General features: G+C 42.5%; 7 protein-coding genes across 17 annotated transcripts; 2 read left to right on the forward strand and 5 right to left on the reverse strand.

Annotated features, from left to right (window-relative positions):
• Positions 1 to 6,734: 6,734 nt before the first annotated feature.
• On the reverse strand, positions 6,735 to 8,987 carry LOC131703133 (uncharacterized). The gene is made up of 4 exons (XM_059006005.1): positions 8,848 to 8,987; positions 7,981 to 8,301; positions 7,245 to 7,544; positions 6,735 to 6,766 (listed from the first exon to the last, which is right to left on the reverse strand). Exons 1-4 carry the CDS (start codon positions 8,885 to 8,887, stop codon positions 6,735 to 6,737), a joined length of 693 nt encoding a protein of 230 aa, XP_058861988.1. The 5' UTR covers positions 8,888 to 8,987.
• A 5,096-nt stretch (positions 8,988 to 14,083) lies between these two features.
• LOC117395422 (uncharacterized) lies at positions 14,084 to 27,071 on the reverse strand. The gene is made up of 9 exons (XM_059006023.1): positions 26,939 to 27,071; positions 19,445 to 19,572; positions 18,620 to 18,940; positions 16,975 to 17,301; positions 15,353 to 15,463; positions 15,224 to 15,245; positions 14,680 to 14,735; positions 14,529 to 14,587; positions 14,084 to 14,213 (listed from the first exon to the last, which is right to left on the reverse strand). Exons 2-9 carry the CDS (start codon positions 19,482 to 19,484, stop codon positions 14,154 to 14,156), a joined length of 996 nt encoding a protein of 331 aa, XP_058862006.1. The 5' UTR covers positions 19,485 to 19,572; positions 26,939 to 27,071; the 3' UTR covers positions 14,084 to 14,153.
• LOC117965145 (semaphorin-4A-like) lies at positions 26,979 to 59,302 on the forward strand. Of its 6 annotated transcripts, none has more exons than XM_059006016.1 (16): positions 26,980 to 27,118; positions 33,405 to 33,572; positions 38,887 to 39,127; positions 48,403 to 48,563; positions 48,820 to 48,882; positions 50,188 to 50,286; positions 50,522 to 50,633; positions 51,231 to 51,341; positions 51,511 to 51,647; positions 52,246 to 52,427; positions 52,926 to 53,073; positions 54,162 to 54,351; positions 54,703 to 54,821; positions 55,118 to 55,275; positions 56,596 to 56,693; positions 57,179 to 59,302. In XM_059006016.1, exons 3-16 carry the CDS (start codon positions 39,031 to 39,033, stop codon positions 57,925 to 57,927), a joined length of 2,424 nt encoding a protein of 807 aa, XP_058861999.1. In that variant the 5' UTR covers positions 26,980 to 27,118; positions 33,405 to 33,572; positions 38,887 to 39,030; the 3' UTR covers positions 57,928 to 59,302. The 6 variants fall into 6 exon arrangements, with proteins under 6 accessions (XP_058862002.1, XP_058861999.1, XP_058862004.1 ...); XM_059006021.1 differs by lacking the exon at positions 26,980 to 27,118 and adding an exon at positions 27,982 to 28,180; XM_059006019.1 differs by lacking the exon at positions 33,405 to 33,572 and having other exon boundaries at positions 26,979 to 27,118.
• Positions 59,303 to 62,031: 2,729 nt separating this feature from the next.
• Positions 62,032 to 68,265, reverse strand: LOC117395431 (membrane-spanning 4-domains subfamily A member 4D-like). Of its 4 annotated transcripts, XR_009309687.1 has the most exons (8): positions 68,172 to 68,265; positions 66,095 to 66,294; positions 65,767 to 65,877; positions 65,294 to 65,350; positions 64,743 to 64,916; positions 63,799 to 63,912; positions 63,108 to 63,413; positions 62,032 to 63,077 (listed from the first exon to the last, which is right to left on the reverse strand). XR_009309687.1 is itself a non-coding variant. In XM_034910293.2 (7 exons), exons 2-7 carry the CDS (start codon positions 66,278 to 66,280, stop codon positions 63,312 to 63,314), a joined length of 744 nt encoding a protein of 247 aa, XP_034766184.2. In that variant the 5' UTR covers positions 66,281 to 66,294; positions 68,172 to 68,265; the 3' UTR covers positions 62,032 to 63,311. The 4 variants fall into 4 exon arrangements, 3 of the variants coding, with proteins under 3 accessions (XP_034766184.2, XP_033850223.3, XP_034766185.2); XM_034910293.2 differs by having other exon boundaries at positions 62,032 to 63,413; XM_033994332.3 differs by lacking the exon at positions 68,172 to 68,265 and adding an exon at positions 66,804 to 66,929 and having other exon boundaries at positions 62,032 to 63,413.
• A 567-nt stretch (positions 68,266 to 68,832) lies between these two features.
• On the reverse strand, positions 68,833 to 78,472 carry LOC117965039 (membrane-spanning 4-domains subfamily A member 4D-like). Its single transcript, XM_034909952.2, has 7 exons — positions 78,357 to 78,472; positions 77,142 to 77,318; positions 76,030 to 76,140; positions 75,844 to 75,891; positions 74,047 to 74,187; positions 71,911 to 72,024; positions 68,833 to 70,661 (listed from the first exon to the last, which is right to left on the reverse strand). The coding sequence occupies exons 2-7, from the start codon at positions 77,304 to 77,306 to the stop codon at positions 70,563 to 70,565; spliced, it is 678 nt and encodes a 225-aa protein (XP_034765843.2). The 5' UTR covers positions 77,307 to 77,318; positions 78,357 to 78,472; the 3' UTR covers positions 68,833 to 70,562.
• Positions 78,473 to 79,703: 1,231 nt separating this feature from the next.
• On the forward strand, positions 79,704 to 85,882 carry LOC117965267 (protein C1orf43 homolog). Of its 3 annotated transcripts, none has more exons than XM_059006079.1 (7): positions 79,710 to 79,952; positions 81,700 to 81,801; positions 82,362 to 82,479; positions 83,321 to 83,374; positions 84,607 to 84,773; positions 85,098 to 85,156; positions 85,610 to 85,882. In XM_059006079.1, the coding sequence occupies exons 1-7, from the start codon at positions 79,890 to 79,892 to the stop codon at positions 85,815 to 85,817; spliced, it is 771 nt and encodes a 256-aa protein (XP_058862062.1). In that variant the 5' UTR covers positions 79,710 to 79,889; the 3' UTR covers positions 85,818 to 85,882. The 3 variants fall into 3 exon arrangements, 2 of the variants coding, with proteins under 2 accessions (XP_058862063.1, XP_058862062.1); XR_009309688.1 differs by having other exon boundaries at positions 79,712 to 79,952; positions 85,098 to 85,363; positions 85,610 to 85,713; XM_059006080.1 differs by lacking the exon at positions 81,700 to 81,801 and having other exon boundaries at positions 79,704 to 79,952.
• An 892-nt stretch (positions 85,883 to 86,774) lies between these two features.
• Positions 86,775 to 104,910, reverse strand: LOC117971959 (tuftelin-like). The gene is made up of 13 exons (XM_059006006.1): positions 104,851 to 104,910; positions 100,821 to 100,910; positions 97,146 to 97,223; positions 96,727 to 96,810; positions 95,700 to 95,786; positions 95,462 to 95,533; positions 94,581 to 94,685; positions 93,876 to 94,001; positions 92,761 to 92,984; positions 91,454 to 91,559; positions 90,808 to 90,891; positions 90,473 to 90,552; positions 86,775 to 89,578 (listed from the first exon to the last, which is right to left on the reverse strand). Exons 1-13 carry the CDS (start codon positions 104,908 to 104,910, stop codon positions 89,515 to 89,517), a joined length of 1,260 nt encoding a protein of 419 aa, XP_058861989.1. The 3' UTR covers positions 86,775 to 89,514.
• Between the last annotated feature and the right edge of the window lie 12,400 nt (positions 104,911 to 117,310).

The raw sequence follows: 117,310 nt of genomic DNA on the forward strand, positions 1-117,310 counted from the left end.
GTGGCATTTAGAAGCGCGAGGACTAGGTCTTTACTGGCTGTACACTTCCGGACATAACAAACAACATTTTCCATATCACTTTACAAAACGCAGAAGCATACATGCGAGTACAGGCCAGAGGAAGAAGTAAGCCGCAAAACGTCAGAGGAACTAGCGGCCTGCGTGTACTGGGTGTGTGAAACATTTTTGTTGTTGTTTTTCGTCGGCTTTTACTAAATATGCGGAAAGAAAAACTGTCCATGACGTTTCAGTTTGGATCGAGTAAACAGAATTGCAAGAAAGAGATGCATTTTTGCCTGGTGCCACTAAGCGTAGGCCTACTTAAATCGTTTTTTCTCTTCTTTACAAACAGCGGAAAACAATTCAGAAGACGTTACTAACGTCATATGCAGGTCAATTTGACAACAAACTTAAACGCGCTCTCGGCGTCAGACGGCACGCTAGAAGCGTGTAAACGCGCGGAGCACTCTGGTGCCGTTTGTACCGTGTAGAATTCTCCCGCAGTAAAAGCATAGCAAAGCGTATTACATCACAATGAAAGCGTGGTAAAGCATAGGGAAGCATTGTAAAGAATAGCGAGGTATGGTAAAGCATAGGGAAGCATTGTAAAGCACAGAGAGGTCTGGTAAAGCATAGGGAAGCATTGTGAAGAACAGCGAGGTATGGTAAAGCATAGGGAAGCATTGTAAAGCACAGAGAGGTGTGGTAAAGCATAGGGAAGCATTGTAAAGCACAGAGAGGTATGGTAAAGCATAGGGAAGCATTGTGAAGAACAGCGAGGTATGGTAAAGCATAGGGAAGCATTGTGAAGAACAGCGAGGTATGGTAAAGCATAGGGAAGCATTGTAAAGAACAGCGAGGTATGGTAAAGCATAGGGAAGCATTGTAAAGAATAGCGAGGTATGGTAAAGCATAGGGAAGCATTGTAAAGAATAGCGAGGTATGGTAAAGCATAGGGAAGCATTGTAAAGAATAGCGAGGTATGGTGAAGCATTGTGAAGAACAGCGAGGTAGTAAAGCATAGGGAAGCATTGTGAAGAACAGCGAGGTATGGTAAAGCATAGGGAAGCATTGTAAAGATTAGCGATGTATGGTAAAGTATAGGGAAGCATTGTGAAGAACAGCGAGGTCTGGTAAAGCATAGGGAAGCATTGTAAAGCACAGAGAGGTCTGGTAAAGCATAGGGAAGCATTGTGAAGAACAGCGAGGTATGGTAAAGCATAGGGAAGCATTGTAAAGAATAGCGAGGTATGGTAAAGCATAGGGAAGCATTGTAAAGAATAGCGAGGTATGGTGAAGCATTGTGAAGAACAGCGAGGTATGGTAAAGCATAGGGAAGCATTGTGAAGAACAGCGAGGTATGGTAAAGCATAGGGAAGCATTGTAAAGATTAGCGATGTATGGTAAAGTATAGGGAAGCATTGTAAAGCACAGAGAGGTCTGGTAAAGCATAGGGAAGCATTGTAAAGCACAGAGAGGTCTGGTAAAGCATAGGGAAGCATTGTAAAGCACAGAGAGGTGTGGTAAAGAATAGTGAAGCATTGTAAAGACTAGCGAGGTGCGGTAAAGCAGGGGTACAGGTAGATTGTGGTTTCAATCTTATCATTCGCTGCAGACGCTTTAGATCGATCTTCACGTGCGTTTCCCCAAAACCCGTCGTGAAACTATTGCTTAACTACTGATCTTGAATTGCATCACATGGTGGTGTCTGATTAGATGGAGTACTGATTAGAGGAGAAACCTCAAAATGGAGCGAGGTAACCAGTGGAGTACCTCAGGGATCAGTATTAGGTCCTCTGCTATTCCTAATCTACATTAATGGCTTCGATTCTTGTATAGTAAGCAAACTTGTTAAATTTGCAGACGACACAAAATAGGAGGAGTGGCAAACACTGTTGCAGCAGCAAATATCATTTAAAATGATTTATTCTAGACAGCATTCAGAACTGGGTAGACACATGGCAAATTACATTTAATATAGAAAAGTGTAAGGAACTGCCCACAGGCAATAAAAAATGTTCATTATAAATACCATATGGGAGATACTGAAATTGAAGAAGGAATCTATGAACAAGATCTAGGAGTTTATGTTGACTCAGAAATGTTTTCGTCTAGACAATGTGGGGAAGCTATAAAAAAGGCCAGCAAAATGCTTGGATATATAGTGAAAAGTGTTGCATTTAAATCAGGGGAAGTAATGTTAAAACCTTACAATGTGTTAGTAAGACCTCATCTGGAATATTGTGTTCAGTTCTGGTAACCTCGCTACAAAAAGGATATTTCTGCTCTGGAAATAGTGCAAAGAAGAGCGACCAGAATTATTCTGGGATTAAAAGGCATGTTTTATGCAGACAGGATAAAATAATTGAATTTATTCAGTCTTGAACAAAGAAGACTACAATATGATTCAAGCATTCAAAATTCTAAAAGGTATTGGCGACCCAGGGGACTTTTTTGACCTGAAGAAAGAAACAAGGACGACCAGGGGTCACAAATGGAGATAAAGGGGCACTCAGAACAGAAAATAGGAGGCATATTTTTTACACAGAGAATTGTGGGGAATCTGAAACCAACTCCCCAGTAATGTTGTTGAAGCTGACACCCTGGAATCCTTCAAGAAGCTGCTTGATGAGATTCTGGGATCAATAAGCTACTAACAACCAAACGAACAAGATGGGCCGAATGGCCTCCTCTCGGTTGTAAACTTTCTTATGTTCTTATGAAACACAACATTTCTGGATTATTAGGATTTTTCTGCCATCTAGTGGTCTAGACAGAGCAGTTACTGCAATTTATACACTCTACAGTGAGTCAAATTGGTCTTGATGGAAATTCTGCTATAGGATGTGATCACTATAGACAAGTCGTTCTTTACAGAGGTTTGACAGTATTAAACTATACTAAAACAAATTGGCAACAAAAATGGCTTTCACGTCAATACATTTGTAGAAGGCATTGAGGCCACTAAACTTAAGTCATGGACAAAGTGTAGGATTCATATATAGAGCTAATTATTGACTACAGAAGGAAACAACACAGTTTTACTTAATAATAAAATGTATTGATTCAGAGAATTCAGTTTTATTTATTTATTTATTTTTTTGTCAACCAGCAGCCTACAGCTATGGCCGAAAGTTTAGCATCACTAGAAATTTAGGATCGAACAGACAAAACAAAACAAAAAAAAACTATATAAACATAATTTAGATATTTTATTTAACACCATGTAATCAAAGAAACTACAAAATGATGAAAAGTCTACCGGAAGCCATTAATAGTACAGTAATCAAAGAAACTACAAAATTATGAAAAGCCATTAATAGTACAGTAATCTGCCAAGTGTTTAACCTGTAGTACTTTGTATTTAATCATATCCTGATGTAACTATCACTATTATCTGCTGTATTATTGAATTGTGGTTTGTCACACTTGTACTTTGCTTGAACAAAAGTTATTGTATTTCTTGCTCTTATTGTATTACTTGTATTGTAACACTTGAAATGTATTTGCTGACGATTGTAAGTCGCCCTGGATAAGGGCGTCTGCTAAGAAATAAATAATAATAATAATAATAATAATAATAATAATAATAATAATAATAATAATAATAATAATAATAATAATAATAATAATAATATTTCATGTTCGACAATTCAATATGTTGCGTAACATTATTCAGCTGGTTTCATTGCATGGTTAATTTTATTTTTTATTCAATCCCAAATGAAAAGCCTGACACCTGGAATGTATCGTTTATTGGTATTTGATAAGACCTCACTAGAGACCCCCATGCACTATTAAAGCTGTTGCTTTTCACAAAGACCTGCTTTAATGATGCACTGTGGTGATGATGAGTGCACACTGGCCAGCGCTGGCAGGGTGTGAAAGACTGGCTTTCCTGTTCTTATGCACTCTGCGCAGTCATGCTGCTCTCTCTGTGCAAACATGTGTTGTGTGTTTCAGCAGCGCATACATGAAAACCAAGGGCTCGTCTCGGCTTACCTAAAAGGCACAGTTGTGGTCAATGTTATGTTTTGTTTTTTGATAACTAGATGGGCTGTGGTTATAGTCTCGAATTGTATTTGATGAAGATCAATGTGAATTTAAACAATGAAAGCACCCTTTGCACACAAACCACAGAGACTTTTCTTTGAAAGGTGCTGCTGTTCTATGTTGTGACTTATTTCAGCTTATTACTGAACTCCTCTGTTTGTATCCTGGGACACTATCACCCTTCATGTAAATGTGCTTTATTTTGCTCTTATCTGCCCCCTATTTTACTGCATTTAATCCTGTACTTCAGAATACTGTAATCTGCCAAGTGTTTAACCTGTAGTACTTTGTATTTAATCATATCCTGATGTAACTATCACTATTTAATCATATCCTGATGTAACTATCACTATTATCTGCTGTATTATTGAATTGTGGTTTGTCACACTTGTACTTTGCTTGAACAAAAGTTATTGTATTTCTTGCTCTTATTGTATTACTTGTATTGTAACACTTGAAATGTATTTGCTTACGATTGTAAGTCGCCCTGGATAAGGGCGTCTGCTAAGAAATAAATAATAATAATATTAACACATTGAAAAAAAGTGTTTCAGAATCCAACTTAAATCGTTTGCAACAGATTTTAAACACATGCTAGCAGTTGCATCTTTTAAACTTGTATTTTTGTGTGCAGGTATGTTCTCAATTAAACCATGAATTGTGTTTACAATCAGTTGGTTAAGACTTGTTAAATTCTTAAAGACTTGGTTTTACAATAAGAAGAAGAAGAATTCACAGTGTGTTCATTTAATACTCAATTATCTTTAAAATCACACACATTTGGATCACACTGCTTATGGTTCTATATTGGAAAAAGGAAAAAAAAAAGTTGTTGTTTTAACAGCTTTGATTATTAATTGCTTATCTTGGACAAAAACCAGCATTGGATTTATTTGTATTCCTCCTGTTGCTCCGTTCTGTTCAAACAGCGTCTTGCCAGTGCTGTCTCAACTTCGCCTCCTGGTGGATCTTTTCAATGGCAATGTACAATTCAACACACAAATAAAGATTTACTTACTTTTGCATGTTTCAATTAAATTAATTTACTCATCTTAGTGCGTAGTTCAAAGTTATAAATGGGACAACTTTGTCGGTCCCTTTATTGGCATAAGGATATTTAATAAAAAAAAACAAATAGTTTTTTTCCCAAAACATGATTTCTGCTTTTTTTTATTTTTTACAAATCCACTGTTTGACCTGGATTATAGATGCAATAAGGCCCTTCATGGTGTCTGTATGTGTTGCATATATATAGGCGCACACACACACACACACACACACATATATATATATATATATATATATATATATATATATATATATATATATATATATATATATATATATATATATATATATAAGGTATATATATATATATGTCCATTGACAATTTATCAGTCTGCTATTTAAAAGCAAGCTTATAGAACAACTATACTTTATACTTTACTGTGAAGATAATGAAGTCTATGGCTCATATCCAAAACATTAAGCACTTGTGTCTAGATCTCAATTGAATGTATGATCTGGTGCACCTTCAATGCCTTTAATGCACTCTTGTAATACTTTGAGAATGGAAGTGAAGTTCAATATGACAGAAGCAAGGCTGTATTCAAATATAGAAAAGGACTTATTCAGTTAAATGCATTTCCATTGCTTCATCTTTCCTCTTGAAAACGACCTCTGTGAGGAGAGGATAAATAATTCTGGTCAGATCACAAATGAAAATCAAAACGCTATTAAACATTTCACTGTCAAATATGTTTGTATAAAGTATTTACAAGAACAAAAAGACCATGATATTTAAGAAACTAGAACCATTAGTACTCTAGCACGTTTAGGTTCTATAGAATGGGTTCCATTTGGAATCAAAAGGTTCTAAACCGATTTGGAGACCCAACACCAATGGTTCTATTTTAAATTATTTTCTGTTTTGATAGTTTATATTAACAAGTTTTCTTTGGGGACACCTTTAATAATGCCCCTTTAATAATACGGAAATATACACTAGAATGAATCTACAAATAGTTTTATTAAGTCAGTATTAAGGTAAATTGACCCTAGAAATACGGTATTTGTTTTGTAGTGTGTAGCGCTGGCACAAAGGGCTCTATTCTCACTTGGTTTACGCGCTGGAAGAAAAACGTAACCCAAGTGAGAATAGGACCCAAAGAGAATAAACTAAACTAAACTAAATATTTCATTGCAATTACCTTTGCTCGTTATTGTTCCAGCGAACTACAGCAAAGTGAATCCACATCGCAACGAGAACTCCGAGAATGAAGACATACCGCCAGACCGAATAAGGAAAGCAATTTGCATCTGAAACACAAGCTAAACAGAGATACAAAAAAAGTCGAACGAAATACAGTTCGTAGAAAAGTTGGGCACAGTTTGTCGCTTTCGTTTTGATATAGGATGCTCCGACATTGTTAATCTCTTGTCCTCACTTGAAGACGGATGATTTTCAAGCACCGGTGTGATTCTACTGATGGGTTTAATTCATTAATGCTCTAGCTGTTTATTTTATATTTCTGGGAGGGCTTCAAATGTATAACAAAACAAGTATAAAAACTGGGGCCCGTTTCTATAGACCAATGCGATGTATCAGTACTACGACGTAAAGCACAATATACGCTAGAGGGAGCGTTTCTATATGAAGTTTCTCACACTGCTTGGTCGTATTACCTGTCGTATTCCATCAACACCAATTTACCTGGCGCATAAATACAACCGGAAGACCTCAGTCACTTCCCTCATTGAACTTTGAGAAACATGGCCGCTCTCATTTATGCTGTGTGTGACATAGACCGAGACATTTACAGCGACAGAAGGTATCGGAAGATGTGTGCGATGTGTGCATCTTCTGGAGTTGATATCAAAAGATAATTCTCGTGGCTATTTGACACGCTGACAATCCGGAAGTGTGGATGCGATGCTTGCTGAACATTAGATGACCTTTTAAAAGGTGAATTGATCATTAAACAAACACATTTATAAATCCAGCACAGCCTTATCGCTCTACCAAATGGAGCAATCAAAGTGACCGCAATGTAAACCGTGTTACATTATAGAAATCCGGATATACCTTGATGCCCTATATCTATGTTATAATGCTTAATTTATTTATTTATTTAAGTATGAATGAAAAAACAACTGATCCCCAAAAATGTTCAGGTTTATAACTGTCTTACCGGTCTTGCTCACGCTTTTGCTCATATTGCGCCCGCTCTCTGTTTCCACTACACACGTGCACACGGACCCGCTGCTCCAGACCTCGCCCGGAATGGTGATCTGATTCCTGATAAAGTCCGGAGTGGACTCTCTGGAATCTCCGGACCCGGAGTCGGTCAGTCCGTGTTCGATGACCCAGTAGACACGAGCCTGCTCGGATACCCCGAACACCAGACACACTAAAGTAGCGGCGCCGCTGGACTGGACTTCGCCTTCTGAAGGGGTGAGGATTTCAATATAAGCGCGGTCATCGGAGCGTTCTGTATTGGAAACAATAAGAGAGATGTGAATATATAAATCATTAAGAACAACATGCGGGATAATAACGTGTTGTACTATATAGTGTCAGATCAGCAAAATATTGCCCAGAAAAAAAATCTATAACGTGGATTGTTTAGGGAATGATTTAGGTAACCTATAACACACTGTAAGCCATAGCTAGATGTATTAGAGAATTTGACAGCGATGTATGTTGTTCTTGAAGAAAGCTGTACAGCTAAACGTCGGCTTCAAGCTTAAACCCAGTCCGGTGTCCAAAATTGCCACAGAAGAACACGATACTGCATTTACTCTCCATGTTCGCCTCTGACCCGCTTGCAACTTTATCCCACTGCCCTTAAAACAAAAACATTATTTCATCATAATAACACATTATTTCAGAAACCATCATACCTATTCAAAACCTTTCTTTCTTACCTCGTATTACTAACGTGGATCCATTGCCCATGTATATAGCTGAGCTCCTAATAAAACCGCAATAGTAAGTCCCGGAATCCTTCACCTGCGCGTTGTTTAGGTTCAGGGAACAGGTTTTCTCGATTTCGTCGCCTGCGAAGCTGCCACCGGCTCTGACACTTTGATAAGTTTCCAGGGTCGGGATGCTGTTGGACCGCAGTTTGAACCAGATGACAGTGAAACACTTTCCAATCATGTCCTCGATATCGCAGGTCAAGTTTACGCTGCTCCCGACCTCGGCTCTGACTAAGGGCGGGTATTGGAACAGTCCTGCATCTGCAACTGAAACGAGAACAAAAGAAAAATGAAGAGCCTACGGTTTATATCTCTAATAATAATAATAATAATAATAATAATAATAATAATAATAATAATAATAATAATTGCAAGAGTTTATTGTTGTATTGCAAACAGCAATACAAGGCCAACCAAAATATGTTAAGAATTTACTCGGTAAATGAAAATAATAATTTCACTTTGCAAATTCATTTTTGTTAATGAGTGAATAGAAAAAGTGTCCTAATGTAATATTAACTTGTATCTACATTAATAATAATAATAATAATAATAATAATAATAATAATAATAATAATAATAATAATAATAATAATAATACCTCAAACTCTAGAAAGTTGTATCGTTTTCATTAAATAATACATTGAAATCGTATTCTGTATAAATTGTACCGCGCCCAACAAAAATAAACCATATAGGTCAATCGAAACAAAAAAATAGTAATAATATTATACCAAAATGCAAGAGTAATATAAAAGTGAAACACAGATGTGTTGTGCGATGTTAGAATATAAACAGTAAAGCCACGCTTACCTTGCAGCGTGTAGAATAGCAGAATGAGCCGGAGCAGCATGGTGGGAAGTGCACAGCAAGGCTGGCGAGGATGTTGTGTGTGTGATCCGCACTGCAGACACTATCAGTGAACAGGGCAAGAAGAGGGGCTGCAACAGACAAGCCAGGAAGTGCAGATATTGTATACAGTTCCCGCTACCAGGTCGTTCAGTAGTACCACACCACACGATACATTGCACACATATAGTACGGCTCTTTAAGAACTCCCTGGTTATCCTGTAACCAAAAACTTCGTACATACAGCGGTGTGTAAATGTATTAGAACACCCCATTGCTTCTGTATCAGAACACCCCATTGCTTCTGTATTAGAACACCCCATTGCTTCTGTATTAGAACACCCCATTGCTTCTGTATCAGAACACCCCATTGCTTCTGTATTAGAACACCCCATTGCTTCTGTATTAGAACACCCCATTGCTTCTGTATCAGAACACCCCATTGCTTCTGTATTAGAACACCCCATTGCTTCTGTATTAGAACTCCCCATTGCTTCTGTATTAGAACACCCCATTGCTTCTGTATCAGAACACCGCATTGCTTCTGTATTAGAACACCCCATTGCTTCTGTATCAGAACACCCCATTGCTTCTGTATTAGAACACCCCATTGCTTCTGTATTAGAACACCCCATTGCTTCTGTATCAGAACACCCCATTGCTTCTGTATTAGAACACCCCATTGCTTCTGTATTAGAACTCCCCATTGCTTCTGTATTAGAACACTCCATTGCTTCTGTATCAGAACACCCCATTGCTTCTGTATCAGAACACCCCATTGCTTCTGTATCAGAACACCCCATTGCTTCTGTATCAGAACACCGCATTGCTTCTGTATCAGAACACCCCATTGCTTCTGTATTAGAACACCCCATTGCTTCTGTATTAGAACACCCCATTGCTTCTGTATTAGAACACCCCATTGCTTCTGTATTAGAGCACCCCATTGCTTCTGTATCAGAACACCCCATTGCTTCTGTATCAGAACACCCCATTGCTTCTGTATCAGAACACCCCATTGCTTCTGTATCAGAACACCCCATTGCTTCTGTATCAGAACACCCCATTGCTTCTGTATCAGAACACCCCATTGCTTCTGTATCAGAACACCCCATTGCTTCTGTATCAGAACACCCCATTGCTTCTGTATCAGAACACCCCATTGCTTCTGTATTAGAACACCCCATTGCTTCTGTATTAGAACACAACATTGCTTCTGTATTAGAACACCCCATTGCTTCTGTATCAGAACACCCCATTGCTTCTGTATCAGAACACCCCATTGCTTCTGTATTAGAACACCCCATTGCTTCTGTATTAGAACACCCCATTGCTTCTGTATTAGAACACAACATTGCTTCTGTATCAGAACACCCCATTGCTTCTGTATCAGAACACCCCATTGCTTCTGTATTAGAACACCCCATTGCTTCTGTATTAGAACACAACATTGCTTCTGTATTAGAACACCCCATTGGTTCTGTATTAGAACACCCCATTGCTAGGCAAATGAATGATTGTCTAATTTAATGGACGACTTTATTGGCTGAACATGCAATTTAAAAAAACAGTAAGAGAAAAGGAGCACGGAGCCACACATGGTAAATGCATGATACTTTTTAGAAGTTGTTTAAGATGCCTAATTGTTTTTTCAGGGTAAGGTTGCGCTACACTGCATAGGCTACTGTACACTGAACCGATGTGCTTGAGCACTCTGGGGCCGTTTGCACCCTGTAAGGTTTAGCATAGTATAAGCAGTGGAGGCGGGGTCAGTATACTAGTCATTTATTATAGATTCAATATTTGAAATATATCGTGAGAATCGTTGGGGGGGTGTTTATTAATTCCAGGTCTTAATACATTGTAGAGTAGTTTTTATTTTGAAGGGTGGATTTGCTGAATAAGTTGCTTTGTCAGTTTTAATGTTATTTCTCCGTTCCTGTACTGTAGTGAAGCTTGGACCCCGGAAAGGAGGGTGAGCGGTGTGTATTACTTGGACATGATTTGGGTGCAATTAAACCTTGGACAAAGGATGTTTGTTTGCGCATAATTAAAACATTCATGAATATGGGTTAAATGCATCTGATGCTTATCGGTCTTTCACCATTGTGTCTTTGCTTTTAAAAACGTTACGTTACGTATAATATAAGACATATTTAAACAGATCAGCAAAGAAAATGCAAACAAAACCAATGTCGACGTGATAACTGCTGCAGAAGCTTAAAATGTGTGTTATTATAATTGATTGATTTGGCAGTCGCCTTTATACAAGGCGACTTGCAGGTGTTACAGGGCAGTACAGGGTTGCAATGCAAACTTCATATTTAGATACAGTAGTTTACAGTAAGTGCAATAGTAGGACAAAAATACAATATGAACTAGGAAGCAAAAAATTAGGATTACAACAAGCTCCCTTTCAAGTATGAAATGTAACCATTACCGAATGGGATTTCTATCCCATTAGGTAACGGTTACATTTCTATTTCAGGCAGCCAGGGTTATTATAATAACCCAACGTTATATCTACAATCTCATAATAGTAGTGCAAGGATAGTGCATTAGGGGAGTGGCCGGAACACGGTGCCCAGGTCAGGCAAGCCCAGTGCATGTTAAGAGCGGCAGATCAAGAGACCTACAAGCGCGGTCTAAACACGTGGGTCTTGAGGAGGCGGCGGAAGGCAGTGAGAGAGGAAGCAGTCCTGGAGTTACGTATACATAATCCAGTTGTAATTTCATTTTAAAACAATAGCCTAGTAGGCTACAGCATTATAAACACACTGCAAGATGATGTGTAATTTGTAAAAAATACATATCATGATTTAACTTAGTGATTCCATCTATTGTATATCATTGGAGCTGCAGTTTCGTTTGATTATCAAGTGATTGCAATATACACACGTCATAATGGGGGGGGGTGACCCACATACCAATCCTTCCACGAGGCCCATGAAGTCTCTCGGCGGCCCTGGGTGAAATATCGTGGTACCTTTTAAAGGTTACATTAAAAACGATTTATTTTTCTATAAAGGTTGGATAACTTTATAGACAACATATAAAAACAATACTCTTTCCAAATACTAACTTGACTAATTGCAGGGTCTGTGACATAAGCTGCAGTGTACTGTACTGTACAAAACATCACATTAAATGTATAGATACGTTGCAGCTGTTTGTCTGCCCCTTGAAATTCTTATCGATTGGGTCATGTTGAGGTTTGGGTTGTGTTGCATAACTAGCTGCTCTGCACTTTAGATGTCGGTTTATAGCGGTTCCTAGAATCGTGAGTGCTAATACATTGACTGGTCTAGCAAAGGGAGACCTTTTGAAGTTGTGGCAACAAATACTGTTGTGGCATTTAGAAGCGGGAGGCCAGGTGGGTGTGCGCTCACTGGCTGTACACTTCCGGACACACCAGACCACATTTTCTATATCACTTTACAAAACGCAGAAGCATACATGCGAGTACAGGCCAAAGCAGGCAAGCCACAAAACACGAGAGAAGCTAGCATCCTGCATGTACTAGGTGTGTGAAATAGATTATATATGCAGAAAGAAAAGCGGTCTATGACGTTTGAGTTTGGATTACATAAACGTACCACTAGGGAAAAAAACTGTACTACAAAGTAAATGATTTTCAAAAGACATTTAAACCACGCTGCTGTTGTTTTTTCGTCTTTACTAACAGTTGAAATCCATTGGTAGAAGTAACTAACATTATGTGCAGGAGGTCATCTGTCTACGAGTGCGTCATCATACATATAAAATCTTAAATCACAAATGATTTCTCCACCAGAGGGTGCACTTCCAGCGCATGCTGATATGAGAAAGGTTTTTTTTTTGTTTAATAGCTGTGTATAAAACGCTGTGTGTGCGTGCGTGTGTGCGTGCGTGCGTGCGTGCGTGCGTGTCGCAGTTGCTGCTCTGCTGGGAGGTGAATGTTGTTCGTGGTTGAGAATAGAACTTTCCTGAAACCGGACAGTCTGATCATCACTGTAAAACCAAACAACGTGTGATTTTAGCTGGGGGTACATTAACTTTCAATAGATGACCAGGAAATACAAATGACCAGCATAAGTGTCTTTTCACCTGGAAAGATATCCTTGAGCCACCTACTCATCACATTTTAAACCACAAAACTTTTCCATAACAGTTGCACATTTTCTAAGCGCAATAAGACCCTCCTAGGGGCCTCATTACACACGTGGGCGGTCCGGTATCAACCAATACCGCTCACCCTGTCTGGTGTCTTATTGCTTACATAGATGTGTCATATTCCTTAAAGGCAGTGTCTGTGTCATTCTGTAAACGCTGGTGTTTCGGCTTTTGTAATCTCAACCTGGTTAAACGCTTGTGTTTAAGATCTAAACATGTGTACTTACATGCAAATAATTATAAGAATAAAATTAAATTTTTTTTAAAAAAGAAACCAAATGGTGTTTAGATGATCTCTTTGTGGGATATCCAAGAAGTATAAGAATGAACTCCTCTACGTTTCCTGTTGCCAGACATTTTAACACACAAGACCACGCTGCAGAAGACATCACAATTTGCTGGATAAAGCACTGCTATGGGACAAACACAGCCAGGAAACAAAAAGAATGCGAATTTGTTTTCGAATGAGGCACTTTGGAACCTCTTGGAATGAACATTCCATTCTGAAGTCATCATGACATCATCTCCCGGAACTTTTTTTTTTGAAAGGCAACTTGTTTTTAACAGCTTTACGGACTGCTTTTTCCATCCAGCTGAAGAAGGACTCGTAGCCCGAAACGTCCTGAAATTGATTTTTTAAAAATCAATTATTCACATTTTTGTGAACCTACATGACCTTTTTCTTTTTGATTTTGCACCTTTTGGTACACAGCACTTTTCCTACCATCATTTTTGCTGCATTCATAATAAAATAATACCTGATGGGGGCGTATCTCGGGTTGGGGTTCTAACACACGCACGCACGCACGCACGCACGCACGCACACACGCACGCAGATACAGCAAATCTACAGTTTTTATAAAATACACAATTATAAATATTTATTAAATGTTTTTAACAATGACATTCATGAGGATAGAATGATTTGTATTGGGTATTTCAGATAAATAAATTCAAGTATATATATATATATATATATATATATATATATATATATATATATATAGGTGCTGCTATTTGCATATCAAAGTATTCAGTGCTGCGAGGGACAGTGCAGTTACACAGAAGTGTGTGCTACATGACGCAGGTGTTTCTAATAATCTGTCCAGCCCCGGTCTTCATTTCCGTCTCCTACCCGCCTCGAGCTGCAGACTGGCGTACTGCACGTCATCCTGCTCCTGCAGAACATAAAGCGCATTTTGTTTCGTTGCAGTACTTTTCATACAGTGTCAATTCATATTGATTGACATATGACAGGAATGTACAGGTCTGTTCAAAAGAAGCCGTGTGAGATGATCATGAATTCATATTACTTCACTGCAACTCGATAGCAAAAAAATATTAGAGTTAAGATGTAATTACATTTTAATATCTAGAAGTGTATGTATGTGTCTGTGTATATGTATATATGTATTTAGATCTAATGATAAAAGGGCGTAATAATAATAATAATAATAATAATAATAATAATAATAATAATAATAATAATGTACCGCTGCTCTTATCTTTGGTCTGGCGTGCCTTCCTCCAGAACCCGTGTTTTCACGTTGCCCTGTGGAAAATTATCATTTTAAACATCATTTTGATTTTGAACAAACCTAATTAGAAGGTAACCAGGAATCGCCTGTGGCTTGTTTGTAATACCTGCTATGTGTTTGTCTGGCGCCCTCCCTGTAACGCGAATCTCGGAATACGTCGATCTGTAGATTCAAAACAAGAATCAACATGGTATCTTATTATAAATACTATCCGAAAGGTCTATCAGAAAAATGAATGTGAACGATATGAACTCTAGCTTCAATATTCATGGAACCTGTGATACATAGTTAAAACGCATACATGCGTAAAACATACATCTATCAATCGATTAGCATTCAATCCGTTTAGAGAAGAAAAAAAAATATTCATGCACTAAATACTTTGTTTTATTTCGTGGTAAATGAGTTATAATTCGTGATGATGTAAGATTACAATAAATAAACAGATAAATAATTAAGGGCTACATTCTCACTTGGTTTACGCGCTATTTGCGCCCTTCTTACAGCGCGTAAATAGCGCGTAAACCGAAGTGAAAATCGCCCTATATGAGCTACTTCACATTAGTTTGTGTAGGATATAACTAATATAAATAAATACTAATATAAAATATAATCTAACATAATAAAGCAATATTTAAATGCTTACTTACCGTTCATTTGCCAAATACGCACCTGTTTGGCACAAACAAACACAACAACACAAAAACGTTAATTTCTAAATCATTCGTGGTTTTGCTCTATTTCGAATAGCTTGTTAATAATACACATGAAAAGGTTACCTGGTTTATTCTGTCTTCGATAGCATATTGCCAGTGTAATTAACAGAGTAATCAGAAGAAATGAAGCTGCCGCCAGCGACCCATAGAGGAAGAGTGGACACGCACCGCTCCCTGTAACACAGTTAAACAGGTGAAAAGAGAACCGCGCACCGGTACTGTATACCGCTTCAGTACAATAGTGCTGCTGACACGAGGGATGCATTAAGAGGCGCAAGAAGATGCGGCGCCTTCACGATTCTGATCATTTTCAAGCTCCTCTTTCAGAGAAGGTTCTTCGGTCGCGCTTTATTTGAACGGGCGCTTGTTTTAATTAATTACCCAGTAGCAGCGCTGTCTAACACATCAGAAATGGTCCTGCCTGAGTGTTAATGAGATTGATATTTAGTATTAGTAACCTGCCACTGTAGACGCTGAAGTTAAAAATAAACACATTACAAGTATATGCATATTAAAACTCTATTTCTTACTTGATATTGATTTCATTTGCAAAACATTGCTCCATATATTAAACGTAACCTCATCTGAATGTATTTATTTATGTATGTATTTGTTTATTTAAATGAGGTACCCATTGAGACCGAGGTGTCATTTACAAGGGTACTGAAAAACAATCAAAGAACAATTGCAAAGTGCAAACAACACAATACAAACATCTGTCTTCAGACTTCAGCAGCAGCATACAGCGATCAAATAATAGAATAGAATACATTAGAACATAAGAACATAAGAACATAAGAACATAAGAACATAAGAACGTTTACAAACGAGAGGAGGCCATTCAACCCATCTTGCTCGTTTGGTTGTTAGTAGCTTATTGATCCCAGAATCTCATCAAGCAGCTTCTTGAAGGATCCCAGGGTGTCAGCTTCAACAACATTACTGGAGAGTTGGTTCCAGACCCTCACAATTCTCTGTGTTAAAAAGTGCCTCCTATTTTCTGTTCTGAATGCCCCTTTATCTAATTTCCATTTGTGACACCTGGTCCTTGTTTCTTTTTTCAGGTTGGATAAGTCCCCTGGGTCCACATTGTCAATACATTTTAGGATTTTGAATGCTTGAACCAGATCACCGCTTAGTCTTCTTTGTTCAAGACTGAATAGATTCAATTCTTTTAGCCTGTCTGCATATGACATGCCTTTTAAACCCGGGATAATCCTGGTCGCTCTTCTTTGCACTCTTTTTAGAGCAGCAATATCCAAACTAGCAGTTTGTTAATATGAACTGAAAGAGAAGCATTGGCAGGAGTTTCTAAACAATTCCCAAATCTGATCTTAAAACCAGAGAAAGAAAGTTGAACAAATTCCATCTTCATGATAGCGCGTCTCCGGGAGTTGATAAGCAAAAGATCGTTCTCTGGAACACGTTACACTGGCCATTTGACTCGTTGACCATCCCAAAGTATGGATGCGAAGTTTGCTCAACATTAGATTAATTTTTAAAAGGTAAATTGGTCATTAGGCAAACACATTTATAAAAACAGCACAGCCTTATAGCGCTACCAAAGGGCTATACACGATCAAAGTGACTGCAACTTAAACTTTGTTACATTATAGAAATCCGGTTAAAGGTTAAATTAAGACAATTAATCGCACAAAAAGAATGTTCAGGTTTATAACTCTTACCGGTTTTGCTCACGCTTTTGCTCGCGCTTTTGCTCATATTGCGCCCGCTCTCTGTTTCCACTACACAAGTCCACACGGCCCCGCTGCTCCAGACCTCGCCCGGAATGGTGATCTGATTCCTGATAAAGTCCGGAGTGGACTCGCTGGAATCTCTGGACCCGGAGTCGGGTTCGTATTCGACATCTTCTTCTATGACCCAGTAGACACGAGCCTGCTCGGATACCCCGAACACCAGGCACACTAAAGTAGCGGCGCCGCTGGACTGGACTTCGCCGTCTGACTCTGAAGGGGTGAGGATTTCAATATAAGCGCGGTCATCGGAGCGTTCTGTATTGGAAATAATAAGAGCGATGTGAATATATAAAACATTAAGAACAACATGCTGGATAATAACGTGTTGTTGTATATAGTATCAGGTCAGCAAAATATTGCCCAGAAAAAAACTATAACGTGGATTAGTTTAGGGAATGATTTAAGGAACCTACACGCTGTTGGCCATAATTTGACTTTATTAGATCATTTTACAGAGATGCATGCTGTTCTTGAAGAAGGCTGTACAGTTCACTTCAATCTCAAACCCAGCCCAATGTTCAATATTGACACAGTGGATATACACGATATATTTAGGGGATACCGGGGCTGGTTGTCACAGTGCTCATAACTATGACACTAGACGGTGCAGGCAGGTGACACTAACACTGAAATGTGTGTTCTATTGTCTGGAACTCAACCATCTTGTAATTTGAGGTCAATTCCATCAAACATAAAGGTCAGCACATATTTCATTTTTTTTCATACCCAAAGTAAAAAATGTATATCTTGTTATTTATGTTATAACTCTTAGTAGTATTGGAGTTTGTTTGAACTGATGGCCATGTTAATAAAACCAGATACTGGCTATCTTTTGGTGTAAAAACAAAACCAGTAGGTTCTCCCAGTAGTACTGAGAGAATTAAATTATCATGTAAAGTCGGGTTGGGGCAGGTTGTCACATAGTTTTTGGGGTTGGTTGTCACATGTAAATCCTATAGGAAGAAGTCTTATATTTTTTCTTTCTTTTTTTACACCAACATGTGGGATATGTCACCATATAATGCTTATTTAAGTTATTTACTGTTTGTCCTCCGGTTCTGTGGAGGCTGTGGTATTATTTTGTAGCGTGGGTCAACATTTCAAATATATATATATATATAGGTCTATAGTAAAAATACAACTTTTTCTGTCATTGTACACAGTAGAAACCTTATGTTATTCAAAAAAAAAAAAAAAGTTGAATTGTTGGCTATTGTAAAACCAAGAACATACTTTGTGACAACCAACCCCAGTATGGGGCAGGTTGTCACGGGTGACCGGCGCATTTTCAGCCGTCTAAATATCATATTTGGAATAAAGTTACACTGAAATAAAAAATATGCATTTGTAGGTGGAGAGTTATTCTTCAATATAACGAGGAACAGAACCTCGCAGAATGTCACCAGATTGAGGAAAATAATAAAACGTGTGACAACCAACCCCGGTCTCCCCTACTCTCCATGTTAGCCTCCGACCCGCTGCAACATCGCCCCACTGCCCTTAAAGCAAAAACATTTAATCAAAATAACACATTATTTCAGAAACCATCATACTTATTCAATACCTTTCTTACCTCGTACTACTAACGTGGATCCATTGCCCAAGTACATGACTGGGCTCCTGATCAAAGCGCAATAGTAAGTCCCGGAATCGTTCACCTGCGCGTTGTTTAGGTTCATGGAACAGGTTTTCTCGATTTCGTCGCCTACCAAGCTGCTACCGGCTCTGACACTTTGATAAGTTTCCAGGGTCGGGATGCTCTTGGACCGCAGTTTGAACCAGATGACAGTGAAACACTTTCCACTCATGTCCCCGATATGGCAGGTCAAGTTTACGCTGCTCCCGACCTCGGCTCTGACTAAGGGCGGGTATTGGAACAGTCCTGCATCTGCAACTGAAACGAGAAAAAAAGAAAAACGAAGAGCCTGCTGTTTATATCTCTAATAATAATAATAATAATAATAATAATAATAATAATAATAATAATTGCAAGGCCAACCAAAATATGTTAAGAATTTACTCGGTAAATGAAAATAATAATTTCACTTTGCAAATTAATTTTTGTTAATGAGTGAATAGAAAAAGTGTCCTAATGTAATATTAACTTGTATCTACATTAATAATAATAATAATAATAATAATAATAATAATAATAATAATAATAATAATAATAATAATACCTCAAACTCTAGAAAGTTGTATCGTTTTCATTAAATAATACATTGAAATCGTATTCTGTATAGTGTGAACGGTGCCGTATACAAAAATAAATCATATAGGTTAATTGAAACTAAAAAAAAATCTATAAGTAATAATATACAAAATGCAAGAGTAATATAAAAGTGAAACACAGATGTGTTGTGCGATGTTAGAATATAAACAGTAAAGCCACGCTTACCTTGCAGCGTGTAGAATAGCAGAATGAGCCGGAGCGGCATGGTGGGAAGTGCACAGCAAGGCTGGCGAGGATGTTGTGTGTGTTATCCGCACTGCAGACACTATCAGTGAACAGGGCAAGAAGAGGGGCTGCAACAGACAAGCCAGGAAGTGCAGATATTGTATACAGATCCCGCTGCAAGGTCCTTCACTACCACAAGATCACAGTTATATATGTCTAAACAAATACATACAACACAAACATGCATTCCTACACCAATATTAATATTCAAACAAAGTGATCATTAATTCCAATCTTCTAAAACTCCTCCTGATTCACCTCGGTGTCAAAGCCGTTTCTTTTTGTAAAAGGTCAAATAAGTTGGTGGCTCTTTTCATTGAAGAAAGTCTGTAAACAGACTCGTATTACTTTAGAGAAGGGCTGTGTGTCTCACTGAGCGCACCAGTGCAGCTCTTTGGATTTAGAAGCGGGTTCGAAAAGACTACAAGTGAATCGGTATCTTTAATGCAGTCAAAATACTAATAAATGGATGTGTTTTAAACACGAGCAGTCTAGAGACATACCCGTTTTTTTTTTTATCTCACTTTACTTACTCTTCAGTCAACTATTTGGTTTTGGTAAACAACACTTATTTGATGTTAACACACACACACACACACACACACACACACACACACACACACACACACACACTATTCATGAGACTTTTAGTTTTACGCTTAACTGATCGCTTCGTGGAACATCTGCCTCATCGCCACATCTCCTGTTGTAAGACCGAGTATTTAACTTCAAAACATTTATTTGTCACACTTTTCAAACACGTCACTGCGTTTCTAATTCTCAATGTGTTTAGGATTTCAACACCTTCTGGTGCTTATTTTGCGAACTCTTGGAGGTGTTTAGGATTTGTAACACCTTTTAAACATGTGTACGCGTTGATAACCGGGCTGGTGTTTAAAATCTAAACATTACATTTCGCAAAAACGGCGCAGATTAAACACATAACGTGTAACAATTATTTAGAGTTCCAAATAACTGAATACCACCAGTGTTACACCTGATGACGTATAAACACTGCTGTGTAGGAATAGAAGGTTTATATTTTACTCTGTGCCATTTAGATATTAAACGCGTCACACGTTCTTTGGAACTGAAAATCTGGGGAAATTGTCAAAATAGGCAAATTAGCGATTGTGTAATTTAATGGACGACTTTAATAGGCCACACATTCATTAACAAAGAGAAACGGAACACAGAGCCCAAAATTGTAAAATGAATGACTTTTTAGAAGTTGTTTAAGATGCCTGATTAAAGCACAAAGTGGTCTACATTTTCACACACGACGAGTGTGTTTCTATATCACTGATTATATATATATACACTGTTTTGTGCGGCTCTTTAAAAATTCCCTGGTCATCGGCTCCTTTAACTAAAGATTCCTTTATCTAATCTATGGAGATTAGATAAAGGGGCATTCAGAACAGAAAATAGGAGGCACTTTTTTACACAGAGAATTGTGAGGGTCTGGAACCAACTCCCCAGTAATGTTGTTGAAGCTGACACCCTGGCATCCTTCAAGAAGCTGCTTGATGAGATTCTGGGATCAATAAGCTACTAACAACCAAACGAGCAAGATGGGCCGAATGGCCTCCTCTCGTTTGTAAACGTTCTTATGTTCTTATGTTCTTGAAAAGGTCGGACAGCTCTTATTTAAAGAACATAGACCATGTGAGATATGTTTTATTTATTTATTTATTTGGAATAATGATTACATATCGCGAGAATATATCAGCAATTCAGTTAGAATAAATAAACGTGTAACATCAATAAATCAATCAATATTTATTTTATATAGCGCCTTTCATAGTGGACCACCATCACAAAGCTCTTTACAAGATAGTGAGGATCAATGCATAATACATTAAATACAGTGAAATACAGGGCATAGGACATGAAATACAAACAGTGAAAAGAAAAACACGACTTAACGCATCACACCTTTATTTTGCTAGTGTTTTGTGGAAAATAAATTCTTAAACACTGAAGAAATGTCTAAAATCTGTTGCATGAGATTAATTCTCATGCATTTTCTGATTTGCAGTTAGCTACATATTCTGTTTGAACGTGTTAACATGTTGTTGCTATTAATCTCAACACTTTAGATGTCGGTTTATGCTGTTTCCTAGAATCGTGAGTGCTATTACATTGACTGGTCTAGCGAAGGCAGACCTTTTGAAGTTGTTGCAACAAATACTGCTGTGGCATTTAGAAGCGCGAGGCCTAGGTCTTTACTGGCTGTACACTTCCGGACAAACCAGACAACATTTTCCATATCACTTTACAAAACGCAGAAACATACATGCGAGTACAGGCCAGAGCAGGTAAGCCACAAAACACCAGAGAAGCTACCAAACTGCATGTACTGAGTGGTTTTACTTTATATGAAAAAAAAACAAAAAGAAAACAGTCCAAGACGTTTCAGTTTAGATTAAGTAAACAGGAGCGCAAGAAAGACGTTTATTTATGCCCTGTACCACTAGCAAAACAACCGTGTTGTTGTTTTTTCATCCTTCCTAACAGTTGAAAACAACTTGAAAAGACGTTACTAACGTTACGTACAGGAGGTCCATTTGACTACAAAGGGAGTGCGTCTTTAAACGCGCTCTCAGGGGGGCCGTTTCCCGATAACGGTAGGACTTGGTGTTTGAAGGTGACTCACGATTCAGTGCAGCTGCTTTGAATCGATCTTCAACCTAGCTATCTTGAAGTGCATCTTATGGTGTCTGATTCGCGCTGAAGGGGTTTGAAACACATATAAGGTGTCTAAACGATTGGCGAACTGAAAAACAGTGTTACAAATCGAACAAAAACCAAAAACTGGCAGGAAAATGGCAGGATTATCTAGTATAGCGAAAAAAAGGTGCAACAAAAAACGGGTGCTCGATTAACTGAACCCCCGAAGAAGAAAAGGCTGTCAATATATCGGGGTTCACAGCTCTGCACGGCATAGATATGTTTGGACAGGAATTCTCTGCTACTGGGACTTATCCTCGTGTTCCACTCCGAGGGAGAAGTGCAAGACAACGTGCCTTTAGAAATGCAGTCTGATGTAAGTGAACTATATATCAAATATATCGTTTTCAAGGTCGATTAACTCCTGGCTTCATCCACGGCTGTTACTGGCGCTCCTACATTTTCAAGATTATTATTATTTATTTCTTAGCAGACGCCCTTATCCAGGGCGATTTACAGTCGTAAACAAAAAAGCATTTCAAGGATCACAGTGAAAGTAATAATACAATTAAGAGCAAGATAAAATACAATGACTTTGGTTCTAGCAAGTACAAGTATGTGACACAATACGATTCAATAACGGAGCAGATAACAGTGTCAGTGATAGTTACATTAGGATATAATTAAATACAAAATAGTACAGATTAAATAACACTTGTGACAGATTACAGTAATCTAAAGTACAGGATTTAATGCAGTAAAATAGGGAGCAGATAAAGTAAAGCGCATTAAGGAAGAGTGATAAAGTGTCCAGAGGGAAAAGAGGAGTTCTACAGGTGCTGTCTGAAGAGGTGAGTCTTGAGGAGGCTCCCGGAAGGTGCAAAACACATTTTCATCTTGAAAATGTGTTTTGCAACAGCAAGTCAACAATACGAACTCGTCGCTTTAAAAAAAAAAAGAAAAAAGAAACTAGAAATGGTGAGAAAACAGCTTGCAGTCGCTGAAGCTCAGTTTCCGCAGTTCCATTCATCTGCAGAGATCCAGCCAATTTACATCCCGTAAAACAGCAGCCCCAGCGATCATGCACATGCGCAGTCTAAAAACGAATTGTACTTCACCCACAAGCCTGTACAGTCAACCAAACTCCACTAAACATACTTGCAATATTATTTTCTTATAATCATATTAATATATAATGCATTTATTTCCATGTATTGTATTTAAATGCCTGTCGATTGCACAGTCAACCCACAATGATTGAAGCAGGCGCTCTGCACTTAATTGCACTGTATTAAAAACAACGACCTATTAAGAAAACATGTCCTGTAATGAATATTATAGGTTTAAAGCGAGCTTCGAGTTTCTTTTTTCATCCAACTTGTATTGTTATCTTCAATGTTCATCATTGCAGTAAGTATCAAATACATGGTGGATAAGATCTGACACTCTCTTCTGTTATCAACATCAAAATCTGTTAGAACCTCTCCATAAAACGCTGCTATGGCTCTCACTGCAATACTTTGTTGGTGGGTAGTCCTCCACTAGATTTTGTGTACGCGGCGAAACCGCATTTTCCACACACCGACGGCACGGTCAATTAAACTTACAGTTCGCTGATGTGAACTGCGATAACTCTCCTCAGATGGATTGCTGGGATGGAAAATGGGGGCCAGTATGATATGACCTTAATGGGTAACCACTGCCCCCCACAACAAGCGCCCATACCGTTTTCAGCGGCTTGTTATAAGGAAGAGTTGACCACATACAAGCATCGTGGTCATTTTGCCTCTGTGTCTGAGATGATCGCACACGACTTGAATGTTGTTGCAGCATAACCATTTCTGGAGATAAGGAGGGGATGTTTTGGGAATGAACATCCCATCAATGAAACGCACAGCTCGCGGGAAACGAGCGACGTCATGGAAACCAGAATGATTTTGACGCATGTCAGCTTGTGGTTTTGGAAACTGTATGACGTCGGATGCGTGCTTTGCTAGCATTGTGGTCACTGCATGGACACACCGTGACGCAGAAGCTTTTAAATCAAGCTCTGACCATTTCAGATCTGTGCGCACAGGGTTTCTCTCTGTCAGCGTGCCTGTGTGTGTTAGTTTCTCTCCGTCTGTGCGTGTGTGTGTGTGTGTTCTGACTTGCCCTCCGGAATCCTCATTGTTGGTGCCAGGTTCCGTTACCCGCTATGATTCCATGGAATGTTCCCCAGGGCAACGAGCTCACACAGGTTCTGAGAACAATAGGCAGGGAATGATCTCTCTGGGAAGTGCACATTTCTATGATATAGTCCTAATCTGATCACAAAGGGGTCTTTATCTTATTGCTCTAATTTAAAGTGGTTTTACGACTTCGTAACAGGTCAGAAACAAATCTGCATTTATTAATATTACACTGATAGGTGAAAGGTTCTGAAACCTTTTTAAAATAGATTTTGAATAGAGACCCCCAAATGAAAAGTGAGCAAATGGGCCAGCCGGTTTGAGTTTTTCGGACCTGCTGTTGTTGATATGGGGAAGAGGGGCGAGGAGGAGGAGAGAGAGGGTGGGAGGAGTGAGAGGGGATGAGGGGAGACGGGGAGGAGGGATGAGGGGATGAAGGGAGACGTGAAAGTTTTTGGACAGATCCCCTTTTTTTAAAAGGATTTTGAATAGGAACCCACAGCTGTGGAGAGGAGAGGAGGGGGAGAGTGGAGATGGGAAAGGAAGAGGGGACAGGGGACAGAAAGTAAAGGAGGGTGAGACGAGAGGACAGGAGAAGGGGAAGAGGATAAGGAGGAGGAAGGGGGAGGGAGGAGCTTGGTACCAGTCAGTGCCTGCATTTCAAAGCTCCTTGAAGCTGCACTAATTCCCACAAGGATCTCTCATTTGTAAGCTGCAAATCTGCTTTGCTCTTATTTTGCATTAGCCCTCACTGCCCGGCAGAGCTAGCTGTGACCTACCTACAAAGAGCGAGTGGGAAAGAGGAGAAACAGAGCAGGCAGGCAGACAGACAGATAACATGCTTCAGATCCCCTGATCAGCGAGCTACTGAAATGGGCTGACAAAGCTGTCATCCGGATGAAGGACTGTGACCTACAAGGGATGAGAGAACTGGACTGAGAGCGAAGGACAAGCAGCTACCCTGGGACCCGCTCATTAAAACAAGATGGATTATAGAAACCGATTTGAAGCTTTTGAAATTCTACTGATAGAATTGCTTTGACTAGGGAAAGAATGTACCTGCAATATACTGTAAAGTAAAGCTGACATGTGGGGCAAATAAATAACCCAGCAGCCTTAGAAACAACTGAGACCCGAAACAGGACTGGATCTAGTCTCGGGTGCAGGAACAAACTGAGCCACTGCTAGCCGAAGATTGTTTCAGAGTGATTTAGGAAAAGTATTCCAGAATCTGGGATTTTAGTGAACTGCTTTAGAAAGGTGAGGGTAGGAGGCCTCTGCAGGACAGTCATGGAATGAAATTGCCTCTGTTTCCAGGCAGACAGAAGCTGCCACGGAAGTACAGACACTGACCAGAGGCTTTTAAGAGCAGAGGCGTCATTTGAGGGGGGGGCAACAGGGGCGTCTGCCCCCTCCAAGCTCGCCAGGGGGGCCCCCCAAATGGCAGTTTCCGTGAGAAGTTAAACGGCTTAAAGGAAAGTGTTCATGCTTCAGGATATCGGAAGTGCAGCGACTAGCCTGACCATGCAACGTTGTTGAAAGAAACATTCTCCTGTTTCTTGTCAAAAGCAGTGCTGCTATGTTTTAAAATTGTCTAAAAAATCACCATAGCAACAGCCTCTCCCAAGTTATCGCGATCATTTGCCTTTGTTGAAATTCAAAATTAATGACAGCAGCTGTTGTGCACGTTGTGTTACAAAAAGCCACAGAGAAAGGTACGTTTCACTAATAGTTCTGTTCAAGTGTTTAAGACGTGTTCTGCGAACTTGTCACTGAAAGTTCTTAGTTTATAAGATTTATTATGACGTCACAGCAACTAAGCTGATTTCAAATAGGAAAATAATAGCCAGTGCCACTTCTTCAACTAATTAAGTTACTGAGTCGAAGAGGGGAACGAGAAGCTAAACTCACGCTACTGGTAGTTTTTATTCTCTTTTTGAGCTGGTACAAAGGATGCAAAGAGTAAGCATGCAGTTTTCTGTGTATTTTACTGTTGAATTGTTAACAAGGTTTGCAAAAAATGTAGACGAAGCTGTTATTCTGATTAGAGGCGACAAAATGGACTTCGAGGGAAAATAATTGTAGTCTGTGTTTCTGAGTGGTCTGCTTCTAATGGCAACTGAAAAATCATTGGTAAAAAAAACTTGATTTTGATGTCCTGGTTGATATCTTTGCAAAAATACAGCCTAGACAATATCCGGTGCTCACTAGATTTATTCATGCAATGCCAGAGGGGTTTTTTTTTAAGTTTGTTGTAGAGTTTTATTTTTATGGAGGGGGGGGGGCCTAAATGCATTCTTTGGACCCCCCAAGCCTTTTTTGAAGTGACGCTGCTGTTTGAGAACAGTGTAGACTAAGTTTTATCCTTGACAAAGCCCAATAGTAATAATAATAATAATAAGAACCATAATCACAGCAATAATAATAATAGTCATAATTAGAATAATGAAGACCTAGTCAATGCAAGAATAAAAATGAAGAAAACTTTGCTACCAGGGGGAAGAACATGAATGCAGTCTAACTAGATAGAGTAGGAAGTCATGCTGTAGGTATAAAACTACCTTTGAGTAAAACAAAGTAATGCACTTACCGGCAGGACCTTTGCATTCAAGCAAGGCTGGATCACTGTGTGCAAAGCCAGCTGCAGCAGAATTCAATTCCTTCGCAAGGCAAGCAGTGGGATGGCACTGAGTTGCACTGGCACACACTGGGCATGTGAGCAGGACACAGCTGCAGGGATGCTATGAAGACACGGGCAGCTTCGGTACAGGTAAGTTATGCAGCGTGACGACATGCACAGCATTGCAATCAGTACTGGGTTTCTATGTGCAATGCTCCACTTTAAAATACTTTGGATATTTCAATTCCCACACGAATCTGTAATATCGTGAACCATTTTGATTTGCCAAATACTTGGGGTTCTCTGATTCCCAAGTATTTGGGAATCAGAGAACCTCCATACCATAGACCAAAATACAGAATGGACACATTTCTACTTCCCTCAGCTTTATCCACTAAGCCACACAACTTCCCTCCCTCTCAGTCCCTAAACTCTACCCTAATCTAGGCCACACTGCTTCCCTCCCTCCCAGTCTCTCAGCTCTAACCACTAGGCAGCTTCCCTCCCTCTCAGTCCCTAAACTCTACCCTAGTCTAGGCCACACTGCTTCCCTCCCTCCCAGTCTCTCAGCTCTAACCACTAGGCAGCTTCCCTCCCTCTCAGTCCCTAAACTCTACCCTAATCTAGGCCACACTGCCTCCCTCTCTCCCAGTCCCTCAGCTCTAACCACTAGAGCTACATTGCCTCTCTTGCTCCCAGTAAACTATAACCACTAAGTCACACTGTATCCCCTCTCTTCCTCCCAGTCCCTGAACTCTAACCACTAGGCCACGCTGCTTCCCTCAACACATCACTCAGTTCTAACCATTAATCAGTTGTAACCAAGCAGCAAGTTCTGCTTATTTTGCAAAACCACAAAGCCGTGCCTCCTCCTGCTGTGGCGGTGGAGCGCCCCCTGGCACCGTCCTGCAGCAGCTGCAGACTCTTCGGGGTTTGCACCCAACCTGAGCTGCGCCCACAGAGACCTGGCGCGTCTTGACTACAAATACTGTATCATCCACAGAGCGTGTCTGCGCGTCAGGCGTGGGGAAACGCAAGCGCCAGCTGTCGTGTATTTAGATAAACCGTGTGCAGTGTGCAGGGGAGAAAAGAAACCTGCTTAGAAAAAAAGCAATACACCAGCCGTGAGATTGACTAAAAGTGCAAGAGGAGGCGGAATTGCTCAGTGACACTCTTTATCGTTTCAATCATTGTGGAGTGATTTTCGGCGTGGTAAGGATTCGGCGGCTCAGACAGACCTGGGGGTTACCGTGTGAAGCTGAGCCGAGAAAAGAAACAGGATTGGAATACAATTGAACACACCATTTTTTATAATAAATAATACAAAATAACGTTAGTGAAGACAGCAACGATTCTGAGGTATGAGAGAGAGGGCGTGCCTCTAAAAGCTTTATCAGGAAAGCGTGTTATGCTATGGACAGAAAACGCACGTCTGTTTTCATACAGTAAGCTACCCTATATTTCTTTTGCATTTCTTTCTTGTATATCTCTGTCACTGCGTTTTTATGTAAATGTGAATTTTGAAATGACGGTTCGGTTTCAAGACATAAACGGGAGTGGTAATGTTGGTGTTAGGCGTGGTTACGCAATATCCGTGATGAGGTCGGTAGTTCTAACACGGTAATAATTCTAAACACCAATTTCATTGACTCCTGATCTCTGGATGGGCTAATTTTTAGTTACTATATAAGACATAAATTAGTAGTATTAGTATTACTTAATAGTAGTGATATTATTATACACGGAATGTGGTTGCCATGGCACCGAGATTGAATAGCTGTGGCGGTTCACGCCTTTTTATGGAAAAGCGGCTATCGAGCGACGCGTGCTAAATATAATAATCATTTTATTAGTATTACACGTGGATTATTATTTTACGACTTTGTTTTCTGACGTTCACATGCATAATTCTGGAAGAGTATTGCTATTTATTGTAGTAACTACCTCGCTCTGAATTTATAGTGCCCGGGGGTGATGGGATCGTTTGAGTGACGTGATAGAGTCAGACAATGAACCTAATATGTATCACAATTAAAACAAAGGCTATTAATCATACTCTTCAATAATGCACAAAAAATTGACATAGTTACATTTTTGGCCAAAGTGATGTGACCTCATAAGAGAAAGTTTACAAACGAGAGGAGGCCCTATTCAGCCCATCTTGCTCGTTTGGTTGTTAGCAGCTTATTGATCCCAGAATCTCATCAAGCAGCTTCTTGAAGGATCCCAGGGTGTGTTCAGGATCCTGACTCAAACCATTGCTCTCTCAAGATCTAGTGTTTTTTTTTTACAGTTGCGTTTCTGTCAAAACAGATCTACAAGCTCCCCTCCTTTTGTTTGAAACACGGTACTGTATTTGACCATTTTCTTTACATGCCTGACAGAAAGCATACCATATCTACCGTTATTGGACTACAGTGTCATAAATCTCATGAGTATTAGAAGTTTTCAGCAGCTTGGCGTATTAATAACTCATTGATAATTGCTGAGAGACCTGGCAAAAAAAAAAATTGTCCTCCCTCAAGATTATACCCCATTTGCATTTGCAAAGCCCCAAACCAGTTCCATTTCCACCATTCAGTTTGCAAGTCCATACTGGAACCAGGCTGTGAAACTGATTCCCAGTTTCCATTGTCACCAGCGGGGTGTGTGGGCCACTGTCCATTAACTGAGCTGGGAAACTCAACAATCTGAATCTGGCTGAACAAAGCTGTCGCTAAGGATCGATGCAATCCAGGTTCGCAGTGCTGTTTGTGGTATTATAGACACAGAGACCACCAAGCTCATTTCATCATCTAAATTGCATCCCAGCCCCTAGCCTCCAGAGGTGAACGAGCCTGAGATTGATTGACCTTTTCCAATACGTCCAGCAGCATGCCTCTTACACCAGCAATACCCTGCTGTTTATGACACACTGCACCGTACACTACATTGTACCCTTTAAAGGTGTGCCATGCATTTTCTCTTATTAGCTTTCATATCATTATAGATTACTGGCACTCCTTTTGTAGTGTTGAGAATATTTTGATTATTCTGTCACCTTTATTCAGTACAGGGATGGAAATAAGACTCCTATTGCATAGCGGTTTCACCCATTCCTGGTTTTACTAGGAGCTTGATCAGCCACAGTGTGTAGGTAACAAGCTCATGTATGTCTTATGTAACCAGGAATGGATCAAACCGCTATGCAATGGGAGTTTTATTTCCATCACTGAACCCGTTCCAGGTCATCTTTTGTGCTCCCCTGCAGCAGACAGTACAATCTCCAGGGTAGTACTGGTATCCAGGACTGGGTACAGTTTCTAAACCCTGCATAAAGTCACCAGTACAACACTGATCCCCAGTTAATAAGCAGCACAGAATGAATTGAAACAAACTGTTCCAGTGATACGCCAAAGCAGAATGATTAACAAACGGAAACTTGGCACCCCTGGTTAGTACTGTTCGTATTGTGGATCTGAAAGCCGCACAGTGCTCTTGTGTAATGGGGTGATCGGGGTTCTTCATCTTTGGCTGTTGTAATGAAATGCTTCGCTGGCTTGCTGGCTGTGTAATTCGGGTCATGAGCCAGGCTGGCTGGGTAGCATTGCATTGAAAAGCAAACAGAAACAAGCTGCCCATTGTAATTCGAAATGCCCCAGGGGGTCAGGCAAGAGCTCTCCGTTTAAACACGTCAGTGATGGTGAACCGTCGCTGCAAATCTGTCTGTAGAGACCTGTAAATGCTGCAAGTGAAAACCAATCTGTGTGTGCTGGGTTTCACATACAACTTAGGGATTCCCATGGGAAAATAATAAATATATATATATATATATATATATATATATATATATATATATATATATATATATATATATATATATATATTTCGTAACAGCGCCCCCTAAGGATCAGCTGAGCTTAGTCATAGCCCCCTTGCCACAGAAAATAAGAAAAATTAAGAATTATTGCCCATTAACAGTGCAGATAATTAACATCAATTGTTCATTGATGTTACCGTTGAGAAACACTGGTATTGAACCTTTGTTCTGTGTTCACCAAGTTGGCTTTTTTTTTTTTTTTTTCAAATCCCTGAATAAAACTCTTTTTGAGAACCCCAGGTTCTGGATCGCCCTTTGTGGAACGCTGTTGAAATGATCGAATTTAAAGAAACAAACACAAGAGGCAACTTTTAAAAGCGCCTTTTTTTTAAGTGTCGCTGGCACCGGACTGTTTGTGAAGAGGGAAGGTGCAACTGCAGGTCAGATCCAGTGTTTTAAACAGAGAGGAGCAGCCTGTGATCCTTGGCAGGGCTGGTGTAACCAGAGCAAAGAAGCCGTAACCATGGCAACCTCGTGGGGCCCACACTGCGATCAAAGCCTTCTGTCAACTGATCCCTGGAGACTGCCTCTGAAGATTTTTACAGCTGCTTTTCTGTCAAAACAACTCGGCAGACATTTGTTTGAAATACTGTATCTGACAGCCTGCCATATTAAAAACTAATTGAATGAATTGCTGAGAGACTGGAGGGGGAAGCAGTGTGGCCTATTGATTAGAGCTGAGAGACTGGGAGGGAGTCTGGCGGTTACAGCTGAGACTGGGAGGGAGGCAGTGTGGCCTAGTGGTTAGAGCTGAGAGACTGGGAGGGAGTCTGGCGGTTACAGCTGAGACTGGGAGGGAGGCAGTGTGGCCTAGTGGTTAGAGACGAGTGACTGGGAGGGAGTCTGGCCGTTACACCTGAGACTGGGAGGGAGGCAGTGTGGCCTAGTGGTTAGAGCTGAGAGACTGGGAGGGAGTCTGGCGGTTACAGCTGAGACTGGGAGGGAGGCAGTGTGGCCTATTGATTAGAGCTGAGAGACTGGGAGGGAGTCTGGCCGTTACACCTGAGACTGGGAGGGAGGCAGTGTGGCCTATTGATTAGAGCTGAGAGACTGGGAGGGAGTCTGGCCGTTACACCTGAGACTGGGAGGGAGGCAGTGTGGCCTAGTGGTTAGAGACGTTTTAGTGCGTTATCTGTAACGTCAAAGACAGTTCTTCACCATTTTCCGCCCATTATAAATACAGATAATTCAGCTACGCAATGATAAGGGCAGCAAAGAAAATGACACTGAAGCAAATAAATGTTGTACTTTTAAAGCATTCCAGTATGCCAGGTAATGTTCTGTGCTTAAGTGAGGAGGAATACAAAACACATTTTAGAGAATGGCGAGTTCCCAAAGAACAAAACCCCAGAATAAAGCCTGTGTGTTTCCAGAGGGAGGAGTCCTCTTGCTGAACTGGCAGAAACCCTGTCCGGTTTATTTAGAGGCACGAGTGTGTCTCGGATGTTTCTGCCAGGTAAACGCTTTTCTCTGGAGGGTGGGAGGGAGTAAGCAGTGTGATCTACAGCAGGGCATCCCAACCCTGGTCCCGGGGTCCCCCCCCTCTGTGTCTGCCTGTTGCCATTCCAGCTGAGCTCTCAATTAACTAAACCCTTCATTGAATTAATAATTTACTTAATTAGACCTTTTTACTTGTTCTCCACTTCAGCAGTAGCAGATTTCAAGTTTGATGTTTTATAGTAACTTGAAATCTGCAACTTTTTCGGAACAATTAAAAAGCAAATTTGTTCGATTAAGAGTCTAGTTAAGCAGTGATGGAAATAAGACTCCCATTGCATAGCTTTTTGAGCCATTCCTGGTTTTACTAAGAGTTCAATAAGACACACACGAGCGTGTTACCTATACACTGTGGGCTGATCAAGCTCCTAGTAAAACCTGGAATGGGTGAAACTGCTATGCAGTAAGAGTCTTATTTCCATCCCTGTGTTTGTAATTGTGAGCTCAGTTTAATCCAAACCAGAAGACACAAGGGGTCCCCAGAACCAGGGCTGGGAACCACTGCGCTAGAGGTTCGACCGGTGGGACGGAGAGGGTGGCACTGCAGCCTTGTGGTTAGAGCTGAGAGACTGGGAAAAATAAAGATCAATTGAATAGCTTTGGCTCTCTGCAGTTAATTATTGATCCTTTCCTTTGTTCTCTATTAGTAATAAATATTCGTTGAGCAGCAATCTCTCTAGTGAACACTAGGTGGTAGTGTTGAGTGTGAATTAAAGTTACATCTTTAGCTAACATTTTGCGCTGTGAATGAAGGTAACGTTTTGGGTTTCTGTATTGAAATCTGTACGGTGGGAGACTAGCTAGCTTGGTAGGGTGACGTGATGATCCGCACCAGCCGTTGTTTTATTGAATTTTGAAATCGGAGCCTCACGTATATATTCTAGCACAAGAAATGGTGTGTTTTCAATTGGATTTGAAGACTTCAGGTGAATTGCTACAGGCTTCATGGTTTTACAGCTTGCTTTTTAATAGCAATATTAGGTGTAATAATACAGCATGTTTAAATTGTATGTGAAGGCTTTTATGAAGTTTAATAATATTAGTCGATGCATAACAAGTGTTTTTTTAATCCATTCTCAGATGCCCTGGCAGTAAACGTGTTCAGTGAAACTCTCTGGCATGGCTTCCTTGCTTATCTGATGTTTTAATTTAGTTGACGGCTGGACTCTTACCAGACCACAGTCACTGTGAAACAGGAAGGATCCTCATACCGCTGAGCTCTGCTTCCTCTTCAATTCACAGAAGCAGGTATATTTATATGACCATAAAAAAAAAAGAATTTGCTTCCAGTAATGAACCGGACCCCTGTATCAATAACTGCCATGACTGAGATGCTGAAACCCACTGCCTTGCACACTGCAGCCCAGTACTCTAACCACTGAGCTACTCAAAACCACTGCCTGCCACGCTGCAGCCCAGTACTCTAACCACTGAGCTACTCAAAACCACTTCCTGCCACACTGCAGCCCAGCCCTCGAACCACTGAGCTACTCAAAACCACTGCCTTCCACACTGCAGCCCAGTACTCTAACCACTGAGCTACTCAAACCCACTGCCTTCCACACTGCAGCCCAGCCCTCGAACCACTGAGCTACTCAAAACCACTGCCTGCCACACTGCAGCCCAGCACTCTAACCACTGAGCTACTCAAAACCACTGCCTGCCACACTGCAGCCCAGCACTCTAACCACTGAGCTACTCAAAACCACTGCCTGCCACACTGCAGCCCAGCCCTCGAACCACTGAGCTACTCAAAACCACTGCCTTCCACACTGCAGCCCAGTACTCTAACCACTGAGCTACTCAAAACCACTGCCTGCCACGCTGCACCCCAGTACTCTAACCACTGAGCTACTCAAAACCACTGCCTGCCACGCTGCACCCCAGTACTCTAACCACTGAGCTACTCAAAACCACTGCCTGCCACACTGCAGCCCAGCCCTCGAACCACTGAGCTACTCAAAACCACTGCCTTCCACACTGCACCCCAGCACTCTAACCACTGAGCTACTCAAAACCACTGCCTTCCATACTGCAGCCCAGCCCTCTAACCACTGAGCCCTTCTATCAAGCGACCTCTGCAATGCACGCAGATGAAGAGCAGATTAAAAACCGCGGCAATAACGGTACTTTATAATGTGACAGCTTGCTCTCACTTGCAAAGTGATTCCTGTTTAAGAGCCTTGCTGCAACTGAGCCACAAAAGGTTTTAAAACGCTGTTCTGAAATTCCAAAAAAAAAGAAGCGATACTGCAACAGAAAAAAGAAAGGGAATAATACAGAAAGGAAACTCATTAATACCAGTGTCACTTGCACGCCATTTAACAGTCATGGTGTCTTATACAGAAACACTGTGAGTCATAGAAAAACTCGAATATTTGGGGTTTATCTAAGACTTGCTGTGTTGAGTTATTTCTTCCTAGACTTGAGTGCTAATGCTCACTGAAGCGTGCTCTAGCTCAATGTGAAAAACCATTAACTTGGCACACTTAAGTCAAGTGAGCACTTAGTATTGTTGTACCCACAGCAAACCACAGGTCCTGTTCTGAGAAACAGATTCTCAATCTCGCTTCCAGTTACCACACAGCCCCTGGTCAACAGGTTTTTTTTTTTTCTTTTTGTTATGAGTGTTATCACTGGTATAGGGTGATATATGACATATGACAGTCATTTGAAACAGGTAACAGGAGCTGTTCTTGCAGAATATCGAGAAGTGGCTGGCCGTCTTTGAGCCATGACTGATTGCTCAAGCCACAGGTTCCTGATGAAATTAGTGTAAAAGCTAGCAGAATGGAAAGGACCAAGGGAGCTTGCTTGCATGCATGCATATATATATATATATATATATATATATATATATATATATATATATATATATATAATGACTCCTATGCACTAATACCATATTAATTCATGAGTTTGATATATTATGCAACAGGGAAGAAAAGGTTCATGCATATTATTTATTGTATCCTTTTAAAAGTGAAAATGTTCTTTAATAGCTCAGGAGTAAAGTCTTTGTGAACAGGATCCATTGTTTGTATTCAAGTAGCATCCATGCACTTTCCTTACCTGTTTCACGCAATATAAAGTTTTAAACAAAAAACACAGAAATATTACCTCCACCAAAAACATGTACCCTGCGGGTCTTTCCAGCACGACTAGCAATTATTTATTTCCTTAATCTTTAATCTTTCTCCTCTCTCTCTCTCTCTCTCTCTCTGTCCATCTATCTATCTATCTATCTATCTATCTATCTATCTATCTCTCTATCCCTCTATCTCTCTATCTATCTATCTCTCTCTCTGTCTCTATCTATCCCTCTATCTCTCTCTATCTATCTATCTATCTCTCTCTCCCGTCTATCTCTCTCTCTCTCTCTCTCTCTCTCTCTCTCTCTCTCTCCTTCAACACCCACCCAGGTCAGCAAACGCTGCGGGTTCATATACACGTGCTCATCTCCAGATTAGCAAACGCTTTTTCATTCTGGAGTTGACCACACTCTGCACGAGACTTTTATAGCTGCTGACATCGTCTCTGACAAACTACATTCAGCTGTAACAAAATAATACAATGCAATCGTCTTTTTAAACCCCCAAACAGTGCATTTAAATCATGCGCTACATTTCTTTTTGAGTCATAATACAATCCAACCCCACAAGAATACATTTCTCCGCAGGGCTGTTCTGCCCTGCTACAAGAAGACAACGCGTTTCTGTAACTCATAATGACAGCACAGTCTCAGGGGTTTCAAAGGAATTGCAGCAATATCAAGAGACTAACATGCTAGACATTTATTTTTAATTTAGAATGTCTAATTGTGTTCCTCTTACCACAGAAATTCCCCACCACAACTCAGGAGAACTGTAGGTCAGTGGTTGTCCTTTGCTCCCCTCTCCCCTGCCCTCTCCCTCTCTCTCTTTCACTGGACAGAGGCCAAGAAGCGTCTGCTCTTAGTTCTCCTTTGCTACTTTCAAAGCGTAACCAGTCATCCCACCAGCTTTCCCTTCTTGTTTTGAGGGCACTTTGCAGATCAGTTTCAACTAGAGCTGTTCAGGTATAGATGAGCCTCCTGTTAAGCTCTGTTTAGTGATTCACTTGCAAACGTTTACCGCAGTATACCACGCAGATACATGACAAGGTGCAGCAAAGCATGAAAAACACAACAAAGTAAGTTAAAGCATGAAACAGCCTGGCTAGTAAGCGTCTAATACAAAAAAAAAGACTACTGTGTCAATTTTATAAAGGTTACCCTAAAGATAGCACAGCAATCAGGAGGCTATTTTACTCTGGTAGAGTGTGGGGCTGGCAGAGTCGAAGGGTCACATTGGCACATGATTTGAGCGGAATGAGAGGGAGGCAGTTTAGTGCCCAGCTGGTAAAGGCAGATTTGGAGGAAAATGATATATTGGGGCAGCAGACCCCAGAATCACTTGATTGCAAACATTATTACATGGTAAGTGTAATGTATTTAAAAAGTACATTTGAAGCTATATTCTAACTCTCTACTCTCTGCCTGTGCTGCTTCCCTCTCCTCTGTCCTAATTCTCCTCGACTTCTTTTCGGCCATTGACTCAGTCACCCACTCTATTCTCCTGTCCTCCCTCGCTGACCTGGGACTCTCCACCACTGCTCTTGCCTGGTTCTCCCCCTACCTCTCCGATCGCACGTACCGGGTGTCCTAGCGTGGCTCACCCTCTGTCTCTTGCTCTCTTTCGACAGGTGTCCCCCCCAAAGCTCAGTTCAGGGACCCCTCCTGTTTTCTCTCTACACCCGCTCGCTGGGTCCCCTCATCTCCTCCCATGGCTCCTCGTATCATTTCTATGCTGACGATGCAAAGATCTTCCTCTCTTTTCCCCCCTCAGACATTTCTCGGCATGCATCTCGGCCATCTCCTCCTGGATGCGCTCGCATCATCTCAAACTCAACCTCTCCAAATCAGATCTCCTTTTCTTCTCCCTCTCTTCCTCCCCCACCGCTGGTTTCTCTATTCCTTTTGAATCCACCCCCTTCTCTTCTTCCTCTTCCACCAAGAACGTCGGTATCACCCTCGACGGCTCCCTCTCCTACTCTCAGCACATCTCTGAAGAGTGTGTCTGTGAGGTTTCTCTTGCGTGTGTCAGCATGGATCTTCTGTGCAACGTACAGTGGAATCCGCAGCTCGTGAATGTTTCACACTGTTGAACATCAGGAGCTGAGATATGGAGAGAGCTGCTGGATGCAGTGACAACCTGAGTTTGATGCTTGATGTTTTGACCTTCCTGTGTCGTGTTCACAAGAGACAACAGGGATGGTGGTACAGCATTTTGCTGAGGTCCTCGCTTGAATGACCCATCGCATCACCTCAAACTCAACCTCTCTAAATCTGACCTCCTTTTCTTTCCCTCCTCCTCCTCCTCCCCGTCCTCTGATCTCTCTATCTCCGTTCCTCTGGAATCTACCACACTCTCTCCCTCTTTCTCCACTAAGAACCTCGGAGTCACCCTGGACCCCTGCCTCTCTTATTCCCAGCACATCTCCACTCTGGCACGCACTTGCCGATTCTTCCTGAGCAACATCCGAAGAATCCGACCCTTCCTCACCAACTACGCCACCCAGCTCGTGGTCCAGTCCCTGGTACTCTCACGCCTAGACTACTGCAGCTCGTATTTTGTCATATACTTGTACTTGCTAGAACCAAAGTCATTGTATTTATCTTGCTCTTAATTGTATTATTACTTGTACTGTGATTCTTGAAATGTATTTTTGTTTACGACTGTAAGTCGCCCTGGGTAAGGGCGTCTGCTAAGAAATAAATAAATAATAATAATAATAATAATAATAATAATAATAAATGAGAATGTTCTGTTGAACATTTCTCTGCGCACGACTTGTGCTGTCAAATGCATTGCATCACTATCATGGTCACATGATAAGAGCACCAGCAATGTCATCATCAAATGAGAGAAGTAGACCTCTCCCCTGTGAATGTGCCCTTAGATCAGGAAACAGATAGTAATCTGTTTTTCATTCTCATAGTGTGAATTCGTACCTCAAAACCAGCACCCAGCTGTTCAAGATGGGCCTTGTACATGTGTGCTAGATCAGCTAGCTGGAAGACTGGGGAAACTGTCATGCATTTATTATTATTATTATTATTATTAATTTCTTAGCAGATGCCCTTATCCAGGGCGACTTACAATTGTTACAAGATATCACATTATTTTTACATACAATTACCCATTTATATGGTTGGGTTTTTACTGGAGCAATCTAGGTAAAGTACCTTGCTCAAGGGTACAGCAGCAGTGTCCTCCACCTGGGATTGAACCCACGACCCTCCGGTCCAGAGCCCTAACCACTACTCCACACTGCTGCCCCATAAAATGCACAATACTTTTGCTTATGAGCTGTACTATTATCTGTAATGTGATATTCTGTAATGAGATATTTTGTAATGTGATACTTTGTACCATGATATTTTGTATAGTCATCCTGGATAAGGGCGTCTGCTAAGAAATAAATAATAATGATAGATGGCTTCTGTTACAGACATGTTCAGTTGGCTTTCTCCCCTCCCCAGGTGCTGAAGCAATCACTTCTGAGATGACGGCTATCGGAAGTGATAGGAAGTTGCACAGTCTCGGTTGTGCTGCGTTGCACACAGACACTCTCTCTTCCTCTCTGTGATTAGAGACGCAACTGGATCCATTCTGTGGACTGCAACATGGCTCTCAGGCTTGTAGCGTGTGGTGTGTTTCTGCACATGGTCTTCCTGCAAGGAACCTGGACCAACATCATCCCAAGGATAACGTTCTCCAACAGTGAGTATTTCCTTTTTAAATTAAAAAAAAGTCTTAAATTGATTTAACGCTGTGTGTTAGGGGTCCATAGAAACCTATAGAGGACAAATGGGTCACACTGGGTAGGAAATGTGAATGCTATTAAAGTTGCCCACTAAATTGCAGAACCACTGTGGTTATCATTCTTGTGTCCAAAAGTTTGGTTGCTTGACTAAAGTTTTTTTCATTTCATTCGGACATTGAGGTGCAGAAGGTTTGGTTAAGTCCGATGGAATATGGCACGGTGAATCAGGGTAAAGATCTGTGTAGCGCGGTGAGCGCATGGTCTTCCATTCTGAAGTATTAGGGCAGCAGTGTGGAGTAGTGGTTAGGGCTCTGGACTCTTGATCGGAGGGTCGTGGGTTCAATCCCTGGTAGGGGACACTGCTGCTGTACCCTTGAGCAAGGTACTTTACCTAGATTGCTCCAGTAAAAACCCAACTGTATAAATGGGGAATTGTATGTAAAAATAATGGGATATCTTGTAACAATTGTAAGTCGCCCTGGATAAGGGCGTCTGCTAAGAAATAAATAATAATGTACTTGACAAACATTGGGAATTACAGGCAGATTCTGTAAAATCTTCGTGAAATACGCTTAAAAATAAGATATTGTAGTAAATTGAATGTTCATGGAGTGCTGTAGTTTTTGTTTACAGCTATCCTCGTGAGTGAAATAACCACAGCATGCTGCAGACTTCTGTCTGTAAAATAAACATGTAAAATAAACAAACATGTAAAATAAACAAGTACAGAGTATGGAATGTTTCAACCTAAATTAAGCAGCTGACTTTGAGCAATCACTTTCCTTAGCTTTGCTTAGCGTTGCAGTGTAATTTGCAACAATGCGATTGCAAGTTATTTCCCTAAATGATCCAGTAAAAAAAAAAAAATTCACTAATACCAAATTATTCAAAGCTCGGTATTTTGTATGATATGTGACACTAACCCATTGAAGCATGATGCAGTCTTGATGAAATGTGACGAATCATATTAATAAAAGGATGGTGAAAGCAGGTGCATAAACATTAAAGCATGTTTAACACTTACTTAAGGAAAGAACTGAAAGGCTTTTCCACTTGAGTTAGCTGCTTGGAGTTTTACCTCCTGTGTAAAGAACTGCAACTACCATGAAGCTCGATTCAAAGTGAAAAGACAAAGCAGATGCATGTTAAAACGATTCCAAAGATATTGACGAGCCGGGGATTTAAGCATGTTCACAATACAGAGCACAGATCTGCCTGCCAAATAAACCCTAAAACAGAATAATCACAGACACTGGGGAAGATGTTCTGCCTCCACTTTCCCTCCCCCAAGGGAGGTCATAAAAATTAGGGTCAAATAAGTTCATGAAAAATGCCAGATTTTTCTAGTTTTGTTACGTGTGGAAACAAACTTTGCATTAGTTAAAAAGGTTACGAAAAATCCTACCCGTTGCCAGGCAGGAAGTATTGCAGTCTGTGTGCGTCATGGAATTTGAAAGTTTGATAGAGCAGGATGCTGGCACCCAGCGCTCCAGTTAAGGTTTGAGGTCTGGGAGGTAACGTACTCTAATTTTAACACTGAGAGAGTAAAATGTATTTTCAGGGGTTAAAATGCAACATTACCTCGTAGTCATGAGTAATCTGGATAAATACTGTACAATCTTTAATGTTAACGGGGTAGGCATGTTAAAACTTCAATATCAAGCCATACAGATAAATAAAATAAGGAAATGCATTAGTCAGTTATAAAACACTTTGTTTAATATTATAGGCACCTTTATTTGGTGGTTGCCTCTGACGATGGTTCCAGTTGGATTTGTAGCTGGACTGGGGTGTCACGCTTCAGCCTGTGTAGCTTTGAATTTGTTTTATTCTTACTGTGATTGGCTGGAAAGACAGCAGGGCTAGCCAGAGATTGGATAATGTTTGTTGGGTTGGTTTTTCTTGTCTACAGATTCCTGGTAACTGAAGACATTGCATTCTGGGAGATGTAGTTGTTAGTGGAAGTTTTAGGGGAGGCAGACAAGCTTTGCAGCAAAATTGCAATGTGTATTTTTCCACATTAAATTTAGTGTGTATTTCGGATTTTTTAATGCGTAAAAACGGCCGGTACTCAGCTTATCTGGACCGCTGCTGGCACCCAACCATTTTCCATCTTTTAAAACTTTTAAGAATATTCATTTTTAAACGCTGAAATTGAACCGCATTTTTTAGAACTTCAGGGACAGATGTTTTGAGTAGAAGCCTTCATTGAAGACACTGAAAAAGGCTCCAAATTAGAAATGCAGAAGTCAGATATAAAGATGACTAGAAATGCTAAATCAACTCAAGCTTTTCCATTGACAACGCTCTTAAACTGGCCCTGGAACACATTCTTTCAAAATGCAAACTTTTATTCTTTGGAATTCGCTGAAAAAAATATAATTCTTTACAACATAAAAAGAAAGCCTTGGGAACAAAACAAACCTGGTGACAAATTCTCTGTTAAGGAAAGGAGAGCACTCTTCTGTAAAAATCTGAAATACGCACTAAATTTGATGTGGAAAAATACACATTTCAATTTTGGTTTGCTTTGGCTGAAATCTTTGATACAGCCATTTATAAATCATATGAACGAATACGAACATGGTCATTTTCACCACCAAATACGTTTCAAGTCGTGTTAGGTCTGATATTGGAGTATCTGTCACAGCACCAGTTTAAAAGTGTAATCTGTTAACAGAGATTGACATCCGAAGTGAATATCGCCCATTATTATTATTATTATTATTTATTTCTTAGACGCCCTTATCCAGGGCGACTTACAATTGTTACAAGATATCACATTATTTTTACATACCCATTTATACAGTTGGGTTTTTACTGGAGCAATCTAGGTAAAGTACCTTGCTGAAGGGTACAGCAGCAGTGTCCCCCCACCTGGGATTGAACCCACGTCCCTCCGGTCAAGAGTCCAGAGCCCTAACCACTACTCCACACTGATATTATGATCGGTACTTTATAACTGTTAATATGAGTTTTATAATAAATAGAGGAAGAACTCATCTCTTAGCCAGCTGCGTGTAAATCTCTAGACTGTGACTCTTCTTTAATTCTCACACTTTCATGCCTCTCTTGCTGTGTTCTTGTGGCATCCTCTTCAAGACTCTCTTGATCTCAGCCTTTGATGATTTCCTGTTTGTAAAACTTCCCGCAACCCACTTTGTCTCAGTAAAGCGCAACGTGTCTCGCACTATTATATGCAGCTTATTACCTTCGAATGCAGGCCTGTCTGCGTGACACATGCATGAGCAATCAGACGCCTCCGCCATGCAAACCCGTGCTGGCTCCTGATTACAGACTCCTTCAGTTATTTATTTTTTGAACTCCCTCGTTTGTTCGCTTGTAGTCTGATCTTGTCTGAAGCTTAATAAGATGGATCCTGGTCAGTACTTGAATGTGGCTCCTCCAAGGAAAAAATCAGGTGTCACTTTGCATGAAGTGGTCTTGGTGGCTCAGTTGGTGTTATTATTATTATTATTATTATTATTTATTTCTTAGCAGACACCCTTATCCAGGGCGACTTACAATCGTAAGCAAATACATTTCAAGTGTTACAATACAAGTAATACAATAAGAGCAAGAAATACAATAACTTTTGTTCAAGCAAAGTACAAGTGTGACAAACCACAATTCAATAATACAGCAGATAAGTGATAGTTACATCAGGATATGATTAAATAGTGATAGTTACATCAGGGTATGATTAAATACAAAGTACTACAGGTTAAACACTTGGCAGATTACAGTATTCTGAAGTACAGGATTAAATGCAGTAAAATAGGGGGCAGATAAGAGCAAAATAAAGCACATTTACATGAAGGGTGATAGTGTCCCAGGATACAACAGAGGAGTTCTACAGGTGCTGTTTGAAGAGGTGAGTCTTAAGGAGGCGCCGGAATGTGGTCAGTTGATGGCTCAGTTGACAAACTTTGACAGTAATATTTCTCAACGTCTTCAGTGCTGAAGACATTGTGAAAGACTTCTAGTCGAAATGTTTGCCATTGAATGTATCGAGCATATTTTGGTAATGTTGACCCAGGGGACTTTTTCGACCTGAAAAAAGAAACAAGGACCAGGGGTCACAAATGGAGATTAGATTCAGAACAGAAAATAGGAGGCACTTTTTTACACAGAGAATTGTGAGGGTCTGGAACCAACTCCCCAGTAATGTTGTTGAAGCTGACACCCTGGGATCCTTCAAGAAGCTGCTTGATGAGATTCTGGGATCAATAAGCTACTAACAACCAAACGAGCAAGATGGGCTGAATGGGGCCTCCTCTCGTTTGTAAACTTTTTTATGTTCTTATTATTAGGGTTAGGGTCAGTAGCTCTGGTAGGAGTGCGGGCGAGAGCCCTCAGTCTTACTGGAACCCCTCTCAGACATCATTGTTCTAGATTATACAGTGTGATCAGCTATTCCAGAGTATATGCCATGGCTGCAGCAGAGCCACTGTGCAGCAGAGGGAAGGTCTTGTGAAACAGGTGCATCATTAATCAGATGGGTCTGAGCTTGCAGAGGAAGGAAACAGGGAGAGTGAATTACAGGCACTGTCAGAAAACTCATTATTTTAACTCCTTCGTCGCCAACTGTATTACATTACCAGGGTTCGAAACTCGCACTAGCCCTGCACACACACACACACACCCATCCTGGGTTTCAGAGCCTCCCTTGTTCAGGTATATTATTGAAGTGATCAGGAGCCACGAGTTTGGACAATCAGCCCCCTACTAAATTTGTTCTGAATCAACTGATCTCCCTTCTCATCCCAGCATGAATAATTGTGTAGGGTAACTAGTAGGAGACAGCAATAACAATTTATTTAACATCAAACTCCTGGCTCCTGATCATTTTTAATCTGTGTTTGAAAATTGAAATATTTGTCCCAGCACTGCTAATGAGCAGAGGGTGAGAAACAATGGCGAGTGTTCCTTTAAGAGAAAGAGGAAGTACCTTCGATTGTGATTATTTCTGTGGTAGTTTGAACAGGATATTAGTTCATGCTAGCTGGCAGGAACCACAGACACTCAGCCAGACACACACACACACACAGCAAGACTCATCACACACACACACACACACAGAATTGAATTCAGAATTGAATCATTTTATATATATATATATATATAGGTTGAGAAAAGCTTAAAGTCTGTAGAGATAGCAAAAATAATACAATTCAATCTGGGAGCTTAACAAGACTCCCATGGAGGAGCAGTTTGAGCCAGTCCAGGTCAAAGGGCAGCTCAATAAGGATGAGGGTGCCATTGGTAAAGAATTATACCACAGTGGTAACATTTTCATATTTTGACATAACAATGGTATAGACACTGGTGACCCATTGTAGTGCAATTGGTCCCCTAGCTGTGTGCTACCATAGCAGGAGCACATCCTTGTCCCTTCGCGGTGCCTTTGCTGGTAATGCTGAGGTCTGCACATTCTAGGGTCTCTGCAGGTTTCCGCTGTGCTGAAGGAACTTGGACAGTGGTTTGCAGCGAGCAGCAGGGGCATTGCAACATTGAGGTGGTCTTGTTGTGATTATGAAAGCGATTTGGGAAGCAGTCAGCTGATTGTGGGAAAGTACCAGCGGTAACAGCGTTAAACAGCAAAAAGAGGGGGATTGTATGGAGAACTCGTTAGCCTCGCATGCCTTACATACCTGGGTTCGAATCAGGCTCGTTGCTCCAATTAGCCATTAGTCTGCAAGAGAAAAGCAACTCTCAACTTTGGCATGCATTTGGCACAAAGCTGCATGGAGTAATGGATCTCCTCCTAGCGGCTGTGTTAATAACACTGACATCAGCACAAGACTTCCCTCTCGGCTAGAGAGATCTTCAATGGGGAGACGTTGCTCTTTGAAGCGAATGGTTTGAGGCTCACATCCAGCCCTCGCCTCTCCATTCGGTTCAATGGGCTGAGATGCCAGCTCGCTTTTCATAGTTTGGTTCCAGTTACTGGGGAAATTAGGAAAAATCACTAACTGAAACCATTTGTATGCCCTAATAAAAGTTTCCCGCAGTAAAAGCATAGGTAAGCTTTGTAAAGAATGGCAAGGTATTTTGTAAAGCACATTAATAAACGTGGCAGACTAGAGAAAAGCATTGCAAAACTTCCCGTGGTGAACTTTTATAAGGGAGTTCCACAAACTCGCTTCATGTCAAACTCACCTTGAGCTCCACGGCTACAGGGAGCCTGAATGCTGCCATCTAGTGAAAATCAGAGGGAAGCACATTCAACGCCTTTTTACACAGCGTAGAAAAATAGACAGGAAGTTGGTTTAACTTCATCCTTACCATGAAGGATTTGAGAAACTTCAGTTAAAGCACTAGCGGACGAGAGGGCACAAATTGAAGCTGAGTAAAAGTTTACAACAGAAGGTAGGAAACAACCAGGTAAAGTATCTAAAACACCAAGCATTCAGCAAACAATGGAGCTCTGTCCTAATTATTATTATTATTTATTTCCTCGCAGACACCCTTATCCAGGGTGACTTACAGTTGTTACAAGATATCACATTATTTCACATATAATTACATTATTTTTTACACACAGTTACCCATTTATACAGTTGGGTTTTTACTGGAGCAATCTAGGTAATGTACCTTGCTCAAGGGTACAACAGCAGTGTCCCCTCACCTGGGATTGAACCCACGACCCTCCGGTCAAGAGTCCAGAGCCCTAACCACTACTCCACACTGCTGACCTATTAGATGCTAAGAAGGAACCAAATAGAAACCAAATAAGCTCTTGTTTTTTTATAAAGTCATGGTGGAAAGATATATATAATCAAATTGTTCACAATTGTGCATCGCAAGCATTGAAGTTTTAAGAAATCGAATGTTTTCTGCTTATGCAGCAGTAGTAACATCTTTTTCTGTGCGTCTAACATAGGCAGCTAGACTGCTAGACCATGAGATGAGGTGTTTTGTTAACCACAATTCTGTTCTCATTCAAAAAGACAGAAAACACCTGCCACAACACTGTCAGTGTAGGACCTCCATCTGCAGGCAGGGCTGTTTCTGATTCAATGTGTGCAATCTGCAGTGATTGTTCAAGTTGCTCTGGAGGGATACAGCCTTACAGCCTCAGTCGATGATGTTCGTTCATGGATTCAAACCCACACTAGCCCTGCAAAGTTGCGTTCCTCTGCCAGTCTAAGTTAGTACAGTTATTTCATTTGAATCTCTACGAGTCTCAGTGTTATTTTGCTGATCTAACCGCAATGCGATCTGTTTTTACTTTCCTAGGTATTAGGTTAGTTAGTGCGGAGGTTACTGCACTGTCTGCGTTCATAGTTACATCGAGACAGACGGTATTGTGTTACTTTTAAAATAGATACCTTGTCTGCTGTGGTTCTTGTAATGTTGGGTGGTTTTGTTGCATGTCAGTTATTCATGTAATCAAAGTAATTGCTAATGCTTTGCATACAGTAAGAGGATTATGGAGAATTCAAGCACATCTTACTGTCAACACTGTCTCCTGAAATGAAACTTTAAATTGATAGTATTCGGGACGCAAAGGGTTAAACACAATTATTGTGATGCATTTTAAATGTTCCGTCTCATCTCTTGCTCCCTGGAAGATTCCCATCATCACCAGCTTGACCTATTTGCTACAGATCTGAAATTTCCTTAGGACTGGTGTAGTGATGCCAAAACGCGTGTGTGTGTGTGTGTGTGTGTGTGTGTGTGTGTGTGTGTGTGTGTGTGGGTCAACCCTTATGAACGTTTCCTATACTCAAAGTGTAATAAAATACAATTAAATCATGGTAAAGCATAGGAAAGCATTGTAAAGCACAGAGAGGTATGTAAAAGCATAGGGAAGCATTGTAAAGCACAGAGAGGTCTGGTAAAGCATAGGGAAGCATAGTAAAGCACAGAGAGGTGTGGTAAAGCACAGGAAAGCATTGTAAAGCACAGAGAGGTCTGGTAAAGCATAGGGAAGCATTGTAAAGCACAGAGAGGTGTGGTAAAGCATAGGGAAGCATTGTAAAGCACGGAGAGGTCTGGTAAAGCATAGGGAAGCATTGTAAAGCACAGAGAGGTGTGGTAAAGCATAGGGAAGCATTGTAAAGCACAGAAAGGTCTGGTAAAGCATATAAAAAAATATCAAACCATGGTAAACTATGGGAAAACTGCAAAAATGCCACAGGGCAACTTAAAACTTTTTTATAAGGGAATGGTACCCAGACTTTCCAAAATGGAAATCAAATAAAATCTTATAAAGAGTAATTAGCTTTTTCATATCGTTGTCTTTTATGACTACCTTTTAACAGCTCAAACACAGTGCCGTGCCCACGTTTCCAAACGCGCTGTCATGGGTCGCAGTCACAATAAGAAACACTAACAATGACTGAAAACCACCATGAAAAGGTGCAGTTAAAAAACAGTCATAATAATATGATTAAGTGCCATCACTGGAGCTGATACAAGCGTTTGCTTATAAATAAGAACGCGGACGTTCCAATGCTGTGCAGGGTTGGACAGTCGGAGCAGATGAGCAGTTAGAGGGTTCGTGACAGCGGAGTTAAGATATATTATTTTACCAGTACATATACATGATGGTAACCATCAGCCTTCAAAGCAGCATCTACATCTGCAGCTCTCTATTTATAAATGCAGGTAACGTTGTAAACGACTGCTACAGGATGTCCTATATCTATATATATATATATATGTATGTATATATATATATATATATATATATATATATATATATATATACCGAGCATCAAAAGAAACTTATCACTATTATAACACATTTATATAAATAAAAAAGGTATATAAATGATGGCCACTGACGAAATGTTTTTGGTTTCTTTTTAATCACTCGATCATTCATCCTTGACCATGACACGCTTGAGTGACTATGACTGAAGCAGAGGCACTTAATCACCTCATTAGTGAGACAGTTGATTGGACGCTGGATATGGAGCGATTTCAGCTGTTGAATTGCAAGCTTGAATAAAAGCAATAAAGAAAATCACAGAAAAAAAAACATGCCACGTCTGTCGAGAGAGCAGCGCCTTCGTGCGATCGGCATGTTGGAGGCTGGACTAGGGGCAGCGTGCTGTGGCTCGCCGTCTTGGGTGCTCACAGCCAGCGATTTCAAACCTGGCGAGACGGTATAACCAGAGCACGCAGGCCAGTGTTCAGCAGGAACATTTGTCTCCATAGCGCGTTGCTGACGTCCTCCTCTGCAGTCTTTGTCTGATCCTTTTCTTTCTTTCTGTTCCAGGCCATCCCGGCCGAGTTCTGTACCGATTCAGCGACGGACGATTCCGGAACACCACCACGCTGTTGCTAAGCGACGATGGCGGAACGCTGTACGTGGGGGCTCGTGATGCCCTGCTCTCATTGGACGTGAGCCAGCGCGGCGCCATGACGATCAAGCACGAGGTGATCTTCCTTTGCAGTGACCTCCAAATGGTCAATGAAACTTTGCGTGACCATAGCTTCCTGCAGCACTGCCCCTAGTGGATGTAACCAGTACCGCATGTGTTTCTTACAGATGAATTTCCAGGATGTGATGACAAACCAAAAAAAGGCTACAGCGAATACATGAGTTTGGATAACGCCGATATTTCATATCCTGTTGTGTTTTTTTTCGGTTGTCTGCATGTATGTGAACTTTGTTTCTGGTTCTCTTTCCCAGCTCCCCTGGCCTGTCTTTGATGCGAAGATAAATGAATGTGCCTTGAAAGGAAAGAACCGTGAGGTAAGGCAGATGGAGCAGCTACAGTATGTGTTGTAACCAGCGCTTGAAATGGGGCGGTACTCCCCGGTACCACTCCTCAATTTCAAATATTTCAGTCTCGCCACTTCTGAATTTAAAACATTTGAGTAGCACTGTGGTGCTTATCACTGACTATCTGCCCGTTTTCTTTTCCAAACTGTCAGCTGCAATTATGTGACTTTGTAGTTGTTACTTTGTTGTCCCAGCAGCAGCTGCAAGGTTTACATCACAGCAGAGCACAGACTGCAACTCCCAGAGTGCATTGCAAAGCAGAGTGCACTGCAAAGCAACTGCAACTCCCAGAGTGCACTGCAAAGCAGCTGCACCTCCCAGAGTGCACTGCAAAGCAGCTGCACCTCCCAGAGTGCACTGCAAAGCAGCTGCAACTCCCAGAGTGCACTGCAAAGCAACTGCAACTCCCAGAGTGCACTGCAAAGCAGCTGCAACTCCCAGAGTGCACTGCAAAACAGCTGCAACTCCCAGAGTGCACTGCAAAGCAACTGCAACTCCCAGAGTGCACTGCAAAACAGCTGCAACTCCCAGAGTGCACTGCAAAACAGCTGCAACTCCCAGAGTGCACTGCAAAGCAACTGCAACTCCCAGGGTGCAGTGCAAAACAGCTGCAACTCCCAGGGTGCACTGCAAAGCAGCTGCAACTCCCAGAGTGCACTGCAAAGCAGCTGCAACTCCCAGAGTGCAGTGCAAAGCAGCTGCAACTCCCAGAGTGCACTGCAAAGCAGCTGCAACTCCCAGAGTGCACTGCAAAACAGCTGCAACTCCCAGAGTGCACTGCAAAGCAACTGCAACTCCCAGGGTGCATTGCAAAACAGCTGCAACTCCCAGGGTGCATTGCAAAACAGCTGCAACTCCCAGGGTGCATTGAATTTTGAATGGTCCAGATCAAGTCGCGATTAGACGCAGTACTGATGAGACGAGGTGAGCTGGACAGGGAGAGAGGGAAAGAGAGACAGCTGGACAGGGAGAGAGGGAAAGAGAGACAGCTGGACAGGGAGAGAGGGAAAGAGAGACAGCTGGACAGGGAGAGAGGGAAAGAGAGACAGCTGGACAGGGTGACAGACATAGAGATGGAAAGGGAGACAGTGAGAGCTGGACAGGGCATTTTCAATACAGCTTAATAAGTGGAACAAATTAACATTGGCACCAAAACTAATTTAGACAACTAGGTGGTTAAAAGCAGATAGTTAGAGATTGTGTTTGGAACTCTACTGAAAATAACTTGAATATACAAAACGATGGTTAACTTTGCTGTTCTCTTTCTCCTTCCAGACACAGTGTTTTAATTCCATTCGAGTCCTCCTGCCTTTGAATCAGACTCACCTGTACACCTGTGGCACCTACGCCTTCAGCCCCACCTGTGCTTACATCGTAAGAGACGCCCTGCTCCTGTACCGGCTGGAGATTATCACAAATCAATTTAACACTCATTCATCTAATCATACAATCTTGCTTTTTAAAAAGTTTGTTTCAATGCATCTATTGTATTATATATGTATAATAATGTGCTGTGATATTTCTAAACACACTTTAGGCAGAACACTGTCTGCTATGAATGACATAGTTCAGGATCTGACCTCCTATTCCTGTCTCCCCTCCTGGTCAGAATGTTCAAACGTTTTCACTGGCTCCCGACTCCCAAGGGAGACCACTCACTGAGGATGGCAAAAGTCGCTGCCCGTTCGACCCCTATCAGAAGCACACAGCCGTCATGGTTGGTAAGTGTCACCATCTTTCATTATTAGGAGGCTGGGGGACAGTGCATGGAGAACTGAGAATGGTAGACAAGTGAGTTCTCTGCAGTGTTGAGAGTGGAGTTCTCTTTCCTATACTGCTAGAGCGCTCTGCAGTGTTGAGAGTGGAGTTCTCTTTCCTATACTGCTAGAGCGCTCTGCAGTGTTGAGAGGGGAGTTCTCTTTCCTATACTGCTAGAGCGCTCTGCAGTGTTGAGAGTGGAGTTCTCTTTCCTATACTGCTAGAGCGCTCTGCAGTGTTGAGAGTGGAGCTCTCTTTCCTATACTGCTAGAGCGCTCTGCAGTGTTGAGAGTGGAGTTCTCTTTCCTATACTGCTGGAGCGCTCTGCAGTGTTGAGAGTGGAGCTCTCTTTCCTATACTGCTAGAGCGCTCTGCAGTGTTGAGAGTGGAGCTCTCTTTCCTATACTGCTAGAGCGCTCTGCAGTGTTGAGAGTGGAGTTCAGTGTACACTGAAGAAGGCACTGAAGTTTCTTACAGTTTCACCTCTGGCAATTCTGGAAGCGGGGCTGCAGATTGAGTTTCCCTCTGACCCGTGGTTGTTGTGTTTTATGTCTCCTCAGAGGGTGAGCTGTACGCGGGCACCTTCTCGAACTTCCAGGGGAACACACCAGTCATCTCCCGCTCCCTGGGGAGACCCATGAAGGTGGATAATACTCTCGGCTGGCTGCAAGGCAAGGCAACCCTCAGTCTGAGCAGTACCATGGGATTTCATTAAACCCCAGTGTATTTCCCTAGCTAGCAGAACCATCAGTAGCTACAGTAGCTTGCATAGGAACTGTACAAGTTACCAAAGATTCTTCATTGTTCGAATCATCTCTGATCTTTTATTTTTAATGGCAGATCCTACCTTCATCAGCTCCACCTTTATCAAAGGGAGCCCCGGGCAAGACAAGGTCTATTTCTTCTTCAGCGAAGTGAGCAAAGAGTACGAGTTCTTTGAGAAGCTCACAGTGTCGCGCATCGCCCAGGTTTGCACGGTAAGGATCCGTGGCCAGACTTCAGCTCATACTCTGGGGCAAGCAGTGCCGTTCAGTGAAGCAGTTTAATCTCACCTGAACTGGATACATCTGTATTGCGGTCTCAATACAGCTGGTACACCTGAGTGGATATAACAGATACATCACTGGAACGAATGTTGTGTTTCCTACAGCCACTAGGGGGCAGAGTGTTGCAGGTGGGGGGAGTCAAATTGTTACAGCCTGCTGTACCAGCTGAACTCGGAGAGAAGACCTGGGGTGATATTTGTATTCGTAATTGCATTTAAGAAGTATTTATCGGCAGTTTTATTAAACAAATCCATTCATTAACTTGTTGATTTCAAAGCAAGAAAAACTGTCCTTCCCTCACCTTCACAACGGCAGTAAAAAAAAGTCACCGGATGAGAGGAAACTTCTGGATGGTTTTTAAAACACCCAGTGTGGAAGTTAATCGCCATTGATTGGTACTCAAGTTGTAAAGGTGGTGGAAGGACAGCTTTTCTTGTTTCGAAATCAACACATTAATGCATGGAGCTATTTAACCGGCACAGCCCTAGTTTTAAGGTCCTGTGTAATGACGTTGTGTGTTTGGTGACAGAGTGACGTCGGGGGGGAGCGGGTTCTACAGGGCAGCTGGACCACCTTCGTCAAGGCACTGCTCAAGTGCTCTTCCCCAGGAGACGTGCCCTACAACATCATCCAGGACGCCTTCACACTCCCACCACCAGAGGGCAGGCCTGTCGAAGATACCCTCTTCTACGCAACCTTCAACGCCCAGTGGTAAGAAAGACAGCCATGAGGCAAGCTCCTCAAAGCGCTTTCTCCAGTCGTTTTTTTAGTTACGCGAGTGACGTCACAGCTTGATAGCAGCACGGTTCTGGGTTCATGCCTTCAAAATGCTCAATCAGAATTAAGAAGCTAAGTCAAGCAGACCAACGTTTGGGCTAGCAGTGCCTTCTTCAGTGTACCAATGAGGAGCTGTATGTGGTGGTTTCGTTCTATCAGTTCGGGAGAGATGGCTCCTCCTTGCTTGTCTACTTGACTTGGTTTCTTCCTCTCAGGTACAGCAATGGAAGCGATTGCTCTCATAAGAAGAACATAAGAAAGTTTACAAACGAGAGGAGGCCATTCAGCCCATCTTGCTTGTTTGGTTGTTAGTAGCTTATTGATCCCAGAATCTCATCAAGCAGCTTCTTGAAGGATCCCAGGGTGTCAGCTTCAACAACGTTACTGGGGAGTTGGTTCAACAACTCACTCTTTTTCAATCTCCCGTTGCAGGGCTGGCGGAGCGGGGAAGTCTGCAGTGTGTGTGTTCAGCCTGGCTGACGTCAAGGCCGTGTTCGCTGGGAATTACAAGAAGCTGAACAGAGGCACCCAGCGCTGGGTCCCACTCATCAGGGGCAACACCGACACCAAACCTGGAAATGCAAGTATCCCAAAACCTCTCCATTGGAGAGCAGCATTGAAGCACTCTTAAACACTCAAACCTGCTGATTTAGAAATACTGAAAGAAACTAAAATTCAATGAAAAACGTTTGGAATCACCAGATCTCAATCCAATAGAAATGCTTTGGACTGCATTGTGTATCCAATCTGTCTGAGCTGAAGTAATATGCATTATTATTTATTTCTTAGCAGACGCCCTTATCCAGGGCGACTTACAATTGTTACAAGATATCACATTATTTTTACATATAATTACCCATTTATACAGTTGGGTTTTTACTGGAGCAATCTAGGTAAAGTACCTTGCTCAAGGGTACAGCAGCAGTGTCCCCTACCAGGGATTGAACCCACAACCCTCCAGTCAAGAGTCCAGAGCCCTAACCACTACGCCACACTGCTGCATGACAGAATGGGCTCAGATTTCACCAGCAAGATGTTACACACTGGATAAGAATTATCAATGTCTGAAAGCCTTATAAAAACAAAAGGGCACATGAAATACTAAAGCAGGGGCTCCACTACCTTTGTCATGAACAAATAATTTAAATGAAATATGTTTTTTGATAAAGATTATTTGTTAAATTACGAGAAATTGTGTATTGCTTTTTGTTTTATTAAAGTGATTTAAAGGTTTCTAGGGCAGCAGTGTGGAGTAGTGGTTAGGGGCTCTGGACTCTTGACCGGAGGGTCGTGGGTTCAATCCCAGGTGGGGGACACTGCTGCTGTACCCTTGAGCAAGGTACTTTACCTAGATTGCTCCAGTAAAAACCCAACTGTATAAATGGGTAATTGTATGTAAAAATAATGTGATATCTTGTAACAATTGTAAGTTGCCCTGGATAAGGGCATCTGCTAAGAAATTAATAATAATAATAATAATAATAATAATAATAATAATAATAATAATAATAATAATAATAATAATAATAATAATAATAAATGCTTGTTAAAATAATTGAATCCCTCATTTGTTGCAATTTGTGAATATTTGTCCCTGGCTACCTTATACAGTTGAAAGAAGGTGTGTTTTAATATATATATAATTAATCTCATACTCCGTCTCGACAGTGTGGGTTGAACAGCTCAGTGGACAAGGACCTGGCGTTCGTGAAGGACACGTTCCTGGCTGATGGGAGCGTGACCCCGAATGACAGAAGGCCGGTTCTGGTGTCCCCTGGGCAGCGGTACAGCAAGATCGCAGCACAGAGAGTCACAGGAGCCAGGAAGCAGAACTACACTGTGCTGTTCCTGTTAACTGGTATGCACTGATGATGATGTTGGTGATGATGATGCACCAGTCTCCAGAAATCTGCATTCTGAGCTCCACTGCACTCGTGAGACTCGATTTATTGAAATCTGTTGCCTTGAAAAGGAGACATCTGTTTAGAGATACCAAGGGGGTAAATAAGGAGTTTTAAGGGCAATACAAGTCCCAACCGCAGACCTACCAGGTGTTTTGAAAATTGACATTTTGGGGTGCCGTTTCTCTTGTGAACCGGCTTTCTCATTTAAAATCATTTGCATGTTTTCAAAATGACCTCTTCAGGGATGCCAGTGTATTTCGTAAATAAGCTGATATGAGTTTGGTTTTTTGTTGTCCCCCTTCTAGAATCGGGCTTCCTTCACAAAGTGGTTCTGCTGGAAGGACGCGCTCCTCATATTATCGAGGAGATTGAGCTGTTCAGTGAACCGCAGGCTGTGGATAACCTGCTTCTCTCAGTTGAAAAGGTGAGCAAGTCCAGGGACGGAAATAAGACTCCCCTTGCATAGCAGTGTGATCTGCTCCTAGTATCTTTAATAAGACCCACCTGAGCTTGTTACCGATACAATGTGGCTTATCAAGCTTGTAGTAAAACCTGGCTGAATATGCTATGCAACAGGAGTCTTATTTCCTTCCCTGATGTCGCATGTATTAACTATCAGTAGATGATAGTGGTTTTCTGTGCTGTGTGCACGGTGGCTGTTTGTGGTTAGCAGACTGGTTTTAATTCATCTCCTTTTATGTCTCTTCTTGTCCTGGTCAGGGCGTGGTGTTTGTGGGCTCCTCGGAGGCTGTGTTTGAGATCCCCGTCTCGAACTGCAGTTTTTACCAGAGCTGCGGACAGTGTGTGCTGGCGCGGGACCCCTACTGTGGCTGGGACCCCAGCAGCAAATCCTGCACTGAGATGGGACTCTCTCAACTGTGAGTGCTAACTAGCAGGGATGCAACCAATACTAAAGCAAGCCTCAGCGAAACCTTTAATGCTGGATTAATCTCCGTGCTTCCTCAGCTCTGAGCCTCATGCAGTTAGCTACCCAATAACAAATTCCTTGTGTGGTGCTGGACTAAAGCTCTGTGGGTTTTGTGATGAGAAATCTAGAGCCAGAATCTAGTGTCTTTTATATATTAATCTTCCTGTCTTTTATATATAGGATATACAGTAAAAGTTTCATTGTTTTCAATTCTTAAACAGTTGCAGATTTCAAGTTGTTTATAAAATGTTCCGGCTAACTTGAAATCTGCAAGTGAAGAGCTAAAAACAATTAACAGTTCAATTAAGGGTCTAGTTAAGTGGTTGAGAGCTGAGTTGGAATAAAAACCAGGCTCTGGGGGTCCCCAGGATCGGGTTTGAGAATTCCTCAATACTAGGTATAACAGTGTGGGATGGAAATGAGACTCTCTCTCTGCATAGCAGTTTGATCCATTCCTGGTTTCACTATGCGTTTTAACAAGACACACCTGAGCTTTGTTACCTGGACACTGCGGATCATCAAGCTTGTATTAAAACCTGGAATGGGTGATGCTGCTGCTATGCAAAGGGAGTCTTCTTTCCAACCCTGACATGCATGTTTCCAGTTACACACATTTTACATATCTGTCCGATATTCCATTAGGAAATTCATCTCTCATTGCATTTCTACTTAAACAAAAAAAATCAAACTGGTGTGTGTGTGTGTGTGTGTGTGTATACACACTGAATATTTTTATTATTTATTTCTTAGCAGACGCCCTTATCCAGGGCGACTTACAATTGTTACAAGATATCACATTATTTTTACATACAATTACCCATTTATACAGTTGGGTTTTTACTGGAGCAATCTAGGTAAAGTACCTTGCTCAAGGGTACAGCAGCAGTGTCCCCCACCTGGGATCGAACCCACAACCCTCCGCTCAAGAGTCCAGAGCCCTAACCACTACTGCTGCCCTATCAGCTCTGTGCCTTCCAAACCAAGTCGTTGTTCCAACCATATTCTCAATTCTAAACTATTAAAGCAATTAACTACAGCTGTTGGACTAGAATGACCCCACACTGACCTTAGTATTGTATAAACTCTCAACTGCTCAGCTAAAACCATCATATCCTTTATTACCAAGGGCATTATGGAATGTGATATTTGATTCATGGGCTGTAGAGGGGATCACAGTAATGAGACTTGTAATCTGATATTTATATTCTTGTCCACTAAGACTCCTTAATAAAGAAGCTGGACCCCTGAGCCTGTTTTTCTTTTCGTTCAGGATCCAGGATGTTGAAGGGGGCAATGCAGATAGGTTCTGTTCATCACAGTCCATGACGCCAAAGTCAAGCTCCAACCCAAAGAACACACCACCCATAGGTCTGTACCCCTGTACCCTCTCTGAACTGCATGGGATCCTTGACTTTAGCTGGGACTCTGTCAGCCTCAGTTAGGATTGTGGGCTGGCAGGACTCTAATCTGATGGTGGAAGTTACCTTGTTAGCATGAAAAGGAAAGGACACGAGGCTGTTTTAAATAATAACAACGCAAGATAGAAAATAAAACACGAGGGCTGTGACTCTAGTGTACTGTCAGGGAAATACGGGAGAGTATCTGTGAATTCGTTTATAATCAGCAGCTATACAGAATTGTGATACATACAGCTTTGACTCTTCTGTAATGGTTGCAGATTGGACTGTAGACTCTGCAGATGGAACCACAGCTAGACAGCCTGGGCTTGATACTGGAAAGAGAGCTTTACTTGTCTACTTTTAAGAAATCTGCCCAGGGCAGTTTGTCAGTGAATTTTTAAAAAAAGTGTCTTCAATTCTTTCTAAATGTTTCTTTCGTTTTTTGTCGACCAGATAAAAACATCACAGTTCCCCTGAAAGGGACTCAGAGTCTGTCCTGCCCGTTTGTCTCGCGTCTGGCCGTCCGGATTTGGACCAGGAACGGGCAGAACGTGAGCGAGCGTGACTACGTGCAGAAAGACGATGGCACCTTGATGTTTCTGATTACCAACAACACCCTGGGCATCTACGAGTGCATCTCCGTCGAGGTCGGCTTCCGGCAAGTGGTGGCCCGCTATAGGCTGCTGGAACAGACAAGCCCCTCCCCTTCTGGAAGCCACACCCACGCGGAACCCCAGCCACCTGCAGAGAAAGAAACAACATTCCAAAAAGCATCCCCACCGCTGTGGCAAGAGCCCACTTCCGTGAAGGAGACGTCTGCCGACTTAGCCACAAGGAGACATCCGCCCAGCCCAACCGGGGAGCCCATTCACCCCCGCAGCGGTGAGAAGAACTACTACAACGAGCTGGTGACCGTGTGCTGCTTCCTCGCCCTGACTCTGTGCATCCTGCTCGGAGCCCTGTACTTGTTTCGCCAGAGGGTGCATGAGAAAGCCAGGGTGCAGAGCTGCAGCGAAATCCCGCAAAAGGCAGCCGACGCAGGCAGCTCCCAAGAGCAGATACCCCTGAGCCAGGAGAAGCGGGACCCGGAGAAGCACGACCAGGACTGCGCGAAGATTGAAAACGGGGGGACGGAGAAGAAAGACGCGCAGAACAACCGTCTGAGCAATTCCAGCAGGAACAGTTACAACAGCCCCGCATAAGACCATAAAACCCTTTGAAGATTACTGATTTACTGCATCAAATCTCTTTACAGTACTGCAGCACAAAACAGTATAGCAGCATGCTGTGTAATCATTGCACACCGTTAATAAGCCGGACACAACTCCAGGAGGCAGGGAGCTTGCTGTTGGTTTCAGACTCTGTCCAAACGGTTGCAGGACCTTTGTCTATTGCTGCACCCTGCAAGCGTCCATGTGTGCTGTACTGTCTTCAACCAGTCCTTCTTTTCAACTTCCACAAGTAAATGAAACTCGTTCTCAGAAAGGGGCACGTTTAATAGTAATAAGGCAAAAATAATCATTATAGCGTTAAAAACTGTAAAAACAAATGCTGGATTTTTCTGCAGGAAGACAGAAAGCATGGAGCAGCGTTTTCAGCGTTTTTGGAGGCAGCTCAGATCTTCAGCTCTTGATTGAGAACTGTCATGGTCTTACTAGACAGAAAGAAATGTGTGTGTACTGGGTACTCTGTCTGTCAGAGATGATTTGTATTTCTACTTTTGTGGCCGCTTTTCGACAGGGTGTCAAAGAAAGTTTTGTCCCCAAATATTTTTTCTTCATATATGTGATTTGTTTGTGATTTTTTTTACAAACTTAAAATATGTTGTTTTAAGCATTTTTTTAATTGAACAAAATCTGTGAAGATGCTTTTGAAGACGAGCCCTGCAGTGCAAGTACCCAACAAGCCCCACCAAGAATTCTTTGCATTTATCCTTTTTAAACTACATTGAAAAGTGTTTGTAATTGCATTGATCAAGCCTCTCTTTATTATTTCTCAATGCAGCAGTCTTGAGTGTTGTAATAGTTCTGGATGAGTGGTTTTGGGCTCAGTTGCTCCAATACTGTTGCTAAATCTGCCTTTACCTGGCTTTGAGCTTGTCTGGAGAATTATAGACAATATTATAGTGGGGTCGCGGGGGGTGAAAATGTTATTCAAAGCGACTCATTTTTTAACAAATGAAACTTTTAACCTCTTGCTGGTAAAATACAGCTGCACAATTTATCTGATTTATTTTATTGAGCTCTTTCCTCCACAGCAAGCACATGTTGACACCCCAGAGGGTGGTTTCTGATTCACCATCCCCATTGAGGCAGGTGAAGAAACAGCTGCTCGAATGAGTTCTGGTTGCTGCTCTCCACAGAGGCCGGGAGCAGCTGACAGCTGTGTGGAGAGCAGCAGTCGGCACAGATGCGAGCAGCTGTTTCTTCAGTTCGGATAGTCTGTGTGCTGCTCTGCTGTGGAACTCAGGGTTCAGGGACTTGCACTTCAATTGTAATCTGCAGGATTCTTTATTTTTTTTTAATGGTTAAAAAATAATGATTGTTATGTGAAAAATAAAAATAGCTGGCAAATTTATTTTGCTCATTTTTTTTTCTTTAAGTATCTCCCCTGGTTACCTCTGTAAATGTCTTTTTCAGATACATTTTTATTTAGGAGATGCCTACATCCAAGGCGACTTACAGAGACTAGGGTGTGTGAACTATGCATCAGCTGCAGAGTCACTTACAAATACATCTCACCCGAAAGACGGAGCACAAGGAGGTTAAGTGACTTGCTCAGGGGCACACAATGAGTCAGTGGCTGAGATGGGATTTGAACCGGGGACCTCCTGGTTAAAAGCCCTTTTCTTTAACCATTGGACCACACAGCCTCCTTCCCCTGCATTGCAAAATAAATCAGCTACTAACTACATGGTCCCTTTTCAAATGGGCGGACAGTACATTGTTTTTATGACAAAAGACAGGTACCTTGCTCAAGGGTACAGCAGCAGTGTCCCCCCACCTGGGATTGAACCCACGACCCTCCGGTCAAGAGTCCAGAGCCCCTAACCACTACTCCACACTGCTGCTAGCACTATGCATGTTGGAAGGAAAGCTTGATAAATCCGAAGGAACGTCAAACCAAATTTTAATAAAGATTTTAAAAAAGAATTGAAATGCACACAGCTCTCCTTCCACTGTCTGTGATCGGATCTCCGGCGCCACTTGGTGGCAAATTTCATAGCAGGTTCCGTGTGGGCGTGGCTTCCAGAAGGGGAGGGGCTTGTGTGACAGCAAATTCAATGCAGTACAGTACAGCAGAACCTCGGTCACAAACGTGGGGAATTGACGTTGTTCGCAAGTCTGGAAATCGAGTTTTGAATGGTTTTAATCAATGTGCACACCTGCATCTACAGCCTTACAATCTGGAGAATAATAGGATACAGCCCAGACATGCAATACTCCTACTGTTATGGTTTGAAAGGCTTTACAATCTTACTGTATATGGGGGGTAAATGCAAAACTGAACTATTCAGGAACACCTGGGATAATACAGTGCTTGTTTTTATTTTACACAAAATGCGTTCGTGCAGCTTATCAGTCATACAGGTTTTTAAAAAAAAACCTTTTTCTGGCCTTTAATATCGCTCACAGTTTCCCTGATACCGTATTCCCATTGCTGAGGATCATCCCGCTGTCAAGTTTTTCAGTAGGTTACCTTGCGCTTTTTAATACTGGATTCTGGTTTCCTTGCAGGTGTGGTTGAGTGATTGCATACTTCCAGCTAAAAGTGGGGTGCTCAGTGGACTGATAGTCTAGTGTAGAGAACTCAGTGCTGTACTGGAGATCTGAGAGCAGCTAATTCAATACAGTCTAGTGTAGAGAACTCAGTGCTGTACTGGGGATCTGAGAGCCAGCTAATTCAATACAGTCTAGTATAGAGAACTCAGTGCTGTACTGGGGATCTGAGAGCCAGCTAATTCAATACAGTCTAGTGTAGAGAACTCAGTGCTGTACTGGGGATCTGAGAGCCAGCTAATTCAATACAGTCTAGTATAGAGAACTCAGTGCTGTACTGGAGATCTGAGAGCCAGCTAATTCAATACAGTCTAGTGTAGAGAACTCAGTGCTGTACTGGGGATCTGAGAGCCAGCTAATTCAATACAGTCTAGTGTAGAGAACTCAGTGCTGTACTGGGGATCTGAGAGCCAGCTAATTCAATACAGTCTAGTGTAGAGAACTCAGTGCTGTACTGGGGATCTGAGAGCCAGCTAATTCAATACAGTCTAGTATAGAGAACTCAGTGCTGTACTGGAGATCTGAGAGCCAGCTAATTCAATACAGTCTAGTGTAGAGAACTCAGTGCTGTACTGGGGATCTGAGAGCCAGCTAATTCAATACAGTCTAGTATAGAGAACTCAGTGCTGTACTGGAGATCTGAGAGCCAGCTAATTCAATACAGTCTAGTATAGAGAACTCAGTGCTGTACTGGGGATCTGAGAGCCAGCTAATTCAATACAGTCTAGTGTAGAGAACTCAGTGCTGTACTGGGGATCTGAGAGCCAGCTAATTCAATACAGTCTAGTATAGAGAACTCAGTGCTGTACTGGAGATCTGAGAGCCAGCTAATTCAATACAGTCTAGTGTAGAGAACTCAGTGCTGTACTGGGGATCTGAGAGCCAGCTAATTCAATACAGTCTAGTGTAGAGAACTCAGTGCTGTACTGGGGATCTGAGAGCCAGCTAATTCAATACAGTCTAGTGTAGAGAACTCAGTGCTGTACTGGGGATCTGAGAGCCAGCTAATTCAATACAGTCTAGTATAGAGAACTCAGTGCTGTACTGGAGATCTGAGAGCCAGCTAATTCAATACAGTCTAGTGTAGAGAACTCAGTGCTGTACTGGGGATCTGAGAGCCAGCTAATTCAATACAGTCTAGTATAGAGAACTCAGTGCTGTACTGGAGATCTGAGAGCCAGCTAATTCAATACAGTCTAGTGTAGAGAACTCAGTGCTGTACTGGGGATCTGAGAGCCAGCTAATTCAATACAGTCTAGTGTAGAGAACTCAGTGCTGTACTGGAGATCTGAGAGCCAGCTAATTCAATACAGTCTAGTATAGAGAACTCAGTGCTGTACTGGGGATCTGAGAGCCAGCTAATTCAATACAGTCTAGTGTAGAGAACTCAGTGCTGTACTGGGGATCTGAGAGCCAGCTAATTCAATACAGTCTAGTTTATAGAACTCAGTGCTGTACTTTCATACTAATTTATTGAAATTCTACTGTATAACAACTGGGTTTAAATAAGAAACAAGACACTAAATATCCATTGACAGCATGCAAGTTTATTATTACAAAGTAGTGCAGAGAGAGGCATTCTGTTCTATGCTGGGGTTTCTGGTTTGATGTTTTCAGCTGGTAAAGCCTGAAAAACGCATGACAGACCCCTTCACTGTGGAGCTGTACAAATTAAGGATATTTTCTTTATGAACAGGACAAAAAAAACTTAGTATATTAAACTGAAATACTAAAAGACTTGGGAGAAAGACTTGTAGTGTAAACGTTGATCTTTTAAACTGATTGATTTTCCGTATTTCTCAGTTTGGCACTATTTTAGTGTTTTATAAATTATGGATGTATCAAATCGAAGTTCATGTAAAAGTTCGGGGGTCTAGATTGTTAAGAAACAGACCTCTTTAACACTATTCACAAAAATAGGGCCAGATGCTACTACTTTTTTTTAATTGAATAATAATCATAATAAACCCAGAAATCAGAACCCATAATTATATTTAAACAGTTAAACTGGGTTACTCTGTAAAGGGGGGGGCTCAGATGGGTTACACTGTATAGGGGGGGCTCAGCCGGGTTACACTGTAAAGGGGGGGGCTCAGATGGGTTACACTGTATAGGGGGGGCTCAGCCTGGTTACACTGTATAGGGGGGGCTCAGCTGGGTTACACTGTATAGGTGGGGCTCAGCCGGGTTACACTGTATAGGGGGGCTCAGCTGGGTTACACTGTATAGGGGGGGCTCAGCCGGGTTACACTGTATAGGGGGGGCTCAGATGGGTTACACTGTATAGGGGGGGGCTCAGCCTGGTTACACTGTATAGGGGGGGCTCAGCTGGGTTACTCTGTAAAGGGGGGTGCTCAGCCTGGTTACACTGTATAGGGGGGGCTCAGCCTGGTTACACTGTAAAGGGGGGGGCTCAGCCTGGTTACACTGTATAGGGGGGGCTCAGCTGGGTTACTCTGTAAAGGGGGGTGCTCAGCCTGGTTACACTGTATAGGGGGGGCTCAGCCTGGTTACACTGTATAGGGGGGGCTCAGCTGGGTTACTCTGTAAAGGGGGGTGCTCAGTCTGGTTACCTCTGTATAGGGGGGGCTCAGCCTGGTTACACTGTATAGGGGGGGCTCAGCTGGGTTACTCTGTAAAGGGGGGTGCTCAGCCTGGTTACACTGTATAGGGGGGGCTCAGCTGGGTTACTCTGTAAAGGGGGGTGCTCAGCCTGGTTACACTGTATAGGGGGGAGGCTCAGCCTGGTTACACTGTATAGGGGGGGCTCAGCTGGGTTACTCTGTAAAGGGGGGTGCTCAGCCTGGTTACACTGTATAGGGGGGAGGCTCACACTTGGCATCCTCGCTCTCGCAGTCCTGCCCCACGACCTCCGCAGCTCTGAAGGAGTTGTGCACCACAATCACGGGCTGCGAAACAAAGACGGGTCAGAGGAAAACAACAATGGCAAACATGTACTGCAGGAAGGTAATTATAAATTGCATCCTGACCCGTGGTTAAAAACAAACCAACAGGCAAAAGGAACAAAGCTGTCCCAGTTTGGACGCCCAAAAAGTCCAATTTTTACATACAATTACATTATTTTTTTACACGTTATTTTTACATACAATTACCCATTTATACAGTTGGGTTTTTACTGGAGCAATCTAGGTAAAGTACCTTGCTCAAGGGTACAGCAGCAGTGTCCCCCCCACCTGGGATTGAACCCACGACCCTCCGGTCAAGAGTCCAGAGCCCCTAACCGCTACTCCACACTGCAGCAATATGACTAATTAATGGAAATTTCTGCCTCACCGTGTAGGTATTGTGACAAGCAGCTTTGCAAGCGAAGGCAGCCATGGAGACGGACACACAGAACTGCAGGAGGGAGAAAATCAGCAGCACGCTCTTTATCCCTGTTGTAGTGCGCTGGAAAATAACATTGAGAACAATGTTATTACAAAGGAGAGCAGACAGGATGACACCCCACTCAGCAAATCTACACGCATTCTCCTGTCAACTGCTACCTTGTGAAATGGAGAGGATAAAAACCATTCTGCAGCAGACACACTAGAGAAGTACATATTATTATTATTATTATTATTATTATTATTATTATTATTATTATTATTATTTATTTCTTAGCAGACGCCCTTATCCAGGGCGACTTACAATTGTTATAAGACATCACATTACACATTATTTCACATTATACAGATATCACATTATTTTTACATACAATTCCCCATTTATACAGTTGGGTTTTTACTGGAGCAATCTAGGTAAAGTACCTTGCTCAAGGGTACAGCAGCAGTGTCCCCCACTGGGGATTGAACCCACGACCCTCCGGTCAAGAGTCCAGAGCCCTAACCACTACTCCACACTGCTGCCCTACATACATACATCATACATCTCTTAAATACCAATATCATAATCAATACATCTTACAACGCCTTATAAAAAAGCACAGCGAAGTGGAAAGCACGGTTTAAGTGAAGACACTGGAAAGTATCTGCAAGCAAGGCAACAGACTGAAACCTCTGGAGATGCAAAGTATTTGCACAGAGAAGTCTCAACTGAGGCGAGACTCCGATGAGGTCAGAGATCAACCAGGCCGGTGATGGAGGACCACGGAGAGAGAAGGGGGAGAAAGACTTGCAGAACATCACTGAAAGATGGGCTTGGTCTATTTAGTACTGGGTAGCCAATAGGTTTAGGGGGCTGAGCCTCGCCCTTAGCATTACAAGCTGTGCACTTACCTGTGCTGCCAGCACAATATTCTCACATTGGTATCCATAATAACCCCTGTTCTGGTAAGACGGGTAAGAGCAAACACTGGTGCCATAATAGTAAGGCAGATCCACGCAATAAAAGCATATCGCGATGCCGGCTGCAACACTGCTGACCACATTCATACCCAGGGCTGCCTTTATCTGCAAAAAAAGTGCAGAAACAGCAGCAGTTAGAACGGGACCTGTTCCGCACCGCTAAGCTCGCCAGCAGTTTGGTACAAAATCACAATGAATGATATTTAGTTCTGTATTCCTAGCGCTGGGATCGATGTTCTGCAGAGAATGTACTTTTTACATGATATCTAGATCTAGACACACCACAGTAGGGATGCTAGGATTAAATCATTATTATTATTATTTGTTTATTTAGCAGACGCCTTTATCCAAGGCGACTTACAGAGACTAGGGTGTGTGAACTATGCATCAGCTGCAAAGTCCCTTACAACTACGTCTCACCCAAAAGACGGAGCACAAGGAGGTTAAGTGACTTGCTCAAATCATGGGGGTGCTGTACTCACCAGGCTAGCCTTGGGGGTCCTATCCGCAGCAACACAGAGAGATCCAGAAATGATGTACTGTTGGGAGAGAACAGCCTATTAATACAGCCCCCTGACACTGATGTGATACAGCCACCTGGAATGTCTTTGAATCAGACAGTGGAGCGCTATGATTAGCTTTACTGTTTTACTGCTGTCCCAGATTATTATGTGTTTATTTAGCAGACACCTTTATCCAAGGCGACTTACAGAGACTAGGGTGTGTGAACTATGCATCAGCTGCAGAGTCACTTACAACTACGTCTCACCCGAAAGACGGAGCACAAGGAGGTTAAGTGACTTGCTCAGGGTCACGCAATGAGTCAGTGGCTGAGGTGGGATTTGAATCAGGGACCTCCTGGTTACAAGCCCTTTTCTTTAACCACTGGACCACACAGCCTCCTTATGCTGATCTGCACTCAAGTCAAGGTCAAAGCTCTGAAGTGTTCAATTACCAAAACACCAGTCCAGTACGGGGCTGCTGTGGCAGCCGATATCGAGAATGGAGTCATGGCCAGAACCACTCCAAACACAATGCTGATCACTCCAATCAAGATCTGCACAGTCTGCAAAAAAAAAAGTATGTTAACCTCAGTTTGTCTGTTTTTTATTTAGATTTAACAACTCGCAATACCTCCGAGTTGAGAGCTTACTTTTCTCTTGCACTCTTTGCATGGCAGGCCTGACACAGATTGATTAGAGGTAGCCCCACAGATCGCATGGTTCATCATTCTACTCGTGCGCTGTTGGGAGTTTGTCCGAGAGAACTGCACAGAGACTTACCCCCAGTGGCCTTGGCTCTCCTTTGAGAAACCTCTTCAGCTTCTCCGACAGCTGGCACAGGGCACTGCTGGGCACCACGTGGCACCTCTGATCCGCAGCGGGCGCTGGGGCCGTGTTTTCGGTGCCTTGCGGATAAATCTGGGTCACGACCACCATGCCGTTGGCTGTGGTGACAGACGTGGACATTTTCTTCACAGTTCCTGGGAGGAGAAACAGAGGGAGCTTGGGGTCGGGGATGGAAATGAGACTCCCATTGCATTGCAGCTTGATCCACTCCTGGTTTTGCAAGGAGTTTATTAAGACACACCTGAGCCTGTTACCTGTACACACTGGGGCTGATCAAGCTGGTATTAAAATCTGGACTGGGCTAGGTTGTTATTGTTGATTTAACGTTATTATATAAATTGTAAAAGGCGAGCAATTAATATTTTAAACTGTTAACATACATATGTCAATATATCTATCAATAAACACATTCTAACATGTTGTACACGTTATCGCTTGTGTTTGTTTCGCACTGCCCTTTAATAAAGCTGCATGCTGGTAATTATATGCACCGTACAGCATTGTGCCTGATATGCCACTGAAACTGGTTCTGCCATTTGGTTAGTAAATATTCGATATTTTATACTGAAACACCTGTCCAATTTTGTGGGTTTTACAAAAACCGTAACTTGAAAAATATTTTAAACAGTAAAAATTAGTTTACCAGAGCTCCTTCGCAAAAAATAAATAAAAACGGTTATATGTCGAGGGTTTCTTTATAACTTAATGAGGAAACAGGACACGGAGATCAGGAGTCTTATCACTTTTATTACAACAGACAATGATACCTCCAATATCCCACAGTGCCCCGTTATAACCCCACTACGGTATGCGTGCACAGACAAACGTCATATACAACAAAAATAAATGAAAACAAATCGGCAGTTCTTTGCCTTTTTATAATATTGCATCTTTGCAGTCCGATATGCAAATATACTGTAATACACAAGACTTAAAACGTGTCGAAAACACTTTTAAAATTATCACAGATCACACCCTATAGTTATAAAAGGGTCTTTATTTCGACTTTTAATTAAATTAAATAACGCCGTATCCGCCCCAGATTGTCCCTTGGTGCAAATGTCCATCTAATTTATTAACTATGTTGTGGGCATTTTTTTTTTTAACCCCATAATAATTATTCCCCTTGTGATAACTTAGGCACTTTCTCGCAGTTGCTAAGTTCTGCTCCCGTGTTCCATGAAATTAAACAACATTTACCAGGGGAAAAATAATATTACAGGGGGTCTGGGATACAGTCATCCAGCGCAGTATGTGTTTTACTTGTTAAACTAAAGCCCTGTATCGGTACGGATTAAATCAGCGTGTACGCTTTACATTACATTCTTGTGTGGATAATAATAACCATCAATTTGACACGAAGGTCAGATAATAATAAAGTAGGTATTGAATTCAGTGCCATCTGTCGGTTGAACCGTGTAATTGCATCGGGGTTTTCGTTGAGCTGCGTCAGTAACAGGTCTCGTTCCCAACCGTGCATAATTATTCTGCTCTCTATAATCCTGCCAATCGAATCTATGTAAATTGGAGAGTGATACTGGCCAGTGCCTACCCAACCATTGACCTCACCTCACGTTACTGGGACACAGCTGGACTTTGAACTGTTACCAGGAAACAGAGTTTATTATGAACACCCAATCAAAAAGCAGAGCATTATTGACAAACAATTGTTTTCAAAAAATACAATCCTCATGCGTGTGTGCGCGTTTCTAATATTACAATCCACGCGTAGTTCCAGTATTAAACACTTCTCACGCGTATTCCAAGCAACAAGAAGAAACTACAAACACACAACCAAATAAATATGACGCAGCGCTTAACTCGTTTCCTAGGAATTCTATTCTGTGTGTGTTAACTTTGTGTATCGCAAAAAAAAAAGACTTTTTGTGTAAATTAAAAAATAATAATAAAAAATACAACCGGTGTATATATTATTCCAAACAACTGGGTATAGTGTAAAAACAAAACTACTACATACAGGAACAGTTTCTTTATTAATTCCGCTACTTACCTGACGCTTTTAACCAAAGGATGAATTTCCAGCTACGTTATAACGCTCTGCACACGGACTCCACTCTTGCTAAGGTGACCTACTAAATATGTACTTAAATCAGAGAGTTGAGCCGTGTAGCTCCGCCCTGTTTCAAATTATAAAAAAAATATCTCTAATGCAATTTCCAGTAAACGTAAAGAAAAAATAATAATAATTGGAGACGCCTAGAACAGCTGGAAGCGGAATAAACACTTTATTTTCTCCAAATAAATACCCCGGTACGTGTTTAGAACAATTACAGACGATTCCTTTTAACCTTTTCAAGCATGAACATTGAAAATAGTAGAACAAACATAGTTTTGGACACATAATGCATAGTTTTCCTCCTCCCTATGAGGTCGACTTGCATGAAATTGTGTGGCACTTAGAGTATTGAAACACCGCTGCAGCACACTATAGTGAACAGAACTCTGTAGTTTTCACGTTTATTATAATGTGTGCGCTGTGTAACAGATACTGACAACAAACGCATGAACGTTGTTGTAATCAATACCTAATACTATATTCGATAATCAATATGGTTCCGCAGTGAACCAGGCAAACTGGCTGCAGTAACAGTGTGTGTTAATATATATTTTCCCATTGGTCAACTCCACTTATCAATCAATCAGTCAGTCAATCAATCAATCTTTATTTTATATAGCGCCTTTCATAGTGGAGCACCATCACAAAGCGCTTTACAAGATGCAGTAATAACAAGAAAATCCATCATACTTTAAATACAGAGAAATGCATCATACATGAAATACAGTGGAAAGTGCATAATACATTAAATACAAAAATTAAAAAAAATAGCTACAACACAGCAGCTAATAACAGATATCAGGCTTAAAGAGCAGGGGGAGCAAGAGAGAACAGGTGGGTCTTGAGAGTTGATTTAAAGCGAGCGACGGTGGGAGAGTTTTGAAAGTAATGCTGAACTTTACAGGTAGCCAGGGCAGCTGGGCAAGACCGGGGGGTGATGCGATCATGTTTTTTACATCTGGTAAGGATCCTGGGAGCGGCATTCTGAACTAGCTGCAGTCAGTTGATGGAGCGTGGAGGGAGAACACCATAGAGAGAGTTGCAGCAGTTGAGTTGAGAGGAGATGCATGACAGAGTATCTCCGCATCTGGGAGGGAAAGGTGGGGACAGAGATGTTTCGAAGGAAGATTTGACCACGGAGCAAATGTGGGCATCAAAGGAGAGGTTGCTGTCCAGAAGTACACCAAGGCTTCGTACTGTGGGGGAAGGCAGCAGCAGACAGTTTCGGAGGTTCAGGGCAGCTATATTGAGATTGTTAAGTTGAGTTTTAGATCCTACTAGAAAGAGTTCAGATTTGTTGAGCTGAAGAACATTAGCAAACATCCAGGCCTCGATTTCTTGAATGCAATCCGAGAGTCGGACCATGCCAGAGGATCATCCAGGGTCTAGATTTAAGTAGAGCTGGGTGTCCTAAGCATAGGAGTGAAACATGAAGGAAGCATGTAGATGTTGAAGAGAAGCAGCCCAAGAACAGACCCTTGAGGGACAACACAAGTGACTGGGTTTGCGACACCACTGCGTCCAGCATAGAAAACAGACTGCATGCGTCCAGACAGGTAAGAAGACACCCAAGAGTGACAGGTTCCAGAGAGCATACTTCTGAAGGCACTCAAGAAGAATGCCATGACTTACTATTTATGGGTTGATTTGTAATTGCAGGGATGGTAATAAGACTCCTATTGCACAGCAATTCCAGGTTTTACTAGGAGCTTGATCAGCCACAGAGTGTATAGGTAACAAGCTCAGGTGTGTTTTATTAAACTCTTAGTAAAACCAGGAATGGATCAAACTGCTCTGCAATGGGAGTCTTATTGACTTGCAGGTGTTACAGGGCAGTACAGGGCTACAATGCAACATTTATATTAAATACAGTGTAGCTTACAGTAATTGCAAATGATAGTGCTAAAATACAATATGAAATAGGACGCAACAAGTTAGGATTACAACAAGTTATATCTACAGTGACTTATTAGCAGTGCAATAGTGCAAGGATAGCGCATCAGCCGAGGATCCAGTAACATGGTGCTGAGGTCAGACGAGTCCAGTGCAGAGCAGGAGGGGCAGATCAAGAGATTACAAGCGCAGTCTGAACAGGGGGGTCTTGAGGGGGTGGCGGGAGGCAGTGAGAGACGGAGGAGTCCTGAGGTTCTCTGATAGCTGGTTCCACCACAGAGGGGCTAGAGATGCGTTGAGAAACCACAGTGTGTAGGTACCAGGCTCAGGTGTGTAAATCCTAGTAAAACCAGGAATGGATCAGATTGCTTTGCAACAGGAGTGTTAGTCCCATCCCTGGTATTGTATTTGTGGGATGAATCCTCCTCTTGGTCACTCTGTATAGGACGGAGGTGCATCCTTAGTCTCACTGTAGAGATTCTGCACCCGAACCTCCGCAGGGCTGAAGGAATTGTACACGACAACCGCAGGCTGAAACGCAAGGGGGAAATCTATCAGAATTCAACACGAACGAAGCAGCTGCATCCATTCACTGAAGAGAGCACGGCAGTTCCAGCTCCTTCACCCCTTCAGGCAATTTAGATTTTTCGTTCAAAGTTTTAAAATGATACCTGGGAGAAAAATCAGGTCAAGCTTAAAGAGTTTTTTTTTCCTAGTTTTCTTTTCTGTTCCTATTTCGGGGATGGCGATAAGACTCCTATTGCACAGCAGTTTCCCCCATTCCTTGTTTTACTACGAGCTTGATCAGCCCCAGTGTACAGGTAACAAGCTCAGGTGTGTCTTATTAAACTCAGAGTAAAACCAGGAATGGATCAAACCGCTGTGCAATGGGAGTCTTATTGCCATCCCTGCCTTTCCTTATTGTAATGTTTCTCAGTGGTTTTTTTTATTGTATTTCAATATCGTGTTTTATTGTGTTCAGGTGCCCTGATTGTGAGTGCAGGAGCTGCTCTTCAGTGTTACTTGCCTGCTGTGGATATATGTAACGTGGGCCAGTCAAGGTGTCTATATTATTAGGCAGCAACACTCTCTAATGCACAGCAGTGTAGTGCTCAAAAAACAAGATCTGCTTTGCCACTAGAGGGCGCTGGCTCTTACTTATGTTGATCTCACTTCTGTTGGGGCAGCAGTGTGGAGTAGTGGTTAGGGGCTCTGAACTCTTGACCGGAGGGTCGTGGGTTCAATCCCAGGTGGGGGGACACTGCTGCTGTACCCTTGAGTAAAGCACTTTACCTAGATTGCTCTAGTAAAAACCTGACTGTATAAACGGGTAACAAACTTTCTTCTTTATATATTAAGATAAAGCTCCGGCCAAAAGTTTTGCATCGCCCAGAATTTTAGGATTCAGACATCATTTAAACTATAGGAGCATAATTTTGATATTTTATTTAACATCATGCAAATCAAAGGAACTACAAAATGAGATCGCAAAAGTCTACCGGAAGCCATAATAGTAGTACAGAAGGATTTCACGTTAGATTATGAAATGTCACCTTTTTTAATTGTCAGTTGTTTCTGAAGTATATGGAAAACTCCAAAGCGGCGTGTAATTCAATATGTTAACGTCACATTATTCAGCAGGTTTCACTCGACTTCATGAAGCAAGAGGAGTTCACTCTATAGGGTTGTGGATTTTTTGTGAAGCTCATGTAAGCGGTTGTTCTGGGGAATAGGTTCATGAGAGGGGTACGGGAAATAAAAATGGGGGCTGATTACATACCGTGGAGGAGCCGTGGCAGACCGCTTTGCACCCAAAGACAGCCACAGAGATGGCCAAGCAGAACTCCAGCAGGGTTAGGATCAGAGGCACTGTGTTTAGGACAGTCTCTTTATTCTTGAAAAAATAACATTAAACATATTATTATTATTATTATTATTATTATTATAATTATTATTATTATTATTATTATTATTATTATTATTATTATTATTATTATTATTATTATTATTATCATCTTCAGAAGACAAGAAGTACTATACTGGTAACTGATGAGGAAACAGGGGATGAAACATCCATTAACTTTACATTATAGGGAGACAGGAGGTCTGTGTGTGTGGGTAATATCTCATGGATCTATAGTGATAACATAGGGAGACAGGAGGTCTGTGTGTGTGGGTAATATCTCATGGATCTATAGTGATAACATAGGGAGACAGGAGGTCTGTGTGTGTGGGTAATATCTCATGGATCTACAGTGATAACACAGGGAGAAAGGAGGTCTGTGTGTGTGGGTAATATCTCATGGATCTACAGTGATAACACAGGGAGAAAGGAGGTCTGTGTGTGTGGGTAATATCTCATGGATCTATAGTGATAACATAGGGAGACAGGCGGTCTGTGTGTGTGGGTAATATCTCATGGATCTATAGTGATAACATAGGGAGACAGGAGGTCTGTGTGTGTGGGTAATATCTCATGGATCTATAGTGATAACATAGGGAGATAGGAGGTCTGTGTGTGTGGGTAATATCTCCTGGATCTATAGTGATAACATAGGGAGATAGGAGGTCTGTGTGTGTGGGTAATATCTCCTGGATCTATAGTGATAACATAGGGAGATAGGAGTTCTGTGTGTGTGGGTAATATCTCATGGATCTATAGTGATGACACAGGGAGATAGGAGTTCTGTGTGTGTGGGTAATATCTCATGGATCTACAGTGATAACATAGGGAGAAAGGAGGTCTGTGTGTGTGGGTAATATCTCATGGATCTATAGTGATGACACAGGGAGACAGGAGGTCTGTGTGTGTGGGTAATATCTCATGGATCTATAGTGATGACACAGGGAGACAGGAGGTCTGTGTGTGTGGGTAATATCTCATGGATCTATAGTGATAACATAGGGAGATAGGAGTTCTGTGTGTGTGGGTAATATCTCATGGATCTATAGTGATGACACAGGGAGACAGGAGGTCTGTGTGTGTGGGTAATATCTCATGGATCTATAGTGATGACACAGGGAGACAGGAGGTCTGTGTGTGTGGGTAATATCTCATGGATCTACAGTGATAACACAGGGAGAAAGGAGGTCAGTGTGTGTGGGTAATATCTCATGGATCTATAGTGATGACATAGGGAGATAGGAGTTCTGTGTGTGTGGGTAATATCTCATGGATCTACAGTGATAACATAGGGAGAAAGGAGGTCTGTGTGTGTGGGTAATATCTCATGGATCTACAGTGATAACATAGGGAGATAGGAGTTCTGTGTGTGTGGGTAATATCTCATGGATCTATAGTGATGACACAGGGAGACAGGAGGTTTGTGTGTGTGGGTAATATCATTATGAGTAGAAGTGAATTGACTGCGGCTGAAAGCACACAGATGCTTGCAGTCCTATAACTGGTATATACTGCTTTATTATTAATAGACAAGGTCAGAATCCAGCTGAATGCGTTTTCTAATCGTCACCAGCCTTTATTTAGTCTGTTGTCAGTTTCACTGAAAAGAGGGAACAGGTTGCTGAAGAGAATCCTGTTAAGTGTCTGAGGTAGAGCTGGTTGTGATGTCACCGTTTGGAACGGAATTTGCAGCTGAATGGAATTCCCAGAGGATGTTTTTTTTTTTAAAAGCATGCTGATAAGGAGAACACAGCACTGTGATGTCATGAATAGGGCTGCTCTGCGGAATACAGAAGGCGAAACATGCGCTCTGATTGGCTGAAAGATCCTGAGCAGCGTATAATCTTCCAGACATCCTGATGAAACTTGCTGTCAGGAGGATTGTTCAGCCTAAGCGATGGAGAGTATTCGATTCTGTAAGTCACATTTCATTTTCCTCCATCTATCTGGAAAAAACCGGCTATCCAGTTGTGATGAAACGTGGTGCTAATCTTATATGTTATATATACTTACAACATATCCCCAACAGAACTGATCGTAATATCCGTAGCAATATCGTTGTATAGTAGAAATGACGATATCGATGCTGTAATTGCATATTCCAAGAACGGCTGCAACACTGCTGACCACATTCATACCCAGGGCTGCCTTGATCTGCAAAAAACACAACAGTAAGAACATATGCAGTCCCACACCCCTGAGCTTTCAAAGCATGAGGTTTACTGGCATTAGATTCATCTTTAGATACATATTCTGGGGCAGCAGTGTGGAGTAGTGGTTAGGGCTCTGGACTCTTGACTGGAGGGTCGTGGGTTCAATCCCAGGTGGGGGGACACTGCTGCTGTACCCTTGAGCAAGGTACTTTACCTAGATTGCTCCAGTAAAAACCCAACTGTATAAATGGGTAATTGTATGTAAAAAATAATGTGATATCTTGTAACAATTGTAACTCGCCCTGGATAAGGGCGTCTGCTAAGAAATAAATAATAATAAAATTCTAAGCACCGAGATTGATGCATTGCAAACAACAGGAGCAAATTTGTAAATAAAAACATACTAGATCTTCCTGAAGGAAGGAGGGATAGTATTTGTGTTTCCAGACCTAATGCGCTGCCCTTGATTCACAGCAGCTCTCAGATATGCTTCAGGTTCTCCTCTGCTTGTGGATCGGGGTGGTTTTGTGTCTCATTGCTGGTGTTGGGAGCTGCATGCCCACCTTTGTTTTAACATAATCTTCAAGTATGAACAATGAGGCACAAATTAACCCCTGGCATATCATTTTGAAAAGAGTTTGCCAGCTGTGTCTTGGTAACTGAGTTGACTCCTTCACGTCTCAGGGCATTTTTGTAGATAGCTTATCTTTATATGGACGGTCCTTTTAATCAAACTCAGCTGCACAATGTTGCTGGACAGATACTGTAGGCACATATTTAAAATTCCTATTGGACGAATCTCAGGATATCGCTATACTGTCATATCCCATTCAGTTGGTTCAGAAGGAAATGATTGCAAAACATTTGGCAATTTCTAGAACAGCATTAAAAAAACTGTTGTTCTGTGGTTTCTCAGTCTATGCCAAAGTAACCCGACTCGTTTTGCACCCAAGTGCTAATCTGAGACAGACACAAGAACAAGATAATCAGCTGCACACGAACACAAACTGGCTTTGGTGATCAGCAAACCAAACCTGGTTTCGGCGTTTTAACGCTACAGCAATTTATATGATGAATCACATTTTCTTATTTTCTCTCATTAAACGTGGTTAAACTGGGCATTTTTCCCCACATCTATTCCACCCTGCTAAGAGCTGAATTCACTGTTTCAGACCCCTAATAAAATGTGCATTGATCAGTTTGCATTAGTAGCGTTCATAAAAACATAAGAACGTTTACAAACGAGAGGAGGCCCCATTCGGCCCATCTTGCTCGTTTGGTTGTTAGTAGCTTATTGATCCCAGAATCTCATCAAGCAGCTTCCTGAAGGATCCCAGGGTGTCGGCTTCAACAACATTACTGGGGAGTTGGTTCCAGACCCTCACAATTCCCTGTGTAAAAAAGTGCCTCCTATTTTCTGTTCCTTCATCTAATCTCCATTTGTGACCCCTGGTCCTTGTTTCTTTTTTCAGGTCAAAAAAAGTCCCCTGGGTCGACATTGTCTTTATGTTTTAGGATTTTGAATGTTTGAATCAGATCGCCACGTAGTCTTCTTTGTTCAAGACTGAATAGATTCAATTCTCAGTTCAGTTGGTAGCACACACACACACACACACACACACACACACACACACACACAAAAGTGAACTGTACTCACCAGCCTAACATTAGGAGCTGGGATAGAGAGAGATCCAGAAATGATGTACTGTTGGAAAAGAAGAGGCCTTGTTTATTAGACAATACAGCACATACGCTGCCTCCAATATATTACTGTGGTTCTGAAGGGAGTCACACAGTGAAGGACGCTTGCAGCCTGACTGTTTGCTTCAATCATGGTGCTTACCAAAGCCCCAGTCCAGTATGGGGCTCCTGTAATAGCTGTACTAATGTTCCCACTCAATGTCAGAACCGCACCAAACACCATGTTCAGCACCCCGATGCAGATCTGGAGGCCCTGCCGGGACAAGGCAAAACAATTGTGAAACATCCGATGTTTGGGGAATCACTAATCACACACCAGAACCAATCACAGGGAAGTATCTAACAACATTGCAACACATCTCACTCTGTGTGCAGGATGTCATGCAGATGGATTTCAGAGACTGAAAGAATGAAACAGTGCGTGCTAAGCAGGTAATGTGAAATACTCTGGATTATTCTATCAACTAACTGCATGTTGTGTGTGTGTGCTGGTGTATGCAGGTACTCTTGTACAGGTTTCCCCACAGTAAAAGCACAGCAAAGCATAATAGAGCAACATGAAAATGTGGTAAAGCATAGGGAAGCATTGTAAAGCACAGAGAGGTCTGGTAAAGCATAGGGAAGCATTGTAAAGCACAGAGAGGTATGGTAAGGCATAGGGAAGCATTGTAAAGCACAGAGAGGTCTGGTAAAGCATAGGGAAGCATTGTAAAGCACAGAGAGGTCTGGTAAAGCATAGGGAAGCATTGTAAAGCACAGAGAGGTGTGGTAAAGCATAGAGAAGCATTGTAAAGCACAGAGAGGTCTGGTAAAGCATAGGGAAGCATTGTAAAGCACAGAGAGGTCTGGTAAAGCACAGGGAAGCATTGTAAAACACAGAGAGGTCTGGTAAAGCATAGGGAAGCATTGTGAAGCACAGAGAGGTCTGGTAAAGCACAGGGAAGCATTGTAAAGCACATAGAGCTCTAGTAAATCATAGGGAAGCATTGTAAAGCACAGAGAGGTCTGGTAAAGCATAGGGAAGCATTGTAAAGCACAGAGAGGTATGGTAAAGCATAGGGAAGCATTGTAAAGCACAGAGAGGTCTGGTAAAGCATATTAAAAACATAGTAAACTATGGACAACTTTTATAAGTCCAGTTATGCTTTTACATCTTATCATCACTTTAAAAAAAAGCATTCTATTAAAATGTCTGCATTGTGGAGGTTTGTCCTTGAACTACCAAACTGAGAGGAGGAGGACAGGCTCACTTACCCCGAGCACTTTCGGCTTTCCTTTGAGAAACGCCTTAATCTGGTATGACTCTGGAGATAACGCAGTACCGGGCTCCACCTGGCCCCTCGGAGCCGCAGCGGGAGCAGGCGGGGAAAGCTGGGTGATGACTACCATCCCGCTGTCTGCGCTGATGGAAGAGGTCATGTTCTTCAGTCTCTGTGAAGAGAAACGGGGGGAGCTCGGAGTGACCTGCACGACGGTGTTTCAAACGGGGGGCGCTCGGAGTGATCCGCACGACGCTGTTTCAAACGGGGGGAGCTCAGAGTGACCCGCACGACGCTGTTTCAAACGGGGGGCGCTCGGAGTGACCCGCACGACGGTGTTTCAAACGGGGGGAGCTCGGAGTGACCCGCACGACGCTGTTTCAAACGGGGGGAGCTCAGAGTGACCCGCACGACGCTGTTTCAAACGGGGGGCGCTCGGAGTGACCCGCACGACGGTGTTTCAAACGGGGGGAGCTCGGAGTGACCCGCACGACGCTGTTTCAAACGGGGGGCGCTCGGAGTGACCCGCACGACGGTGTTTCAAACGGGGGGAGCTCGGAGTGACCCGCACGACGCTGTTTCAAACGGGGGGCGCTCGGAGTGACCCGCACGACGGTGTTTCAAACGGGGGGAGCTCGGAGTGATCCGCACGACGCTGTTTCAAACGGGGGGAGCTCAGAGTGACCTGCACGCCGATGTTCCACCTTTCACACATTTCTGTTTTTTTTTCTCTCTTAAGCATCTATAGAATTAGATGAATTAATTAATTACTGCCTATATATTTAACAGCTCATTCACAATGTACTCTTAGAAAAGTTCACCACAGTAAAACCATGACAAAAGCGATAAAGTGTGCACAGGTAAGCTCTGTAAAGCAAACCTAGGTGTGTGGTGAATATTTACAGGCATTTACCAGGCTACGCTGTGATAAAAGCACAGACCAAACATGGGCACAAATACCGTGGGAAACTTTTATAAGGTATCAAAAAATGAAAACGAAAGGAAACACAACACAAAATGACGCACCTCCTTGTATACAGCACCATTCGGCTTATTGAAGAGGTACATATTTTTGTTAACGGTTAATTGAAACTTTGAAGAAACACACACACACACAGACACACACACACGGATGTAATACATGTGAAATAGATTGAAAAACAACGAGGCATGCAGTCCGAGAAGAACAGGTATTCGTTCGACCGCTTACCTGCTAGTAACGGAATAATTTTCAACTGCGTCTTTTCGCGCTCCTTAAAAGCAACTCTGTAGTCTAGCAGACAGTGTGCTGGTGTTTATTACAGTGACGACATGCTGCAACACGACCCCCCCCCCCCCCCCCCCCCCCCGTGGAAACTGAGTAAGAAATAAAAAGAGGTGGACAGAGAAACGATTTCCTGCTAGTAACACTTTTGGGAAAGCGTGTTGCTTATTGCGTGGGAAGGAGCCGGTTATACGCAATAGTACATTTAGGACAATGTGTCTTGCTAGATGGGACTTTTGCCAACAAGTAACGGGAAAATGAAACATCTGCTGTCGGAGTTGCTTAATCTGTTAGACCTGCTATAGCTAGCAAATACTGAATACACTGCAATACAGAATATTCAGCTCAGTACCGAAGAATCAGAGAGCCGGTGAAGCCAAACAAATGCGGCCCTTTCCAGAACCGCCTTCCCACCCCCAGAGAATCTATTCTGATAGAGTCCAGTCCCCCCTCCCCTCCCTACCTCCCCCTCTCCTCCTCCTACCCCTCCCCTCCCCTCCAAACACAACCCTAACCATAATAATCCCAAACCCTTCACCAAAACCTTAACCCTAACCCTTTACTGTGACCGAGAGAAAACGTAATACAGGAATATTAATTTCGGGAGAGTTGCGTCAATTTGTACTTGCATTCATTTGCAAGGTTATCAGACATCCGGGGAAAACTGGCTTTGTTCCAGTATTGTTGTCATTTTTCGTCAGAAACAGTAACATTGTTAAATCGTCCCGATGTTGCTAATTTGAGCTCGCATTGTTTATAAGTACAAAATTGTAGCAAAGCGCTCGGCAAATTGACAGCACGGTCATGTATTGTACAACGATAACATAAAAAAAAACCGTGTGAGTTACTAGTTTAATAACTCTGTGTTTAATCGTTTATATTCCGTTTAACTTCCTGGATCATCGCTTTTTGGAAGCTTGGAAGTTCCACTAGCAAATAAACCGCCTGTGTTTCGAGTAACACAGACATTTTACAACGATTTATATAAATATATCCAATGGTCCAGTGCTTAAAGAATGGGGCTTGTAACCAGGAGGTCCCCGGGGGGCACGTTGAAATTATTTGTTTATTAAATATGTGTTTATTTAGCAGACGCCTTTATCCAATTGATCAGTCTCACGAGATTAAAATGTAAAACACTTTGGAATTATATCGGTAATCGGAGAATCGATTTCAGTTAACCATATTATTATTATTATTATTATTATTATTATTATTATTATTATTATTATTATTATTATACACCCGTTACATGTGCCAACACGTGACCATCCCCGTCACATGACACGAGTGGTTCGTTTTGACATCACGTGACGGTGTCCCGGTTAGCTTCACAATGTCCATTTGTCGACTTTAGTTCCTGAGAAATGTCATTCTGCTAAGAAATGGACACAGACAAAGACTAAACGACGCGCAACAGTTCAGTTTAACAGCTTTTAATATTGTATTTATTAGCGGTGTCGTTGTAGAGTTGACGCAATGGCGTCTATCAACACTTTTTCCGGAGTGAACGTCGTTTTGGTTATGGCGTACGGCACCCTGGTGAGTACATACAACCTTCACGGTGTTTTCATGTAAAATAATTATAAGTACTGATAACACACAACCAGACTTAGACACATGAAAGCTTACAGACAGGTTTCTCCCAACACCAGTATGGACATGTGAATTAAGATAAGAAGGTGTACGTGATGTCAGTGATACTGTACGAAGCGATGCGTGTTTATTTTAGATTGCTATAACACAGTCTAACTCACATTGTGATCCCCTCTTGTGAAATGCATTAGCGTTGTTTCTCGGTCCTCTTTTGGGTGCTGATATATTTTGGTTGTTTACTCGATTTTCATGTCCTAATTTGGCATGGGTGCCGGAATTGGATTTGCCACCTAGCCCCGTAATTCCGGTACACTTGCGAGACAGAACAGGATTTTGAAGTTTGCCAAGTTTAAAACTGAAGCAAAACAACACGTGAACTGAGCGCTAAACCTTTGCTAAAATGATTCATTTAATTATCTCGAGGCAGCATGCCAATACAATAACAGCTTTTAACACGTTCAATTAATAAATAATTACCATCATCAATATGTATTGATTTTATTAAGTTTTAAAAATATGTATTTTAAAGTTTCTTTAGAGTTTCTAATAGTATATCGCCTTCTCCTGCTCAAATCATTAATATTGTCCAGCTGTTCACCCTTCCTGACGCCAGACAGCGGTCAGTGTTATTATTTAATTGAGAGAGTCTGTGTAAATTAGGACTGTAGATTACTAATAAACAGGATATATATAGCAACTTATAAATATTGATAACTGAAATACTAATTTTACAAAATAAAAATAGTATCTTGAGTAAACCTACACACGTTTATTCAAGATGCGTTTTTATTTTGTAAGATTTGTATTATCTCAATGATTTAGATAATTTAAGAAGCTGTATAAATTAAGCGAGTGTTTAGTGCTTTCAGTTTAAGGGCAACTTAAAAACCCCGTCCCGGCCCAAAGGGGTCCCGAATTAAGGGGCCAGGTGGTAACCCTAGCGGGAAGGGAATAAGACTCCCATTGCACAGCAGTGTGATCCATTCCTGGTTTTACTATCAGTTTAATAAGACACACCTGAGCTGCCTATACACTGGGGCTAATCAAGTATCACAATACACATGATAATATTGAATGCTCGTTCACGATGGGCTGTTCTGTTGAATGACCAAAATGTAACGAGACACGGGGAGAGCTGGTATGAATGCACACTGTGAAACACGCACTTCATTCAGGTGAACTGCAGTGCGTTTTTGGGTCGTGTGTCACAGAAGCTCACACATCAAAGACAAGCACTCAACGCGCGTCCTGAACACTTCAATGAGGCCGCAAAAAAAGAATGTGCTAAAATGCCAAGTCTGTGCAAAAATACAGTCCTTTTATTTTCTATAGAACTACAGGCCAGTGGCAACAGTGCCTGAGGGAAGACGTGCAGAAGTCTCAGTGCCTCTTGAGTTGACTGAAGCCTGGAATTCTGTATCCAATAAATGACTTCATATTTTTGCATAAATGTGACATTTTAGCGAATAATTTCTTGCTGTGATTCATGAGCTGTTGTTGATCTGCTCTCCTGCACTGTGCTACCTGTGCTACCTGAGATTCCTTGCAATCCAATCTGTCGGGATGTGATGTATCCTGTGCATCGCGGTTCACTGCTGGCTCAGTGAATCGCTCCACAGCTGCTAGCTGCCTGGGTCGCTGCGCCTCTGTGCTGTGTTCGGTCTGCGCTCTGAGCCTTGCTGGTTGTCCGCAGGTGTTCGTGTTGCTGTTCATCTTCATGAAGAGGCAGATCATGCGCTTCGCCATGAAGTCCAGGAGAGGCCCCCACGTGCCGCTGGGACACAACGCACCAAAAGTACGGACAGCGGCGGTGGCCGGGAAAATTCGAAACACCTGGGATTAAGTGTTGGGATGAAAACCGTTTTTCCGTGTTAGATTATTTCGTTGAGCTGGAAAACAGATGTATGCTGGAACTTGTACAATGTTACAGTAAAGAAGGAAATCTCTGGATTATAATTATAATCTTATTAAAGAGAGACACACTGAATGCGTGTTGTTCATTTCAGCAGTGAGGAGTAGTGGTTAGGGTGCTGGACTCTTGACCCGAGGGTCGTGGGTTCAATCCCAGGTGGGGGGACACTGCTGCTGTACCCTTGAGCAAGGTACTTTACCTAGATTGGTCCAGTAAAAACCCAACTGTATAAATGGGTAATTGTATGTAAAAATAATGTGATATCTTGTATCAATTGTAAGTTGGGTATCTGTGTCTCAGTCTGTGTGTGTGAGTCTGGTGGTTTGTCTCCGAATGTGTGTTTGTCTCTGTCTCCGTGCCTGTCTCTCTGAGTGTTTGTGTGTGTCTGCTATGTATCGGTGTGCATCTCCTGGTTCTAATCCCCTCTCCTTTGCCTCTCTCAGGACCTGAAGGAGGAGATTGAACTCCGGCTGTCCAAGGTGCAGGACATCAAGTATGAGCCTCAGCTGCTGTCTGAGGGCGATGAGAGGCTGCAGCAGCTGCAGGAACCGGGCAGCCCGTGTGAGTAGAGCTCCCCTCCCAGTGAACAGCATCCACAGCTAATAGATACATAATACTCCCCTCCCTCCCTGCCTGCCTGTGCCACAGTGATCAGAGCTCTCCTCCCTCCCTGCCTGCCTGTGCCCCAGTGATCAGAGCTCTCCTCCCTCCCTGCCTGTGCCCCAGTGATCAGAGCTCTCCTCCCTCCGTGCCTGTGCCCCAGTGATCAGAGCTCCCCTCCCTCCCTGCCTGTGCCCCAGTGATCAGAGCTCTCCTCCCTGCCTGCCTGCGCCCCAGTGATCAGAGCTCTCCTCCCTCCCTCCCTGCCTGCCTGTGCCCCAGTGATCAGAGCTCTCCTCCCTCCCTGCATGCCTGTGCCCCAGTGATCAGAGCTCTCCTCCCTGCCTGCCTGTGCCCCAGTGATCAGAGCTCTCCTCCCTGCCTGCCTGTGCCCCAGTGATCAGAGCTCTCCTCCCTCCCTGAAGTGCTGATTTATAGATGTAACTGTGACACACAAATACAGCAAAGTTTCAGGTGCATGTTGGAATTTAAGTAACAGATGTTTACATCGGAGCATTAGATATTAGTTATCAAGCAGACCTGATCTCACAGGGATGGGAATAAGACTCCTATGCATAGGAATTAAACCCATTCCAGGCTTCCCGTTTCACCCATTTACTATGAGCTTGATTAGCCCTGTTGTATAGGGATCAAGCTCAGGTGTGTCTTATTAAACTCACAGTAAAACCAGGAGTGGATCAGACTGCTATGCAATGGGAGTCTTCTTGCCAGCCCTGTGCCACTCGAGTGCTGTGTGCTGCTCTGTGCCTGTCAGTGACTCGGTTCTGTTTGTTTTTTCAAGGTTGTTTTAACTATCTGTACAGAATGAGAGCTCTGGATGCCATCAGGACCTCGGGTAGGAAACACAGCTTTTCCACATTTTGTGCCCCTCGTAGCCCCCAAAGCGCAACATTAAAGGAGTATTTGCTAATGAAAGAGTTCCCTAAGTCTTCCACCCATTCGCTATGCAGGTCAGAAAACTCACACATTTTAAAGCAAACGTGAATTATCAGGGTTTTTAAAATAACTGCCCAAATATTTTTCCTGCACTTTGTATAGTGAGCATCAAAAGAAACGTATCACTTATATCTGAGCATCAAAAGAAACTTATATTTGGATAAAATTCACTAGATGTGATCGAAAAATGACAAACTCTGTTTTAGAGCAGGTGCAGTGACTTTTTATTGTGCTGGTTAACAATTGACATCACGAAGATCCTGCAGAATGATCTGTGGATCTCGGGCAGGTGTTGTGACTCTTGGTCTCCCTGTTGGTGGCTCTGTCATTGACAGAGTGTGTCTGATTATACCGTCTCGTCAGGTTTGAAATCGCTGGCTGTGAGCACCCAAGACGACGAGCCACAGCACGCTGCCCTAGTCCAGCCTCCAACTGTGATTTTCTTTATTGCTTTTATTCAAGCTTGCAATTCAACAGCTGAAATCACTCCATATCCAGCGTCCAATCAACTGTCTCACTAATTAGGACAGCAGCGTGGAGTAGTGGTTAGGGCTCTGGACTCTTGACCGGAGGGTCGTGGGTTCAGTCCCAGGTGGGGGGACACTGCTGCTGTACCCTTGAGCAAGGTACTTTATCTAGATTGCTCCAGTAAAAACCCAACTGTATAAATGGGTAATTGTATGTAAAAATAATGTGATATCTTGTAGCAATTGTAAGTCGCCTTGGATAAGGGAGTCTGCTAAGACATAAATAATAATAATGAGGTGATTAAGTGCATCTGCTTCAGTCATAGTCACTCAGGAGTGTCATGGTCAAGGATGAATGATCGAGTGAAACCAAAAACATTGTCAATGTCCATCATTTATATACCTTATTTTTATTCGAAAATAAATCGTGATAAGTTTCTTTTGATGCTCGGCATATTTGCAGCCTAGTTTTTGTAAGTCATCCAGTGACTCCCATCCCCTCAGTTATTAACACGATTTATAAATATGATTTATAAATCTGAAGAAACTACAAAATGATATCGCAAAAGTCTACCGGAAGCCGTACATACTGACCTGTATGAGAGACAGGGTCGATTGCACACTTCTAGTTAAAGTCCATTTCTGTTTTGTGTCCGTCCTGCAGGTATTCCTTTCCGTGAAGTCTGTAAAAACCCCAAGTCTCTGACGGGCAGGAATTTCCGGAGTTTCCTCCTGGATCTGCGGAACGCCAGCTCTCCGTTCCGGGGAGTCCAAAAGAACCTGATCGACACCCTGCTGGACGGATATGAGTCCGCACGCCACGGAACCGGGGTAAGAAGAGCCAGCCGAGCCAGAACTAGAGCGGCACCGACCCATTACTCAGATCAGCTCAGGGAGGGACGGTGAAACCGGTGAAGAAACAGCTGCTTGGGTTTGTGGTGATCGCTGCTCTCCGCAGAGTAAGAAAAGCAGCGATCGTCACAAACCCAAGCAGCTGTTTCTTCACTCTGAATGGTACATCAGCCCGATCGACACCAGCCACCCTCCCCTGACTGCTGGATCCGAATGGTTGAGTAGCGGGTTTGTGCCGCTGCAGGAGCTGGAGATTCCTTTGCAGTTCCCTGGCTCACAGCCCCCTGCTTTGTTTTTTTGAAGGTTTTTGGAGAGACGGAATACCTGAAGTACCAGGATGCACTGAACGAGCTGGCCGCAGTGTAAGAGGAAGAACACCCTGTGACTTTCTGTCTTTAAGTAACCTGGACGGGATTTTAACCCTGAAGTTTGGAGTCAGAATAACTTCCTCTCGGGGCTCCTTCGCTACACAGGCTTGAAATGTGCAGTTTTGAAAGAAGCACGTGTTCTATAACATGTGTTTTTATTTTAAAACCTAGACGCCTGGGACTACACCAGGTTACAGAACGGTGATTAAAAACATGTATTCTTGAAATGAAAATACATGTTTGATAAAAATAAACTGTATTGATGACTGGATGGATGTGCATGGTGGAGAAAGTTTGTATGTTTGAGTGTGCATCATGTGGAAAGTGTAGAGCTGTGGCCAAAGGTTTTGCATCCCCCTATAGAATTAAAAACATTTTGCTTCATAAAGTCAAACGCAGCCTGCTGAATAATGCCACGTTAACATGTTGAATTACATGTCCCGGCAGGGTGACGGCACGCAGGACCTCCAGCAGTGGACACAAGCAGCCCCCACCCGCCCCGACCCTGGAGCACAGCACCCCCCCAGAGACCCCCCCTCCCTCCACCATCCAGGTGACATACCTGCCCTCCAGCCAGAAGAGCAAGAGACCCAAACACTTCCTGGAGCTGAAGAGCTTCAAGGACAAATACAACACGCTGGAGAGCACGCTGTAGAGAGGGGAGGAGAGGGAGAATGGACTGGGGAGAAGGAGAGGGGGAGGGAGAATGGACTGGGGAGAAGGAGAGGGGGAGGGAGAATGGACTGGGGAGAAGGAGAGGGGGAGGGAGAATGGACTGGGGAGGAGAAGGAGAATGGACTGGGGAGGGGAGGGGGAATGGAATGGACTGGGGAGGGAGAATGGACTGGGGAGAAGGAGAGGGGGAGGGAGAATGGACTGGGGAGAGGAGAGGGAGCAGGGGAGGGGAGAGGAGGGAGAATGGACTGGGGAGAAGGGGTGAGGGGGGATGGAGAATGGACTAGAGGGGAGGGAGAATGGACTGGGGAGAGGAGACGGGAGGGAGAATGGACGGAGGGGAGGATGGACTGGGGAGAGGGAGAATGGACTGGGGAGAGGAGAGGAGAGGGAGAATGGACTGGGGACAGGAGAGGAGAGGGAGAATGGACTGGGGAGAGGAGAGGGGAGGGAGAATGGACTGGGGAGAGGAGAGGGGAGGGAGAATGGACTGGGGAGAGGAGAGGGGAGGGGAGGGAGAATGGACTGGGGAGTTGGAGGGGGAGAATGGGATTCCAATCAGATTTCAGTCCCAGAACCTCAATAAGTTGCTTGTAGCCAAGTTTGAAGTACAAAGCTAAAAGAAAAAACAGCAAGCGCCAAAAGCTGTTTTTTGTAAACTGTGTGTGTAATAAAATGACTTCTAAACGAAGAGAAAGATCTACTTGTGTTTCCTTTCAATGACCGCCAGAGGGGGCACTTGCATTGTTAATACAAAACCTGTTATCCTGGCAACAGACAAGTCCTCCTAATACACCCCCTATGGTCGTCCCATTAAAGGCAAAACAGCTGCCATAGACAATATTTCAATTTGTTCTCACAGCTGAATTTTGTTCATGTTACCTGAGAAAATCATGACAATAATGCGGTCTGTAAATACAAGACAAACAAAAAAAAATGTTTTCAACCGTTTGTATTTTGTTACGAAAAACAGTGTATTAATACATGCAGTCTAGACAACTACTAAAACAAAAAAAGCACCAGCCATCTTCAATATTAATAATAATAATAATAATAATATAATATTATACAAGGTGTGCTTTGAAACACACACACAAAATCAGTACATACAAATAATTTAAATGAAGTCAAAACTGATGAGAGGCGAGTGAATGTCTTTTTCGTTCTGTAACTTGAAGTGTGAAAGATGCCGTTGGTGTAACTATGTTAAAGTCCAAACCCAGCAGTTCCTCATCTATAAAAAGTATTGCTACCCTATTCTCTGCGCTAAAAGTTCCTTTCAATAGTAAACTATTTTTTTTAGTTTGCTCTCTCGTTCCCTTTTCGTGGCGTTTTTGAATTATTTTAAGCGGTTCTGCAACAGCAGGGCTGGAGAGACTCCTTGTGTTCTGAAACGCCAGTTAGAAATATTTCTTAACCAGTCTACAGCCTCGCTACCACAGGAAAAATGTCAGTGCCCCGGAGGAGAGGAAAACTTGCTTCCAAAAAAAAAAAAAAAAGTCGGCTTGTAAAACAATACGGCAGTGAACTGCCGTTCGTCGCTACTCGATTGTAAAGGTGAAGGAAGGACCTTGTTTCGCGTTTTGAAATCCACACTTTAATGAACGGATTTACTGCACACCTGCCGATAAATACTTCTTGAAAGGCGGTTCAGAGTACGAGCACAGCCCTGCTCGAGAACTCCAGTTTCTTCATCCGCGTTCAGGATCTTCAGTTCCAGTTGCTGTTGAAAGACATGTAATGGAGGCCAGGGTTTCCCCAAACGACCCCCCTCCCCCCCGATTACTGATTATCCTCGCCCAACGGGGCACTGGAAATGGGGGTACATTATTCTCATTGCAAATGGCACTATGAAAGAAGCTTTACAACGTTATTGTAGGTTTGTTACAAACTCTGTTCTCCGAGATGGGGGCACCTTGTCTTTTCTGCACAGCTCCTCATGGCGTGGCTCAGCTCCACATGCAGGTGTGCGTTGCGTTTTGTCAGCAATAACCCCACCGAGCACCTCACAGCAGCGTTTGCCTAACTGAGTTGAGCCCCAGCTCTGGGGAACATCACTTGGGTCATTTGGAAAGAATGTTCGAGTGCTGCGACCCCTGACCTGGGCTAGATCAGCCAGTGTCTTTCCAGACAGCGCCATCTAGTGAGCTCCTGAACTCCCAGCGCTTTAACCCTTTGTAGCCGAGCGTCCAAGATATTTGACATTGAGATCATGGGCAGTAAATAGAGATGGGAAGAGAACCTGGGGCCGTTTTTTCAAAACTTGTAATCTGGATAAAAATGATCTGGTATTTGGTAAATCGAGATTACTTTTTTTTAAAAAAAAATGGTTTCTGGAAAATGTGATAAAACGATTCTGATCAAAGTTATCTCAATCGCAAAATCTGGATCACATTGATCAAGAAGTTTTGAAATCCCAGCCTCGGGGCAGGAAAGGCACCACGTCCACAAAAATGAAATATCTCAGGAACTGACAAAAAACACTAATGATTGCAAACATCTTAACAAGACAACTTGAACAGTTAAAAATAAATCTGACTTAAATTAGATATTAAGCTAGATCAGCAATAGGCAGGTATATAATAATACTTGCAGTTACTGCTATGATAGTACAGTTCAAAAAGACTTCTATTGAAAGACAACAAACAGTGTGACCTAATAAAGTTATGTTAACATTCTTGTGAAACTGCGGAGAGCTACGAGCACAGGAACATTCCCCAGGGTTCAACAGCACCCTTCTGATTGATTAAGTGCAAAGAAAAACCTACAGGCAAATTAGTTTACTACCAGGAATCCATGTTACACGATTGTTAAATTATGTATGCTTCATGAATAACTTAGCAGGGTTTTTAAATTCCTGTTCCCTTTTAAAACCAATTCCTGATCCCAACACCTGCGAAGGAACTGGAATTGACGTTAGACCCATGAACCACTGTGCTTGTTCAACTGCTTTCGTTTGAAATTGAATTGACTCGCACATTCCACTGAAGTCGCCGCTGTTGCGAGAAGCTGGTTTTAACAGAACGCTGCTCGTTGCAATTTTGATCAACGATGTGCTGGAACTGATTAACAGAGAAAGGGAACTGGGAGTTGGTTTTATAAAGGAATTGAAAATGGAACAGGAATTGCATCCCTAACACCTGTTTCTTGCATCAAAACAAGGTAATGTCTGGTGCAGGGCATTCTGCATCACCGCAGACAGCTTTGCATATCAGTGCTGCATGCACTGAGAAGGGAACTGTCCTGGTATTTATATTGCAAACACTGGTGTTCCATTCAAGTATTCATCCAGTCTCTTGCATTTTGTCGTATTCCGCAGGAGAGAAGTGCCGTCTGTTGCATAGAAAAATGTCCAGGATAGGAACTGAGAATCACCCCCCCCCCCTCCCTCCCTCCTCCCCCCTCCCCCAGAGAATATTCCCCATTCTCTTCCATTTCCCGATCCTCTCGTTTCAAACGTGCCAGCAGCAGAGGGACAGAAACACGACTCCCATTGCAAAGCAGATTGATCCATTCCTGGTTTTACTATGCGTTCAATGAAACACACACACACCCCTGAGCTTGTTACTTATAAGCTGGGGCTCACCAAGCTCATAATAAAACCTGGAGTGGGTGAGACGGCTATGCAACAGGAGTCTTCTTTCCATCCCCGCAGTTGTTTCTGTTTTCCCAGAAATTCAGGATGCCATTCCAAGGACTTTGATGACAGACTTGTTGGGTGCAGTTAAAGGGGGTCTTTTGCTGTAAGAAAAATACAAAAAGAGCGAAAATTACATCTAATGCATAGAACATAAAAACAAATGAAGGACAGGTGTCTTAAATCAACCGACAGAGTTAAAGATCTCTTTGGCCCGAATCGGTGCTCTGTGTAATAGGGGATGGCACTGAATAGTCAAATAGAAAAGTGACAGTCGAACTCAGCTATAGTGACATCACACTGCTACAAGGTGGGCATTGAAATATGAAAACGGGATATGCCTTAGACACCTGACACACACACACACACACTGAGACACACAGAAACACTGAGACACACACAAAACACACAGACATAGAGAGACACACACAGAAACACAGACAGACAGAGTCACACACACACACACACACACAGACATACAGAAACACCGACACACAGACAGACCGAGACACACACACTGAGACACACACAGAATCACAGACAGACACACACACACTGAGACATACAGAAACACCGACACACACCCAGACTGAGACACACACACCGACACACCGAGACACAGAGACAGAGACACACACACCGAGACACAGAGACACACACACACACACCGAGACACAGAGACAGAGACACACACACCGAGACAGAGACAGACACACACACAGAGACAGAGACACACACACCGAGACACAGAGACACACACACCGACACACCGAGACACAGAGACAGAGACACACACACCGAGACAGAGACAGAGACACACACACCGAGACACAGAGACAGAGACACACACACCGAGACACAGAGACAGAGACAGAGACACACACACACACACACACACACACACACCGAGACATACAGAGACACACACACACACACACACACACACACACACACACACACGCATGGTTTCAGTGCAGCAGTACTGAAGTCCTGCTTACCTGTGCAGGGTCTCTGTGCTGCAGGGGGAGGAGTCCTGAGCCCCAGTGAAGAAATCCAGTCTGTGCTGCATCTCCCGGTTCTACAAATACAAAGCAGTGACATTTCAGACAATTCATATTCCTTCAACAGAAGATGGGAATAATACAGACTCCTACTAAAACCAGGAATGGATCAAACTGCTACGCAATGGGAGTCTCGGAAGATTTATTTAATTATTTATTTTTGCACAAACAAATCACACGCACAAAATGTACGATTTAGGTAATACATCAAAATCATTTACAATCTGTATACATTTCATATTTGATCAGGTAATTATTATTAAAAGTCTGACCTCTGCCTCCAGGATGGAGACTTTCTCCTGCAGTTTGTGGATGAGGGCGTCTTTATCACGGATCAGAGTCTTTGAGTTCTGGAGCTGTGGAGCAGAGAGAAGGGGTCAGGAGAAGAGAAACGCAACACAACACAGAGACACAACATTGCAACGAAACAGAGACAGCACAGACCACTGCAACACAGACACACAACACCAGCACGATAACTGCCTTGTGTTTCACATTATAATCCATGTATAATCCAATACACTTTGGATCTGACACAGATATAACCGATACATTGAACTCATCACTGTGGTCTAAATACAGCCTGAATTTACAACGGCAAATACAAATAAAGAGATGAAATATCCAACGTGCCACTTTCCCCACTGTGGGATATTCTTGAGGAAAGCATTTCTGAAAACAGCCACCAGATGGCGTAGTCTCCCCAATTATAAAATCATCCTGAATTTTTTTTTTTATGTTTTAAAAAGAGAAAATAAATCTGTTCTTTTTTCAGAAACACCAACCAGATGTTGATAACTCAGCCCTGAGACTCCGACAGCTTTTAAAATCCCGTCAAACTGCTTCTTCGGTAATCCTGCCTGTTCTGGATGTAGTGTATCAGCGCGGACTCTCTGGGGCCCCCAGCTCCTCCCTTACCTGCTCGATCATGTGCCGCACTTTCCTCTGCTGGCTCTTCAGCATGTCATCCAGGTGATGGATCTTCTCCTTCAGAGTGGACACTTCTTTCTCCAGCTGGACAGACCTGCAGCAGAGACAGCAGGTTCAGAGAGATCGGGGCTTATAGCTCCCCCCCCCCCCAGGTAAAATCTGCACGGCCATGTGACCCCCCCCCCCCCCCCCCCCTCCTCCATGCCTTCCCCGTGCTGCGACGCACCGACTCACGTTTAGAAGTCTTTCTAAATTCACTGCAGTTTTAATAGTTATCGTTTTGTTTTTGAAAACAGCTTTTAGTTGAAATGTGCGTCATTTCCAACCAGAAGAGTGTTTGCTACGGTGAGCGAGTGTGCCGTCTCTGATCTGCAGGGATGGAAATAAGACTCTGTCGCATAGCAGTTTGATCCACTCCTGGTTTTACTGTGAGTTTAATAAGACACACCTGAGCTTGTTACCTAGACACACTGTGGCTAACCAAGCTGGTAGTAAAGCCTGGAATGGGTGATGCTGCTGTGCAGTAGGAGTCTGATTTCCATCTCTGCGGAGCGAGTACAGGGATGGAAACAATACTCTACTGCATAGGAGGAGCACGAGGATTTCCATCACTGCAGTGAGGGAGGGAGTGTGAGAGTGGAAGTGAGTGAGTGAGGGAGGGACGGAGAGTGTGAGAGGGATGGAGTGAGTGTGAGAGTGATGGAGTGTGATTGAGTGAGTGAGGGAGGGTGAGAGTGTGAGTGTGAATGTGAGAGAGTGATTGAGTGAGGAAGGGTGTGAGTGAGTGAAGGAGTGAGTGATTGAGTCTGAGTGATTGAGTGAGGGAAGGAGTGAGTGATTGAGGGAGTGAGGGAGTGAGTAATGGAGTGTGAGGGAGTGAGAGTGAGTGGGAGGGTGAATGTGAGAGAGTGATTGAGTGAGGAAGGGCGTGAGTGATGGAGTGTGAAGGAGTGAGTGAGTAGAGTGAGTGAGTGTGAGGGAGTGAGTGAGTGTGAGTGATTGAGTGAGGGAAGGAGTGAGTGATTGAGTGAGGAAGGGCGTGAGTGAGTGAGTGATGGAGTGAGTGAGTAGAGTGAGTGAGTGAGTGTGAGGGTGTGAGGGAGGGAGGGAGTGTGAGTGATTGAGTGAGGGAAGGAGTGAGGGAGGGAGGGAGGGAGGGAGTGAGGGAGTGAGTGATGGAGTGTGAAGGAGTGAGTGAGTAGAGTGAGTGAGTGAGTGTGAGGGAGGGAGTGAGTGTGAGTGATTGAGTGAGTGAGTGAGGGAGGGAGGGAGTGAGAGTGAGGGAGTGTTCTGACCTGCTCTGGTGCTCCTCTCCTCTCTGTTTCAGGAGGCTGATCTCCTGCAGCTGCCCCTCGTTCTTGCTCATCCTCTCCCGCAGCTCGCTGTGCTCCCGCTCCATCCCGGACAGCAGCCTCTGGAGGTCCTCGATGCGGCCGTCCCGCTCCCCCAGCCCCTCCTCCGCCCTGCGCAGCGCCTCGCCTTGCAGGGACAGCTCCCTCTGAAACGCACTGCTCCTGCTCTGCACACAGAGCGGCGATTACACCACTGCACCCCCAATCAACACCACTGCACCCCCAATCAACACCACTGCACCCCCAATCAACACCACTGCACCCCCAATCAACACCACTGCACCCCCAATCAACACAAACACACCCAATCAACACCACTGCACCCCCAATCAACACCACTGCACCCCCAATCAACACAAACACATCACAGCCACTGCACCCCCAATCAACACCACTGCACCCCCAATCAACACCACTGCACCCCCAATCAACACAAACACATCACAGCCACTGCACCCCCAATCAACACCACTGCACCCCCAATCAACACCACTGCACCCCCAATCAACACCACTGCACTCCCAATCAACACAAACACATCACAATCACTACACACCCATCCATCAACACAAACACATCACAGCCACAGCACACCCAATCAACACCACTGCACCCCCAATCAACACCACTGCACCCCCAATCAACACAAACACATCACAGCCACTGCACCCCCAATCAACACAAACACACTCAATCAACACAAACACATCACAATCTACACAAACACATCACAACCACTACACACACATCAATCAACACAAACACAGCCATCACAGACACAATTACACACAAAATGAAATGGGTGAAACTGCTATGCCAGGAATGGAAATAAGACTCCTACTGCATAGCAGTTTGATCCATTCCTGGTTTTACTAAGAGTTGAATAAGACACCCCTGAGCTTGTTACCTACACAAGGGGGCGAATCAAGCTCACGGTAAAACCTGGAATAGGCGACACTGCTGCGCAATAGGAGTCTTATTCCCTTCCCTGCACTCCCAGAACAGCGCAGCAGGTACAGCAGACTCCCTGTAGTAAACGCTGTTGTTGTGTTGCTTACCTCCAGCTGTCTCTTCTCCTCACTGTGTCTCCTCTCGGTTTCCTGCAGCTTGCTGTGGAACTGGCTGTACAGTTTCTTTGTCAGCTCCCTCATCCTCTCCTGCTCAGGCTCTGAGCTCCCCTCGGCCTGAGAGTCAAACACAGACACCTGCATCAACCCCACAGCAACACGCACTTTCCTTCATTAAAAGTAGAATGAAACCTGCTGAATAATGTCAACATATTGAATTACACAGCGCTTTGTAGTTTTCCATACACCAAGGATTTTAAAACTTCCAAATTTGGTCAAGGAAACGATGTAAGCAAGCTGTATGTCTATGCTGTACGAAGTCATTTCTTTGTTCAGCTCAGCCCAGAAATGAAACAGCTACAGTGATGCTAGCGCAGAACCCCATCAGCCTTGCGTGCGAGATCGCTGATGAATCACGTGTAATTTGCCGTTTGCATTTTGATTCCTGAATAAACTAAATGTTTGATTGGAACTACCGGAAGAAAATTGGGGTTTTTTTAATATTTTTTTTTAAGAAGAAATCCAACCTCTTGCAACACAAAGAAAAACTGAAAAAAAAATTCAAAACTGTGACATTTCAAAATCTAACATGAGATACAGTGTACTGCTGTCATGTGGCTAATCAAGCTTGTAGTGAAACCTGGAATGGATGACACTGCTATACACTGGGAATCATCTATAAGGGTTTTAGCATACCTGCCCGTTAGAGTGGTCCTGAGTGCGGGGGGCTCCCTGGTTACCGTGGGCGACCGCGTGGCTCTGGGTAGGGGGAGGTCTCAGCCCGTTCGTGCCTGTCAGGGTCTGTGGGGATCACAGAGGCTTGGTTAACTCTTTCAGCAGGGAGAGGTTAATTTGATCAACACTGCAGTCCTGTAGCGAGGTCCAGTAAAACAGCTCCCTGTTTTATACATTGAATTTTATTAGTAGTGGCAGCACGAGCAGTCTTTTGCTTGCAAAGCTACCCTTATAAAGGTATAGTTTACCACAAACCATAGTAAAAGCACAGCAAAGAGTAGTAAAGTACAGTGAATGCATGGTAAAGCATAGGGGAGCATTGTAAAGCACAGAGAGGCATGGTAAAGCATAGGGAAGCATTGTAAAGCATAGGGAGGTCTGGTAAAGCATAGGGAAGCATTGTAAAGCACAGAGAGGTCTGGTAAAGCATAGGGAAGCATTGTAAAGCACAGAGAGGTCTGGTAAAGCATAGGGAAGCATTGTAAAGCACAGAGAGGTGTGGTAAAGCATAGGGAAGCATTGTAAAGCACAGAGAGGTCTGGTAAAGCATAGGGAAGCATTGTAAAGCACAGAGAGGTCTGGTAAAGCATAGGGAAGCATTGTAAAGCACAGAGAGGTCTGGTAAAGCATAGGGAAGCATTGTAAAGCACAGAGAGGTATTTCCCATGGTGAAGTTTTATAAACGGTACTTTGGGTTTGATTTTAATACAGATTTTGTTCGAACATTTCACAGCACTGGGGGGATCCACCCCGGATTGCACCAATTAAAGAATTTTAAAACGGAACAAAACAAGACAGACATTCATGTTGCTTTTTAGAAAAAAAAAAAAAAAATGAAATACCTTCAGCTCATCTCCCCTCCCGTTCGTTCTTGCAGCCATCTGCTGCCGGAGATTCTTCAAACAGTACCTCACCTGAAAAAAAACACACACAGAGGGAGTTCATGAAAGATACTGTAATCACAGCAGTGTCTCTGGTGATGCGCCTCGTTTCCGTGACGCACAGAGACATCGATTTTGGAAGTGACGTGTGTCAGTGGCAGGGATCGTTCCAATGCACTGAACGAAGCTGAACCCTCACCTCCTGGATCTGCGTGACCTCGTCGGACAGCATTCTCATATTGTTCTCGTGCGCCGCCTGATCCTTCCTGCGAGCCTCCACGTACACCTGAGAGTGCAAGAGAGGGTCAGAGAGTGGGAAAGAAAGAGTGTAGAGAACAGGTCGCGCCTCCCCCACCATTCACAGCAGAGAACTTCACCCGTCAGAAACAATCTCAAACAGTCTCACGCACGCCCGACTCCCTCCGCGCCTGGGGCAACTCGTTCAACTGTGAAGAGCCTGTGTACTTGGAGAAGCTAACCCTGAAACTCCTGCGAGAGTGAATAAAGAGAAGAGAAAGAGAATGAGAAAAGGGGGGGCTGAGAGACAAGCTGGGAGGGGGGAAAAAGTGAAGGGAGAGAAACAGCATGAGGAGAGGAAGGTGTCTTTCTAGGAAAACTTTCTGTTGCGTTACCCGTTTGCCTCACAGCAGGGTTCAATATTTCTTTATTTTTTTTAAATTTAGAATCTCCAATTATTTTTACCCCCTGATTTTCTCCCAATTTGGCTTGCCCAATTATTATTATTATTATTATTATTATTATTATTATTATTTCTCCTTCACCTCAGCGTGCGTCCTCCGATCCCACGAAGCAATCACCTTCTTTTTTACCTCGAGAGCGGACGTCTGCAGGCTACCAGCCTCTGGAGGACAAAGACCAGCCCAGAAAATCTCCTCCCTCAAGCTCGCACAACCAGGATTTGAACCTGCGATCTCTGGCTGTATGACTCGCCTGCATCGTGGCAGTGTTTTTACCAGGTGAGCCGTTTGGGGACCCCGTTCTCTATTTGTAATGCAGTTTCAGATCCTTCAATCACCCTCTTTAACTGTCTTGTTACATCAAACAGCTGCATCAGATTACAGTGGCTTCAGAAGCCAAAGCCAACACAAAAATGTAGAAAAGTACTCCGATAAATATATTAAAATAAAGCCTGAGTGCCACATCTAAACTAAACAAGAGATACAACCCCCCCCCTCCTCTCCCGGGACCCCCGCTGGGCGACGCACCTTGATGATCTCTACCCCCTCCTCTGTGGGTTGAGAGGAAGAAATCCCATTGGAGGGCACCACGGCAAAGGCTCTCCTGATTGGCTGAAAAAAACAGACCACGTAAATAAATAACAATAACAATTTTAATAATGATGATGATGATGATAAATATCACACAATACAACTAAAACTAATAGAGAAACAGAGACATTCAGAGCGCTGCTTTGGCCCGTGAAGAAAGAGCATTTTTTTGTAAGAATTTCTTCGGTTCATTTTAGCATTTCTGTATTTCAGCATCATGGAGCCGGACCAAGCCATTCTATCTGAGAGCCCTGCCTCTCAGTCCAGGAGCCTCCGAGCGATTTGAGCCGGGATACTGCTGTGTGGGTGCAGGGTGCAGGGTGCAGGGAGCAGGGAGCAGGGTAGGGAGAGTTTACCTTTGTCTTGGTCTGCTCTCCGCTCCTCTCTGTCTCGCTCTGGTTCTGCAGGGTCAGTCTCAGCCTCCTAACTCCATCCTGGAAAGAAACACATTCCTGAGTATCAGAGCAGAGCAGCAACAGGGAGAGAGAGAGAGAGAGAGAGAGAGGAGGGAGAGAGCGTGAGAGAGCGTGAGAGAGAGAGAGCGAGAGAGAGAGGAGAGAGAGACAAAGAGAGAGAGAGAGAGAGAGGAGGGAGAGAGACCGAGACCGAGAGAGAGAGAGAGCGCGAGAGAGAGGGGGGGAGAGAGAAAGAGAGAGCGAGAGAGAGAGAGAGAGAGGGGGGAGAGAGAGAGAGAGAAAGAGAGAGCGAGAGAGAGAGAGACAGAGAGACAGAGCGAGAGAGAGAGCGAGAGAGAGAGAAAGAGAGAGAGAGAGAGAGAGAGAGCGAGAGAGAGGGGGGAGAGAGGGAGAGAGAAAGAGAGAGCGAGAGAGAGCGAGACAGAGAAAGAGAGAGCGAGAGAGAGAGAGAAGAGGGAGAGAGCGTGAGAGAGACAGAGAGAGAGAGCGAGAGACACATACAGATAGACAGATAGATAGACACACACATTTGCATTGATTCCCATATAGTCCAGATTTCCTATTTTAAACTCAAGATGGGGCAACACAATAACGCAAGGTGGGATAAAAGCAAATGCATTGAGAGTTTCCCCTTCTAAAGTGTTCTTTACATTCTGAAATATCATTTTAAACATTACAGCAGACACGGCCTGTGTCTTTATGTACAGATTGTTATAGTCATTGTTACTCCCTTTATAAAAGTTCACCACGGTAGTTTTGCAGTTTTCCCTTCCTCCCCCCCCCTCGTAGTTCAATTACTTGGACTTCGTTCACCATGGCTTGCCATGTTCATTAATATGCTTCACCATACCTCACTATTCTTTACAATGCTTCCCTGTGCTTGCCCTGTGATTTATTACATTGCCCTGCTTGGACTATTAGAAAGTTGTTGTTCTGTCTGTCCTCCTCCCCCAACTCCTGTTTTATGTTTCTCAGAGACGGATCACATTCCTCACATTTTTCATCTGTCCTTGATTTCCAAACTCCCCCTCAACGGAGTCTATTATTGAAATGATCAGGAGCCAGGAGTTTGAGCAGGGTTAGAAACTCACACTAGCCCTGCTGCTGCTGCTGCACCCAGTCCTGGGGTTCAGAACTCCCCTCAATGAAGTCTATTATTATTAATATTGAAATGATCAGGAGCCAGGAGTTTGAGCAGGGTTAGAAACTCACACTAGCCCTGCTGCTGCACCCAGTCCTGGGGTTCAGAACTCCCCTCAATGAAGTCTATTATTATTATTATTGAAATGATCAGGAGCCAGGAGTTTGAGCAGGGTTACAAACTCACACTAGCCCTGCTGCTGCTGCTGCTGCTGCACCCAGTCCTGGGGTTCAGAGCTCCCCTCAATGAAGTCTATTATTATTATTATTGAAATGATCAGGAGCCAGGAGTTTGAGCAGGGTTACAAACTCACACTAGCCCTGCTGCTGCTGCTGCACCCAGTCCTGGGGTTCAGAACTCCCCTCAATGAAGTCTATTATTATTAATATTGAAATGATCAGGATCCAGGAGTGTCAAAAAACCTAATGAAATATTAATCTCAAAACTTCAAACAAAACATTCCCAATAAAAGAGAAACTGAAACCTGTAATGTTCCTTCTCCAGGCAACAGAGTTTGAAGTGTGTTTATTTAAACTGTTCAAACACTGTGTTGAGCACGCACACACACACAGACACGCACACCCCAGCACAGGAGTCAGGAGTGCTGTGCCACTGGCATCAGCAAGCTACATTCTTCAGTGTGATTGACATTCTAGCACTGAGGAGACCATTTGAAACACAGTACTGCAGAGTTTACCAACGCAGGCAATGAGATCCATAGATATCTATCTATCTATAGTAGAGAGAGAGAGAGAGAGAGAGAGAGAGAGAGAGAGAGAGAGAGAGAGATGGTCCAATTGGATTCACTATCCCTATTTATTCCCAGTTCTTCTCTGTAAACCAGTTTGGAGCTGGAATGAGATCAGGGGAGGGGGGTTGGGTTAATGAGATTCAGGTGCACAGTTTCAGAAGCACTGATTCCTCCGAACCCTATTGTAGCGCCATAGAAGCAGATACACATCTTTATAGCTGAAACTTTAGCACCTGTGATGCCTGATGGAGACCAGCTGGCCTCATCTCCATAGCAACACTGATAAAGACTGAGGCCAGGGTCGTAACTTGGGGGGGGGGGGGGGGAATAAAAATATATGAAAAACGAGTCAAGGTTACAAGGAAAAGGACTTTGCTCCGAGTTTGTGTAGTCAGAAAAACGGAGCGCAGCTTTTAACAAGCTGTCTGCCAGCTGCAAATCTGCAAAACACCCTGAATGAGTCAATAATCTTGGAAGACAACTGCAAAATTTTTAAAAGGCTTAAGAGAGCTCCATTAACTGGGATCACCATTGCAGAAATGGAAAGTGAATAATGAAAGAATGAGTTAATATGTGATATAACAGTGCTGCGTGTTTTATTGTGCAATTGATTGCTTTACAAGCTTGAACTCGTTTGGGAGAAATTTGTACTTAAAGACAGCCGAATGATTTAAACCAGCACATGTTAATTATCTTTAATTGGGTATTTAAGCAGCGATGATGACGGTCTTGCACAAACTAGTCTGGATTCAAAATGATCAAACACAAAAGCATCAATTCCTTGTGCATGAAAGCAAAGGGAATAAGTCTGGCTGAATCTAAATGAAACAGCTGAATTCAGGTCATGGGAAACAGCAGACTAACTAGCTTGAGTTTATTCAGACACACCTGTGATTGTTAGAAACTATGGCATATCTGCTTTTTTTGGAGACGCTTAAAAAGACTTCCAGTCAAAACTTTCTTCCACACTGAAATTAATTCTCTCTCTCTCTCTCTCTCTCTCTCTCTCTCTCGTCCAGTTGTGATTAAAATCTCTTTTTTTCAAGGGAGACCCGGTCCACAAGGTTGCATACCATCAATACAAACAAGTGAATCAAATTACAAGAAACAATTCAGGAGCGCCGGCCAAAACAAAAGCCCAACTCGCTACACAGATAGTCAGTGTTTTAGTTTGAACTCCTTTTAAAGGGATGGAGACAGTACATCTCAGTTCAGCCTGAAGCTTTTAGGTACTAGGGTAGCAGTGTGGAGTAGTGGTTAGGGCTCTGGACCGGAGGGTCGTGGGTTCAATCCCAGGTGGGGGACACTGCTGCTGTACCCTTGACCAAGGTACTTTACCTAGATTGCTCCAGTAAAAACCCAACTGTATAAATGGGTAATTGCATGTAAAAATAATGTGATATCTTGTAACAATTGTAAGTTGCCCCGGATACGAGTGTCTGCTAAGAAATAAATAATAATAATAATAATAATAATAATACTAGAATTAGTTAACAATGATTTGGTGTTTTGCTAAGGATAGCCTTATAAGCAACTATGCAGCACTGTTTCAATCTTTGCAGAGATAAAGAAGTCAGACTAGCCAATCTACTGTACATAAGTCACAGAATAACAGAATAACCCAGGCTGGTTATAAACCACAATGCAGAATGGTGCAGAGGTCAAGCTCAAAGCCCTCTCGGAGAGCCACACCTCCGCACACAGGAGCAGTGCTGTACCCTACCTCAAGAGACAGCCTCCTTGTCTCGCCTCTGTCGGAGAGTCTCCGTGTATTCCTGTGGTATCGCTGCTGCAGCTCCAGTGACTGATAGACTCACTTCTCACTGTTAAGTGTGCATGCTGACGACACCCCACTGGTGTGGCAGCAACGCCTCTGTTAACGCTTCAGCACCTGGCTCAGAGTCTTCACTCTGTAGGGTAAAGCAGCCCGATCGACACCAGCCACCCTCGCCTGCGGACAGCCTGATCCGAAAAATCAGTTCGTGCAGCTCCGACAAACGGGACGGGTCCCACGAGGGGCTGTTCGGATAAACGGAGGGGTTTGGATACAGCGGGACGAATGATTTCTATCGCTGACACAGGACTGCAGGTGAACAGTTAACTGCACAAGGCGCCCTGTCTATTCCTGCAGTGACATGCGCTGCGATTATCTAGGGCGTGGTTCTCAACTTCCAATGAAGTCTGCTCTTAAACCTTTATGTGTATGTTGACAACAGTGCTGCGGTTATTCAGACACGGCTCAGAGCGGCAGCTGCCAAAAGCACTCAGGAATACAGAGAACTGCAGCCCATTCCCTTCTCCACCCACTCTACAGGTTTACCAGGGATATTTCTGCAGTTTCACAGTGTATGCTCTGTGCATTTGCCATGCATTCACTATCTATTTAAATGTATTTTCTCTGTGCTTCACTGCACTGTGCTGTGCTTTTACCAGGGGGATACCACAGCAGTAAACTTTGAGAAGGGGGCTGGTTCATTATCTTCTCTGTGCTTTACTACACTGTGCTGTGCTTTTACCAGGGGGATACCACAGCAGTAAACTTTGAGAAGGGGGCTGGTTCATTATCTTCTCTGTGCTTCACTACACTGTGCTGTGCTTTTACCAGGGGGATACCACAGCAGTAAACTTTGAGAAGGGGGCTGGTTCATTATCTTCTCTGTGCTTCACTACACTGTGCTGTGCTTTTACCAGGGAGATACCACAGCAGTAAACTTTGAGAAGGGGGCTGGTTCATTATCTTCTCTGTGCTTCACTACACTGTGCTGTGCTTTTACCAGGGAGATACCACAGCAGTAAACTTTGAGAAGGGGGCTGGTTCATTATCTTCTCTGTGCTTTACTACACTGTGCTGTGCTTTTACCAGGGGGATACCACAGCAGTAAACTTTGAGAAGGGGGCTGGTTCATTATCTTCTCTGTGCTTCACTACACTGTGCTGTGCTTTTACCAGGGGGATACCACAGCAGTAAACTTTGAGAAGGGGGCTGGTTCATTATCTTCTCTGTCATTTGCTAGGTTGGTTTTGCTACACTGTTTTACCAGGGCAAAAATGTGATTGAAATCAGGTATAACTGCAGAAAATTAATATCCTCTCCATACTGGATTAAAAAAACCAACACCTTATTACAGCAACAAAAAAGAAAAAACCCATTATCCTTCTGAGTCATTGAAATAGAGAATTGTATTTGAATCTGTCAAACAGTAATTTACAGGGCAGTCCCTGCAACAAATCACAATGAAACCTGCTGAAGGAAAGAGCTCACATTCCACACTGCACTGTCAAAACACAATTAAACATTCGCTGGTATTTTAAAAAGTGGTTTATCTCGCAGGTAATTTCATTAGAAAACGTGACGCACACACACACACACACCCTTGTAACTGAGAAGTAATTAACTGTAGCTGGCTGTACTTTGTACACACAGAAGAGCCTGTAGCATCATACCCTTTAATACACAAAACACATTTGATATGTGCTTAGAGCAATCGTTTGGGTTCTTATATAAAACAATGCAAATGCTGCAAAATCATTCCCAATACATTGCTATCTTGTGTGTATATATATATGTATATATATATATATATATATATATATATATATATATATATATATATACACACACACACACACACACACAGTGAGAGAGCGAGAGAAAGAGTATTTATATTTATATATATATATATATATATATATATATATATATCATCATTTATTTTAATTATTTTCTTGGATTATAATTTATTTATTTATTTTATCATTAACTACTATTTTCCCGTCGTTTTTTTTTTTTTACTGTACTTTATAAATCAGTTTGTTTGTTATATATATATATATATATATATATATATATGTATTTATGATGCATGTCTGTATTGTATAATTGCTTTGGCTACACCTGCTATTGTAAGTCATGCCAATAAAGCACCATTGAATTGAATTGAATAGAGCAGAGAGAGAGAGAGAGAGAGAATTCAAAAACAGCAATCTGCTCCAAATTTAAGGTATCAGGATCCAACAAGATACTCAACCTCCATCCATATATATATATATATATATATATATATATATACTGCCTGCCTTCAGCGACTTCACTAAACGGACTCCCTGGGAAAGCTCAGTGTTGTGAGAGCACACATGGAACCGTGCAATTTATATGTCATTAATATATAAAGAGACAGGAAGACGTCAGCACTGTTCTATAGACATTAATATCTGTCTCTTCATATCTGGACTAATTCATGAAATATATATATATATAATTATATATATACCTTGAGAAAGATATGTACAACATATCGAAACGTTGGGCAGCTGGCTCTTTGAGCTAATATATATATATATATATTAGAGGGCAGCAGTGTGGAGTAGTGGTTAGGGCTCTGGACTCTTGACCGGAGGGTCGTGGGTTCAATCCCAGGTGGGGGACACTGCTGCTGTACCCTTGAGCAAGGTACTTTACCTAGATTGCTCCAGTAAAAACCCAACTGTATAAATGGGTAATTGTATGTAAAAATAATGTGATATCTTGTAACAATTGGAAGTCGCCCTGGATAAGGGCGTCTGCTAAGAAATTAATAATAAGAGAGAGAGAAAGAGACGTGTGTGTTTTTCTTCATACTGTACATAGTCAATAATTCATTACATTTGTTTTATATTAACTTCGTTAAAAAAAAACTGACGCAGCCGATTTTAAAAGCATTTCTGCACTTGTTAACTGCACAATGCAATGTTTATTTTGGTATCATCGTAATACGGGCATGGTTTGAATTACAACAAGAACGTCAGAGTCTCTTGAGCACCCATTTGAACCAAGCAGCAGCGTGCGGGTTCCAACAACACCGACACACACGTGACTCGGGGTACACCCGCTTGGGGGGGCAGCGTTCCCTTGCGAGATCGTCTTCAGGAGCTACGATGAACTGTTCTATCGCGTACTGTATAATGTAAAGCACACATATGTACATATTTTTCATCATGATAAATCGAGATTAATAACTCGCGAACCATGACTCAAAAAACGACGCCTCTGCTTTTGCAAACCAGGCGAAATGTTCCAGACAGCATGAACATTTTAATTCCGCATATCGGATTAGTAAAGGGTTTATAAAGTATGGCCAACCATTTTGAGACGTAATTAAAATCAAATATGGGATCTTGTTTGGTCAGATTTAGAAGATGATCCATCTGTGATGATTCACTTAAGGTTAGTTAGTCGAATCGAGTGGACTAAGGTCCTGTCCACACTATGCCTTTAACACGTATTAGTTGATTTTAAAATTCAGATCTCTCTCTGGAAGTCTTGCATGGGTTCAAGAATCTCATACACAGAATCGCTGTTCTAAACACCGGGTTCCAAACCGAACCATTGTTGGTTCCGTCATCAGCGGCGTCACGTTTGGAACGATGTTGAGAAAAGCGTCACAGGTAAATAAGGTCAGTTTCTTTCAACAGCCCTCGCGGTAGCAGCTTTGTCGTTTGATCAAATACAGCGAGCATGGGGTCTGTGGAACTGCACGGGGGGGAAAAACTCGAGAGCAAACTGCATTCAAAACTATCTTAGTCCTACTTTAATATGCACGAAAAATAGAATACTGTTTACATTAAACATAACATGCATCATTATAGAAATGTATGTTACTACTGTAACATTATTTGTATTAGTACTACTGCTGTTAATAATAATAATAATAATAATAATAATATTTTTTTTTATAAAACACAAACGGATGCGCGTTCTCTTATTTCCCACTCACCGGTTTGTCGTTATCCGTCTTCAGTTCAGTTATGGTCCTGGCGTACAAACCCCTCGACATACCGTTCATTTTTTTTTTTTTTTTTAAGTAACAAAAACCGTGGGAAAGGGTACAAAGTTGGCAAAAAAAAAGACGACAGAGGAGACTGAGGGTTCAGCCGACTACTTCCCTTCAAACCGACCCAAACTCCACAACGCGAAGCCTTAATACTAATCTCTGTTGCGTCGGTGTAAAATTCCGATTGAAAGAAACGACCCTATAGTCTTCCAAGGTACTGGGTTACAAAAACAACACACTCCTCTGCTAAGGTTTTGTACGGTGGCGAAACTTAACGATGACCTCAGTGAGAAGGTGGGGAGGAGAGATGAGAATGGAAACTGGCTAGTTCCGCTTCTAGTGCCGTCTGTCTGCTGTGCGGCGCATCACAGTCAATTCAAAACCACACGCTCGACTGAGACGCACACCTGGAAGAGGGGGCGTGGAGAGAGGAACTCTCAAATACAGCGTTCAGCTCCCACAACCAACCAGGTGTCCTCATTGAAAACATTCTGGAATCTTGGAGAGAGAGAGAGAGAGAGAGAGAGAGAGAGAGAGAAGGAGAGAGAAGGAGAGAGAGAGAGAGAGAGAGAGAGAGAGAGAGAGAGAGAAGGAGAGAGAAGGAGAGAGAGAGAGAGAGCTCACTGCACTAACACACACTAACACACACTAACACCAACCAGCTTCAGGACAGCCCCAATCTAACACATGCAATCAGAGTCAACCAAATTATAGCACAAAACAAACAAGAATATCTTATTCATTGGGACACACACTAAAACACAAAGCAAACTCGAATGCTATCGGGCCCTAAAAAGACACTACACCCCGGCTGAATACCTGACCAGGGTGAAAAACAGTAAACAGAGACAGACCTTAACAAAGTACAGGCTCAGTGAGCACAGCCTGGACATCGAGAAGGGCTGACACAGGCAGACATGGCTGCCCAAAGAGGACAGGCTGTGTGATCACTGTCAGCTCAATCAGGTTGAGACAGAGATACACTTTTTACTGCAGTGCACAAAATATAAGAATATAAGGGAAGCCTTCTTCCCAAAAATACAAAATCTCTGCATAGACTTCTCAGACTTGCCAGACCCAGAAAAACTCCCCATCCTCCTCGGAGAGCAGACAAGCTGTATAGAAGTGGCAGCCCAGGACACAAGCGCCTGCCACAGCCTGAGGGATAGGGAGCGACACTGAGGCTCCTCACACAGGGAGGAAAAGAGAAATAAATAAATACATAAATAAATAAATACATGTTATAGAATACATATATAAATGTATATCATTATTGTTATTATTATTATTGTTGTGATGTGTTTGAAGTACTGTGTTGTTTTTGTTTTATTTTTAAAAGTTTAAAAGTTTTAAACGTTCATTGTAAAGATGGAATTTACCCATCATTGCTTTGAAAAATCAGTCATGCCAATAAAGCACTTGAAATTGAAACTGAAGGTGTGGCTCTCCGAGAGGGCTTTGAGCTTGACCTCTGCACCATTCTGCATTGTGGTTTATAACCAGCCTGGGTTATTCTGTTATTCTGTGACTTATGTACAGTAGATTGGCTAGTCTGACTTCTTTATCTCTGCAAAGATTGAAACAGTGCTGCATAGTTGCTTATAAGGCTATCCTTAGCAAAACACCAAATCTTAATGAATTGTTAGAGAGAGAGAGAGAGAGAGAGAGAGAGAGAGAGAGAGAGAGAGAGAGGAGGAGGAGGGGAGAGAGGAGTGGGGAGAGAGAGAGAGAGAGAGAGAGAGAGAGAGGAGGAGGGGAGAGAGGAGTGGGGAGAGAGAGAGAGAGAGAGAGAGAGAGAGGAGGAGGAGGGGAGAGAGGAGTGGGGAGAGAGAGAGAGAGAGAGAGAGAGAGAGAGAGAGAGAGAGAGTCTGTGCCTCAAGCCTGCCCTGGACTGGAGGGAGCACCCTTTCTCTTACGGGGGTGAGGGAGGGAGAGAGCAGTTCAGTCTCCATGCCCTCCATTTTTTTAAAGTAATTTAACTTTGCCCCCTCCTTCTGCAAAAGTGTTGATGTGTCGGGGCAGGACCGTCTATCTATAGCTCGCTGTGGATCCAAATATAACAAGCGGAGATGGCTGTGAGATACCAGGCAGGGCGTTTCCATGGTAGTGGAGTCAGTGATGTATGGAGAGTGTTCAGTGAAACAGGGCGCAGCACTCTCCATGCGTTTCAAAGGGATTAAACGAGTGGTTGATTCTCTCATTCCAACGGCATGACTCTCTCGCTTATACTGCAGCCCGTGCTTTTCTCATGGTTACATTCTGCGTTTACATCAGTTTGTGCTTTACAATGCTTCCCTATGCTTTACCAGACCTCTCTGTGCTTTACAATGCTTCCCTATGCTTTACCAGACCTCTCTGTGCTTTACAATGCTTCCCTATGCTTTACCAGACCTCTCTGTGCTTTACAATGCTTCCCTATGCTTTACCAGACCTCTCTGTGCTTTACAATGCTTCCCTATGCTTTACCACACCTCTCTGTGCTTTACAATGCTTCCCTATGCTTTACCATACCTCTCTGTGCTTTACAATGCTTCCCTATGCTTTACCAGACCTCTCTGTGCTTTACAATGCTTCCCTATGCTTTACCAGACCTCTCTGTGCTTTACAATGCTTCCCTGTGCTTTACAGTTACCTATACTTTTGCTCAGTCAATCTGGAATAAACTCCCTGCTGAAATCAGGCAAGGTTCCTCTCCCTTTTAAGGATCTTTCATTGTTTCTCAGTCTAGTTAGTGCTGCATGATTTCAGCATACCGTGGGACCGTGGGACCATTGCACCAGCGTGAATCCCACATTAACAAAGATTATATTTTCATCGTGTCGGTCACAGCTTTAAACCAGGTGCTAGATTTAATCCTTTGCACCATGGATTTTAATCCAGGTTTAGATGTGAGCTGTTGAATCAATTTAACCCCTTCTTGGCGGTTTCAGTTTGCACATAATGGCTGCACACCTGTATTTATTTATCTGACAGACACGCTGATAATTCTCTTCAGAAGTAACAGGTTTCCCCGGGACCGGCTTTCTCACAAGGATTAATTTTTACCTGCGAAAAGAGAAAACAAACATTGAAACAAAGACAACGATGCAGTTCTCACATCCTCGTTACCATAATAAATCAATCACACACACACACACACACACACAAAATACGCAGGGCCGTCACCCCGTCATGCTGCCACAAGCCTATATTATATATTTGAGTAATGATGAAAAGAAATATAGACGATGTGTCGTGTTTATAATTGTACAATTATAAATGTGTCATTTTATGAAGCCAATAAAAATGAGTACGCGGCCTATTAAAACCATAACTAATCGATAAGAACAAACTTCAATTAATGCTATTTCCAAAAGTATCGTCTCCTAAATTAATACTTTCTGTAAACGTGTCTCCGTTTTGCCTGAAACATCGAAATCAAAGACAATAAATAAACAATTGGAATTTGCCACTAAACGCTTTCATACAATATATATATATATATATATATATATATATATATATATATATATATATATATATATATATATATATATATATATATATTAAAGTTGCACGCAAAGTAAAACACATTTTTGTAAGCGTTTTTTAAAAAAAGGAATCTTCGAAATGAATGCAGAACAAACCGGTCGGCAGCACTAGAGACTGGGCTATGGGTTGTAGGAAAGCTGCAGGCTGCATGCTGCATGTGGGGCCTATGTTGTCACTCATTTAAAACATTGTCTAAGCAGAGAAATAATATATAATTAAATTAATAGGAATTCGTGTTTTCTTAAACTAGAACTCTGTGTGTGTGTTTTTACGTTCGCTTTCATCATTTTTAAATATGGTGTATTACAAATAATGACTGATTTCTAATCAGAAATCTAGGATTTTTTATCACATAATACCAGAGATACACGCCGTCAGGATCAGACGGCCAAATAAACACAGAGCGGGGTGACCCCAGGTTCGAGTGTATTTGTGTATTTAATTGAAAGGATAGTCCGGGACAGACCATGAGACGGGATATCACGTTTGAGACCCAGGCGACCACACTCGTTCATTCGTTCAATAAACATGCAGGGCCGATTGCACCGACGTGGATTCAAAAAACGATGCTTTGTGGTGAACTAAAATGAGTTAATCGGAGATTATGTTTTAACCACAGTTACATTGCAGGACAAAAATGCAAACCGGGATTACTGAATAAAGGCGGTCATTAGCTGGCAGCCGTATGTAAGAGCTGTGGAATGCGCTAGCTCTGGGCGCAGGCGGGTTTATTGTCTGTATTTGAGATCGTGCGGAGCGGACTTGCGATTTGGTTACACCAGAAAGGCAATCATTCAAGGCTGGGTCAGCAAGCCTCTCCTCACCGCAACCTGGGACATTTGGATAACAAATAAGAAGCGTTTTAACCCGGCAAATGCCAACTGTTGCACAACACCGACATAGCTAGCTACAGTATACCGGCTGTTATCTGCTTTGTAACACAGCGTGGGAGGCGGGCAAATGGTAGCATTGTAATTATAATATGTGGTACAGTCTGTGCTTCCGTTGTATGTTGAAACACTGTTTACAGCAATGCTACAATCAAGCAAAACCTTGATCAGCTGAACTGCATTAGCCCACTTTGGTTAAATTGTATTAACTTCGTGTTATTAAGTTCACAAACATCATAACTTTATATCTAGTGATGCTAAAATTAAACAAAATATGTCAATATATGGCAATTTCTATTTGTATATATATATATATATATATATATATATATATATATATATATATATATATATATATATATATATATACACATACACACACACACACACACACCGCTGTGCAAAAGTCTTAGACATGTTTCATTTTTCTATGATGCATTATGAGCATCAATTTACTCAAAGCCTCCACTAGTGTTTTCTACTATTATAACAACCTTGACTTGCATGAAGAAGGAAACACATTGAGTGAAATCGCTCGCATCACTCGATTTTCAAGGTGTGGTATCCGAAGCACAATCAACATCATCTGTAATTGACAAACCCAGGACTGGAAGACCCGGAAAGCTGTCTAACAAGGCTGAGCGATACCTGAAGATAATATCCTTCAGGAATAGAAAGAAGACAAGCGTTGAATTGACAACAGGACTGTCAGAAGGGACAGGTGTCGCTGTCCATCAAATCAACAGTCCAAAGCACCTTTGACCATTGTTCCACTGTCCAGTTTCTGTGTTCTTGTGCATATTTGAGCCTTTTAGTCTTGTTCCCCTTTCTTAACAGAGGTATTCTTACTGTATCTGAACAGGTGTGCGACAAATTTTCTTCTTCTGTGTAAATATAGGTTTGCTGAAGGTCGCTGACCTTTTGAAACAGCCAATGCTGACCATGACCATTGACTTACCATAGCTAATATTAGATTCAAGGTCAGCTCTTTCAACACTTGTTTAAAATGACTTCTTAGTTCCAGTGGGGTTACCACTGAATTACAGCGATTTCTGAGGCTCTGAACCCGCCGGCTGATGCTCGTCTCGGTGGGTCCGGGTCTATCCATCTTTAAGGCGACTTTTAAGTGGATAATTTATTACACGTACTATTTTCTTTAAATTCATTGGTTCTCGTTTCATTTTCAGCGATCTGATTGGGTATATTAGTACATGTAATAATTAGAATTACACGTACTGAAGTCAAATTAGAACGTGTACCAACTATTTGAAACGTGTTCTAAATAGCGCGTTTTTCACCATAGCACACCATGTACTGAGCTTGCTTGACCGGGCATGCGCAAATGATTTTAGCTCGAAAATGAGGAAACGCTCATCTGAACGGGGTACGACGTACTAAATCTGCACCTTAAAATTGTTATATATATATATATATATATATATATATATATATATATATATATATATATATATATATATATATATATATATATGTATATATATATATATATTTCATTCTATAACTATTAATACATCAATATACAACACAGTGATTCATACCATGTGACAAAGCAGATATTGAAAAAACACACACAAAACTATAAAACATTATATTTAAAAACACACATTTGTATCCCAATTCTTCTTGGTTATAGAGCTGGTGGCGGTTTTGAATTATCTATACACACACACACTGTCCTGTTTACCTTATAAGGAGTGTTTCAAATTGTTGCAAGAGGGCGTGGCTCTCACAGCTCTGTAATCGTACGCAATGTTCCACCTGGTTTCCTGGCAACCGCCCAATGACATCACTGCCAGGTGAAGCTACCTGCTGTAACACAGAGAAGAGAGAGGATGGAGAGAACGAGAGGACTCGCACCCGAGGCGTTAGCAAGCCGAGTCCTACAATACGGTTCCTCGGTTGGGGTGTACCGTTACAGGCGCCACTCGCCTTGAATGTCCACTCGCCTTGAATGAACTGGACATATATATGTTTAGGCTGCGGTTCAAGCGATGTTTGGACTTGCGAATTGGCCTTGTTGATTCATCTTCTCGAAAGCGTGCATTTCATTTGTTTGGAAAAAAAACACAAACATCTGCACAATTTAACGATAATTTCTGCTCGTGACAACACTTTTAAAAAGAAAAAGTGTCCGTGCTGTTAATTTCAGGGTGTTTTTGTAAATAATTTGTTAATTATTATTATTATTATTATTATTATTATTATTATTATTATTATTATTATTATTATTATTATTTTTATTTATTTCTTAGCAGACGCCCTTGTCCACGGCGACTTACAGTCGTAAACAAAAATAAATTAAATACTGTATATAGTTTTAACTTGATGTTTCGGGGGGGGGGGGGGGGGGGGGGGGGGAAGGGAGGAGGAGGAGAGAGAGGACAGCGTGCGTTCGTCTTTTCTGCTCCTGAGTCAGCGCAGGGGTGGTAGCTGTCATCTCAGCCAAAATAATAATTGGATACTCCAAATTGGGAAAAATTAATAAAAAAATAATTGCCGACTGCATGAAAAACACAAACCAAGTTAGTAGAAACAATTAGGGCAACCTTGACCCCCCCACACCGCTTTGACAGCTGTGCCTATTTGCTTTGGCTGGGCAAGGCTGCCCCAGTGGTTTCTTGAAACTCAGCATGTGTTTGTCATATCTCCACTTTAAATGGCTGGCTGTTTTTGATAACCTGGCGTTTTTTTTCACATTTCCAGTGAGTTTTTGTTTCAGATGAATCCTGTCAGCTATAGCTTGAAACCGAAGTTCGGCCTCGGGGCGATGCTGTGGTTTCGCCGCTGCTTGTAGCTACAGCACTAACTGCTCAAAGACTTCACCCTCGGTAAACTCGTCAAATAAAATACTGAATAATAATTGCGATGATTAAGTATGTGTTTGCATTTTAAGAGCACTTCTCAAAATGCAGAGCGATGCATTTTATTAACTCCGGCTTTATTCTGCACGTTATTCGCTGGAGTAGAAAGAAGTCTGATCGTTTTTCTTTTCAGTAGAGTCGGCATAAAACATATTTAAGAGCAGGTACATCCATCAGAAAAAACAAGCAAAACAAAACAAACCCTGAAACTATTTTAAATAGCGATATTAAACTGAAATACAGACATTCGCCTACTAAACACATCAAACACTCGACATGAGTAAATATTATTATTATTATTTATTTCTTAGCAGACGCCCTTATCCAGGGCGACTTACAATTGTTACAAGATATCACATTATTATTATTTATTTTTTTTATATACAATTACATTATTTTTATATACAATTACCCATTTATACAGTTGGGTTTTTACTGGAGCAATCTAGGTAAAGTACCTTGCTCAAGGGTACAGCAGCAGTGTCCCCTCCACCTGGGATTGAACCCACGACCCTCCGGTCAAGAGTCCAGAGCCCTAACCACTACTCCACACTGCTGAAATAGACATTACCAGCGGGACTTGGTGAATTAATGCACACAGCGAGGGATGAAATGCAGCGTGTAAAAGGGTCTAAATAAATAATGATTCGCATGATTTTAACCTCCTAGCTGGCAAGACCTGTGCCTTGCATGATTACAGCGCTCGCTCCTCAGTTGAACGGTAAGGCGTTTTTAGCGTATGCTTAGCGGTTCGCGTCCAGCCCTGGTCTTTCCATTCAATCCAGTATGCCAGCTCATTACACCACTTGAAGAAAACGTTCAGCGAAGGCTTGGTTCTAATTACACCTGGGTGTGATGCACTTATCCTCGCATCGTGCCGATTAAAATACCGCAGATGAGATCATGTTCCCTAAATCCCAGTCACGGGTACAGCTCCTAATTGCACTGCAGGAGCTAACCGACTGGGACAGAGCCTCGCCACTCTGAATGCATGGCATACAGTGGGTTAGGAGCACACTAGTGCTGGCCTTCAGAACTCAATGAAGTTTATTATTGAAATGATCAGGAGCCAGGAGTTTGAGCAGGGTTAGAAACTCACACTAGCCCTGCTGCTGCTGCACCCAGTCCTGGGGTTCAGAACTCCCTTCAATGAAGTCTATTATTATTAATATTGAAATGATCAGGAGCCAGGAGTTTGAGCAGGGTTAGAAACTCACACTAGCTCTGCTGCTGCTGCACCCAGTCCTGGGGTTCAGAACTCCCTTCAATGAAGTCTATTATTATTAATATTGAATTGATCAGGAGCCAGGAGCTTGAGCAGGGTTAGAAACTCACACTAGCCCAGCTGCAATAAGTCCTGCAATAAGTCCATGCCAGTCAACAAATATGATTGAAATGATCAGGAGTTTGATGTTAAATAAACTGGGTACATCAAATAACCTATTAACAAAAGGAGAGTTAAAGACTCACCTGGAAGTAGAATGGATGTTCTTTATTTCAGATCTCAATCATGCATTTGTTTCCTTTCAGTCGTTTACAAATCTTGTTATATCTCCTTCAGTTCCTGGGTGCACCATTGTACCAAGTTAAGTTTCCTACCCAAGTATCTATTTTATAAGCATAATGTTGTTTTTTTTTTTTAAAGTTATGGTAGGGGCAAATTCTCGAACTCCATAGAGTTCACACAAACTGTTTAATTTATTTATTTATTTTTTTAACGTTTTATTAAAAACTGGTGAGCGACGCGTATATGAATGAATACCAACATGGTCGTGTTTGTCACACAGCCCATCTCAAGCAGAGTTTCTCTCAGCACTAGTAATTCAAGGTTTTAAATAAGTGATTCTCTTTAGCTGTGAAAACACCTACAGTGATTAACATTACTGAGGCAAGGAGTCAGCAATAAACTGACACACACAAACCTATTAAAAGGATCAAGAGCCTGGCTGTGTTGACACCCAGCACGCAGCTCTAAAAAACACAATCTTGAATACATGCCCTTGAGAGAGACCGTGCTAGGAGGAGCGTGGAAACTCACACTGGCCTTTAGAAGCATTCAATAAATCCATTCCTCTGTATCGATTTCAAAACAAGAAATGCGGTCCTCCCCTCACCTTTACAATCGACCACCACCCCGCACCGAGTGTTTTCAAAGCCGAGTGGAAGTGAATTTTCCTCTTCTCCCGGGCTGCTGACATCTTCCCCTGACACTTCCGTTGGCTTTTAACGGACCAATTGGAGATGCCACGGACTGGTACTCAATTGTAAAGGGGAGGGGAGGACGTCGTTTCTTGTTCTGATATCAACACGCTGAGGGGTGGATTTATTGAATACCTGCCGATAAATACTTGTGAAAGGCAATTAGGAGTCTGAGTTTCTGCACTCCCCTAGATGTGTTTTACATCACAGACAATCTCATATTATGATCTGCCCATGGTGCTGTTTCCTGTTGAACCCGGGGCAGCCACACCCCATGCTTATCTGCATCACACATCCATCTGAAAAATACACAGGTCAGCCCCCGTAGAAATATAACAGCCAAATGATGAATATTGCAAACACATTTTTAAACATGAATTTGTTTTCCAGTCTATGCAGCGAAATCAGCAGAAGAATAAATAGGCAAAAAAAAAAGCACTTTTTATTTTTGAAAGTTTCTACAAATTTATTTAGCCGAGCGCTCACAGATAAATCAAATACAGGGGGGTAAAAAAACGATAGCATTGTATCTGATCGATCAACATCCACCTGCGCTGTACTCAAACACCACAGCGATACACTCCATACAACAGCTGGGCTACAGAATTCCTCATGCAAATCTTCAAGTATCATTATTTACCAACCCTAGCACTTAAAATAAAAAAAATTACATATAAAAAAATAATTCTGATTTAAAAATAATAATTAAAATCATAATATACAAACATTTCTGCTGGAGCGATATTTTATTGAGCCTGTGTAGATGAAGGCAAGTCTAAAACAAAAGCACAATCGTACTTGACATTTAATTGCAGCGTTTTAAAATTGACAGCAGTTCGGCACCCTTTAATTTGCCCCCCTCTAGCCCCCCGAAGCAGCCTGCAGATCTCAGTACAAACTAGAATTACAGGGGCTGGTCTCTCACTGCGTTGAAAGCTGCTCAGCCTCGCTTTCCTGACACCCAAACTGCACACAGAGAGTTCTGTTATAATAAAGAGACTCTTATAAAGATCACACAAACACTGAGCTGCTGTTACACAAAAGTGAGGTGCTTGCTGTTGGTTATAACTGTATAATTACGCAGTGTGTTGTGTGTAAGGAATTAAAACGTGATAGAAAAATCCTAGTACAAAATGACTAATACATCATCTTATATATGTGATTAAAAACCATTACAGATGCAGGAGGGCACGCTGCAGGATTCTCTCTCTCCAGGGAAAGTTCAGTGCATCTTAATTACTCAACACGAAAAACTTTTTGATTCTGTTTTTCATGCAACAACAAACCACATTCAGATATTATTACATTTCCATGAAATATTGCCTCACAGGATTTCCTATCCATGTGCATTGGGATGCTTCATTAGAAAACACAGAAAATTGTAACCTACGTAGAAATCAAAAAGATATTACAGTATATATATATATATATATATAATTTGCATGAACCATTTTAAACACTTCCCTGCCCGTAGGACTATAAACCCACTGTACTCAATTACACTCACAAGTTTTCATTTAAGATTTAAGAAAATATATCAAAGAACACAAGTCTAAGAAACATATGCAGAGTTTGGGATGTCTTTTATGACAGCCCAAACTCTTAAGCACAGAGAGGTCTGGTAGGGAAGCATTGTAAAGCACAGAGAGATCTGGTAAACCATAGGGAAGCATTGTAAAGCACAGAGAGGTGTGGTAAAGCATAGGGAAGCATTGTAAAGCACAGAGAGGTCTGGTAAAGCATAGGGAAGCATTGTAAAGCACAGAGAGGTGTGGTAAAGCATAGGGAAGCATTGTAAAGCACAGAGAGGTCTGGTAAAGCATAGGGAAGCATTGTAAAGCACAGAGAGGTCTGGTAAAGCATAGGGAAGCATTGTAAAGCACAGAGAGGTATGGTAAAGCATAGGGAAGCATTGTAAAGCACAGAGAGGTGTGGTAAAGCACAGGGAAGCATTGTAAAGCACAGAGAGGTGTGGTAAAGCATAGGGGAGCATTGTAAAGCACAGAGAGGTCTGGTAAAGCTAATTAATAAATATGGTATAGTCTAAGCATAGGAAAACTGCTAACATTACCAGGGTAAACTTTCCCAAGGGTGGGACCAGGACTGGTTTGACCTGTACTTCTCTGATAAAAGAACAAAATCCTGGAACATTAAGTGATTCTTCTGAACAGTGATCCTTCAAAAACAAACCATGAGCAAACAAGCAGGAGTGAGTCAGACACTGGTCCTGCTGGGATACAAAGCCCAGCCACAAATCAAAACGGGAAGTGAAGCAGACAAAGCAGATAATATGCTTTACCAGACCTCTCTGTGCTTTACAATGCTTCCCTATGCTTTACCAGACCTCTCTGTGCTTTACAATGCTTCCCTATGCTTTACCAGACCTCTCTGTGCTTTACAATGCTTCCCTATGCTTTACCAGACCTCTCTGTGCTTTACAATGCTTCCCTATGCTTTACCAGACCTCTCTATGCTTTACAATGCTTGCCTATGCTTTACCATACCTCTCTGTGCTTTACCATGCTTTCACTGTGCTTTATTACACTTTGCTGTGCTTTTACTGTGGGGAACCTTTATAAGGGTTAGTTTAGCATGGTTTGCTTTTCAATATGCTGTACCATGCTTTACTGTGGCGTATTGTTCAACATTAGTAGAAACAGACGCAGTTTCAGAATTACACAGACATTATTTTTCTAAGGCTGAACTTCACCTAAACAAGGAACTTAGCAGCCTTGAAACTTGCAGCTATGGCCAAAAGTTTTGAAACACCAAGAATTTTAGGATTGAGACATAATAATAATAATAATAATAATAATAATAATATGAACATATTCAGTTATTTTATTTAACATCATGTAATCAAAGAAACTACAAGCCATAATAGTAGAACAGTATTTCGGG

This window comes from Acipenser ruthenus, chromosome 32, assembly GCF_902713425.1.
Source record: "Acipenser ruthenus chromosome 32, fAciRut3.2 maternal haplotype, whole genome shotgun sequence".
In the NCBI taxonomy this organism is placed as follows: domain Eukaryota; kingdom Metazoa; phylum Chordata; class Actinopteri; order Acipenseriformes; family Acipenseridae; genus Acipenser; species Acipenser ruthenus.

Excerpts from the sequence above, each read along its gene's own strand:
- LOC131703133 (XM_059006005.1), bottom strand. The coding sequence starts at position 8,887 with ATGCTGCTCCGGCTCATTCTGCTATTCTACACGCTGCAAG. Across the intron at positions 7,545-7,980 it reads ATCCACGTTAGTAATACGAG|AACGCTCCGATGACCGCGCT; the intron begins GTAAGAAAGAAA and ends TTTCCAATACAG. Across the intron at positions 6,767-7,244 it reads CAAAAGCGTGAGCAAGACCG|GTAAATTGGTGTTGATGGAA; the intron begins GTAAGACAGTTA and ends TTTATGCGCCAG.
- LOC117395422 (XM_059006023.1), bottom strand. The coding sequence starts at position 19,484 with ATGCCGCTCCGGCTCATTCTGCTATTCTACACGCTGCAAG. Across the intron at positions 17,302-18,619 it reads ATCCACGTTAGTAGTACGAG|AACGCTCCGATGACCGCGCT; the intron begins GTAAGAAAGGTA and ends TTTCCAATACAG. Across the intron at positions 14,736-15,223 it reads GCGTATTTGGCAAATGAACG|ATCGACGTATTCCGAGATTC; the intron begins GTAAGTAAGCAT and ends TTGAATCTACAG.
- LOC117965145 (XM_059006019.1), top strand. The coding sequence starts at position 39,031 with ATGGCTCTCAGGCTTGTAGCGTGTGGTGTGTTTCTGCACATGGTCTTC. Across the intron at positions 39,128-48,402 it reads AAGGATAACGTTCTCCAACA|GCCATCCCGGCCGAGTTCTG; the intron begins GTGAGTATTTCC and ends TTTCTGTTCCAG. Across the intron at positions 51,342-51,510 it reads TACTCTCGGCTGGCTGCAAG|ATCCTACCTTCATCAGCTCC; the intron begins GCAAGGCAACCC and ends TTTTAATGGCAG.
- LOC117395431 (XM_034910293.2), bottom strand. The coding sequence starts at position 66,280 with ATGTCCACGTCTGTCACCACAGCCAACGGCATGGTGGTCGTGACCCAG. Across the intron at positions 65,878-66,094 it reads GAGAGCCAAGGCCACTGGGG|ACTGTGCAGATCTTGATTGG; the intron begins GTAAGTCTCTGT and ends TTTTTTTTGCAG. Across the intron at positions 64,917-65,293 it reads GGACCCCCAAGGCTAGCCTG|ATAAAGGCAGCCCTGGGTAT; the intron begins GTGAGTACAGCA and ends CTTTTTTTGCAG.
- LOC117965039 (XM_034909952.2), bottom strand. The coding sequence starts at position 77,306 with ATGACCTCTTCCATCAGCGCAGACAGCGGGATGGTAGTCATCACCCAG. Across the intron at positions 75,892-76,029 it reads CATACTGGACTGGGGCTTTG|TACATCATTTCTGGATCTCT; the intron begins GTAAGCACCATG and ends CTTTTCCAACAG. Across the intron at positions 72,025-74,046 it reads AGTTCTGTTGGGGATATGTT|AATAAAGAGACTGTCCTAAA; the intron begins GTAAGTATATAT and ends TATTTTTTCAAG.
- LOC117965267 (XM_059006079.1), top strand. The coding sequence starts at position 79,890 with ATGGCGTCTATCAACACTTTTTCCGGAGTGAACGTCGTTTTGGTTATG. Across the intron at positions 81,802-82,361 it reads TGGGACACAACGCACCAAAA|GACCTGAAGGAGGAGATTGA; the intron begins GTACGGACAGCG and ends TGCCTCTCTCAG. Across the intron at positions 84,774-85,097 it reads CCGCACGCCACGGAACCGGG|GTTTTTGGAGAGACGGAATA; the intron begins GTAAGAAGAGCC and ends GTTTTTTTGAAG.
- LOC117971959 (XM_059006006.1), bottom strand. The coding sequence starts at position 104,910 with ATGTCGAGGGGTTTGTACGCCAGGACCATAACTGAACTGAAGACGGAT. Across the intron at positions 92,985-93,875 it reads AGGAGAAGAGACAGCTGGAG|AGCAGGAGCAGTGCGTTTCA; the intron begins GTAAGCAACACA and ends CTCTGTGTGCAG. Across the intron at positions 91,560-92,760 it reads GGAGAGGAGCACCAGAGCAG|GTCTGTCCAGCTGGAGAAAG; the intron begins GTCAGAACACTC and ends TCTCTGCTGCAG.